Below are 121,896 nucleotides of genomic sequence, written 5' to 3' on the forward strand. Positions count from 1 at the left end.
GTAAAACTTTAGAGCCTTCAAGCTCACTCAGTCCTATTTCTTGTTCAGCCAGTCGCTCAGACAAACAAGTGTGTTTACATTTGAAGGAGATAATGCTGCTCGCTTCTTGTTTACAGTGTCACCTGAAAGTGCAAACAGGTGTTCACATGGCACTGTGCTAGATGCGCTAAAGATTCACATGTCCCTTCATGCTTCAACCACCATTCCAGAGGACATGCGTCCATGCTGATGATGTGCCAAGACTACTTCTCCCCCTGCTTTCCTGCCCTACCAGCTTGGGAATTCAGTGTCCTGCCTGATGTGAGCCAGACCTGCTAGCCTGCTGCAAACCCAAACCCAGGTCCGAACCATGTCCCCTAACGCTGTAGGCTTAATTGAAAGCAGCTTAAGAAATGTTCTTGTCTTTAACACTCAGATGCCCAACTCCCAATGGGGTCCAAACCCTAAATAAATCCATTTTACCCTGTGTAATGCTTATACGGGGTAAACTCATAAATTGTTCGCCCTCTATAACAGTGATAGAGAGATATGCACGCTGTTTGCCCCCTCCCCCACAGGTATTAATGCATACTCTGGGTTAATTAATAAGTAAAAAGTGATTTTATTAAATACTGAAAGTAGGATTTAAGTGGTTCCAAGTAGTAACAGACAGAACAAAGTGAATTACTAAGCAAAATAAAACAGAACACACAAGTCTATATCTAATACAGTAAGAAAACTGAATGCAGATAAAAACCTCACCCTCAGAGGAATTCCAGTAAGCTTCCTTTTACAGACTAGTCTTCTTCTAGTCTGGGTCCAGCAATAACTTACTCCCTGTAGTTACTGTCCTTTGTTCCAGTTTCTTTCAGGTATCCTTGGGGGGTGGAGAGGCTGAAGCCAGCTGAAGACAAAATGGAGGGGTTTTCCAGGCGTTTAAATAGACTTTCTCTTGTGGGTGGAGACCCCCTCCTCTCTCCTATGCAAAGTCCAGCTCCAAGATGGAGTTTTGGAGTCACATGGGCAAGTCATATGTCCATGCATGACTCAGTTTTTACAGGCAGCAGCCATTGTTTACATGCTACCCTGAACGTCCTCAGGTAGACTTCTTATGTGGATTGGAGCCTTCCAAGAATCATTGTCCTTTAAGTGTTTCTTCATTGGGTACTTAATTTGCACATTCCTTTCTCAAGAAGCTGACCAAATGCTTTACTAAGGCTACTTAGAAATCAAGCAAGTACACAGCCAATATTCATAACTTCGAATACAACAATGACACATGCAGTCAAATAGGATGAATAGATTCAGTAGATTATAACCTTTACAGAGATTTGTTACATGGCATATGTAGCATACAACATATTCCAGTTATGTCATATATACATTCATAAGCATATTTCCATAAAGCCTCATGGGGTACACTGTCACAGGTACCTTCTTTGCGTTTTGTCAAATCTGCAGTGAAAGTGTTCTTAAAACAAACAACATGTGCTGGGTCATCATCTGAGACTGCTATAACATGAACTATTTGGCAGAATGCGGGTAAAACAGAGCAGGAGATATACTATTCTTCCCAAAGAGTTCAGTCAAAATTTAATTAATTTTTTTTTTAATGAGTGTCATCAGCATGGAAGCATGTCCCCCGGAAGGGTGGCCAAAGCATGAAGGGGCATACGAATGTTTAGCACATCTGGCACATAAATACCTTGTAATGCTGACTACAAAAGTGCCATGCGAATGCCTGTTTTCAATTTCAGGTGACATTGTAAATAATAAGTGGGCAGCATTATCTCCTGTAAATGTAAACAAACTTGTTTGTCTTAGCGATTGGCTGAATAAGAAGTAGAACTGAGTGGACTTGTAATCTCTAAAGTTTTATGTTGTTTTGTTTTTGAGTGCAGTTATGTAACAAAAAAAATCTATATTTGTAAGTTGCACTTACATGATAAAGAGATTGCATTATGGTACTTGTATGAGGTGAATTGAATACTATTTCTTTTGTTTATCATTTTTACAGTGCAAATATTCGTAATAAAAATTATAATATAAAGTGAGCACTGTACACTTTGTATTCTGTGTTGTAATATAAATCAATATATTTGAAAATGTAGAAAAAATCCAAAATATTTAATAAATTTCAATTGGTATTCTATTGTTTAACAGTGAGGTTAAAACGGCGATCAGTCGTGAATAATTTTTTTAATTGCGATTAATTTTTTTTAGTTAATTGCGGGAGTTAACTGCGATTAATTGACAGCCCTAATATCAAGCACAGCTTCTTCAGTCTGAGGTATTTGATTGGTATCCTCTTTCAGAGAGTAGTTCTAAATTCATTGTGATCATTTGCCAGGATTTTCCCAAAAGTAATCTATGAATATACCAAAGTATGATAGTGTTTTTTCTCCAGTGCCATAAATCTGCATAACACTTTGCAGTCATAAGAAAATATCGTCCATCCCAGGAAGGCTTTGCAATTTAGGGGCCAATTTTTCATACTTTTTATCTAAGGTACTTATATAACCTCCCATCACTGAACACTTTACAATCTTTAATGTATTTATCCTCTCCCCTGAGAGGTAACGATGTGCTATTATGCTCTTTTTACAGATGGCGATCTAAGGCACAGAGAGACTACAAGGTTGTCTACAGGACAAGACTGTGGCAAGCTAGGGTGTGAATCTAGATCGCACAAGCCTGCTGCAGTCTCACTGCCTGTATGGGGGCCTGCTGATGCATGTCAACAGTTTATTAGAGCACTTTGAGCTAGTGTTATTTGAGTGCTAGATCAAAGCACATTAACTAACTGTTAAGTCCCAGTCTAGCTCACTCCCTATTGGGTCATCTTTCCTATTCTATAATATGGCCTGCTCTGGTGCATGAATTCCAACCATCTGTGGATAGTGTCAGTAAAGCCAGTTGCTACACCTCATGTCTAGTCCCCCCTTCTCAAGTGGTGGGTATGTTGGGGGCAAGTCTGAGAGGAAGGAGATGTGGCTTAAGTGCTACCATGCTTCAGTGATGTTCTGGGGGCATACTGGTGCCTTGAGACCTAAGTTCCCTCTAAGCTGCATGGCCACGCAGCTGCCTATTAAGTGCTGTGCAGGCGCTCAGGGCTGCAGGGCGGGAGAGATACCCCTCTCCCGGCCCCAACCCAGCCCAGCCCCGAACTTGCCGTGGCTGGGGGACAGGCGCCCCTTGTCCGGTCCTGAACCTGCCACAGCTGAGGGACAGGCGTCCCTCCCCTGGCCCCGACCCAGCCCACACCCTCAGCTAGAGCTCTTACCCCTCTGCACCCCAACCCTCTGCCCCAGCCCCGAGCCCCTCATACCTGGCCCCACCCCAGAGCCCACACCGTCAGCCGGAGCCTTCAGCCCCCTACACCCAAACCCTCTACCCCAGCCCTGAGCCCCCTCCCACACTCCGAACCCCTCAGACCCACCCCGCCACATGAATTTTGTTATGTGCACCAATATGGAGGTGGTGTATCACACACCACCTCCATATTGGTGCACATAACAAAATTCATTCCGCACATGGGTAGGAAAAATTAGAGGGAACACTGCTTGGGACCATAAACGGCTGGCACAATTTAGAAAAGCCTGAAGGCTGCATGAGGACTGGGCCAGCATAGAACCAGTTCCAGAATCAGAAAGTCACAACTGCCTCTTTTACCTACTCCCAAAGCTGCAGCGAGTGCATAGTCAGTAGTGGTAGGAATCTAAGAATATTATTTATTCAGATGATCTTAATGGAGTTTCTCATATTCTCTATTCCCTCCTTTGTTTGGAGTGTGAGATCAAGAAATACAGAGATTAAAGTTTAACAAGCCTGGTACCATGTACAAAATATAAACGTGGTCTTAAATCATCACTGGGAAATTTACACTACTTGCTCTGGTGTTTTGATGCAGCTGTCAAAGGCAGAGGCTCTTGTGGTTAAATATAGCCTTTTTAGCCTCATGGCTCAGTCTCTTTTGTGTGTGGTTTCTCAGCATTATTTTACTTTACTCTGAAGGTGGGCTGAGCATAGGAGAGTCTGACGAAACAGTGGGCTGGGCCCTTGATCTGTGAGAGCTCCTGCCTTCTTGTGAATGACTACATTATAGAGAGCAGTACGCAGCAGCAGCAACAGAGTGGTGCTCTGCTCCTCCAGCTCTGCTTGGCAGGCGAGCCTCAAGTTCAGTGAACATCTACAAAAGCTAGAGAACTTTTCATCTTCCTCTGCAGATGAATTCTGCCTAATTGCACCAGGAAAATGGGCACAGGGGATTATATCTGCATTTCCATGAGTGGAGGGGCACCTTGGGGCTTTAGACTGCAAGGTGGCAAGGAGCAAAAGCAGCCTTTGCAAATCGCTAAGGTAGGACAATGAGAGAGATGTTATAAGTGTATTACGACAAGGAGGGAAAGAAAGAAAGAAAGAAGCTTTTTGTGATCTATATAGCTTCCAGTCAGAAGCCTTGAGGCAAGTTTTATTGTGGGGCTGGCTATGTTTGTTGGAAATGTATTTGGGGAGCTGCTTCCACAGGTGCAGACAGTGATTTTTTTTTAAATGATAGGTAATTCTTACCTTTTGATTACCTACAAGTACCACAGCTGTTTTCTTGCATGGGAAGGGCAGAATCTTATGAGATGATGAGTGCCTTCTGTGCCTACTGAATTCATTGGGTGTGGTGGAAGTCACTCAGCACCACACAGGATTGGGTCCCCGGTTAGCAAACCCAGTTTTGACTATTGATTTGTGACACTTTCTCTAGTCCTGGCATGGAATAAATAAATGATTTGGCATGAGAAAGTGTTCCTACTATTTTGGGACTCCTGGAAAGCATTACCCAGAGAGGAATCACTTCATATTAATGAAAAGTACATTGTCTGGAAATAGCTTTAATAGTTGCCAAACATGCCCTGATACGTATTTCATGGATTATAACCTGAAAATTGTTGAGCATATCACAGTTTATATTTATATATGAAGTGAAAGTACACAACAAAAAGTCTAAAACAACTTGGAACGGTCTCAAACCATGACATTTTGGAACAATTTTTTTTAAGTAGTTTGATATAAAATAAATATTCATTTTATTACAGACTATCGTTTTTCATGGTTATTAGGAATTGTAGAATGATAGCCATGTTGCCACATTATGTCATCTTAGACAAGGGGCCATTCTGTCCCCAACTATGGTATAAGCACAAATTCAATACTGCGAGAGCAGATTTTGGACTAGTGAATATAATAAATCCTGTCAGATTAACTTGAAGTCCAGAGATTAACTTGTATTTTATACCAATAAAATAAAAAAAGGAAACAAGAAAAAAAGGGGTATAGTCATTATCTCATAGTACTCAGTACTAGGTAGGTTGCTAAATTTTTAGGAATTTGATTTTGGGGCATTATTAAGCTAGTTCTTTAATCTTGTACTTCTTTTAGCTGGTAATATACATACTAATTACAGTTGCATTAAACTAATTGGGTTAGTTAGTTTTTCCAATTAGCAGAAATATTAGATATGGGAGAAAAGGATTTTACTTGTTTAAAACCAAGGGCTTGTGTCCGTTCTTTTGCTAGGAAAATAACATCTTTCATTCTGTTTTCTCTGAATTACTTCCAGCCATAAAATTTATCTTATTCAATAGTCAAGCTGCAGTTTATTGAACGTATTTTTCTCTTATCACTTGTAAGTATCATTGTCTCTTAACGTTTATTTTTAAATATTTCACAATACTCTAACAGTGTTTTTTGTTTAAAAAAATCAAAACCTGTTTGCATGCAACTCTTTCTTTGCAAGTAACTTCATCGATAGTAGGTGATGGTGGAATCCTGCCACCTAGTGAAAACATCAAGGAATGCAAAAGTCAAAGCAGATGGGTAGAACTGGGGTAGCTTTTGTTTGTCAAAGCAAAGCAAAGCAAAACCATGGTAGTTTTGACACAAGGTTCAGGTATGGCCCATCTCTGTTACAGACAAAGATGGGTAAAGTCAGGGGTTTTACAAAAAACAAAAAACCCAGAGATAGTTTGGATGTGTCCTAAGACTAATGCACCAAAACCACTAAACCACTTGAACCCTAAGGTTGGGAGAACTAGCCAAGTGATTACAGTTGTGACACATCTCTAAAAGCAGGAACCAATAGTTTTTAGAAAAGATCATTAAGGAAAGTATGTGTGTTTTACTTGTAATAAAAACCAATCAAATGGCCAAGTAATGCAAAAACTTTAGAACAAGCTTTATAAAAACAAAATGATATATATTTGGAAGGTACTGTTGGTAAACTAATGTCTCATGAAGTTGATTATGGGTACCAGAGTTTTAATTCCTCAGCTGCTGGTTATGATATGGCCCAGATCACTAGGGACTGAAAGCTGTCATTTTTGACTGGCCCAAGACTGCTCCTTCACAAGGCCAAGAACTTTTTTGGAAACCCAACTTGTCAATACCTTTCCCACCACATGCCTTTTCCTATCGTGACCAACCATGGAGAGTACTGTTAAAATCCAGCCAGGGCTCAATAGGGGCCTGCTATCTGACTCCCCACAAGATGTTCTGAATTGGCAGATCTCCAGGTCAGCCAGCCCTGTCTACTGGATGGGTTGCACTGACAGGTTCTGGGTGCGCAGGCAGATTAGGGTTTACTTGGTGCCCTGCATATCAACAAACACAGGCTCTGTCAGACCAGCAAGAGAAGTGAATTTTAGAGTAAGGGTTTGTCTAGACTGGGAAAACAAGTTATGTTTGGGAATGTATTAGCTAACACACTTTAATTAATGTGCACCTGTTCTAGGCGCGGCATGTTGTGTTTAAAAAACATCAGCTGTTTGAGGATAACCCTAGTCTGCCCCCTATGGTTGACCATGACCAACTAACTCAACATGAATTGCCCAAAATAGTGTTTAAAACTGTTGGTTAAAATGGAGAGCGACAAGGTGGATAAGGTAAGATTTTTTATTGGACCAACTTATTTTGGTGAGAGAGAGACAAGATTTGAGCTTACACAGAGCTTTTCTTTAGGTCCCTTTTTTTAATATATATATAACTCATTTTCTAACATGACTTATTTTTGATGTCTAGACAAGCCCTAAAAGGCCCCTTGCTGAACATATCCTGCTGTCAGTCTTCGGATACCAGGCCCTTCAGCTGCTTTTAATTTTGGGGTCACAATACAGGGAGAGGGTCAATCTCTAACATGGCTAGGACCCAACCCCTATATGGCTTATAAAACACTAATGAATTGTACCCGAGCATGAACTTTTCTCAGTATTGTTTCAGGTTGCTTCAAACCGTTTGCGTTTCACTTTCGGTTTCAGGTTCCTTTTGAACAAAATATGGTGAAATTAAATCCATATTGAAACCCCTCCGCATCTACTTGTTGCAGAAGTTCCTGAGTCTAACATAATTATGTAACCAACTGCCATATGGTTCATTACTGAACCTGAGGTAAAACAGTCTAAAAAAAAAAATCCAGAGACAGCAAAACGTTTTGTTGAGTGTTATGGCGAAACGTTTATGAGCACTAAAAATGTTTGTATGGAACCTAGTTGGTTTTGTTTGATTTGAACTCTAAACTAGCCAAATATCTCATGGCTTCAGGTAGGGCTGTGAATAATAGTTACAACAGACCATGAAAACCTAAAAAGTAAAGGTTTTCACTTTCAGTTTCATGTTTTGAGTAAAGAAAAAAAATGCCTTTTGTGTGAAAGCAAAACTTCTTTGGTGCAAAGTCACTGGATAAAGAATTGCAAAATGGTTCCTCTTTCCCCCCAATGCCAACTCCAACCCCAACCCAAACCCCAACCCCAAATACACAGCTTTTGACATTTCAGTGCAATAGGATTGTAGTTATGCACTTGTAGCTTGGTATGGTTTAAAACAAAGGAAGGGAAATTTGCAGTGGATTTTATTCCATTTTATAAAGACTATTCTGGAGCCTACAACGAATTCAGTTGTGCTAAAAAAAGCATGTAAAGTCTCTAATATTGTTGTTTTTTTTAAAAAGGCCCAGTCCTTCTACCAATTGAGATATAGGTTGTTCTGCCATGATATCAATGAGAGAAGGCTCAGACCCAAAGTTTGTGCCAACATAGATAAAATATGGTAGTGTGTCACCTTCGGAGAGGAATCTTTTTATTGGCATAATCTTTTTTTACCAGTGTATTCTCAGAGCTGATCAGAAATCAATAAGCAGTGGGGCACACTTCTCAATAGTGTTAATTTTCCCACAACCTCACAGGGAATTAGAGACTGTTCTTCTTTTACCTTTAGTGGTAAATCTTTTTTCTTTTAGGGGGAGAAAGGATTAAATGTCCTTTGAAGCATCATGAGGTTTGAGTATTGGAAGTTATGTTGCTTGAATAGTTCTACTCTGCAAAGTCTTCTATCTTTAGTTAACAAGACTTTGACATAGCTATACGTGAACTCATTTGCTTACATATTTGTTACACATAATGGATCAAATTAATCCATGGTATAACTGCATTAACTCACCTGATGTCAATAGAGCTACAAGAGGAATTAATCTATCCCATTATATATAATGGATGTTAAGTGTTTACTACGAAAACTCACATAACAAGGTGGGAAAGTCATGTTTTTCTTTGAAGTGGTTTTCTGGATATTATTTTTTCTTTAATTTAGTTTTTATATTTTATAAAATTAAAACTTTAAAAAAATCCAGGTCCTTCACTTATGTTATGGTGGACAGAGAAGGCACATGAACATAAAGATAAAAATGCCATCTTATTTTCATGCAGCCTGGCTTTTTAGACAGTTTCGTTGTTATTTCAGGAAAACATGTAAGCATATTTTGCTCTGAATAGGGATGCATATGTGAATCGGGGCCTTAGTATATGTATTATACACTGGTCTCAACCATTCTGTACTTTTTATTACTCTGAATAGCTAAGTATTTATTTTTTAAAACAAAACATTCATTCTAATAGATGAAAATCAGTAAAGCCACTTCATTCTCTTTGAGCAATACTATGAATATAAACATTTTGTCACTGAAAAGAATAGCTCTAGTTTACTGCATCCATAGAATGCTCAAACTCTTTTTTTTAATTAAGTAAAACTCTGTTAAATATTTACAAAATTATTAGCCATAAGTATTAATGCTATGTTTGGAATCATACCTAGAGGATGAGGTTTTCTGTTTGATTATTCCTAGCAAAAATAATCCAGAGAAAATACTTAAACTTTCTGGGGGGAAAAGCTCTATCTCTCCATCAGCTCTTAGAATGATAAAGCCATTTTGCTGAACACAGAAAAAATAATTGATTTCAAGGGGGTTGTGTGGGGCTTTTTGTGGTGTTGTTGTCTTTGAGAGTGCGCCATGTAGGGTGACCAGATGTCTCGATTTTATAGAGACAGTCCCGATTTTTGGGTCTTTTTCTTATATAGGCTCCTATTACCCCTCCAACCCCTGTCCCGATTTTTTACATTTGCTATCTGGTCGCCCTAGCGCCATGGATTATCTTATTTCCCTCGCTGTTCCACACCCCCTCATCCTGTGTTCTGCATCACATCAGAGCTACTATTTGCTGGCTGTAGAGGCCTGGCTGAATTTCTCTCCAGAACACATCAGTTCTGCACAGTACACGTACTGCACCAGGCACCAACGAGAGCAAAATCTGTGCAGCTTTTCCAGCTCCTGCTGGCTCAGGAAGCCAGAAATAAACAATTAGGCCCACTGACTTCAATCAAACTATTCTGACTGTCACCAGTTGAGGATCTGGCCCTTACTTTTTTTTAACATCGTTGGCTCCTTGAGCCTTATAAGAAAATATATGCACATGCATTAGCTGAGTAATCAAAAATATATACCTTGAAAGTTTAGGGGGGAATCCTCCTGATTTTATTTTTTAAAGCATTATTGATTTTAGTTCTCGTGAAGGGTATGAGGCTGACAGTGTTAAAGGCTAAAGATGACTGTCCATAGAATGAACCCCCTAGCAGTGGAAAGTCTCATTAGGGTAGACTGGCAAGTAAGGCATATTTACACACAGTCTTTTGCCTGCGGAGTTGTTTGGAGGGGCTGTATTTCTTTTCTGAAGAAGGCTTTATTAAGTCCTTTAACTGATACTGACCCAATTTAATAACCAATAATATTTTGCCTGTGCACATAGGACTTGATCCAACGCCTATTTCAGTCAATGGCAAACTTCCATTCACTTCAGTGGGGCAGCAGGAGGCCGTTATAGAGATTTGATTAAAAATCATTTTGAAAATTGAAAAACAATAAATTTAATTTGCCAAAATCAAGTGGAAACTGCCTAGTTTTGAACTCTGATGCTGAAATACTATGTTTGTCTTTCTGGCACTGAGTAGATAATGAAAAAGAAATTATTTCTAATATACCTTTACCACAGGTGGGGTTATCTGGGCTTCCAAAGTGTAGGGTTGTGAGTTTTTAAGTCATTTCATTACAGAGGGAAGGAAGGAAAGCTTTCTACTCCAGCAGCAATGCCAATGGAAGTGTTTAGTACTAAGGCACTAGTGTACTGCACAGCAGAACTGACACAACTGTATACCCTGTTTGGATATGCAGCCTCCATACCAAACTGTTTTTGGCATACTTTCCAAAAGCATTTATGCAAATACAATATGGTCTGGATATATGGCAAATATTCATTTGTGTTTGTTTCTAATAGATAAACTTCAAAACTTTATGCCAAGAGAGTTTTCAGTGGGAGAGAGTACATATTGGCTCAATATAAATAACTTAAGAAAGTAAAGTCTGTATCTAAATACTAAACTTACATTAGCTCCTTTGTGTAGCGCTTTGCTTCATTGTTTGAATTCTTTGCTGGAAACATTTAAAGTGTATTGTATTTTATTGTTTTGTATTTCCTGCCATTCTATTCTTATTAACTTAATAGTAAGTTTTCTTGGCTAAATTTGCAGCAAAACAGCATGACAGAAAATGATGTTTATAATATCCTTTAGGATTGTATCAGGTCATTAGAAAGAATAACTCCAGTACTTGTGTGTATCACAGAAGGGGGCTCTTGCATGCAGTGTGGAACCTGGGTTGCTTTACACTTATCTTCTCAAGCAGAAATTATTGAAGGGGCCCATTATTCGGGGGATTAACGCTCAGAGTTTATCACACTATAAAATGGCTTTTATTTTAAGAGATTGCTTCTAGTTTTGGAGGAACAATTTTGTCCCTGCAATTAATTGTGGACAACAATGAGAGGATTTAGAGAGTGAGCTACCTGACTGAACCCAGAATTCATTTCTACCACTATTGCTGGCAGGAACAAAAATGACACCACAAAATTGGAGGGCATATTGAGGGGCTTAAAAATTGGGACCAATAAAAACATGTTATATAAGGAATGATGTTTTCCACACTTTCTTCAGGTAGTTAGCTTTTCTCATCAGACCCTGCAGCCCTTGTGAGTGCACCAGTCACATTGGACAATAATGGAAGGACTGCAGGATCAGGCTTCAAGTTGAGGATGGTCAAAGCAGCAAGACTTGAGCACGCACCAGTGCTAGTCTACACTGGGAAATTATATCAACATAGCTACATCCCTTGGGGTGTTAAAAATCCACATCCCTAAGAGATGTGACTGTGCTAACCTAACCCCCGGTGTAGATAGCCTCTTGGGAGGTGGATGACCTACACTCATCGGAGAACCCCTCCCATCGGCATAGGTGGTGCCTACAGCGGCTACACAATAGCGTTTTATTTGCTGCTCATACTCCAGTGTAGTATAATGTGGAGTATGAGGGCCAAAATTTTAAAAAGAGCTGAGCACCCAACTCCCATTGAGAACAATGGGAGATGGAGGTATGCTGAGCACATTTGAAATTTGGCACTTGGTGGGTGCCTAATCACCTAAAATGGAGTTGAGCTTTTCTGAAAAAAATAAAAATAATAATAATAAAAAAAAAATCTAGCCCTAAGCTCTCTCGTGTTGACTGGAACTCTGAGCTTCAAACGTAAGTCCCCTGGGTAATATGCCATCTATTGCAGTTCTGACTGGGGCACATGAGTGGATCCTTTCCTCCTGATTTATAGACAACCTCCATCCCGTTTCTCTGATTGCCTCCATAGATATACATTTCAGTTCTAGATCCACTACCTATTGCCTTTGCTGGGTCCTTCTCCCATTCTTCCTAATCAGGACAGGGGTATCATACACAGGAAGCCAGTTCTTCAGCTTCCATGGAATTATGTCAGTTTGAACCAGATAAGGATATTGGCTTGATCTTCTTGAACTTTGCAGTTGTGGAGGCAAGGCTTGCTTGAGTGATCCCATCAGCTCTTTGAGAGTGTATCTGAGTATAATGGCCACACTCAAAGCTCTGTATGTGTTAAGTGTCATAAGCATGACAGCACTAGAAACTAGAGGACTTTGCTTACTGATGTGTTGTCTACACAGCCAAGTTAGACGTGCATTGGGTAAGGTGAGAATTTAAACCACTATAATAACGCTTGTATGACTACCTGTATGGTTATTGTAATACTCATACAAGATGCCCTTTTCTGGTTTAGCATATGTTACTTTGGAAGCTGTATAAAAGAAAGCACCCCAAAAGCCACTCATTCTGGAATAAGAGTATCTACATGGGGAGTTATACCTGCATAATCATAGTGGTTTAAGTACACAGACAAATATACTTGGTGAAGCTTTCCCTCATAGACAAACCCTCATACAATAAAGGGGGCACATGCTGGAGCTGTACAAACTCCCTCACGATACCCCACCAATGTTCTTCAGCTATCACGTCAAGGAACCACATCTAGTTAGTCTTCCATGCCCATTTAAGTCCTTGGCTTCTCTCTGCCACCAAGGGTGACAAGTTAGGTTTGAAAATCCCATTAGGCTCCTATCTGCATCTTAGGTGCCCAAATAACTTTGAAAATGTGTCCACAATTCATCAGAGAATATAAGCATGTGATTAAGTCGCATTTACTGAATGTGGGTGGACTTAGGCACATGCTTAAATGCTTTGCTGAATATGGATGGACTGCTGAATCCAGATCCCAGTAGGGAGCTAGCCTGGTCACCTTTTACTGAGTTCTGCAGAGTGGGGCCCTTTACACAGAAGTGACCTGCTTTTTCCTTTGGCAAGGGAGGAAAAGACAGGTAGATATTTCTGCCTTGTCTGGGATCAGCAGAAATCTGCTGGGATTTTGATGCATCTTGCCAGAAGTGACCGTAACTATTTATCTTATTTGAGAATTTTTGTTTGCTGAGCTTTTCTGCTAATTTGGTGTTTTGCTTTTTTCACCCTGGGGTAGTGAATAGAACCCTTTTATTTAACTGGATTCTAAGCACACCATTCCCCCCACCCCACTCCACTTCTGCTGAAAACTGCCTGATGAGCTGTATTTTTTGCCCACACTTTCCTTCCCTTATTCTATGAACTATTATTGCTATTTGCTCTTTGACTGAATGCCACCTATAAGAAACAGAATTCTTTTGGAATCTCTAAAAGGTTCTGAAAACTTTCTGCCTAGAACAAACTATCGCTTGACATAGAAGTGCAGAAGCTAGTAGGGCGCAGCTAATATAGCTGCTGTGTACCATTCAGTAGGTTGTTCTGCAAGTTATATTTTGGATTTCATATCAAACACCTGCTGACACATTTAATTGAGTTAGTTACAAAAAAGGATATAGAAATTATCTAAGAGGGAGGAATAATTTCCTACATTGTGAGGGTGTAGCAAAAAGTTTTTGCTAAATAAGTAAACATTGCATAGCCATTTCCCTGAACAGTCATGAAAATAATATTCCAGAATAGTTGTGGAAGACTTATACACATGATTCTTCCAATTAGAAGGAATTATTACTATATAAGGTTATCTATTTTAAGGAAGCTGGAACACATAAAATTACCTAATGTGCTGGAAGGTACGTTTTGTGCAGGGAGGTACTTGTTTGACATTATTCATTGCAATACTAAAATGAAAAACAAAATTTGCAAAATGCTAGGCTTGCAGGGCGACCTGATGCCTTGATAATCAGCATGGTTTCATTCAAGTTCTCAGTGATTCAAGTCTATATATGTTATTGACCAGTACAAAGGAACTATTCTTCAACTTGAAGTATAGGGTTGAGTTACAGAAAGTGCATAACATTTTTTTATGTAATTGACTATTGAACATATGGTACCTTAAGCAATGTTTACTTTATGTATTATTTCAGTGGACAAATTAATTAGATAAAGGGATCTGGGCTAACTTTAGCTCCCAGATGTGTACTACCTGTCAGAGATTATATGGGGTGCTTCTGGTAATTTAAGTGATCATAATTATAATAATCCAAAAATCCCATCATCAACATGTAGATATGCCTGAGTTGAGTAAACATCTAATCATAATGCAGCCACATTATTGAGAATTGCCAGATGTTGCTATTTCATACAGCCTTACAAGTTCTGCTTAACTGAATGTGGAGGCAGTCACATCGCTGAGAAATACCAGTGCTAGTTGTGGTGCTTTTTCTTAGTGGAAGCGGTTGCATATCAGCAGCAAAGTTTGTTACTGCTTTTGTCCTTTTGGTGAAATCATTTCTTACAGAACTACTTACTTCCTACAGGATATCTATACATGTAAATCAGAACAAGAAGTACATAGAATCAAAAACATTACAACTGTCCACCCTTCCCCGCCCCCCCAATTCCATACCTTGCTATCTATTACTTCCATTCCTTATATCATGGCTGAATTTAGACTGTAATCTCTTCAGGGCAGTCACCATGTGCGTCTATATATCTGTAAAGTACCAAGCAGATTGTGGATGCTCTAAAATAATTAATTATGAAGTGGGATACACTTAAACTACCTTTTCTTGCCTAAATTAACCTTCCTAGGAATTCTGCCACCAGTGGGAAACTTTGTACATTAAGACAGGTTTCACAGTAGTAGCCGTGTTAATCTGTATCCGCAAAAAGCACAGGAGTACTTGTGGCACCTTAGAGACTAACAAATTTATTTGAGCATAAGCTTTCGTGGGCTACGGCCCACTTCATCAGATGACTAGAATGGAACATATAGTAAGAAATATATATACATACAGAGAACATGAAAAGGTGGAAGTAGCCATACCAACTGTAAGAGGCTAATTAATTAATTACAGTTGGTATGTATAACACCTTTTCATGTTCTCTGTATGTATATATATTTCTTACTATATGTTCCATTCTATGCATCTGATGAAGTGGGCCGTAGCCCACGAAAGCTTATGCTCAAATAAATTTGTTAGTCTCTAAGGTGCCACAAGTACTCCTGTTCTTTTTGTACATTAAGGGTTCCAAGAGTGCGTCACAGTGGGGGAAAGCTGTAATAAACTGCAGGTGGGGGGGAAGGCTGCCACTGTGAAATCTCCAGCCAGGTTTGAAAGAAAGACCTTTGGTGCTTATCTGAACCAAATCCACAGTCTGAACTAGAGATGGCCCCAACCCCAAAATCTGCCAGAAATACCTCTGAAAGATGGGCAAGTAACCCAATCTATTTAGGTTTTAGATAGTGCCTATCACTACAGTTTCTAAACTAGACCCAGATCAGAATAGAAATAAAAATCCTGGAATGAATGCCCCCCAATTTTTTTTTAAAAATTATCTGAATTTTACAGTTTGGACCTGTTTCTGCTTGGAACATCTTGAATCTTTCCATTGACTTCAGTGAAGATAGGATCAGGCCCTAGACTGTGACAAAGTTATCAGAGTCTTCTATTTTTCAGGGTCATCAGTTTACCAGAAGCTTTCTGAGTTCATGGAATCATTTGTGACTCAAACAATGATGTGATTTACAAATTTGTATTATCTAGTGGGAGAGGGAGAGGGGGGAGTTTCAGACCCTCACATTTAGGGGTTTTTTCTAGTAAACTGTACAGCAATTGTGAAAAGCAACCCAGTAAATCTAAATTAAACTAATATGAGGGGACACTGGGTGCCTTTTATACTACACTGGAGAGAACAAGGCATAGGAGTTAATAATTAGATCTGGGAAGATCATCTTTGTGGCCTGTCTTTTTTTTTTTTTTTTTTATGTCATTACATGACTAAATGAAGCATTCAAATGCATTCACTGAAATAATGGTGGCATACTGTGTACAACTCTTGTGTGTCACTCAGTTGTTGTTTTCTTCAACTGACGATTAGCATAGCTGTCCTGGAAAAAGTTGCATAGATCAGAATTAACAGACTCACCCTTGGTGATATTGATTGAAATTAAAATTAGAGCCGCAGCGAATTGTTCAAATCAGACCTAAACTTGGGCCCTTTGGATTCCTCCTTAATCAGTTTTGAAGAACAATTAAGAGCAAGCATGGTTCATCAGCTTCTGGGCCATGCAATGAAAATGCAGTTGAGCCACATGAACAGACTTCTTTGAGATTTCTGGTCCTACTAGCTTCTGAAATGCTTTTGTGCAATGTTGCTGTCTGGGTAAGAGAGGGGAACAGTTTTCTACACAATTAGCTCCCTCTGCTATTTAATATGAAGTAGTTTTATAGCCTCACTTCAGTTTGCTCTGCACCCAGTCGAAAGGGCAGACGGTGAGAAAAGATGGGGGGGGGGGAGAAAGAGGCCAAGGTACATGAAGAGTGTCACCAGATAAATACATGTAGATCCACTAAAAAGCATCAGTCACTAAAGGCCAAATTCTGTCCTTGGATATGTCCAAGGAATTTCCATTGACTCCTACCAGAGTTGTACAATGTGTATCCAAGAACTAAGTATGGTCTTTAACCAGGAGGAGTGGAAACTAATGATATCGGAAAAAGGGTAGGTAAAACTGAAAGCCTAGTGTGGACACAATCATACCAATACAACGGTGCTTTATACTAGTATAGATGTTTTTTTACAAGCATCTTTACAATAGTATGCCCAGTGTGAGTTTTCCAGCCAGCCAGCCAGCCCCCCTTCTATTCCCCCTCCCCATGGCTTCGCAAGGTAGCATGGTGACTTTGCCTCAGTTTCCCTACCCCACCACTCATCTAGCTCTGTGACAGATGGCTTCTCCTTATGACTCTAGTTGGTTTGTTAATAGTCTCATCCCTTCCAGGGCAATAAACAAACAGTACAATACACCAGAAGTCCTATGTACGCAGGAATGGGTCAATAATCCCAGCCCCCAGCAGAGTCCTGACCTCTTTGCTGGGGATGGTAGGAGAACTCAGACCCTCCCATCCAGTCATGCTTCTGGGTTCCAGCCCAGGAACCCTGTATTAAGCAGCTAGGACCCGTTCCTCCCAGTCCCTTGCTCCTGCCTACTTCCCCTCTCTTATAGGCTTTTTCCAGACACAACTTCTCCTCTCAGTAGTCTTTCTAGGAACCATCTTCTCCTTTGAGCTGCAGCCTTCTTATCCCCCAGCTGTTGCTGGACCAGCAATTAGCTGCAGCTGAGGAGATAGCAAGCCTACCTGTTAACCCCTTAGTGGCTGTGGAAGAAGGGGGTCTATACATGGTAAAACTGTGTCCACACTAGCAGACTGTTCTGCTTTAACTAAAGTGGTTTCAGATTGATACAGGTAAAGCAGTACATACACTGTGTGCAGACCAGCTCTCAGAACAAGTTCATAGTAAAGATCCTGCTGTAAAAGCCTTTAGGAGCATCACTGATCAGAAGTGAGACCCATTTGCGTGCATGCCTTGCTAATGGTTAGACCACTCTAGGGAGTGTCCAAGGTGAAATCCACTTGCCAGTACACAGCCTGTGTAAATGAGCTGTGTGTGAGAGAGAGGATGGACTCTCCCCTCTCCCATCCAGGCTACTTCACTACTGTGTCCTCTTTTACCCCTGTGGCAGCACTATCATAGGTCCATGCCCCCATACCTTAAAATGCCTTTGCAATAGGTCTTGGAAGATCAGTAGTATAATGGAGGTGCAGACTCCCTGTAGTTACTTCCTGCAGCCAACTGCCTGTTTAGCAGAAACATGCTGGTCCCACTGGGTTCAGAATCTTTCACATCTTCAGAGGGGTCAGAAGTAGGGATTATTCCTTATGCTGATTCCTGGGTTCCTGAATGGAAAAATGGAACAAGAAAAATAGATTTGAAAAGCAACATAATTTCCCTTTGATTCAGTGACACAGATGCACTTCCCAAAAGGCTGGTCCTAGGGTAGACCCCCAGGCGCCAGCTTCCAGGGAGCACCAGACTGTTATACTGCTCTGCTGATTGGCCAGCCATTTTGGAGCAGGGGAGAGGTTGCTAAAGTGGGGAAGGGAGGGAAACCAAAAACATTTTCCACCCAGGGCTGCTCCTGACTTCCCATGTGTGCTTGAAGGGATGTTTTTTGTATGGGTTTGTGCTTTAAGTCATACTCAAACTGAAATATTATGAGTCACATTAATTCTGCAGAGCATCTATAAGTAGACTGTTTAGTAAGGATCAGAGAACTGAGGTCAAAGAGGGTTGAATATAAGTAGGAGACACAAGCAGTAGAGAAGAATTCCTTAGTTACACACAGCTACTGTATTAATGAATGTATCCAGGTTTTTAGTAGAAAGATAAGTTACAGGGCAAAATAACAGAGAAAGGGAAACTGAGCTCTGACTTTTCATTTTAATTTATTTTTGTGTATAAAGGCAATGATTTGTGACTTGTTTAAAGGCTATCCAGTTCTTAACATGAGTGATTCCTAGAGAAACTTGAGAGGGTACTCACAGTTGCTATAACACAAAATGTCAAAATGGCCCTTCCTCCCAGAATTAGATCAGTTAAAGTGCGGCCAGCAAAGTCATAGCCATTATCTTAGACAACGTGAGTCAGATAATCTTTTTTTTAGGGGAAGAAAAGCAGCACATTAGATTACATTCCTGTTCTGTTGCTCAGAGTGCTCTCAGTCACAAAATGACTTCTTTATTATTATGATCAGTGACACCAATTCTTTAAACGAGAACTTACCATAATGGAATTTTGAGCTGAGTAGGACAAATAGCTGTGTCTTTAAAAAGATAACCTTAAATAGGGCCAAAAAAGCACATGCAATAACCATTGACTTCAAGTGGTATGGATCACATGCATCCTGGGGCAGAATTTGACCAATATTTTCATGAACTAATTCAAAACTGGTCCACGTGAGTATTTTTGTATTTGTTGGTTTTGCTCCTGTGGGTGATTTCCTGTTCTTAATCTTAATTCACTCCCTTCAAAAGATACCTAGTACTGGGACCCACTATGTCACAGATCACAGCAGACACTCATTCTGATACTATCCTCCATGACTAATGTGCAATCAATGTTGGACACTTCCTCTGGATTATTTTTCTTTTCACTAAGAGCTTCTGAAAAAGGCATAGTGTATGTGAGTGAAGGAATAGACGGAGAAAATTCCATTTCCTGTTCTATTTGTATCTCATCTCTTTGAGCTTGTATTTGACCTTACTCTGGGAGTGGGTGCATCCTCCATAACTCAGATCTAGTGGGAAATATTACACTGAGGATTTTTGTTTTTATAGCTGCCACTTCCTTAATCTCCACGAGCACAAGTATTTGTAAATTGCTCCTTTTAACTTGGTAGAAACTAAAATGTTCTGGTTTCTTATGTAGGCAAGCTATGCTTACTCTTAAAATAAACTGTGAGGATCTAGCACTATTTTGGAAACTGTCCATAGTGAAGTTTCTTTAACTCAATGGCTGCAACAATAGTAGAAGAGTCTACAAAATAAACAAAAGCAATAATACAAACACCAAATGAAAAGGAAAGTCCATCTCTTATATTAATATAACTAAATATCAGGGGTGGCCAAACTGTGGCTTGCAAGCTGAATGCGGTTCTTTTACAGTTAAAGTAGGGCTCGTGGAGCCCCCCAGACCTCCAACATTCTCCATCTACCAGACTGGGGGGAGCTCGGGACCTCTGCCTCACAGTGGGGTAGTGGGGTAGGGGTTTCTCCAAGTGGGGTGAGGGGGTCTCAGGGCTTCAGCCCTCTAAGGCACACCTGCTGGGGCTTGGGGTTCAGCAGGAGCAGGCTGAACCCCCAGTCCCAACCAGTGCCTCCCACGGAGCTGAAGCCCCAAACCCCGGCAAGTATGCCCCGTCTCTTTAATGTCTGAAGATTGTCATATGCAGCTCAGAGAGTCAGTAAGTTTGTCCACCCCTGCTATATATGCCAAAAGCTTGCTACAGGGGTGAAGTATTTTGAATGGCAAGTAGGTATTTTAGCAGGATAAGCTAATCTCTTTGAACCATATGAGTTATTAAATTAAATCTGTAAAATGGTAGTTCTTTCATGTCCTCTTATATATTCCAGATGTTTGTCATCATCATGTTCAATTTTTTGCTTTTGTTAATTTTAAAAAATGCTTTAATACTAGTTATCACTTCAGCAGCTGGAATATAACTTGAACAATATACAAATGTATTCCCTGTAGCATTTCTACATGTTCTTCCTTCCTCTATTTCTATTGCTCCCTTTTTTTTCATACCAAAATTATGAACACAAGTTGAACATTTAAAATTCCAGTATTTGTTTATTAATTATAGTAAGACTAGATGCAATGGGGCATCTCTCTCCCCCATGCAACGCCCCTGAAGTCAATGGAACTTCACCAGAAGAGTTTTTTGGCATATTTTCTCCAGCTAGAAAAATATATGTATCATAGGTTACTGGATGTTATGGTTATGATACAACAATGAAACCTGAGCCAACTATGAATAGCATATTATCCTTCAGAGATGTAGTTATCTTTTAGCAGATTTCAAATATTTGACATCCATAAATATATAAAAGTCAGTGATGATTCCATAACAGCAACAATTCGGAGGAGTGTTTAAGGAAATTAGGCACCTAACTACCTTGGAGGATCTGGCCCTAAATGGCTCACAAAACTTTGTCCCACTACTAGCCTGCATTATCCAATTACCCACCCAAGAGCCTAATCCTGTAAGGAAGGCATGATGTAGTCATGACTTTGGCAGGCCCTGTGGAGTCTGACTTTTAAGAGGGACTGACTGCTTCTTTGTCTTCCATGTTTTCCTAAGTGTTGTAAAAAAAATTAAAAAAAAGCACACCACATGGAGTAGTATTATCTTTTTATTTTTTAAATGAGGTCCTTTGTACATGCTCAAGTACCATTACAGCACCTGTGGGAAAGTAACTTTCACATTACCTCCAAAGTACTCTGGCAAACCACCTCTTCTCTGAGAAGGAGAGATTACGGGGTAGCTAAGGCATTTGTTAGCTGTGACAACACTGTTGGTATAATGGTGGAGACATCTTTTGTATGCATCACAAGTTGATATCTGGATTGATGCAGCAGTTAGAGCACTGAACAACAAGGGCAGCAAGGTGCTGCAGTCCACACTCTGCAATCTTTTCATTGTGCATTCCTACACCATGTTTGACCATCTGCATTGCTGCTCCACAGTTACACTCTGAAGATTAGACCAAGACAAATTTCTGTATTGTGGCAGCACTCTGGTCATTCCTGACAGCAGCCTGTTAAGCCTAGTCCAGAAGCTGCCTTCCAGGTTGCAAACAAGTGGATGTAAAGTAGGACTTCTGAACTTCATCAGCGTGCCTGTCTCTGCACCTCAGAGTTGCTGTGACTCTGCGAGGCTGTGGCAGTAGACACAGCAAGGATGACAGATTTCTCGTGGCATCCCCTGTGAGTAGCGCAAGCAAAATGAAAGTAGACACAGGTTTTCATTCTAAGCAACAATCAGCCCAAATGAAGGCCCATGGTTGCCTGCTATGCTGTATTGTTTGTCCCATCCATCCCATTGTTGTATCTATAGGGATGTGCTATTGTGCATAGGGATACAATGAAGAGTAAAACCTCATTTCATTTAGTACTGTGTTTTCATAAAGATGCATTGTGTTATACTCCTAAAACTGGCAACTGTGCAACTACCTTAAACCATATCACTTTGTGATCTCCTAAGCATTGCAAGGTCTCTCTGCCATGGGAAAGGTGACGTGCTGCAGAAATTAATGTTATTCTTTCAGTAGGTGGCACTGTTTCTGCTGAGTTAATACTGACCCAGTGTCCCCACATGGTGCCAGGAAGAACTGTGCTGCTGGAGGTGCTATATTTCAGGTGAAACATAAAACTGATGTCCTGACTATTCTTGGTCATTTGCTTTTATTTATTTATTTTTGCAATGGTTGGGCTATTAATGTTAGTGTCCCAGCCAAATTCCAACTGTGCAACTACATTAAATCCTGCCTATAGTTTAAGCTCATCTCCTACAAGCCATGTTTTACAGACAGTGCTGCTGTTAGAGTAGCTGCATTTCAGTAGTGTGTGAAGTGGTGGCTACATATAGGGGTTGTAGGTACTCCAGCACAGCACGATGAAATCCAGGACTGAATCTGGCCCAGTCAGTAAAGCACTTTGGAATCATTCAGGAGTAATGGAACCATATAACTGTATGGAAATTATTATTGGAGAAAGGTAATTAAATAAAACCCTGTCAAGTGACTAATAGAAAAAAATACTTCAGATTCTCACATTCTGGAACTAATGTAAGAGTTGTTAAAAATGGCTAAACTAAATTTTTTTTTGGCCCTTTCCCAAAATGACATAGCTCCCTGCATTTGCTTATAAATTCAATGTTTAAACTTTGTGACTAGTGTAACCCTTGTAATTCAACATCATTCCCCCTGATGTTTTGATTAATGTACTTTAATGATTAGAACTCTACTGTAGCTCCTTTGTTAATATAAATCCATGTTACAAAGAATTGTGTTCCCTCTACCTCTCAATTAAACAGTAGTGCCAGTGGTTTGTTGCTAGACTGGTGGGAATATTACTTGAATAATCCATCTCTAGTTCTGTGGTCTTAAAGAGCCACCAGTTCATGTTTAATTAAATCTTTAGTAAGTTTGTAACAGCATTTCTTACATCAATCCTTATTACAGATCATCTTTAAATAGAATGTACAATAACATATTGAAATATATATACATAAATGCCTCCATTATAGGATTAAAATTAATATCAAGATAAAATCCTGTTTTTCACTACAAGAATCGGGTTTTAAGAAAGCATGAATGTAGCATTGTAATATTGACAACTCGTGCAGTTTTATCGTGAATATTGTGATATTTGCAGTGTTCTTTAAAGCCACAACTACTGGAATCAGGTTATCTTCAAATTGCAGTTCTCATTAAAAAATAATAGTAAATTTCTAGTCCTCCTAGTAGCTGAGAAAAACTTGAAATGCTAAGTGATGCTATACGAGGAGGCAAAGAAAAAGAACCCAAAATGTATTCATTTTTAAATATCATTTTAAAGCCAGTTTCATGACTTTTGGGAGCCCGGTCCATGGTTTTTGAATGCTTTGGGTTGGCAATACTGTTGTTGTACTCTTCACCATCACTGTGGGCAGGCAAGAGAACAAAACTTCCAATACTATCAGTTTTCTATAGACTACAGTTTTTTGACTTTATAGGTCTGTGAGGAAAATCCTTACTCTACTGGGAAATCCATGTCTGATTCACAATCTGTGGCATTCAGTGATCACTCAGTTCTTAAGGTGCTGCAAGAGCTCTGCTTTATTGTGTGTCTGTCTCCAGCTGGCTGTGCATAATAAAAGCTTCACAGCACTCTCCTCAGATTCACTGTCCTTAAAGGCACAAGCCCCAACACCAGTGCCACGCTGCCCGTCCACATTTTCTCACCTCCTTGGACAGGACAGCCAAACAGATAGATGAGAGGGAAACGGGGAGGAGGGAGAGGGTATCCGGGCCAACACATTTTTTTCCACAGGCGGGAAGGAGGAAGGGAAAGTAGATCCAACCCTGAGCTACTAGCACTTTCTGCTCCCTTCTCTCCAACCTCTGCTCCTGGGAAAAGGCTATTGGCTCATCTTACTGTCTCTTCCTCCTACCCTGGAATTATAATTAGCTGCTTAGACGAGCGGGGAAGGAAGGAGCGGAGCAGAACTAAGCAGAAATATTTCCCACAGAAACAGAGGGAGTAGAAAGAGCCCAACAACTCATAGCTGATTCTCCTCCTTCTACCCACTCCAGTCCTGTGAAAAGCCCATCATCCCAACTGTTCCCTCCCCTAAGAAAACCCACAGTCAACAACACACTGGGCACTTGAGGAAGATCCTGCCTGGGATGATCTGGCAGGCTTTGTGGAGGGGGTCCATGCCATGGCTTCCAAGGTTTTGGAGCTAACCCCACAACAACATCAGGCCAGCAGGTGGGAGGGAGGGTCAAGAGACCCCCAACGGAGCTGCCCCCTCCAAGGCTGGGATAAGGCGATATTGATGCCACCAGCCTTTTCCATTCCTGGCCTGGGAAAGTATGTGAGGAGGCTTTCAGGAGAAGAGGAGGGCAGGGGAATTAAAATAAGCTGAGGGGCTCTGATGAGAAATGTGTGCATGGGAGGGGTAGAAACTGAATTAACAGGTGAGAGCAAAGCCGAATTAACTGGTCTGTGTGTGATGGGGCCAAAAAGTAATGGGAGGGGGGTATAAAATGAAGTGGCTGGTATGTAGTGTGGAAGGGCAGAATTTATTGGCTTGTATGTGGTGAGGCAGTACTAATAGATACGCCTAGTAGGCAGGATACTAATTGGTCAGTGTGTGGTGGGAGCAGCACTTTTTGGTCATTGAATGGTAGAACTCACCACAAGATGGTTTCCCCTCCCCCTGCAAAAACTTACAATAAAATGAAACAAGAGGCTTGTCTCCACAAATAGGTCGTTCACAGCACACTGGGGTCTGAATATCTTTCACAAGCCACAGACTAACTAACTATGTGAACCCTGTTGATGCACATTAACAGTTTGCTAATGTGTTTTGATCTATTTTTGAAACTGGATGGATCAAAGCACATTAATGAACTGTTCATGCACATGAGCAGAGTCCACATGGATAGTCGGTCCATGAAAGGAGAGTGAACGGTAGATGCAAATCCCAGCTTGCCATGAACCAAGTGTTTAGACAAACCCAAAGTTAATTTTCTCTGAAAAAATATGACTTTTTAATATAAAAGTTTTTGGCTAAAAACCAGAAACATTTCAGGGTTTTCTTTTTTCTTTCTCGGCAAAGAAGTTGAAACTCTTCATGGAAAGCAGATGCACTGTGTGAAAAAAATTGTTTAGTTAAAAACCCAGTTTTCCCTGGAAACATTTGACAGAAAATGTTCAACCAGTCCTAGTGCATGGTGTTGAGAATAGGATTAATTTTTCTAAATTTGTGGGAGGAAACATTGTTTTGGGGCAAGGAAGGATGCAGGAGCCGGGGAAGGATGGAAAGATGTGCAAAGCAGTCTCTTCTTCTTGCCCCTCACTGCCTTAATCGTTTACCTAAAATCCACTGTCCTCCAAATCCATTCCCTTTCCTTGTCCAGACTCTCACTATGTTTCCACATGCCTCAGCCATTTCTCTACCCCATAATATGAAAGAGGGTAAGATCAATGAGGGTTAAGGGGCGGTGGTGTAGAGCGATACATACAACCTCACCCCATGCAGGAGAGGAGCCAATGAGCTTTGCAACACCTGCTCTTCTCTTTAGGGGAAGAGGAGCCAGGGTACCCTTTAATTCCCATTTGCACCCAGAGGGTGAGGTACCAGGGTATCCTGATCTCATCTGGAGCCTCTAAGCATTCCTGGAATACAATTCCATTACAAATAATTGCAAGAGGGAAAAGATAATCTTGTTGCTAAACCTAGTCCTGTGCTATCAGGAGTTCTATTGCACAATAAGGCATTTTAATCTTCTGCCCCTCAATTCCCCCATCTGAAAATGGGGAAAATAGTTTCGTACTTCTCAGATTCGATAATGTTGCAGAGCACTCAGCTCCTGCAATGGATTTCCTATAAGAAAGCCACGTATTTTTAATGGTTAAGTCCACCCCTATATGGTATTGCTTAGACAAAGTTAGGAAACCAATATATTATTTACTAATAGCAAAGTTATAAGTACAGTAGAACCTCAGAGTTAAAAACACCAGACTTATGAACTGACCAGTCAACCATATTCCTCATTTGGAACCAGAAGTATGCAATCAGGCAGCAGCAGAGAGACAAACACCGCCCCCCCAAAACAAACAAAAAAAATGTAAATAAAGTACAGTACTTTGTTAAATGTAAACTACTAAAAAAAAGGGAAAGCAGCATTTTTCTTCTGCATAGTAAAGTTTCAAAGCTGTATTAAGTCAATGTTCAGTTGTAAATTTTTGAAAGAACAACCATAATGTTTTGTTCAGAGTTATGAACATTTCAGAGTTACGAACAATCTCCGTTCCCGAGGTGTTCGTAACTCTGAGATTCTACTGTAACAGTTTGAAATAATTGCAGTTAGCGATGAACATGGAGAGGCACATTAACGCAACTAAATATATACTACACTTATATGGTGAGAAGTTAAATCACATCTATTGTGATGCAAAGTGGTCTCCATCACAATGATAAGTGTCAGAAAGTTACCACACAGTGGTATGAAATAACAAAGTAATTTCCCTCTATGCCAAGGACAGGCAAATGCTGTGGTATCGGAGATACTATGGTGTGACAACTGTTGCCAGAAGTTAATTCTTTAATAGCCACTGATGTGGTGCTTTAACTGGTGGCCACATATTATTAAACAGTTTTCACTACACTATACAGATTGCTTTAAACATTTGTTTAAAACACCGAATAAAATAAAATTAAACAAAATTTCCAAGCTGTGGCCTTAAAAAATGCACTAAACAAGATGTTCTCTTGAAATTTCACATGTGTAACTTGTACAGTATCTATGCGTGTATGTACATATACTTTAAAGCAACATATTAAACAAAGAACTATAGTTATGCATGTTTTTGTAATCCAAATAAAGTAGGTAGTGTTTTTATAACTATCGAGTCTTGGCTTATGGAGAATGTCTTCAAATAGAAATGGAAAGAGTTTTATCACTACAAACAGGTCTGATTCCCATAAAAGGAAGTTGTTTCTTTTTTCTTCTGCTTCTCTGGAGAACTGGCTACAAAGTGGGAATTGTTATGGTATGACTCATTTGCAGAGCACAGCTACAGAATAGAGAGTTCAGATAGGATTTTAATAAGATAGAGCCAGATTAGATTCTGTATTGCGCATGAGGGTGGTAAGTTTTGAAGAGGAAAACCTCGAACTTTATAAATTATCATTTTTCTCTAAGACAAAATTGATCTAACTTTATCTCTAGTCTTAGTTTTACCAAAAATTCTATTCTCACAGGCAGGGGTGCTGGGCAGCTGGAACAATTTATATTGTGGGGGTGCTGAGAGTCAGTGAACCAAACTGTAAACCCTGCATATGATGGAAACCACCTCAAGTCAGGGGGTGCTGCTGCTGCACCCCCAGGACTCCTAGTTCCAGCACCTGTGTTCACAGGCAAATTCTCATTGCATTGCTCTGCTCTAGAGTTAGTGTTGGGATTCTATAGCTGTCAGTGCAAAGCATCTTCCAACAGAGAAGAAAAAAATACAAATACAACATATTCAGGAATAATATAGCTCACTCAGCTCTGCCTAGATATTGCAACATGTCTTCTGTACTTCATACACTTTAGCTTCCTTGGAACCCCTACAAAACCTAAATAGAATGGGTCAAATTCCAATCTTTTCTTTTTCTACATAAACAAAAGTAATTTAATTCTAAATTACATAAGCCATACAAACCAGCATGCTGTATCAAACAGCAATCACAAGTGCTACTTTAAAATACATTTGTCATTTTCTCCCCAGCTGATTTCTCGCCTGCTGTAATGACCAGGGCATAGGCAGTCAAGCCAGTAGTGTTTGTTGGACTGGGGTCAAAGGGAGGAGTTGGGATTAGTTACCAAGCTGAGTCAGGAAACCGTTACCAACATCAAGCTGCCCCAGGGTCAAAGGCAGATCAAAAGACAAGGTCTATATCAGTAACAAGCCAGAGTCTGCATTGTTGGTCTGAGGGCTTATGGGCCCCACTTTCTGGTTTAAATAGTTGGTGTGGACCAATCAGGCAGCTGCAATATTCTGTCATTCTGGCCTCTTCAGGCAGTACTTCCTACAATGTATAACCCTCCAGTAATTGTCAGATAGTACTGTGGCTGGCTTCCCAGGAGTTGTGTGGAGGCATCAGTCTCTTAGAAGCCTGCAACCCAGGGTTCTAGACCTGTGGATCCTTACACCCGCTGACTAATTGACATGGTGGTAAAATTAATCAGAAGTCACCAGAACTTCATCTCCAGTGGGGCTTCCTCGGGCATCATCAGTGCAGCTATAATGGTAGAAGCCTTGGTGGGATTTTTTTCCCTAAAATTCTCTAATGTAAACAAAGCATATATGACCAAGTCTCCCAAATGGCATCACATTGCTTCCCCATTTTTGTTGTCAGGCCATTGGCAGCCTATCAGGGTCAGCTGGGACAGTGGCACAGGGCAGAACTTCTTAACTCTTCAATACAGCTCAGTATTATACTATGGAAACTGCTGGCATAGCATAGTGTGACCCTAAAGAGACATTAATATATTTTTCAGCTTACTTCAGTGTGTCATTCAAGATGACAGTCTGATCAGGAAGAGGACAAGTGACGAAAAGGGAACAGGGTTGCTTGGCTTTTACAGACACTATATTAGATTTTACTGGGACTGAATTTTGTGTCTGAACTCAGGTCAGAACACATAACAAATTCTAATTTACATTAGTGCAACCCCAGTAATAGTCCAATTCTTCAGTGGGAAAAGGGAGAATTTGGCCCTAAGGATCATGAGATTGAGTCCTAATAGGACTTACGATTATCCCTATTAGGAATGCATATAGGAAGTGTGTGGTAATATATTTTTTTTGGACCAACCTCTGTTGAGCAAGAGACAAGCTTTCAAGTTTGTTTCTTTCACCAACAGAAATTGGTCCAATAAAATATATTACCTCACCCACCTTGTCTCTCTATTTTCAAGGTGCAATATCTAGAATTTGGAGGGAGCATGTCGACTTGTATCTGAAGTACACCATGCCCGCCAGTTGAGAAGTGGAATTTATCTAACTTTGACATTAGCTGTTTGCTTATTTCCATTCAACCAAGAGATGTTTGTGTACAGTACATTAAATCTGAACTGCAATGGTCTTTTACATATTCCTCTCTTAAAATACCTGAATGTTCAGATAATACATGCATGCAATAGGCCAGGATATTGTATTTATTGTGATAATGAGCCCAGTTATAGATCTGCTAAACGGTTTGTAAAAGCTCTTGGACAAAAATATCTATTTAAAGTGAGAGATAAGAGGGGCAACAATCCTAATCTTGGAGTGTGTCTGCCAAGACTCTGTAGAAGCCATCTGGAAAAAAGTACAATACACTGAAAAAAAACCCATTTTGTATTAAAGTTAAAGAACCTCCTAAGGAAGTAAAAACTGATGGCATAAGTCTGTTGGGTCATAACTGGTCAGTTTCTCACTGTACAATCCAAAAAAATCTCTACTCAGTAAACATTTTGCAATTACTTTGTTTTAAACAAAGTTCATAATTTTAAATGTTCCTGCTCAGTCCCACACACAAAGATATGTATGTCGTTTAAGTTTTTAATTGCTTTTTCACAGTGCGTTGTGGAGAAGTTCACTATATTTATCACATCTAAAGACATACTTATTTATATCATTAAATATTCAGCAGCTGCAGTGTCTTAATTTTGTTGTGAACATATGTATCTAATATTGGCCATGTGGATCAGTTAATGTCCCCTAAAGCATCAGTGGGATGATTTACAAAAAATAGTTTTTCTTTGATTTAGCATTAAGGAATTTTCCCCTCCAGTGTTCCCTCTGGGCTTGATCCAATTTACCCTGAAGTCAGTAGAAAGGACCCTACTGATTTCAATGGAACTTGGATCAAGCCTGCTCTGTGCACATTTAGAAAGTGAGAATGAACAATATTCTGTCAAAATCATCCCTGTGCCCAGTTTCCCACTCCTACAAAGATTATAGGAAAATGTTGGACATTTTGAATTTTCATTATTTTAATCACACTGGAATCATTCTGAGGGCATTTGCAATATGATGCAGTTGTATTTATCTTTAAGGCTAAATTTGAATAACAAAATTCCTCCACATACCAGGTTTGATATACTCAGAATGTTCCAAACAAACAAATCTCATGTATGTCTGTATCAAGCTCAGAAATATTCTAATTTTGGGGAGCCTAGGGATCTAACAAAGTCAAGATTGTAATTTCTACAATATATCTGACAGAAGTCTAGAGCATGAACTCTTGATCATTTTTGGGTCCAGGATCCACACAATGCCCCAAGAGTTCCATCCATGACCTATGACATCCCACAATCTTTTATGGATGCATAGAATTGAGGGATTTGAGTCCTAGGATAATTTTTGTTGTCCATTTTGTGGGTTGCAGTTCAAAAATATGTGGAGGGTGGGGAATGGCTTTAAGAGAGGAGACTTGTGCTGCTGCTGAAGGAAGAGCTTATGTGGTTGAGGGACTGGTGTCTGGGGGTTGGGATGGAGCGGTGCTGTTGGGGACAGTAGGGTTGTGAGGTGTGGGGAGCTTCTCCTTTCTCCTACCTTGCCTGCTCAGTGTCCAGCTCCATAGCAGAAGAAGTGCTATTCCAAAGGGATGTAAAGGTGAATCTGCAGTCCCTGGAAGGCCTGTGCTAGAGCTGACAGCTGAGGAGTGGGGAGAAGAGAGGAGGTAGTTCATTTCAATTAAATGAAACTTCATTGACATAACAAGCTAGACATGGGTTGCCAAACTGTAAGAGAAAAACAAATTCTCAGGTCTGTCAGAGGTGGGTAGGAACCACCCAGGATAGGGCTACACTCTATGTTTGGGTCTGATCCCCTGTGTCCATTTGTCATTACTGTCCATTCCTCATCCAGTGGAAGACTGCCACATAGCAAACAGCCATCTCTGCTGAGAGAGATGGAGGAAGGAGTAGCAGGAGGAGGAAGAAGATGAAGCCAGCTATTTGTTCCCTCCTCTGCTGTAGACCTGCTGGGTCCTTGTAGCTACAAGGTTTGCTGCTCTCTTCCAGAGGGGTGAGACCTCACAGCCTGCTTTTGGGATGCACCCAATGGTAAGAACTATTGTTCTAGAAGATAGTCTGCTGGTTTAACAAAATTCATGGTTTAAAACTCCTCTTAGATAGCTAGTTTCACTAGAGCTGAATTTGGCCCCACAAACCTACCCCAACTGTCCCACATGCAAAAATCAATGCTGGCTGAGTTGCAAGTGTGTGAAGGTGATTTTTGAAGTATTCGTTTTATTTAATTAGAGATCTTTCCCCATTTAAATGGAAGCATCCTGAAATGATTAGTTGTTCTGGCACTAATCTGCAAAGGAATAGTTTATGCATTCCTCAGTCAACAAATACTTGATTGAAATGTATAACCACCATTGCAATTTATCCCATTTAATAAATAGATATCTATACAATTGAGTGCAGTCCAAGAGGAACAGTATTGCATTTCAGGTCAGTGGCTGTGCTATATATAAAGCACACATATATACATACTATCCATACCTCTTTTGTATCACAGTGGAACTTGTAAGCAGGTATGTAACCAACTATATTATCTCCCACCCTGAGTCACCCCAGAAGCCACTCAGACTCCCTTCTTTTAGTGACCACCTTATATGTTATTCAAGTCCCCTCCACCAACAATTTGCAATACAACAATTCTAATACCTATGTCCCTATTGCTTGCAGCCCCCATTCATCCTGGCTGGCTGGCTGGCTGGCTGGACGGTCCTTCCTTCCTTCCTTATGATCACTTTCAGTCTAGGCACTGCTAGTCCTATCCTCCCCCTTCTAACATTTCCTTCCTACCTTTTGTCAACTTAGTCAGCTGATGAGCCAATCAGCTCCTTAACTCTTCCAGCCTCCCCATCTGATTTGCTAATTCCCCCCAATTTCCTCAATCAGCCATTGTTAGGGAAACTAATTGAGGCCACAGTGATCAGAGTGCTGACCCATCTGTTAGGCCTCAGCACTATGTCACAAAGTATCATTTGAGAGACATAAAATATATTGATAATGCAAACAGGAGAAAGTGGCATATACTGAAATGATTCACAGCTCATTTTGACTAATCGAGGACCCAATATAATGTTCCATAGAAAAAATCCTAGCACCCATTACTGTTTCTTGAAAAGTATCCTGATATGCTGGTACTGTGGTTCCCTCAAATGAGTGCTGAGGAAATACCTTCAGGTCCTAAACTAACCACTTTGTCACTTACAAACATAAGACCAAACAAATTGTTTTCATAAAAAGGTATATGGAGGGAGTACAAAATTATTCCCAGGGAAAAATATGCCAATGAAAGTGCAATAGAAAATATACCAATGGAAGTTTAAATAGAAATATTTCCTCAGAAAAAATGTTTTGGAATGTGTACATATATTTCCCTTCCTTTCAGAAAATTTCCAGAAAGCAAGTGTCTGTAGAACAGAGTCCTCAAAGATTTTCATAGCGAGGCAATATTCTTTCTAATTTTTTTCCATGAGCAGAACAAATGCCTGTGAGAGGTCAAGTTTAAAATCGAGGAGTTCAGTCTTTCCCATTCCTATTCCCTTCCCCTCTTAGTGCTCCTTCTTACAAGGTTAGAAGACACAAATATTTGAGGATACATCTGCTAACTCAAAGCAATATGTTCCTGGACAGCTTCCATCCTCATATGTGTCTGTGTTCATTTCTAAACAACAAGGATTCTGCCCCTGAACTCAGCGCTTAAAAATAGTGATCAGAGGGATAACTTGTAAAAGAATTATTCCCACTATTTAAAATGGTTTTTCCTTTATGTTTGGCCACCAGAAATAAAAAAAAAAAGTGCTTACAAGATTTTTTTTTAATGCTTTTTTTGGATAGCAGACCAGTGCAGCTGGCAATTAGTCAGTCTTGCCAACAGCAAAAATACCAAGTGGCAGTTTAGGCCATCTCTGATCAAACAAACCCACGATATGGCCAAGTCTGCAAAATATCACTTTTAATACATTCCTTAAAAGGCAACCAAAATCCAAATGTTCAAAAGACACACCATGGTTAGTTTCAGACAAGTTGGATAACTGCAATAATGACTTCTGATACAAAACAGCATGGTACACAGAGCGTGTGTGACAACAGGGTCTAGCAATCAGTTTGCCTGGTCAGTTGTGTGCTCCCTCAGAATTAAAGATGGGGCCCAAGCCAAAATGCTAGAACGAGGGATTCAGAATCCCAATCCTGATCCAGTTCAGGATGCTGCATCTGGCTCTTTTCTCTGCAATGCCCCAGTCAAATCTCTGGATATAAACACTCTTGGATTTTGGAGGATTTGAAATCCTGATCCAAATTTTGCAGCTCTGGCCTGCTATATTCAGTCAGACTCTTCTTAGGAACCTATGGGCAGATCTTCTGTTGATGTAAATCAGAATGGCTGATTGACTTCAACAGAGCTATGCCAATTGATACCACCAGTGAAGGACCTGGCCCCAAATGTATGCTTGTCATGGCAGACTGAAGAGGCTGAAGGGGGTTTTAATGGAGTTAAGACACCATGTGAAGCAGCCTCATACTAGAATAACTACAATATTGTAACCTAAAATCTAAACTTAATAGTCAGACACAGCCTTTTGGTAAATATTTTTGATACTGGACTTGCCTCCTGTTCCTCTACCTCCTGTGTCTGCAAACCTATCTTTCATCACCTTTGAAATAGTGCCTGAGTACATCACTTCCTGAACTCTACCTCTGTTCAGATCCTCATCTATTCCTTCTCCTTTTCTTATGTTTAACTCCCTCCTCTCCAAATAGCAGCTCTGCAGACTCCAACACATGGAAGATGCTGCTCCTACCTTCTCACATATAAAAAGGAACAAAAACACATCATCCTTGTCCTTAAGCAATTCCACTGGATTTCATAATAATATCAGGACTCAGTTCAAAAGAGCCCTGTCTTTTTTCAAACGCCCTGCATCTACTTGCCCCAGTCTACCTCCCACTCTTGGTCTTTCTTTGCTTTTCTACACTGTCCCCCTGCTTATCTGGCCCCAGCCTCTTCTATGTCCTCCCATAAATTCCTGTTACTTTGATGTGAGAGCCTTCCCCTTTGCTCGTCCTGCCATCTGGAACAGCCTTCCTGCATTTCACAGACTCTTCATCTCATTTCAAATGTATTGCAATACATGTCTCTTTTTCTCTTGCCTTTCTAATTTCTCTCTTCCTCAACCATTAGCTACTTAAAGTGTTTGAGAGACTGTTAAATTAAAGAAACAATGTCAAATAAAGCTAATCTGTACTCATATTACATGATCTGGAACTAAATTTCTATGTGAGAGTCTGAAGCTTATCAAACTGGTAAGAACACTAACTTAAATGTAACAATCGCTTTCCTATAGATTCTGTGTGCACAAGATGATATAAACAATAACGACAGTAGATATACCTGTTTCATAGAACTGTACAGCTACTCAGCATGACATTCTTTTCATTTATGCAGCTGAATAAGTTTACTCCAGCCAGGGGGTGGAAGTGTGGGGAGAACTATTTTGATTCCATGACAAGGGCATGTCTGTATATTTGAGATAGCTTTGAAGAAATGCTGAATTTTGTTTTAATAAACTTTAGGCTTTTCTAAAATGTCTTTATCATATTTTTCTAAAAAAGAAGGGCTTCTGAAATAACTATCATGTAGTCATTTTTATGGCCCAGTACATTGTGTTAACAGTTTTATCATTGAATAATGCTGTAAACTACTTTAGATAATGGGATGGCATTAGTGTGTATATTAGTCATCCATTCACCCATCCTCCCACTCACCCACCAGCCAAACACCTGCCTTTTTTAAAATGTTTATGCAAAATATACATGTTCTACATGTGAAAACAGTAGTAACAGCTTGGAAAAATTGTGCTGCATTTTATAATGCTGGGAGAAAAGTTTGAACTGATCCTATATGTTGTTAAGGTTGAAGTGCAATGTACCCCTTGATGTCCTTAACAGTGCTAGATGTGTGTTGTGCTTATATTCAAAACATAGCAGCATTGTCTTCCAGATCGGAATATGAAAAAAATAATTCAAGTTTGCCAATATTCAAGAGAAATTACATACAAATTTGCAAATAAAAATAAATATCCAATTATGATATGTTGCCATATTTAATTAGGGTTGGCACAGAGAAGTGAAAAAATATTTATTCACATCCTGGCACTGTACAGTGCATTGAGTGGTGCAGCCATCTTCTCCTAGTTAGGAAATTTTGCTTAGATTGCTTTGTTTGGATTTGAAATCATAACGTAACCACAAGCTGATCCAAAATGACAGTGTCTTATTCTAACTGGAGAATCAGAATGCAGTCAAACTCCACTTTGCTGTTTGTCCATAGAAAGCACTGTAAAATTATTGTGGGCCAGGCATTGCAAGCCCTATGGGTGAAGAACTGTACACATGCAGAGCTTGCTGGATTAGACCCTGATTTATTTAATCTGTATGCAAAATATTAAAAGAAATCATAAAATCATAGACATATAAGACTGGAAGGACCCTCAAGAGGCAGGACTAAGTATTATTCTAGACTATCCCTGACCGGTGTTTGTCTAACCTGCTCTTAAAACCCTTCAATGACAGAGATTCCACAACCTACATAGGCAATTTATTCCAGTGTTTACCTGCCCTGACAGGAAGCTTTTCCTAATGTCTGACCTAAAAACTCCCTTGCTGCAATTTAAGCCCATTGCTTCTTATCTTGTCATCAGAGGTTAATGAGAACAAGTTTTCTCCCTCCTCCTTGTAAAACATCTTATGTACTTGGAAACTGTTATATCCCCCTCAGTCTTCTCTTCTCCAAACTAAACAAATCCAATTTTTCAATCTTTTCTCTTATGTCATGTTCTAAACCTTTAATCATTTTTGTTACTCTTCTCTGGACTTTCTCCAGTTTGTTATCTTTCCTGAAATGTGGTGCCCAGAACTGGACACAATACTTCAGCTGAGGCCTAGTCAGCATGGAATAGAGTGCAAGAATTCTCGGGTCTTGCTTACAAATGAGACAATTTCAAGTTCCTGCACAATATGCATGTTCTATATGTGCAAACAGTAGTGACAGCTTGGAAATATTGTGCTGCATTTTATAATGCTGGGAGAAAAGGTTAAACTGATCCCATTTGTTGTTAAGGTTGAAGTGCAATGTACCCCTTGATGTCCTTAACAGTGTTAGATGTGTGTTGTGCTTATTTTCAGAACATAGCAGCATTGTCTTCCAGATCAGAATATGGTTGGGGTAGGGATGCAAATGGCCTGATTTTCAAAGATATTGCCTATTCACAAATTGGAATGAAGTGAAAATCAAGTTCTGATTGGCTGGGCTGGTCAGCCTTGAGGATGTCCTGTTATGCACTAACCAAAGTCATCCACAACTGGGACATCATCACTCAAACCAGACAGTAAAATCCTTCCACTCCTATATGAAATGAATATGATAAATAGATATACAGGAAAGATTTTTTTCCATCTTCCCTCTATTTCCTTTCCACCCCAAACTAAATATTATGGAGTTGGGATTTTCATCTTAAAATAGTACAGATTTTGGCAGCAAATATAGCCAAAGCCTGTACTTTCATTGCAGTCTGAATCCTCTGCTGGACCCTCTTCTTTCCCTTCTTTCCTTCTCCTTCCTCTCCCTGATTCCCCTCCTCCCCCTTCTCTCTTTCCTGCACTCCTAACTTTTGCACCTTAGGAAGATGAATTGGGAGTCACACCATAGGTCCTATTTCAATTTAAAACCTAAATTTTAACCTCTTGCGAGCTGCAGCTTGTCTGGGAGGGGAAGTGGACGTTTCCCTGTGGGGACCACAGTTAGTTGTTCTCTTGCTGAGGAGGCTTGGAGGGAAACCATTGTACTCCTCTGAGCACGGTCATCATCCTTAAAAGGTACCCAGACAGTTTATAGCTTATCAGAGAGCGGGGTTATGCTCTCTGTACTACAATGCTTATGAAATATGGGGCTGTGTTAGGATGTGTTAAAAGTCTTCCCTCAGAATTTTCTTCCTTTTATTAGTTATCTTTCAACTTGTACATGATTTTGATGTATTTTCTTGCATATGATCTATTATCTATCTGTGAGACTGCACTCTGGAAGGCTGATTTCTCCTTTTCCAGATGATGAAAGCCATCTTCGTGGCACACTGGAGATTGTAACAGCCAAACAGAGGATCTACACAGAACACACATGCACAACACTGCCATTATGGCAAGCTCCTTCATTATTTATGAGACCGTTATTCTCTCCACTGAACAGCAACTGACTGGCCAAATACATCACCACAGATAAGAAGGCAGCTATATTGTGTACAATATAACAGCACAGTGATGTAACCCAACACAATACATGTGACAACAGAAGCCAATTTAAACTTCAGTAATCTATATGTTAGGTCAAGCCCCAATTCTGATCTATAATACACGTAGAGTAGTGTTTTTCCTTTGAAAATATTTGATCATCATGTTTATTTTTATTTTATTTTGCTCGTGATATTGTTGATATATTTATTTTTTTAAACAAAATTGTTATTTTTTTATTGAAATTTCATTTTTTTAAGTAAAACACTAATGTCATTGAACTTGATAGACATTTTCTTCCATTGATCAAAAACTCTTTTCAGTCAATGAAAAAAGTTTTCTTTTATCAAAAAAATTGGTTTGGGGTAAACAAAAATATTGATAATGTTTTGAGAAAATAAATTATGAAAAAAACGCTAAAATGAAAAATGAGTCTATTTTGAACACTTTGAAAAGAAAACAAGATTGAAATTTTGATATATTTTTTTTGTGAAACTAGTTTTTCATTTCTCAGCCAGCTCTAGTCTCCAACCAGAACCCTTAGTCAAAACAGCTCCCAGACTTTGGAACATCTGAAATCTGAACAAGTATCTAGGGTTGAATTTTGCAAATGCCCCCACTCTAGCCTTACAGTGGGCCAAAGTCCCAGATGCTAAACCCCCTAAATTTAGTACTGATATCTAGATCCAAATTTTGCACCTTCTTGTGTTTTTTTTCTTTATACATATTGGTCCTGATTCTCTTACACAAAGCTATTGTACACTGTTAAATTACATTTACCCCCACTTCGAGGCCTCTCTATATTACCAATGTGGTATAAAATTGCCTTAGTGTAAATGAGAATGAGGCCCAATGTGCCTCTGTTTATACTGCAAAACACATCAGGCAGTTCATTTCCATGTGACTGTGACAGATCTGATTAAAGATTGTCCTAGACAAGCACCAGCAGTGCAGTCACATGAGGCATTTTTTTAATTGCTCATGAGGCATTTTTTTAATTGCTCATATTGGGATATTGGCAGCAGAAAAAAAAAGATTGTTCTCTTTAAATAGCAAGAAGATGGAAAATGTGAGAATACAAAAGGGGATGCAGAGGTGAAAGTAAGCTGGTATGGTCCGGTACGGCATATGGGCAAGAGCCGGTACGCCGTGCTGGACTGGACTGGCTTCTCGGGTGGTGATTTAAAGGGCCCAGGGCTCCAGCCACTGCGGGGAGCCCAGGGCCCTTTAAATCACCGCTGAAGCTCTGGCAGACGGGCTTGGGTGGGGATTTAAAGGGCCCAGAACTCCGCGGTGGCCAGAGCCCTAGGCCCTTTAATTCGTCCCGGGACTCCCAGCCGCCTCTGCAGCTGGGAGCTCTGTGGTGTTTTAAAGGCCCTGGGGCTCCCAGCCACAGCCAGAGCCATACCTCTTCCGGTTGAGGCCACCCCCGCTCAGGACTCTGGTGTACCAGTAAGTCCTTTAAGTTACTTTCACCCTGAGGGATGGATTGAGCATGTTTCCAGTTCTGATCCTGCTTCCATTTAAGTCTTTGGGACCGTTGCCATTGATTTCAATAGGAGGATTGGGTCCAATATTTTTTGTTCATTTTACATATTTTTCTATGCTGATGTGCACCACTGAGACTCAGCAGTAGGACCAGCTAAATAATAACACTTGTCACTGGCATAGGGGACTGAGACTGACGACATTTTAGAAACTTCAGTGCTACTTTCAGTAGCAACTATATAAGATCTATTTAATAACAAAGTGATGCCATGGAAATGCTGAGAACAATGAGGCATGGATCACTTTCTGGCCTTGATCCTGAAAACATTGATTTCAAAGTTAAGCACATGCCTCAGTGTTTATAGAACTGGGGCCTCTGTGTTTAAAATTCTCTTAACATCCCACTTTACTAGGCCTTAGTAGTACGACCCCCTGAAAAAGCAAATCAGGTACTCCACACAATCTGATGAGATGGCAGAGCAGTGCTGGAAAAACAGCACAAAATTCCAGTTAAATGTACAAAGTCATGTGGCCATTCTTGAAGATAACTGTATGATTTGTGTCGCTTTTCCTCTCAAACTACAAACCGTCTCATATAATGATCATATAGAAGTGAATTGATGTAAATTAGTATTTATAAGGAATAAAATAAAAATAAAATAAACTTTGTTGTTAAACGGCTGTGTTTTGGTGCTGATGAGCTCAATAGGTAACAGTTATCTCTGCTCTGTCATAACTGCATTGTGCTTTGGCTTTCTCATATGATTTTTTTAAGAGGAAACCAAAAGCAAAGTTCTGGATCCAAACACCATGATTCTTAGGGAACAGATTTTGTGTCTATCTCTTATTTCTATAATGAGCTGAACCAATAAATCTCAATACAAGCAGCACCACCATCACTACCACAAAGTGCTGGAAAGCTGACATTTACATCCCAACTTTGTCTCATAGGCCTCCCTTTTATTAAAAGTGGTTTTATTACTTATCAAATGAATATTTTATTTTAATTACTTTTATCTCATTCTCAATCCTTGTATCTCATGGCTTGTGCTATACAGGTCAGACTAAATGATCTCAGTGGTCCCTTCTGGCCTTGGAATCTAACCTACAAATTCTAGAGTAGAATAATTTAAATTGAACAAAAACAAATTCTCCATAGCTACAATCTGTTACACATCCAAATTGGAAAAATAATTTGCAGTATACGTGTTTGAAAAATGCTTGGGTCAGGTTATTATTATTTTCTTTTGTGGGGCTAGTAATAAGACATGCTATGAAATGCCACAACCTCCCTTCTTCAAAGCATCATACTAGCAATTTTTTTTTGTGCTGTTATGCCTGGTTTCCAGCAAAACATAACTTCACAGACACATTCATGTCAGCAGCAGCCCTATGCTTATTTGAAACAGAAATTCCTCTCAAGGTGCCTAGCAGGGTGGTGACCCTTAATTCCAGACATCCCAGCTTTGATTAAAACCACATGAAACAAGTTCATGATTATAAACCCTGCATTAGTCTCCACTTTCCTCCCCCCTTGCCCCAAATCTTTATTAATAGGCAAAAACACTAATAACTGGCTCATCTTTGTACAGTATTTGTAACATTTATGTAATTACAGCCTATTACCATAAAAACACCAAACCATGAATTTGTGAAACATATACTGAAATTAGAAATATATGAAAATATATCAGTGTCATATTTCTATATTTATGGAAGAATACACTCACGGAGAGCTTTTGGTCTCTCTATAGTTAAGTTTGTGATTATCTTTCTACTTTTTAACATAAGAAAATTCTTAGACTCTCAAATTCACGCTGAGAGTCTGAGGAGTGTCAGAAATAGGTGAACAAGGTCAATTTTGCTTTTACATCTTTTCTGGTTTTATTCATTTAAGTTCATAAAACAGAACACAGAGCACAGGAGATGACAAGGAAAATATTAGGAGTTCTGCCTGGGTAAGGACTTGCGGATTGGGCTAAAAGGCCCCTTTACAGTTGTTGCATCTGTAAAAATAGAGGTCTCCCTCTCTTCTCTCCCAGTGTAGCAAATTTATATGCTGATGATGACAGGCACAATTGTTAGAATCACACACATTCCTACTGAACCAAGACCAGAGCCTTTTTCCTTTAAGTCTGAAAACAAAGGCATCTAGCTCTTGAATTGAGACATCCCATTCCCGGCTCCCTTTTATTATCAGAAGCTGATGGTCCTTTATCTTATCTGTGACCATAAGAAGATTAAATCACACACACTCAAAACCAGTACATTATATCAGCCCCTCCAAAAGCAGCTGGCTAGAGAAAGCAAGACCAAAAGAATATAAAAGAAAACCTGCCAGGCTCTTTGGGGGAAGTTGGAGAACTGGTATTATAAAAATCTCTCGGTGTACAACTCTGCTATTACTAGCAACAGTAACACACTCATTAAGAAGGGACATTCTGGATTTCTTCTTCATTTTTAGACAGGAACAAAGAACAAAATATGGAACTGCATAATACAAGGCAAGTAACAACTCTAGCGACACTGATCCTGTGTTGTTATGCAATAAAAAGCTACATAATTGGTTCTAATCATACAGAATGCTCCTTGTATCCTCTTTTTCCATCCCCAGGCATTACTTTTGTCTTTTTGTCTCCGAAATTGGATATTAGAGGACGAGTTTGCATCTTTGATTCCCACCCCCAACCCTCAGGCTCTCTCTTGCAGTTTTAAAAAAGCCACTAAGACCTTTAATGGTCATCGTTTTATGATTCTGGTATAAATCTCCAATCCCTTCCCTTTTTTTCCCTAGAGCAGCTGTTCTGACTGAATACAGGCATTGCATTAATTACATGTTCTGCACTCCCACTGATGATGAATCAGTCAAAGGGGAACCTTAATCAAGTTGATTAATAATGTTGGTTTCATTTTTAATGTTCATATTTAGTTTTTTAACTACCCCCCCTCCCAAAATCCCATTGTTGGCACTTTTGTTTTTAGCAGATAAAGAAATGAAGCATTTAAAAAGTTTTAATGTTCAGAAAATACCAAGTTCTAATACAGAATTTTCAGAATAGAATGTGTGTTATTTTTAACAAGCAAGCAAAGCTAGTACAAAATGCTTGAAATAATGAACAAGTGATCCTCCAACAGGCTCATGAAGTCTAATCTATTGCAGTTGTTGTTTCTGGCATTTTAGGTAAGTGAATAATGCTGAATGCTATTTTCTTACTTCATATCCCCAGATAGCACCATTAAGTGCATTACTAATTTTAAATGTAGATTTCAATGGATGATCAGGGTCAGGTGCATATATAACCTGTATCTATTAAGATCTAGATTTATTAAAATAGGTAGAGTAAAATCTCTTGGTCCTGGCATACTAACAACAGCCACATGAGTAACTTCCAACTTCCACGAAGGGTAATTATTAGACAAGAAGCTACAGGCAGTAGATTATTTTTATACTGTTGAAGCACTCACCAGATTTGAAATGTTTGATTTACTGGTTCAAGTATGTGTGTGTGTTGTTAGGTCACAATTCTGTGAGGCGCTGAGCACCCTCAATTCCTAAAATCAGTACCTTGAAGGATTAGGCCCTTGAAGGATAATTTAACCATTATTATTATTGTATAATGTATAAATTTAAATCAGAAAAGCCACTAATAGTTTATCTTAATGCTGCTAAAACACTTCCTTGGATTGAATTAAGGTGCAGGTACCCATTATAAGCTTCAAAAGACAATGTGATCTTGTTTATTTTCCTCTGTTTTTCTGCATTTTTTTGGTGCTCCATCTTAAAATGGAGAAACAATTTAAAAACAGAAAAGCATTTTAATTTAATTCTAACATGTGCTTCTGAACTTCATAATCTGGATGTAGACTCAACTGGAGCAGAGCAATATCTTTACAAGGAAATCCAAAGCAATAGTAGCCTGATTTCCAAGTATTAATTACAGACTTGAAACTCAGACCCGGCCCACCCTTCGAGGTCTTGTCTACATGGGGAAACTGAGTAGGGGAACAGAGTAATTATACTGGAATAAAGTCACTTTTTTGTCCAGAATAAAGTGTCTACATGAGGAGTTACACCAGCATATACTTCTGCTGCTCAGTTTCCCCATTTAGACAAGTCTTAGCAAACCTGAGCTCAGTTTCATAAGAATGTGGGCTTGCAACAAAATCATGCAATGTTTGTTGTCGTTGCTTTCGTTTTTATGTGAAAACAGGTGAAGTGTGGCAATTTTAATTATGTTTTGCATTGAGATTTTTTTCAGTTCAAACTCAAAACTAAATGTGAATCTCAAGGTGTGTGAATTTCTGTGCATTGACACCAAATACACTGTAGACACATACACACACACACTCCTGAAGCAAAACCATTGAGATTTCACAGCTCTACTGGTAACAATGTTTTATTCAATTTTAAGATGTCAAAACTGATGTCAAAAAGAGGTTAAAGTTTATATATATTTTTTAGAAATAAATACTTCTAAAATACTTGCCTTTCCTTTTCTGAATAGGTGCACTAATGTTTTTGTAATAGGTATGATATCTGAACCCACATTAGCACAGAGTTGAATCTATAATACAAAAGAACATTTATACAGGCTAATCATCACCATTTATGGAATGTGCAACTAAAACCAGAGGAAAGGTACAACTAAAAAAATGTGCAAGCAGAATCTATGAGAATCACAGTATGCACTAAGCATTCAAAAGACCAGTGACTGCCTGTGGGGATGTGTGTACATATAAGAAAAAAGCACAGAGCATTTTTCTCAAAAACAGTTGCAGTTAAATCAACATTTTGCGTCTGATTCTGCAACTCTTACACTGTAGTCACCATCTACTTCCTCAGCTGTAACTAGTGTCTGAGATACTGTGATTCACCAAGGAATGTAAGCATATGCTTAATTTTAAGCATGTGATTACTCCCATTGACTTCAATGGAAATACGTGCTTAAAGTTAGACACATGCTTAAGTACATGGCTGAATTGAGGCCTATAAAACTGTCAGCAGCTATATAATTAAGTTTTTGTAAAAAAAATAACAATGAAAAAAGTCAACAAAAGCCAAGATCTCTTTCCAAGGTATCTGTTGCCACCAACTGAGCAATTTCACATAACCATATGAGAGTATCAGAGTTGGTGGAATTTATTATATCAGCCAGCACATCAACTCAGTACTTAAAACATAAGGCTCATCCTCTTTTATTTAAAGAGCCAATCACAGCTTCCAAATTTAACTTGGAAGTTTGTTGCACTTTCCAAGGAATTTGCTAAATAGGTTTCATGTGTTAGACTTTTGTGGACATTAAAAGGACAATAGAGAATAAAAAAGAAGAATAGTGTTACTGTTTTGTGATGGCATGAAATACAAGTCTTTCCCCCCCTCCTCTGTCTGATTTGTGGGTGGCTAATCCCAAGAGTTTCCATTTATCCTTACATCAAAACCAGTGTTACAACTCAACCTGATTACTACTTGGTTAAGCATAGATGCAGAAATCATGTAACTATATAGTAGGTGGAGTTTGAGTTTCCCTTAAAGAATTACTTTCATATACCTTTTACTTAAACGGGTATTTTTTCTGTTATTTCAGATAATATTCTCTTAGAAGCTTAAAATAATTTTCTTATCTGTTATGGCCTTATCTATCTGACAGTTTTCCCTTTGCCCCTTTGTTTCTTATGAAACATAAGACAACATTACCCAGCTTTGTTTGCTTCCTGTTCATGCACCAACATAATCTATGATGTCTATAGCACAGCTCAGGGGATAAGATATATTAAATTGTGCTCTCTTTGTGGATGGGTCTGCAGCAACAAAAATCATTTTTGGAGAGGCAAAAGAAAATAAGAAAACAATAATGAGGCAGCAGAAAATAGTAACCAAACTTATCCATTGCAAACCTCTCCTTAGGTTTTGGAAAGCCACTTTTCCACCCTGTAGCATGGGAAAGTAGAGAGGAGCCCTTCTCAATTCCAAAGACACCAACCAACTGTATAGCTAGAATTCTAAAAATTGTGGACCTGTTAAAGTCAATGAAATTTTTGCCGTTGACTTCAGTGAAGCCAGGATTTCACCCCTGAGAGTTTATTGATAGATGTGGAGAGAACCAATGTAGTGTATAATAAGCCACAAATGGCAAAGTGAAACAATATTCTCTCTTATTGCATTTCCCCCCAAAATTTTTTACTGTAGTGCGAAGATTCAACAGGCCAGATTTGATCATGCTGACTATTTCATGTTGTGTTTTCTTGATAGTGGGCGGGGGAGGGGGGGAGGCTATGAACTCTCACCAGAGTTTAATTATAAGTACAAATCCCTGTGCATCTAGATGAGAATATGTCCCTTTAACCAGAGACACTCTGCAAGTTAAAATAACTTCAGTGAACAGCTTCTCCCTCCTAATACTGTCAATGTGCAACCTCTTTGAGAGTTGTCATAAACCTTCCAACGATCCCATTCAAAGAGCCATGTTTCTTGAAAACCTCCTCTCCTAATAGCAAACTCTGGACAGCTTATGCCATTGTTAGAGGGTGTCATGTGGACTTTCTTCTCCAGCCCACAAAGTGAATTTAACGTCTAATATAACAATATCATTCATGTTTTCTGCCAACAATTTACTCAGCCTTTCCTCCTGCTCCCGATCCTAAATCTTAATCTGTCACTTTTGACAAGGCAGAGATGTTATTTTTTCATGTCACACACAATATGTTATTCTAGCTTGTCGTTTACACCGTTGTGTATATATACATGGAGAACTTGTTCCCTCACAGCACTGGCAATCTGCACATGTAAGCACAGAGTAAAAAATCACTGAGTCCTGCTTTGATGTGTGTCATTGTGCAACTGCCAGCTTGCTGTTCTCGAGTAGCAGGATTAAGGGAATGAATGATGGTGATAGCTCTTAAGTCCAGATATCCACAATCACCTATTCTTTGCCCAATCCTTGCCCCTGTTTTCTTCCCTATGCACTCATGAGTGAAGGAGCTGATTGCACACGGGATTTAAAACTTACTACTGCTCAATGTGTAACACTGCGTCTAGTGCTTAATCTTATTCAGAAAGTAAAATATGTAGTTTTTATTACAGTCTGTTATGTCATTTCTTACACTTTATGTGTGATAATTTACAGTACTGCTGGTGAAAAGTGATGTAATGTCAGCCCTGAAGACTAAAATCATCTCTGTAAGCTTCCTTACACCTCCCAGACAACCTGCCTCAGCCTGTTTTGGAGGGATCTCCTTTAGGGGTGAGATGGGTTGGTAACCTTCATAGTGAGCCAGCCAGCTAGGGTGCAGTTCTGAGGTAGATAACTCTGCACTGAAAACTCAGTGGAAAAACTCTTTTCATGAAGACTACAGAATAGCCATTAGACACTAACAACTTTCAGCCATTTACCTTGGCTAGAATGAACCAGCGATCTACAGTAGCTATATTCTGATATTTGTCCGCTGAGCTGCCCTCTTCTTTATCTCTTAGATTGTGTTAAAAAAGCACAAGATTGTTTTCTTTTTGTTTCTAGGAGAGATGGATTATTGTTTAAGGAGAATGAGATCACTTAAAGTATCCTAATGTTGAGTAGGGGGTAAATTCCTTACACACACATACCACACAAAAAATGAAAATGGACAAAGAAGGAAAGGAGGAAAATAGGAATTAGTGAAGGATTTCCCCAGCAGCAGAATTTAGACTTTAGTAAATAACGGGATAGGAAATAAAGAAAACTAATTACAATTGTAATTCTAAACTTGTCACAATGATGTCCATGTTCCAGAATGGGAGTCACAGAAATTGGATCATTTTAAATATTTGGAATTGAAATATAGTAATAGAAAATTAAAAATAATGGTCCTGATCTTGCAGTCCTTTTACAGGTGAAATTTCTGTAGACTTCAGTGAATGAGGTTTTACCTCAGTGAGGACTAGGATCACTACATATATCTGACAGCATCAAGTCTAGCAGATTCTTAGATAATTGTGAATACACAGTAGAGCTACACATACAACGTTATGATACACATTTTGCTTCACAGATCACATGTTTGTACATATTATAAATAGTAGTGATGGAACCTCTGAAAGTCTGGTATTTCAACTGAGGGCTTTGAAGTCCATATGCTTATCCAAACTATCTAGCTTTAAGCTGAAATTAACATTTCATGAAAACTTGTATTCATTTGGCACTTCCACTTCTGGCTCCAGTAAAAATTAAGAAGGGCAGAGGCTCTTTAGTTGTTGCCTTAACGTTCATATTTATTTTAGCTACTTATTTATTTGATCTTCAAAAACAGTGTGATCAGAGTTTTGGGCAAAGATTTGGAAGAGGGGAGTTCTCATTTTATCCACACTTGCTTGCCATTGTGTGTGGCCCTTTTTGAAATTGTTGTGCCTGATTCTGCTCTCACTGTAGTTAGTGGAAGATTTGCCCTTGACTGTGATGAAGTAGGCTCAGACTGTGCATTTATATCTCATTTAACTGAAAACTATCAAAGTCGATGGAAAACATGAAGGACTTTTGTATACAACAGAAGTTCCCCAACTTACTCTGCTCCTTAGACCTTGACATGATTTTATTCATTTATATCCTGTTGTTATTTTTATTGTACCCAGAGGGACAATGTTTCCAAATAGGCTGCATCCCATTTATTTGGGACATATTTAGACAGCAACTTCCCGATTTCTCTCTTTCCCTGGCTGAATTTCCAATATCAGTAAACAGTGCCTAAGTACTTGTGAGATACATGCAGTGCAGTCCAATCTACCAATCGAAAATCTATGTTTCTTTTATTGGTTTGAATTGCAATGTTTTACCTTATTCTGTGGCCTGTTTAGAAACTGATAAACAAAGAGTCATATTCTCCCACTGCAGAATATGAGTACTTATTGCTGAAGTCAATAGGTGTGGTTTATATCGTGTTAGGGAAGAATCAGTGGTGAATCAGGTCCAAATGTAGGCATATTTGTTTAGAACACATTCTTATTCTCAGAATGCATATGATGAAACATTTTAAAAAAGAAAGAAATGTTATAGTATTGGCCACTACAGCGAACAATATTAATATTACATAATGCCACCAGCTAGCAAGATATTATAGTTGAATACTGAAAAGTTTTATAGAGTCTTTTTACAGAAGAATGCTATACAGGAAAAAAGAAGATATCTGGGGACAGATTCTGACTTGAACTGCACTGGTGTAGATTCAGATTAACAAAGAGCAAAATCTAACCCTTTTATTGCAAACAGAGTAGATTGCATAGGCTATTTAAATGAGACACTATTCCTTTTTGTTTGTTTGTTTGTTTGTTTGTTTTTTGTGAAGGGGTGAAGGGATGTGCCTCTCTCATGACATTTCACTATCCTATAACTGGAGACCACATTGTATTGAAGATAGCTATTCTATATTAATGTCAAACCAGGTGGAAAATTCAAGCCATGAGCCATATGGGTTGGAATGACTGTCAAGTAAAATAAACTGATATTTTGGGATACTGCTCTCCAAAAGCTTGTTGAGCATTTCCTTGCTTGGCTTTTGTACAGTGTGCTGGGAGATTTCAGGGTGACCTTTGGCTCTTGGAAATGCTGTACACTGTGTCTGTAGAACAAGCCTGCACATTCCAGCTAAACAGAAAAGGCAAAAACAGCAAGAGATGGTTGGTTCATTAGTTCTCAGCAAAGGGAATGCTGCTGATTCAGCAAAATATTGCCAACAATATTTAAACTGGACAATAAGGGACACGGGTCTGGTCTTGCAAGCAAAGCCTGAGTAAAAAGGGCTTTGCCTGTAGGTGGACTATGGCTGTTCCTGTAAGATGTTAGGAGGACTAGATGAGACTTGAGATCAGCTATGAATGGGTGGAATCCTGCCTTCATTAAAGTAAATGGGAGTTTTGCCACTGATTTCTCTGGGGCCAGGATTTCACCCTGTATTTCTGCTGTGTGGGGGAGATACAGGAAAGTCAATGCATGGAAACTGCACTTATTATTTATTAGTATTACTACCAGCATAATAAATAAAAATGTTTTAATCAAACCAACATGTACAAGGCAATGGGTGGCACCCTACTAGGTCAGATACATCAGGGGCAATATGTCATTTGTATCTATGTATAAAGATGTATATCAGAAGGAGTGTCTTTGGCTAGCCTAGGAAGCCTTGGAAAGTCCTGCCACTAACTGAGCTGCGTCCATTGTCACGGGCATACATGTCTTTAGTATCCTTGTAGAGTCTGCCAGGTGCTATTACTGTGCTTCGTTGACAATAAACCTGGCTGGACACCTTCGCTATTAAACCAAGTCTTGTGGTCTTATTGGGCAGTTTGAGTGGAGCCTGCTGTATGGGCTGTCTGGCCAGAGCCAGTGCAGTACACAAAAAGAACACCTGCACGCAGCCGAACATCTAACAACAGTACGCAAGGCCCTAATCATAGTTTGACCCCATAGTGCTGGGTGTGGTACAAACATATAGAATTACCCAGTTACTGTCTACACATTTTTCCATCTCTGCCCCCACTTTGAGGCTTGCAGATCTGCATGCAGGACTGTAGGGTTTACTCCCATGTTCTATTCAATATTAATCAAATCCAAGTTTCCTCTGAGGAAACAAATAGTTTTTCAGTGCAAAAAGTCGGTCTGTTTCCCTCTGAAGTTGCAATACCCCTTCCCTTCTTCTTCTTCTTCTTCAGCTCTCCCAGTTCCATTTAAAACTTCACTAAAATCGGAAAAATGTCTTTTTTTCTAATTAATCACAAAACCAACAACTAGAACTGAGCCCAGGCCAATGATTGGTCAGATCTGCTTCCCCAAGTAGACTATGGCTTTGAGGACTTTCTTTCTGGAAAATCCAACCACTGTACTACTTATTCTGGTACCAGTCTCAGAACAGGGGTTTTCAAAAGAAATCAGAGAGTGATTTGTTTATGTTAAGATATAGTTCTGCACCAAAATGTCTGTCTGCTGGTTCCCTGATTTCTCCCTCAATTTAGATTATCCAGATCCAGATGCTTCCTATTCTGAGTGATTAATTCTAAGAAAACATTTTTTTTAATGTCTGTGTTTCTCATATTTCTTGCAAATCCCATTTGAGTTTGCTATTTGCTACAGTGTGAGAACTGGGGTCAGAGAGCAAACTCTCTTTTGCAGAAAGAAAATAATGGGAATGCTTTTCTGATTTTCCAGTTTGGTAACCTGAAGAACTCATTCCCAGCTCTTATAGGAACAACAGTACAGAATGGCTGAAACTGGCCTGACATTTCTGCATGCTCTTTGGACAGTCTCAGGAGTCATTATGTTACAATTTAATTAAGTTTTAATTAAAGACCTCTCTGTACATATGAATGGAGGGGATGCTCAGTCTACAGATTTTACCCCTCCTGTGTGGAAGGAATGGGTTGGTCAACCACCTTCATGGCACCATTACTACTCCTTGACACCTTTGGAGTGCTCTCTACAGAGACAGGACTCATACAAAGGGAGGGGCAGGCCAATGGTGGGTGGGAGATGGGAGATGTGCATTGTTCACCCCCAACTCTTCCCTGCAGAAATTAGGGAGCAAAGCTAATATGACTTCTGTTAACTTCCCCATGGTCCCCCTCTACAGTGGAGAATCCGCTCTCAGGGAGTGCCAGGGGCAGCTGTGCTAGGAACTGAAGTGTTGGGATACACACACAGGCACTCTCTATATAAATAGCATTTGCTTCCTGTGATCCATGTGTGGAATCCTGGCCCCACTGAAGTCAATGGCAAAACTCCCATTGATGTTAGAGTGACCTGACCAGGCTCTCATCCGATGTGTCTGGGGACCAGACTTAGGTTTCATACTGCAACGGGCCCAAGGCTACACTCCTGACTGAACAACGAGGGAGAAACTCTGAGAGGTAAAAACTTGAGGATTTTTACCATAAGAGTGAGTGATCTGACCCTAAATTTGGGGTAGCAGTGTATTAACATGCACTTCCCGCCCCCCGCCCACCTTGGCAGAAAGGGTCTTAAAGAGGGATCTGCAGGAGAGAGTAGTGGCCTTTCATTCCGTATATATGGGACAGTATGGCAGAAAGCATGGAAACTTTTGTAGAGGAAACAGACACATGAGTGGTGGGGTCAAGGCTGTCATTGCAGGGTTGGAGGGGATGTGGGAAACAATACATGATAATTAGGGAGGGAAGAGCTCTAAAGGCCCTTGAAAGTGAGGCCAAGAAACTTGAACATAATGGGAAACTTTAACTAGTGCCAGTCGGAAATAGCCCCTCCAGCCACCCCCCACTATTTAGCTGGCTAACTACTGTACCACATTTAGGTCCTTCTTAGTAAATGATTCATTCACCTCAGATTTGATGTTACTTCAGCAATGAGTTCAGTGAATGGTGGGAGCAGCTGTTTCAAGGAGGCAGGATAATCTAAACTATAATATATCATGTTTCCAAATGTTCCAGTTGTAGCTTTAAACAGAGAAGGTAGATTTCAGGATGATCAAAGAACAAGGGGTTGCTGAGAAACCATCACTAAGCAACATTCGCTATAGGTAATTAGGGTCCTGTGAAGGACATCTGAAATGCTTAGGCTGTTACCATGCTCAGTGGAGGGGAGAAGTGTGGCCTCAAAAGGCAGAGAGGTGGCTACACATCATGTTTCAAACAACTACCTGGCAGAGTTAACTCAGTTCTTTAACCTTCCAAGATAGACAAGGTGAGTTCCATTCACTTTACTACATAGGATTTTCAGATGACACCTTAATAATCAATATCCTATCTGCTGTCAATGGATGTTAAAGCTTCTGTGATGGTATTTTTAAGAGCTTGCCTTTGGCAAATATTTCCCTTCCCTCTGCTATTGTGCACTATGTTGATTTTATCTACAATATATTTTATTTTATTTCCTTAACAGGAGTCTAATTAAAGCCTGAGTGAGGGGTGGAGAAGGGAGAGGAGGTAGGGAGTAAATATCTGAGGTAGTTACAGCCAACTGTGGGGGGGAGATTTTTTTCACTCTCTTCATAGTCCAGGTGTGTATGTGTGTATTAATGGGAGGAGGCCGGTGACATGCCAGCACTTTTTCTTCAAATTGATCTCAAAAGTTAATATTTCTGTTCATAGATACATTACAAAGAAAGAGGTGTATTAAATCCACATGTAAGTGTCAAAGTAATAGCGCTGGCTAAGCCTGCACCTATATTAGTCTTTCTGGGATCTTCCTCTGTTTCATTCTATACCACCAGTATAGACAAGGGATTGATGTTGTTATCACTGTGTAATTTTATGCTGCTCAAAGCAGGTCTACGCGACATGGTGGTAACTGTAGCAGTAGCCCCTGGAATCAGAAGATATGGTCCAGTATCATATGGTCCAGAAATATTAACTTTTGGCACCCCATGTTAGGTCATGTGACTGGGTCCAGGAACTAAAATTTCTATTTCTTGCCACCATGTCTACTTGTCATTACAGTAAGAGTAGGAGCATTCCCCAAAAATTCAGTGTATACCATATGTGCTGGTGGAAGCTTCCTGTGTAGCTGTTTATGCCATATTAGCTCAATCTTGACCTGCTCTTATAATGCTGGGCCTCTTCTCAGCAGAGGTGACTCAGAGTGTTGAAATGTGCTCTAATTGTGAGGTGAGCAAGCATTCGCTAGTTTGAGATCAAACTCATATCGCAATCCCTGTGGTAGATATGAACTTGGGTCAAAAAGAGGTGAAGAACTTGTGCATTAAATCAGCCTACCACTTAACTCCTCTTAGAACGTACTTTGAAAAGCATTTATATTCCAGAAATGGCTAGAATTTTGGTAATCAATGGCTGACCAAGAGACTAAGGGCCAGATTCACATACCAATCTTGATCTAAACTAGCTGAGAATCTGGACTCAAGCCAGATGCAGACCTTGCCATAATCATCCATGTTTAGTTGATCACAGTGCACTCTATCTGGTGTTAATGTCTCAAGAACCTTCCTCTAGTGCAGAATATAGCTTCCTGCCTTTGAGTAGAGCAGAATGGTGAGAGCACGTTATATGTGTGCTCTGCCCGCTGCATTAGCTGCCAATGAGCTGAAAAGCAAGGCTCTGGTCATTATAAAGCTCTGAACAGTCAACACTTCAGTTATCTCACACTCTGTCCCTCTAAGCCACCATCATCCCTTCATTTCCAATCATTTATGTGTAGCAGGGGTGTTCTGACTGCTTTTTCCCAAGGGTGCATTTTATACACACTCACTCCCTCAAGAATATGTCTGAGACCAAACCTACCCATATTTAGAATACAATCCAAGAGGGTTTTTTTGTTTTATTTTTAATAGCAGGCCATCCTAATATCTTGCACTAACTACAGCTCTCTGTAATTCCCTGTCACTGAGCCTACTGGCTGGGTTTTCCCCCTATAAAGTTACCCAGTTTAGTGCTGCAGCTGATCAAAGAGTATATGCTTGGTTTTTTGGAATATACAGTTTGCTAGTACATCTAAACCTTGTAAAGTGTATCCAGATATGGCAGGAATGGGTGACTCATAAATGCTTGTACGGATAGGTAATAATCATTAGCTGTTTTCTACAAGCTCATCATTTTTAACAGTCTTTTGATTAAAGCCAGAATCTTTCAGTTCCTCCACCCTTACTAAACAGTAGTGTCCTTCCTCTAAGAGAAAACAAGCACTTGCAGAAGATTCAATTAATTATAACTCAGTCACTTTTTTAGCATGTAGCAGATCTTTTTCTTTTGTTTCTTCTTCACAGTGAGGTTTGGAGCATGTCTTCTGATTAAGGCCCTACCAAATTCACAGCCATGAAAAACATGTCACAGACCGTGAAATCTGGTCTTTTGTGTGCTTTTACCCTATACTATACTGATTTCCTGGGGAGACCAGAGTTTCTCAAATTGGGGGTCCTGACCCAGAAAAGAATTGCAGGGGGGTCACAAGGTTATTTTAGGGGGGATCGTGGTATTGCCACGCTTACTTCTGCATTGCCTTCAGAGCTGGGCGGCTGGAAAGCGGTGACTGTTGGTCGGGTGCCAAGCTCTGAAGGCAGCGCCCCACCAGCAGCAGCACAGAAGTAAGGGTGGCAATACCATACCATGCCATCCTTACTTCTGTGCTGCTGCTGGTGGTGGCTCTGCCTTCAGAGCTGGACTCCCAGCCAGCATCCACCACTCTCCAGCTGCCCAGCTCTGAAGGCAGCACCGCTGCCTGCAGCAGCACAGAAGTAAGGGTAGCAGTAACACAACCTCCCTAGAATAACATTGTGACCCTCCCACCCACAACTCCTTTTTGGGTCAGGATCCCTACAATTACACCACCATGGAATTTCAGATTTAAATAGCTGAAATAATGAAATTTACTATTTTTAAAATCCTATGACCATGAAATTGACCAAAATGGACTGAATTTGGTAGAGCCCTACTTATGATACCACATCAAACAACATGTGAGAAGTAAGATGTAGAAGCACAGAAATGGCTATATCAGAATGAACTAGTTGGCCAATACTAAACAAGTGGGATGCATTTCTCTCTGGTCTCAGCTGGATCAGTTTACGCCCTGGTGGATAAGGATTATTCAACTTCGAAATTTTGATGCTTACCTAGTTTAAAGGGTTGCTGTAAATTTACAGATCATGTTTTAACAACTATCATTGCTTGCCTTAGTAGCAAGATCTTCAATTTTTAATACTCCGTGTTTTAGAATTCTGATTTATTTTTTGTTATTATTAATAATTATTGCAGTGATGTTCCAAACAGGGCTGTTTGAAAATTTCCTATTAAATTGCTTTTCTTCAGAAAACGATTTTCAACAAAACAAAAATTTCTGCAGACAGTGTCTGCTTTCCTTGAAAACTTGCAGTTTTTTTTGTCAGAAAACCAAAAACTGGAAATTTTGGGCTGAAAATGTATAGGTATTCAGTTTTTAGCCTAAATGTTTTCAGGTTTTCACTGAAAAGTCACTATTTTCCATGGCGGGGAAACCCATTTTCTGAACTCTACATCCAAACGCATGGAATTTTGTCTTTTTCTTCACTATTGTCTATCTCCATTTTTGTGTTTTTTGTTTCAGCCTGTGGTCTGTCTGATTGTCTCTCTCTCTCTCCACCTCAATCCCTCTCTGCTTCCTTCTCACTCACTCTTAAATTACCTACTCTCTCTCCCTCTGCAGCACATCAAGGAAATAAACTCTGCAGCATAATTTATTTTTGTGCATCACATAGTATAATCTGACAGTTCTGGTACACACTGGGCTTGATTTAATTCCCAAGGATGTTATTTCAATAAGAGCAGGATTGAGCCCCCAAACTAAAACAATTTTGTTTAATTTATTACATCACAGAATTAAAAATGTCCTTCATACATATGAACTGTGGCATAGATTTCTGATGGGGAATGACCAGGAAAAGTGGTTGTAAAGAAATATTATATTTCTCCCCGGTTGTTCGTAAATTTTTCTCTCCCTCAGCAGTGGCTTCACTGCCCTCTACTGTCCTAGCTGAGAACAATGATACAGAATCTGTTGATTTCAGGCAAAACCATTACTACCAACTTAAGAGAACATTTTGTTTTGCTGACATGCCAGATGAAACTTTACCAGCCTTGGAAACATTGGACCAATGAAATAGCTAAAAATCTGAACTATTTTTTGTGAAGAGCAAGACCTTCTACTAATAGCAGAGCTTTCCTTTAAAATAACACAGAATTTCACCAAAGGTCTTTGGAATTGTTTTATGAAAGTGAGATATATGTACTAAATTACTCTGTATCACAAAAAGACTTAGGGTAAAATTTTCATATATATCCAAATGAGAGCAGTTTCTAACTCTTATTTTTAAAAGTGACAGATGCTAAGGGGTCTAAGTCTCACTGAAAGTCAGTGGGACTTCTGTTGATAAGTGCCTCAGTCACTTTTGAAAATTGAACGTAGGCGCCTAAGTCACTTAGACCTTGCAACACTAAGTGGAGCAATGTCTAAATAGCTTTGAAAATTTGGGTCTTTTGAAAATGTTATCTACAATGACAGAAAAGAAAAACAAAAACATGAGTCCCATAGAGCTGGGCATTAGGGTAAAAAAGGGTGGGAATCTGTGATTGGTATAATGCCATGCTAGTTCATGTTTAGTATGACAGGACCACCATGGCCACTTCTATAGCTTCACTACTAGAATGCCATATTATAGGTATTTAGATTAGGGTTACCATATTTAAAAAATAAAAAAAGAGGACACTCCACGGGGCCCTGGCCCCACCCCTTTCCCACCCGGCCCCGCCCCAACTCCGCCCATTCCCCAAAGTCCCCTCCCTAACTCCCCCGCCTCCCTCCCAGCCACGCGAAAAGGGCTGCCCGAGCACTACCGGCTTCACGGTTTGCCGGGCAGCCTCCAGACCCTGCGCCCACGGCCGGCGCTTCCCCAGCACAGCTGGAGCCCGGGAGGGGAAGCACCCAGCCGGGGGCGCAGGGTCTGGAGGCTGCCCGGCAAACCCGTGAAGCCGGTAGCGCTCGGGCTTTGGGCAGCCCCCTTGCCTCCGGACCCTGCGCCCCCGGCCGGGCACTTCCCCTCCCGGGCTCCGGCTGCTCTGCTCCTCCCCTGACTCTTCGGCTCTGTTTAAGAGCCAAGCTGCCCGAGCCAGCGCTACTGGCTTCGGGCAGCCCCCATGCCTCTGGACCCCAGCCGCCGGAGCAGAGCAACTGGAGCCCGGGAGGGGAAGTGCCCAGCTGGCAGCTCGGGGTCCGGAGGCATGGGGGCTGCCCGAAGCCGGTAGCGCTGGCTCGGGCAGCTTGGCTCTTAAACAGAGCCAAAGAGTCAGGGGAGGATCAGAGCAGCTGGAGCCCGGGAGGGGAAGCGCCCAGCCGGGGGCGCAGGGTCTGGAAGCTGCCCAGCAAACCATGAAGCCGGTAGTGCTCGGGCTTCGGGCAGCCCCTATGCCTCCGGACCCTGCGCCCCTGGCCGGGCACTTCCCCTCCCCGGCTCCAGCTGCTGTGCTCCTCCCCTGACTCTTCGGCTCTGTTTAAGAGCCAAGCTGCACGAGCCAGCGCTACGGGCTTCGGGCAGCCCTCGTGCCTCCAGAGCAGCTGGAGCCGGAGCAGAGCAGCTGGAGCTGGGGAGGAGAAGTGCCCGACCAGCGGCTGGGGTCCAGAGGCAAGGGGGCTGCCCGAAGCCGGTAGCACTGGCTTGGGCAGCTTGGCTCTTAAACAGAGCCGAAGTCTGAGTCTGGGGAGGAGCAGAGCAGCCGCGGGAGAGGAAGTGCCCGGCGGGTATTTTTCCCGGACATGTTCGGCTTTTTGGCAATTCCCTCCGGACGGGGGTTTGATTGCCGAAAAGCCGGACATGTCCGGGAAAAAACGGACGTATGGTAACCCTAATTTAGATCTTAATTCATAAATCTGCTGAGCACTTCTTCTCAGTGTGCATTCGAACAATGCTGAAATAATTATTTGAGCAATGATCATTGCGATTCAGAATGACTGACCAAGATGAATAGCTGGCCAAGAGACCACTAAAACCAGCCAATTAATAATCCCCAGGAAATGCCTTGTGCTGAGGTTTGTGTATACATGAATTGTACATTCACTGAAAATTATTATCATATGGTATATTTCAGAAATGTCTGTTTTGTGTAGAGCTTGGCCTTAAGCTGCAAAATTGGATCTGGATCTGAAAACCGTTCTCAATCCAAGAATGCTACCTTTAAGTGGTTACTTCACACACACACACACACACACACACACACACACACACACACACACATTAATATGTTATTAATATATAATAATATATTATGTTATTATTTTACTATTAAAGTAGCACTCTGGTCTGTTGAGAGAAATTTGGGGCCCAGGTGCATCATGTTCATTGCCCCCCCTACTCCCCATTTCATCCCAGTTACAGATGTTTTGGGGCCCTCCTTGAGCTTGGGGCCCCAGTACAATTGTCTCCCATTTCCTCACACTCTCATCAGCCCCGGTAGCACTCAAAGGCACCCGTCAGGATCAGGGTTCTGTTGTGTTGGGTACTGTATGAATGAAGTTGAAGAGACAATCCCTGTCTCAGAGAGCTAACAGTATACATGCCTGGTCTCCAAACTAACATCTTTGTATAGTGCACAGGGCTTGCACAGTCCTGGCAGTATTAATTTACATACTGATTGACATTTAGTTATCAATAGAAGACCATTTAGGCACTATCCTCACTGTGGCTGACACCATTTTAGCACCGATCATGTTTAAACACAGCAGTTGCTAATATGGTGTTCCCTATCTGATATGGAGAGGGATTTTTTTTTCAGAGAACTTTGCCAGTCAAATTACACAATGGCCTATCACCATAGTCCGTACTCTGTTGCATGGTTTTATAACATGATTCTCAATAGGAAAAGTTCCACTCCACACTGGTAAGAAGTGTGATGTACTTTTCAAACATATTTGTTACTAGAATGGGTTAGCTCTAATATGGACTGTTAAACAGAAATCTCCACACCATGCTAAACTGGAAATATAAATCTTCCTTAAAAGGAATATAACTGTCATACATCACAGGGTAAAGGAGAGAGTTACACACAGAGAACAGAACACAGATACACAATAGAGTGCATTATGAATCATGATGTTAAAGTTTTTTTATACGGTCACAATTCTTATTCTATATTTCCTGGATACACTTTTGCAGCTGTTCCCATTTTTAACATTATAGAACTTTGTTTGATGTTTACATGAACATCAAACACATTACACTTACTTACCTTCCCCCAACTCTGAATATTGTGTGTGCATATAGTTCAAGGAATACAGAACAGGAAGACATTTAAATACAGAAGAGAATCATTCTGTACTTTCCAGACACTGGAAAGTCAGAGATAAAAACAATGAATTCCTACTTTTCCCCCCTCTGCTCTCTGAACCCAGGAAATAACCTGAAAATTCCAAAGGACATGCAAGAAGTTCTCACTGAAAAGTTCAGACTTAGATAGCATGATACAAGAAATTTGAAAGAAATGTGGCCATTTTATCAAGTTTGAGAGAAACGTTGCTTGGAATTCTGTCTTGTGAAAGAGTCTGGGGAATTTAGATTTGGATAACCTAAATTATAAGAGATATTAGGGAAACAGAGAGGACTATGAAACATTTTAGTGCCAGGACTATTTCTCATTAAAATACATAAATCATATGAGTCCCCCACCCCTGTACTGAGCCTGGCATCGGAAAAAAGAGAAGAATTGCTTGCGTGTCCCTCTAGACTAGACCTGGAAAAAGGGCAACAAACTTGTAGTTTATAGAGGAAAACAGTAGACTTGGTACGTCTGCAGTGGTCCAGGAGTTGGGGTTGAATCTGGCTGTGGGCCCAGCTAATTTAGCAGAGGGACAGTGGAGAGTTCTCTGAACTTTTCTCTTTTCCATGGGCACCAGTGCCAATCTTACACAATTTAGAAGATGTGCACAAATTGCTTTGTGGGGGAAGGCAGGTGTACCTGTTTCTTCAGCCCCCCTTCTCCCCCCCCATCACTATAGCCACCTCTTTCCACATGCTGCTCCCATTACTCTCATCTCTTATTTAAAACCAAAACATTTACTGGATTGCTGCTGCTCCCAGATGCACAATTCTGGTGCCATGAAGGAACCTTGGGCAAGGGTTCTCCACAGGAAACCACCATTCTTGTTTGTCCCTTGGACCACTCCTTAAGAAAATGCAATAGAATTCAGTAGAGAACCAGCAGCTTTCTATGATTTTTTAAACATACAAGAGAGAAATCTTGGCCTTGCTGAACTCAATGGCAGAATTCCCATTGACTTTACTGGGGTCAGGATTTTACGCATAGAATTCCAGAGCAGGGATATAAATTTTCTGTTTATCGATCTATCAGCACACACACACACACACACACACACACATAAAATGCTCATTTACATTTCATAGGTTTTTAGAATAATTTCTGTATTACGGTACTGGTTTCATCGCTATTAAAAATCCTACCTTTCCTTAAGCACACTCTCTGTGGAGCAGGGCTCCTTCTGCTTTTTCATTCCTTGCTTGTGTTTGTCTTGCTTCCCCTTCTCTTTCAGCTTGTTTTGGCTGGGGTAGGGTAAGAGCGGGCAGTAGGCTCTTAGAACATGTTTTTCATCTGTGAACATTCCTTGTGTGCTGACTGGTGAGGACTGTATCCCCTCGATAAGCTTTGCTCTTGCAGGATCAAGGTGCACCCTAAAAGAAAAAAACTAGGGGTTAAAGTGCTTGACTAGTCTTTCTGTAAAGATAACCTGAAAGAATTCTATTCAGAATATCAAATGGCTGCAATTATCTCTCAGGGTTTTTGCAACGTGCTCAATTTAAAAATAAAATATGTTGCCACCAGCTGCAGGCTGGTCTTAGGGCCTCTGTTAGTGGCTAGTGTTAGTATTCAGTCCAGTTCCTTGTGGAACTGGTTATGTTCCTATAACCATCAAAATGGGCAGAAGTTGGAAACCTTTTCAGGAATGAATCAAAGGACTCAGACTGAACTCCCCAAAAGATAGCCCCTCTCTGGATCAGGTTGTGTCATATTGTGAGGTGGAACAGACAAGCAAGTAAAACTTCACTGACTGAAAAGAAGGTGTGTTCTCAGCTTTTGTTACAATAGCAGTGAAGACATGGCAACTTGGTTTTAACTCTGTTTAGCAGTTCCAGTTATACCCTGGGGAATTGGGGTTAAATTTGAGCTATTTACCCAAGTTAAAAGCCAAGATGCTGTGTCCTCATAGCTATTTTAACCAGAGCTAGCTAACCCAAGTTCAGGACACACTTGTTTTTTTTGGCGATGAAGACCCTTTAATGTGTGACCAAGCCGCCATATAGTGGCTGGTCACAACAACAACAGACTGCTCTTTATTTAAAGCTAATGGAGTTATTCCTTCAGCTGGAGTGGTAGGGGCACACATTTTTAATCTTAAAGATTTTAGGTTCAGTTCTCTCCATAGCCCATGCTGTCTGCATATATGTGATCTGACAACAGTTCATCACACTTGTATATTGCCACTGCCTGTGCTGATTCAAATTCCATTTTCCACAAGTATTAAATTAACTTTAAAAAACGTTTTACCAGTTTGCTTTGGTTTAGTATAAGATTCCCTTTAACCCAGTTTATTTCACTTGTTGATCTGGGATATTATGAATATACTTGCCATAGCATATATTCCGTAGCAGTTACATCAAATGACTCCATGTAAATTGAAAACAAAAACAATAAAGTAATGACCAAAGCATTTATAAACATATTTTTAATCTTGGTCTTTAATTAAATGCAGGTTTTTGTATAAAAAGATGCAGCTGTTTTCAGTAACTTTGTGTGCTTTTTGCTTTGCTGATTTAACCTCTGTCTATTCAATCAGAAAAGGTCTGATGAAATCATTGTAGAACCAGATGACTTACAAAATGGTGTTCTTTGTTTATAATGTAGTGCTATTAGTTAATCTTATTTGTCTATTATAGATGCCTGACCAAGATTTCAGTAACAAGTTATTGTATTTTTCAGAATATCTTGAACAAAGAGAAGAAAGGCTTAGGTATTTTTCCCCACTCATATCCTTCAGTCATATATAATATTTAATACCATTAAATGAATTGTCTAACAGAGATGTCAACGATAGCGTGCAGTGGAAACAAAAGGCTCTTCTCTTGTAAAGTCCCCCCTCCTCCTGAGGGGAGAAGGGATTTGAAGAGGTGGCAGATCCCTGCTAAGTGACTGCTCTAACCATAAGGCTATAGAGTCATTCAAACTCTTTCTCTGGCCCAATTAATATATAATTTTCAATTACTTAGTTAAGTGGAACAAATTCAGTAGGAGAGATTGAGGGTGCCCACATCAGGATGTCCCATAGCCTAGTGGTTAGGGCAGTAGCTGATCTCAGTTCCCATCTCTTCTCCCCCTCAAGAGGAGGGGGACTTGACCCAGAGGATCTCCTACATCCTGGGTGAGTAACCTATCCATTAGGCCAGGCGTCGGCAACCTTTCAGAAGTGATGTGCCGAGTCTTCATTTATTCACTATAATTTAAGGTTTCGCGTGCCAGTAATACATTTTAACGTTTTTAGAAGGTCTCTTTCTATAAGTCTATAATATATAACTAAACTATTGTTGTATGTAAAGTAAATAAGATTTTTAAAATGTTTAAGAAGCTTCATTTAAAATTAAATTAAAATGCAGAGCCCCCCAGACTGGTGACCAGGGCCTGGGCAGTGTGAGTGCCACTGAAAATCAGCTCACGTGCTGCCTTCGGCATGCATGCCATAGGTTGCTTACCCCTGCACTAGGCTAAAGGTACTAAGGGAGGTCATACTCCATTTTCTGTGAACTTGCCTCAGAAGTCTGATTCAGTAGGCAGTCTCTGATCATAACAAGAGCTTCACAGTACCCTGGCCAGACGCTTTCTAGGAAACTCAGTCCTTAAAGGCACATCCCCCTAATCTCACATCTTCCCTTCCAAGCTGTAAGTAACAATAACACACAATTATTAATACTTATAACCAACCTAATAAGTAAATTTACTAACAGCGTTCAATTGATCTTTGAGGGCCCCGTCCTGAATCAATAATGCTGCTCTCAAGAGCCGACAAGTCCACTTGTCCTCGTTGTATGTCCCGGGGATCCATTGTCTCAATCTGCTATGGCTGTTGCTTTTGGAGCCCCTCTCTGGCAAAACAGTAGACTCAGTTCCTGTTAACTCACTTCGCTTCTGGGATTTGGGAACGATGTCGCTTATTCTTCCATAGTGTGCGTCTGTCTGGGGGCATTGGACTCATATGACCACAGGGCAACCTCTTGTGACAGCACTGCTGTTTGTTTCCCATTGCAGATACTCACAGCATAATTTTCATGAAGTAGTGGCGACATTCTGTTACTGAACATTGCTAAATACAGATTAGAGTGTGACTTCGCAACCTTTTTCAGTAGGTGTTTTATTATTTTGGCACCATTTTTCACCAACCCGTTGGATTGGGGATAATAGGAACTAGCAGTTATATGACTACCCTCAAACTTCACTGCAAACTGCTTAAACTCATGCCCACTAAACTGTGGTCCGTTGTCAGACATTACTGTGCCAAGTATACCACATCTGTGCATATCAAATCTATTTTATCTAATCTCCTATTTATAGTACAGCATCTTCTAGTAACGGATGTGAGCATAGTAGTTTATGACGAGTACATAAATTTGTTTAATGTTGGCCGGAAAATACTGTCCCTATTTTACTCCAATAGGCCAGTTTTTCCTATGCCATCTACATGGGCTCTTTTGTTTGACTTGGCCTATATTTTTGGTATATGCGACAAGTCTTAACAGCTTCCTCATGTCACTGTTCATTTCAGGTCTATATAAAATGTCTCTGGCCCTTCCTTTAGATTTTTCAATCCCTAATTGACCTTCATGTAGCCTTTTAACATATTTTTCTACAACACCTTAGGAATCACCATCCCGGTGCATTTAAAGAAAATAGCGTCTAACACTGAGAGCTCCCCATTCAATTGGCAACAGGGGCTGGGAATATGCTGCCCCCGCCATCTTGTGCTAATAGCCTTAATTACTTTCTGTAGAGGCTCATCCTGAAGAGTAGCTCTGGCAATTGCAATCCATATTCTGTCTGAGGCAGGACAGACTTTTTTAATCAGATTGATATATACACAATCTACCTCTTGAATTTCCTCCACTGTACTTTTGTCAAATGTTCTTGAGAAGGTATCTGCAGCCACCAAATCCCTTCCAGGTTTATATTCAATTTGCAGATCGTACATTTGTAACTGAAAAAATAATCTCTATATTATTAAGAAAGGGAGTTGCCAGGCCCCTTTTGGGAATGGCAATAAGTGGTTTATGGTCAGTTTCAGTTTAAGATAGGGCTTCTATAAATAAAGACATGAAACTTTTTTCACTCATGAACTAAAGCCAAAGTTTCCTTCTCTTTTCTCTGGTACTATTACAAATCATATCTTTTCCAATTTGATATTTACATATACATTTAGGTCACCTACTCCCTTAGTGGGGATAAGATCACCACTGTAAATCCCAAATTTCCCCCATTTACCTTTTACTGCCTGTGACTTTTCTTTCAGTGCTAATAGCTCTCTTAGTGGCACCACATTTGTGGTTCTGCTGAGAGGCAGGAGATTCAGGTTAAAATCCTCATGCAGCAGGACAGTTGAATCAGGGTCTCCCACTTCTCAGGTGATTGCTCTAACCATTTGGCTACAAGTTACAATTTAGGCACCATGACCTCCTCTGTCCAGGTTTTGCATGGGGCCTAATCTGGTAGGCATGCTCTGAGCTTCCTACTGGATGAGGACTTACAATGAGTTCTGTTAAGCAAAGGAACATCTGTTATTGCTTGGCTTGTGAATCGCACTGGTGCTTACGTGGCTGAATGCCTAGAACAAGGCAGCAGTGCCCATGTCCAGAGGCAGAAATTTAGGTGCCTAGAGAATTTTACTTTGAAAACTTAAGTGCCTAAACCCCAGATTTAGATGCCAAAGTTCCTGTTTTAGGTGCCCTAAAATCCACAAAACCCCTGCCTGGCTGCCACCTAACCATGTAGGTGCCTAAACTCACTTGACACTTAAGACCCTTTGTTGATCTGGGCCTTGGTGCTTACAAGAACTCTGCTTTACCCTGAGTCTGAGTCCAGCTCAGGTGCATAATGAAAGCTTCACAGAGCCCCATCCAGATTCAGTCTAGAAAGCTCAGCCCTTAAAGCCACAGCCCCCAATACCACAGTGTATATAGTTCTGTGTATTTTCCTTTTCATTATAAAAGCACGCAAATGTACAGTCCACAAAGATATGAATTAACCTTTACAGTTCCTTGGTGGGTGAGAGTAGAGAGCTGCGATTAAGGGGTGTAGAAGGCCAGTCCCATAGTGGAACTGGTTCAGGGATTGGGGAGAGGCAGATTAGGAATCCTGTCTAAGATTGACATCTGGGAAGTGGATTAAGGGGAATTCATGTCTTTTGTGTGTGTCATGAAGAAGCCAGTGGTGAGAGGGGGCATTCGAGAAGAAGAAGAGAATTGCAGTGAGGAGGAGGGTTCTTTGGGTGCTTTCTAGGTATACTAGATGAATAAGAGACCCGGGAGGGTGTAAAACGTCTTGTAGAAAGGATGGGGAGAGTGGGATGAGCAGTTTAGAAGAGAATTAGAAGCTTTAAGGATGGAATGGGAGAGATGAGTAGCTGATATTTTCTTAGTACTCTAGAGTGAATGCTGTATTGCACTGGAACTCCTACTAAATTTCTTATTGTAGTATGGCTGTATGACTAGTTCTCTGACATTCAACATGATTAATTGCTGTAATTACCTGCCAATTATGATAGTGTTTTGGATTATAACTAATTAACAACAAAGGTGCTGGTTATACTCCTTTGTTTGGATTTTGGCATGGTCTAGAACTTTGCCAGTAGGGGGCAGCATTGCTTTATTTTAAAAGCCTTGAATAGTTTAACTCTGTCTAACCTCTTTCTACTTTTTCTTAGGTCATGTTGAATAGTCCCTACAATTACATGGAAAATGTCCTGTGTCACCATAATGTTGTCAGGCTGTTCTGTTTAAATCTCTTCTATTATATTAAAAAATGATGCAGCTATTTTAAAAGATGAGTTATATAGTTTGAAGAAAGCAAGAGTTTTGTAAACCAGAGCGGGAGCACCTTGCCATGCATGAATTGCTTGCCATAAAGATTGGCACTTTATTTCTGCTAAAAATCATTTGATTTAGTAGGTATGCAATGAAATGATCCAGACTGTGCAGGGCTTTTCCTTGTGAGTTTCAAATGTCACAAAGAAGCAGAGAATGCCCTTGTGTTGCTGCTGTTCCTTGCTCAGCACATTTGGTGAGTGGGAGAATGTCTTGATCATGACTATTCAGCAATAATTGCCCAGACTTCTGCTCTGCCACCAGGCCAGGCCTGCCTTATCCTGTTCTGCAGCATGCCACTGACTGCTGCCTTGCCTTATGCTATTGGAATGTGAACACTGATTCCAGTTGCTCTGTCTTATCCTCAGAGTCTCATATAATTTGTGTGTTGTGGTTACTTAGTCCAGCGTGAGACAGCCTGACTCTTTATACTTTTAATTACTTGAAGAAAAACAGGTTAGATCAGGACTGAAGTCAGAGAAGTTACATACAACAGTGTAAAGCCAATGTAAAGAAGACTAGAATCAATCCAGTGCTGCCTTTACTTATCCTGATGCTTAAATTCGATAGCAGAAATGGACTCAGTGGTAATTTAGCTCTGATAGCTCATTTAGTCCTCACTGTTGCATATCCAGTGCAATTGGTAGAATTATAGCTGAAAACAAATTACTATCAAATCTAAATACCGCTATAGTAGGTATCAAGTATCTTATCCAGTGATTTCTTCATGGAGCAGGAGTAGAAACTTCAGTGAGTTTTCCCTGTTAGTCTATTACTAGTTTCCTAGTCTATTGTTAGCTTACTATGCAAAGAGGTCTCATTTCCATGTACTTGGAACATCCATGTTCCCCTGCATCATTGGTTTAATCATGAACCCTCTCTCATATTTTTAAAGATTAGAACATTATCTTTAAGGTGTTATGCTTTGGGGGAAAAGGAGAATATGTATATCTACTATTCAAAACCAAAATACCGGCCTGGGTTCTGATCTCATACTTCTTTTTTTAAACCATTGACTTCACTGGAATTCCTCCTGATTTACACACCAGTGTAAATGAGAGCAGAATCAGGCCCTTTTCTCCCCCAGTGAATAATGGGCATGCTGATCTGTTATACAAAAGCAATGATCTCCCCAGCACAGCCTTATATAGCTGGTTCAGTGGAGCACCACTCTAAAAATAGAATTCTCTTTGACACTGAGGTGCCAGGCAATATGAAAACTGTTATATTTCAAGCTGGAGTTTTGTAAGGTGCGCCCTGTGCTTCCTTTGTAAGTGTCCCACAAATGTGAAAAATGCATGATCTGGACTGTTGTGTATTCTGATGACAGGAGATTTCATTAGCATCCAACAAGCAACCACATTTTAAAAAATGAATAATAAAAAAAGAATGAATGCTTTGGCAAGAGGTGCTGGATTTACAGCCCTGGACACTATAGTTCTCCCTTTTCCACAGAGCAGGTACAGCACTGCCAGCCTCAGTGCAGGCTTCTCCAGATGGCCTTGCCACCGTGAAATATCCCTGAACTGGAGGAACCCCTACTTGGTTTCAGAGGAGAGGGATGAGCAAATATATAATAAGCAAATAGAAGTTTTGTCATGTTACACTGGAAATGTATTCCCTGATTCAGCCACAGACATTTAAGTGCCTTATAGGAATACAGAAAAAGAGAGCTCTGAATGATAAAGCAATGGTGGGATGATTCTGTAAAGTCCCTGCCTGGCCAACAGGACATAAAACTGTATGGTGTGGTCGCTGGAAACTAGTCAGCAGTGTGGGAAATGGCCAAGGGGCCTGAACTTGCCAGTAGCTGTAATTTTCACTCTGTTAGGGGTGAGGAGCTGAGGAGGAGAGTGTGTGCAGGAAGAGAGCACTTGGGAGAAATCATCTAATTTCCTTATGTTAGCTTAAATGGCATCTTTCGTTTGACCTTCTCAGTGTGCTTATGTGAGTGGGCACTGGGGGTGGGTTGGGGGGGGGGTATTATTGGAAAATAAAGCTGGTGGGAAAAAAAGAAAATTGTTTCCACCAAAGCTTTTTCAAACTTGTTTCCTCTTTTTAATTTTGAAATTTGAAAAACGTGGACCAGCTTTGCTAAGGAAAAATACATGTACTGGAAAAGGGACTGTGCCATAGAACAGGAGCAAGGGGAAAAGGGAACACAGCGGCCTTTATGGCCTGATTTTCTGAGACACTGAGTGCCCACAGCTCCTACTGAAGTCAGTGATAGCTTATTGTTAATGACAAAGACAATTGTCAACAGCAAATGACAAAGCCTGAAGTCAATGACAGCTGCTTTGAAAAGAAACCTAAGGGTAGGCCTAATCCTGCAGCGCACCAAGCCTTGAAATCCATGGGAGCTATGGTGTCAGTACCACTCTGGATCAGCCTTATTCAGGCATCTGTGTGCTTTGGGGATTGCTCACAAGTAGACAGTTCATAGCTGAGGGCTAAAAGTCAGGAAAGGAAGATATCATTTCCCACAACCAAGTAACGTTCGTTAAAACATCATGCTGCAAGATTATTCTCTTTTATCGCTGCTCATATAATTTCGTGCATTTCATGCTATTTTAAGAATTATATTATTTCTAAACAACAAGTCAAATGCAAATGGTTCCCAATGCCTTAAACCCTTATACGAAGAGCTGGGCCATGATTTGGACCCATCGCTACATAAGAGGTCCTTTCAGTCTCCATTGATTCCAATGCAGATTTCATATCTGAACCCTTTATTTCTGGGATAGACAGAGCTAAGCCTCTGATTGGAATTCTATAGTAAAACTTTCTGTAGCACCTTTTATTTAAGGAGACTAAAAAGCAATTCCTGAATACTTACTAATCCTCACAACGGCTCTGTGAAGGATGTATTATTGTACAGGGGCTTGTCAACACGTGAAAGTTGCCGCAATTTCACTTACGGTCTGATTTTTAAACCAGCAATCTAACTAAATCAGGTTAAAACCTAATTTAAATTGAACCTGTGCAACCTCTGAGTTTAGACAAGACCTGAAAGAGGCTAAGGGCCCAATATTCAGGAATACCCCCTTCAGTTTGGATGCCTTAATTTTTTGGTGACCAGTCTGAGGCAATTAGCTGTCTCAATTTGGGCAATCAAAGGTAGAGGCCACTATTAAAATTTTTGGTCAAAGGGATTTGCCCAAGGTAATAGATCAAGCTAGAGGTGGAGTCAGCGGCAGAAGTAGGACTAGAATCCAGAAGTTCTGTCTCAGTTTAAATCAATGGACAAACTGCTTCCCCAGTGAGTTCTTGAAGGGACGTATCCCTTTGAAAAAATGAGATTTTTTTTTGTTTCCAAATCTCCACCAATCATTTATGCTATTATTGGTCCCTTAAACATGGGGATTACTGCTGCGCCCCCAGCACCCATTGTTCCAGCAGTGCTGCATGAGGCTTGCTCAGCCTTAAAACCTTATTATTTAAGCTTGGAAACCCAAATAAAACAAACTCAGGACACTAGGTTTATTGGCCTCCCATTGTGGGCATGTATGTGCTGTGGGTGCACGCATGAACTTTAAGTCTTCATCCCTCTGCTGCCCTGTTAGTTGTTATTTTGAATCAGCAGGAGTCTGAAACTGATGAACCTCAGAATCCCCTGCTGACTCACAAGAAAAATGCTGTCAGGGAGAGCAAAGGGATGGCAGGGCAAGATGCATGTATGTGCACATTTCACATACACATCTCCACACAGAAAACAAAACCTATTCCACATGTCTGCTTGGTGGAGTTTTCCCTTCTCAGAGCTAAGTTGCTAAGCATGTTGCAGTCCTCAGTGTGGATAACAGTGATCAGGAAGTTATTCTGAAACTTGGAGGGGAAATTGTCAAGCAAGTTAGGAACTTGCTAACTGGATTTGCGTGCAACTTTTGTAACACCACCTGAAAAAAAAAACTTGCCTGGCTTCCTTGTTCACGACAAGCCTTAAACTTGGGCCAGGTTCACTGAGGAGTTCAGCAAGATTCTCTAACGTTGGCCACTTTTCAACTGAACATGGGGAAACTGTGTGAAACTTCTGTGAGTTTTGCCTGGTTTGAAATGAAACCAATCAAAGAATGGTGGAGCTTGGTAGAATTTCACCTTGAAAAGTGAAACCAAAGGGAAGGAGCTGCAGAATCACTCAAATGGAAACAGGTTGGGACCTTTAAATATGTTTGATAATCAGATCATTTGATTGACTGGATATTCCACTTAGAAATGGGCCCAAATCACTGGGTTTGGAACCAACTCTCAACTTTGTGCTCTCAGCTGAGCAGGTTTGGATCCAGGGGACTTTCAGGCCTGTGGTTTTGTTTTTAAGGGCCATCTATACTGGGACTGGTATTATTCTCAAAAGAACCCTATGGTGTATGTTAGTACAGGAAGATTATTCTTTTAACTGTTTTATTCCTTTAACAGCTACTCACTTTTTTTTATTCCATTGTATTATTGCATGATTTGACTATTATTTAGTTTTATTACATTAGTACAGGGGTAGGCAACCTATGGCACGTGTGCCGAAGGCGGCACATGAGCTGATTTTCAGTGGCACTCACACTGCCCGGGTCCTGGCCACCAGTCCGGGGGGGGGCTCTGCATTTTAATTTAATTTTAAATGAAGCTTCTTAAACATTTTAAAAACCTTATTTACTTTACATACAATAATAGTTTAGTTATATATATATATATATATAGTCTATATATTATAGACTTATAGAAAGAGACCTTCTAAAAACGTTAAAATGTATTACTGGCACGCGAAACCTTAAATTATAGTGAATAAATGAAGACTCGGCACATCACTTCTGAAAGGTTGCCGACCCCTGCATTAGTACCTAGAGGTCCTAGCTGAGATCCAGGCCCAACTGTGCTAGGCATCGTACAAACACATATTAAAAGGCAGTCCCTGCATTTAATAACGTAATGCCATTGCTTTCTCAGCAGAAAGTGAGACAGAACCACTCCTTTTATCTCACAGCCCTTTCGGTGTTGACTGAATTGCTGCGCAAGCAGTGAGACAAGTAGCAAAAAATACATCATATGGTACACATTTCAATATAACACAGTGACATCATTGACAGGGATAGCTGTGGTACTTAGTGAAAAAGAAACCTATAAAAACACACTTGTGTCTCATTATGCTTCCTCTGCTATTCCTTTCAAGCAGATGGACATATGCCTTGCTTGTATATTTGCAAACTCATGATATAATGTTAGGAGATTGTCATAAACTAGACCATTTCAGGAAGATAGAATCAAGATTTAACTGTAGCTCCTGTTGGACTAGTTTTGCATTAAGGATCAAGCGTGTTATCTCTTATCTGACTTTGTAACGAGAAACCTCCCATGTCAACAGAATTAAGGCAGATGACTGATAGAGTGAAAATGAGCTTGGATAGGCACATAGGAGTGAATAATTGATACAGGATATGGAGATAGGAGTATATGTATGTAAGTGCATATTGGTAGCTGAGTGGCTCCTTTGCCTGCTAGTAGGGTGAATTTATGGTGCGCACATCATTAATTGGGAATGAACTAGTCAGGAAAATCAGAGCAGGGGGATCGGATGCAGATGGCAGGAGAAACCACTGGATTCACAAACATATTCTTGAGGTGAAGCTAAGTGGAGAACAAAGATTTCCAGCAAACACCCACCCCCTCTATCCCTCCAAAAAACAAAAACAAAAAAAACCCAACAACCAGATTTCTTGCAGTTTTCTAGGCACCATTCTTTTCAGAATACTGTGGAACAAAAAATAATCCTGCACAGCTGTAAATTCTCTAGTGAAGCCGAGCCCCTAGTCATACACACTTCAAGTCAAAGGGAGCATTAGTAGAGGAAGTGGTGTGATCCTTTGCTATATTAAACAGGTAACTTCAAAATGCCAACCAAAAGTGTGCAATGTAACACCAAACATCATATTGTATTAATGAAAATAATAACTGGAGAAAACCATCCCTCATCCAGCATGATGTCTGTCAGTATAATGCAGAGCCTTAAAGTAATGCCCAGGGCTCACTGTTGGGAAATTTGCTGTGTCGTCAGCATACCAGATCAATATTTTGGAGGTCATTACCTCATCCCTTCTTCAGTTGCTAGCCTTGGATTTCTGCCAGAGCAAAAGGCAAGATTATACTGTTAGTATATGTAGGAATAGCTTTTGAAAACTCGGGCAAGCTTTTCCATCCACTCTGGCTCTGGGTAACACAAATACTCCACAGTTCATACACAGTGGAGCCTGCTTCTTTATTTCACTGTAGCAGCATGTGTGTAATTTTTTATTACAACCATCACTTGATTGATTTGCACTACAAAAATTTGAACTTCTGCATTATGTCTAATAGTTAGGATACAGTTCTTTTCATGAGGGGAGGAAGCAGGTACTGCACATAGACTTCTCTGAGTTGAGACAATACAAAATGGAATTCCTCATTTATAGAGCAATCAAAAGAAAACCAGAGTGTTAAACAATGTGATGTAACGTTAAGTAGTTAAACCAATAAATATTATTAGAATGTACACAGTAAAAATACTGCATTCTCTAGCCAGAGGATGAGCACTGAACCTTTGTTGAAGTAGTACAATCACATGATTCACTGAGATTTAAGTTTTGTAAATGTATTAGTGTTTTTTGCAAGTAAACCCAAACCCTCAGCTGACATCTATTTCCCACAGCCTAGTACAGTGTGTGGCTGATACACCACTGTTCTGCCCTTACACCAATGTCAGGTCATTTAGGGTCTAATCCTGCCCTTGTTATAGTCAATGGCAACACTCCCCTTGACTCAGATGGGTGTAGAATGAGGCCTTCTGTTACCTGGAGGGAAAAGCCATGATTTAGCTTGGATCTAGCAAGTGCAAAAGGATTACATCTGAAACTGAATATAGATGTGGGCAACAGAAAAATGTGTGTGCATGTAGACACACAACTTCTTTTCTCCTACATCTCCCTGGTGCTGTACTCTCGTGTTATTATTTATGCCCCAATAAAGAGATTACCCTACAGTAGAGAGAAACACTTTACATTTAAAGTTATCTGATATGAAAAAACAACTTGACATTCATGGGTGAATCATGGAGTTCTCCCTCTCCAGTCTGAACTTTTCTGCTTCTAGCACAGGGGCAGGCAACCTATGGCACGCGTGCCGAAGGCGGCACATGAGCTGATTTTCAGTGGCACTCACACTGCCCGGGTCCTGGCCACCAGTTCGGGGGGCTTTGCATTTTAATTTAATTTTAAATGAAGCTTCTTAAACATTTTAAAAACCTTACTTTATATACAACAATAGTTTAGTTATATATTATAGACTTATAGAAAGAGATCTTCTAAAAACGTTAAAATGTATTACTAGCACGCAAAACCTTAAATTAGAGTGAATAAATGAAGACTCGACACATCACTTCTGGAAGGTTGCCGACCCCTGTTCTAGCTATATTTCCAGACTTGTAATACAAATATGTTGGATTTGGAAAGAGATCAAAGACAAGGGTGCTTGCTGGGATTACACTATATAAATCAAAAATATTCCTAGTGAAATGTCAGAGGGAGAGGGCTGGGGAACTGAACAATAAAACTTCTGGAGCTGATTAAACTCTCTGGGCGAGATCTCCAGCTGGTGTAAATTGGTACAGTTCCACTGATTTCAATGGAGCCATGCCAATTTATACAAGCTGAGAACATGGTCCTCCAGTGACAGCATTTGACGTCCCCTGGAAACTGGAACTTCTTAGGCTCCCTACAGATTTGAAGAGTTCTGTTTTGGCCATAACAGCGCTTTTCAGGTAAATCAGCATTCTACAGTCAATATGTGGCTATGCTCAGGGTTTTCCATTCTTCTGCTTACCAATTATTGTATGTAACCATGCACCCAGCTATTGTTAAGTCTAGATACTAAATCAGTACAAAAACTAACTTGATTCTGTTATGGCCTATGGTATCATCAGATGATTTCTCTGCCTTCTCTCTTCAGTCTGTCTCACCATTTTTAAATATAAGGCCTGCCTATGCAACCGATTAGCAAGTCACTGTTAGCTCCCCTCCACACCCTGGGTCCAAACCTCTACTGGTCTAATTCCATTGACTTCCATGGAGTTTATGCCAGCACAGTATTTGACCTGGTCTGTGCAATGAATCAGGGCATAGGGAGAGATTGACACCGGGTGTCACTGCTTCCAGAGATGTTGATTTGTAGCATAACAGGAGACTGGTAGTTTGAAGGCTGCTGGCAACAAAGGGAGGACAGACCAAACATCGGCATTTACATCTGTGAATACTATTTTAAATAGTGACAAGATTACAGATGAAGGGGAGGAGGAGACCAAAAGGGATAAAAGAAGGACAAAGGATTGGAAAGGTCATTGATTTGGCCATGTGACTGGCTGGACTCTTTTCCCCCCCCACCCCCCTCCCCACACACATACCCTAAAGTAGTTATGTCTGGAATAAGCATATTTTTGTTTTCAAAATACTCCTGAATATGTATGTGTAACTAACATTATAAAAGTACATTCTGTAATGTACGAGCAATTACAGTGTATGCTCACAAATGTAACATGCAAGTTTAGGGCTCCGGGAGCACAAAGACATTACAAGTAGAATGCAGTTGCCTGCTCTAGAACCCACAGAAGGAGCAAGCATCTGGCTCAATGTAGGAGACAGAGCATTCAGCACTTTACTATAATTTGTGTTCTGGTAGCACCCAAGTGTTAGAAAGTGCCCATATGCCCATGGGAATTTACAATCTGTGGTCCTGAAGAGCAAACAATTTTCTGGTTTCAATCCAGCAAACACTTTGTGTAACTTTACTCACGTGAGTAGTTCCTTCTTCTCACGAGTATCCAATTGTGGGACTACTCATGTGAGGAAATTTATGCATGCATATGTGTTTGCAAGTTCAAGACAAACATATAATGGGTGGGGAAAAAGGGCTGCGATCAAAATAGGAAGTTTTCTATTCATTGACAATGAAAATCACCAAAAGCAGCAAGCACGAGGCCTGGTTCTCCACTGCCTTACATTTTCTTTAGAAAGTTTCACCTGTGCAAAATGAGTGTAAAGGGCCACTGTTACTACAAATGAGTAGAGAATTCTGATTTGGTAGCATGTTTGTACTCACTTTGAGCAGGTGTAAATAACTACATAAAGCGAAAGCAACGGAGAATCAAGCCCATTTTGCTCAGAAGAGACAAGCATTGTTTTATGTTTCTGTACCTTCATTTATGCCCAGACCGTGATGTTATAAATGTATAATGTATGGCACTCTAGATCATTTAATGGTAAATGTATTTCTGCTTGGAGATATAAAACTTGGGAACAGGGGAAGTAAATGACACAACAGGAAATGTGAATGCTGTGGTATTAGAAGATGTGCCTTAAATACGGTTGCCGCCTCCTCTGAGACACATTAAAACCAGTCAATGGCCGCCTAACCCAGTGCCCACTATAGCAAATTATTACTAAAATATTTTAGATAACCATTTTACAAAACAAACAAAAACAAAAATACCCCTAACACAATATGTGTATGTTTATGTTCTTTTATCACTTTTTTTAAACCTTATCCTAACATGGTGCCACAGTCTGGACTAGGGGAGTGTGAATTGTTGAGCATGCTAACATGTCCCAAATTAAGAAAAAATGGCACATTAAATCTTTTAACTGGCAAAGCAGTACAAAAACTGGCCAGGCTGATTAAAAACTGGCCAGGAGGCAAGGCAACCCTAGCTTTAAAGGCTGTGCTTCCCAGACAGTCAGGGTGGGGCACTCTGAAGCTCTTATTACACACAGTCAGTTGACACCTGACAGAATAAAGCAGAGCTCTTGCAAGCAGTTTAAGTGCTAAGTAATCACTGAGCGCTACTGGAGGCCTGAGCTCAATGTGTTTACATGATAAGGGCAGTGAATTTGGTGGTCTCAGTGGCCATAGGTGCACAAAACCATTATGGAATTCACTGTATCTGACAATAGCTGCTTGGGAAGATTCAGAACAGGAATAGTAGCAGTGTTGAAAACTGAAGAAGATTAACGTATGTTGATGTGGACTAAGCCAGAGTTAACATCTCTCTCATGATTTTGGCATCAATTAGATGATCTGTGTGATCAGGGAAGGACTCCTGTGTAAGGGGCTGCAAAATTAGGGTTTAGGGTCTGTAGTTTATGATAAGCTAAATTCAGGTTAAGTTCATTTTCAGTCACAATATTTTTAATTCTCTGAATAAAAAGCACTAATATCCTTTAATAGTTTGTACCATTCAATCCTTCTATTTCCTGCCCATAATCTCACATACTGTACTGTACACTGCTAATTCTATTTAACTGACAGATAATTTGTTAATACATTTAAATGGGTTTGCAATTCTGTGTATTTGCTGTAGGGTTTATAAACAGAGAGGAAATGAAATTTCATACTTTTTTTTTTAGCATAAATAAAAAAGAAAGACTCTTGGAAAAGAGATCATAAACTTTGTGACCAAAGGCAAATAAATTAATGAAAATGATGATTACTAGAAAAAAATGAAACACTTCTTACAGTAAATTTAATGTCTAATTATATTAAATTAAATGTATGATTATATTAAGCTATCTTTACACTGAGCAGTCTCTGAAGCTCAGTCTTTGAATATATCTAGTTAACATTTTTATTTGATTACTGCAGCAACTAGCAGAAATCCTATGATTATCAGTACTGTCATTATCAATATGGATTTGGCAAGTTTGCCACCTAAATAAAAAGATATTCAGAAAGCATCATCTGATCTTTAAAATGCTTTGGTTGATTTTGAAATAGTTAACAAATACCAGTATAGCTCTTATAGTCCCCTATGCTTTCTTAGTGCCGAGTCCTGCTTCTAGTCAAGTCTATTGGCTTCAGTAGGAGCAGGATTGGATCATTAAGCAGTTCTGTAGCATGAACAATGGTTTGGCTGGGATTTTCAAAATAGCCTGTGTGAGTTAGGCACCCAAGTCCTATTGAAATTTGCCAAATTGTCAAAATAATCCAGAGCCATTCTTCAAGTCCTGTAATCAAAATGCCAAGAAGGTGATGATCTGAAAACTTGAACATTATAGCAAGTAATAGTTAGACATGCTGTACCAAATTAAAATAAATCAGCATAATCTCCCAGTTTACTATCAGGAGATATTTACATAGTGCTGAATAAACTTCAATAGATTATTGGTTTTGCCTATATTCAATAATGTAATAATGTAATTATTTTCCAAAAACTATTTTTTCCCACTGTTCAACTATTTGGGACAATGAACTGGCAATGTTACAAAAATGCAGAAGAACTTAACGAACATGCATAGTATTGGCAGTTACAACATGGTGTTGCTGTCCTGCCAATGTGACAAACATAAGAGTTCCCTTAAATCCTTCAGAATTCAGAATAAATATTTATGTTGACATTTCACTGTTTGATAACATTAATTTTGTATTGTGAAGAAATAATGGAGTAGTCTGCAGTTCTAAACAGCAGTTGGTATATAACTGGAATAATCAAAAAAAGGAGTCCCACATTCAGGGACGGAGCTTTCATCACTAGCAACACATTCTGCATCAGAGGGAAGGAAGTAAAGCACTAGAACATTCCAGCAGAGCAGCTGGTGTCTAGACAGGTTCAGCACAAGTGGTGGAAGGCTGCAGCAGTGATGATTGTATGACAAAATTAATTATGAACACTGAGAAGCTATTGGAATTTTACAGAAGTTTCCCTAGTAATGACAACCTACTTAGTAGTTTTAGAGTAAGGAAATTTTTGATTCCTTTAAAAACACTAGCCCAAAGAAGGTAGGAGCAGATAGTGACCAAAAAAGCCCAGGTTGAGCCATGAGGCTTCACTGATTTTATACTAGTGACACTCTTCTGTCTTTGGTGGAGTCTCTTGTGATTTACATGGATGAGAGTCTTGCCGTTGAATTCCCCACAACTGAAGAATGGTTCCTCAGTTTCCACTGTGTAATCAAATTACATGGTTGTCAGCAGAAAAAACAGCTCTCCGTTTTCTCTAGGACTGGTAAAGAGTTTTCTGTTGATACTTTGTAATGGAGAATAGGATTTTCAAGTAAATAATTTGTTATGCAGAAAGGGTCTGCTTTCCTTGAACATTTTTGATCTTTTGTCAGAAAACCAGAAAAAAATCAGTTTTTTGTTTATTCAATTAAAAACCATTTCTTTCCCAGTCTGTGGAAATATTCAGTGGGGTTTACTACCACCCTCAATTTTCTGACCACCACTAGATTCTCCCCCTCTGTTATGGGTAAACTACAGTGCCTGATAATATCTTGAGATTAGGCCAGCAGCAAGCCAACGTGGTTTTTCTGCACTCAAAGCACAGCAGTACCTCCTTGTCCAACAGCTACTATCAGTTAGCTGGCTTCTAGTTCCTTCTTCAGTGCTCTCTGCCCCTTGACTTCAGCAGAAACCTCTCACTGAACACAGGGCGGGGTGCAGATTGTAGCTAGCTGCTGGCTGGCTGCCTATGCTGGGAAAGGGGCTTCTGAACAGGAGAGGAGCTTGCACACCATACGGATAAAGAGAAGAGGTCAATTTTGGAGTGGAGGGAAAGGAGAGAAGGAGGGAAGCCAGAAGAGCAGAGGTGTGAATGGAGAGCTGGAGAAGAAGGGGAATTATTAAAAATAAAAGACTTATTTTTTGTTAAATATTTTTAAAGTTCTCCATTAACAAATAAAGGAACTATAGTACATCAGTGTGACAGAAAAATCACATTAAGGGTTTGACTGATACTGGTAAATCAGGAAATTCAGAGTAACACTTCCTGGTCGCTAACAACATAAGAATTGAAGTGCTGACAGAAGAGCTGTGTATGTTTAGCCTGGCCCTGAAGATGAATATTTTTTATTTATGCCCAGTCCCACAAGGTGAAGAACATCACTTTGGAGGCTCTGAGTGTCCCTCAGCTCCCAGAACTGCAGGTTTTCAGCACTTTTCAAGCTCAAGAAAGTGCTCAGCACCTCACAGGTTTGGGGCCTCACTGAAAAATTTGGGTAGTAGCATAGGAAGGGCAGTGGAACGTACCTGAGCCCTAATCTGAAAGGATCACGTCTAAGGATAGGAGAGTGAAAATTGCTGCCCATTTAGTTCTGATGCTGCCAATAAGACTAGTTAAAAATTGATGCCACATATTACTGGTCAGTCTAGTCATGTAGACATCTTGCCACTGGACAATGAATGGAGATCCCTAATTTATTTCACATAAATCTCCAAACTGCTATGAAATGGGTAACAATTGCTGACCTGAGCCAGATTCAAATTGGCAACCTACCGTAGAAGTGAAAGGACGGAAACAGGCGATTTCCCTTAACATCATAGGAATTCCTTATTTCTATAGTGAAAATCACAGGAATTATTTATTTTCCATTTACACTCTTTCAGAGTTCATATATTTTTATTGTTAATATTTCTGCATTTTAAAAACTGGTGTAAATTTAATTTGTTTCTAACATATTTACTTTAAGGGTTATATTGCATTATAAACATTTTAATGGAAATGTCATCCACGTTTAAAAACCAAAATGAATCCAACCTCATTTATGCAGAGAAACATACTAAAGACTATCTAAGCCATCATTGCTTCCCGAAGTGCAAGGATGTTTATAGTCCTGCTAGAAAAGGATAAACACAGCATACCACTCCATATTTGTAAATGTTAGCTGCTCTGCAAGGTGGCGACTGGCTGCCATATGCACTGGATTATTGTTTCTCCATTGTCCAGAAGGCCATATTGTGATACATGGGTGTTTATAAATTTTAACAGCCAAGATGAATGGCCAGCAGCAGGAAAAAGGATTATAGTCCCACTGTTATTTTCAAATAGCATTATGAGTCCAGGAATTGCCTCCAGAAATGGGTTGCCTTACAGAACTGCCTCCAGAAATGGGATCCTATACAGAAGCTCAGCTACTAATGGCCCCAGTGCAAACTGGGAATAACTCCATTGTAAACAATGGGCCGACACCACACCAATGAGTGTGGTATAAATACCAAGATGCACATTAGCAAATAATGGTTTTGAGGACGATATGTATTTACATGACTGTACCCAGGCCTGTGATAATATTAAATAAAATAGCTAAGAAGATTATCGATGATTATGTGTATCTGTGTTTTTATGTCTTTGTCATAACCTATGTACACAATATTAAGGCAGAAGTATTCATACATGCCCAAAAGATAGAAAATTCAGAGTTCAGATTCCATGACAACCCCTTTGTGTATATGCGTTGTTTTATAATACAGTTTTGCACGCTTCCTGGTTAATATAACAACATTTGCCAAATATGTATTTTATAAATAGCAGTTAACTGGATGGCATTCCTTGAGTGGTGTAGAAGATGTCTATGGTTTGTTATAAAGCAGGGGTTCTCAAACTGGGGGTTGGGACCCCTCAGGGGGGTTGCGAGGTTATTACATGGGGGGATCACGAGCTGTCAGCCTCCACCCCAAACCCCGCTTTGCCTCCAGAATCTAAAATGGTGTTAAATATATTTAAAAGTGTTTTTAATTTATAAGGGGGATCACACTCAGAGGCTTGCTATGTGAAAGGGATCACCAGTACAAAACTTTGCGAATCATTTTTATAAAGTAACTATGATGGGTCACAATATTGTACTGGCAATGGAAAGAGGACTGGAGCAGTAAAAACTGATCAGTTCAGGTAGATTCTTTAATGAGAATCTTAGCAGGCTGTGCAACTGACAGATCTGGTTATGCTCTTGAACAGAGGAGCTTAAAACAATAATGGGGCTCTCCCATCAGTATACTCCTAGGCTTAAGGAGCTGAGAAGACAGAGTAAAACCCTTTGGGACAACAAAGAAGAATTAAAGAAGCTTTCTTTGTGTGTGTACCACCTCGAAAGATCTAGCAAGACCACAGCACAAGTTAGCAAATGTTAGATTGGGTTAGCACTTGGTTGGGAAACCTAGATGCTGTATTGCGTAATCCCAACAGGTAACATTCTTTTCTCTGCACCAGTACTAGTTTAATACCCCAGCATCGGTTATGAGGCATTGGAAGATAGGAGGTGTTCTTCCATGGATGTGATGTAAATCCTACCCACTTTTGGTTATTAAAGTTCCCGCTGCACTTTTTGCAAAAGTAGAATTGTTAACCCTGCAGTTATAGCCACATTCCACATTGGGTAATTACATTCTTCTGGCTGCTGAACTTCTCCCTTCATTTGCAGCAGGATATACAGCATCTCTCTTCACTTCTTGTACTAAACTGTTTTGATGTGTTGCTGTGCACTCTTGAACAGCTGTCGCCTTCCACCACAAAGCTACATGCACTTTATTATTTAGCAAAGCGATCCCTATATGTTCCTTACCAACTGTACTCCCCAGTAGTGTTGTGAGGCTTGACTAATGAATATATAGTGCTTTCAGGTCCCTGGGAAGAATACACAGATGCATGAGGGAATCTTAGGCACCTAAATGGTTGGTGACAATCATTTTAGAGTATTCCTCCATGTGGTTTTACAGCTTCAGTTAACACTAAGAAAGGTACACTCTATTTATTAAAAGGAATGAATGAGGAGTGTCTTCAACAAGTAGTTTCTAGTTCCAATAATTTAAGACATTGTTTTGGACCCATAATGCATTAAATGGGTTGGGGGCTAGATGCCTTAGAGATCATTGCTCTCCCCAGGTGATACTGCAACAGCTGAGATAGTCCAGGTCATGACACCTGGAGATGACATCTTTCCAATTTAATCACAAAGGTGTTGGAGATGGGGCATTGTTGGAGAGAAATCCCCAATGACAGGGTTTGTTTTCTGCCTTTGTTTGGAAGAACCTGGATCTATTAACCCCATTTATTCTTCCTGACTTTTTCTATCATGACTAGAGGCAAAAGTTTTTGGGGGGGGAATGTGGTAATGGAGAAAGAGTTTGAGGGTTAGCTAGTGGGATTTAGAGAGGGATTGGTGGGTTTTTTGGACTTTCTGTGCATGGTTATTTGATCATGTAATGCTCATAAGGGCATCAAGAGAGTGTGCATTCTTTAGAAATCAAAACAAATAAATCTGAAAATCCTTCATTGACCTTTTAATATGCCATTCCCCCTTACAGCGGTGCTTACTTAAATGGGCCCAAATCTATGAAGTCTGTGTAGGATTTCTTCTCATGATACTTATCTGATTTATCATGATGACTTGTTTCCTTCCTAACAGTGATTCATTGCAACAGGCTATATACTCTTTTAATTGCCCATTTACAGTTTAGCCCATTTATTTTCTCCTTCTCTCTGTATCGAATATAAATATGCACATTATATTAACTCATCTGTATAGCTGAACTGTTGTTCAAGAGCAAGAAAATGTTGTGGCAAGTGTATGTATTTGTGTACAAAAATTAGGGCCAAAACCAAGGGTACCTAAAGTTAGGCTGCTAAATCCACACCATGGCACCTAAATAGCTGCCCTGATTATCAAAGGTTTTGAGCCTCCAGTGGCACCCATTGTCTTCAGCACTTTTGAAAATCAAGGCACTTAATTAAGATGACTAAATCTGAATTGAGGACAGTTTTTTTCCAGAGTGAGGTGCCTATAGTTAAAAGTGTTTGTTCTATTGTCTGCGGTGCTGAGCAGCCATAGCTCCCATTGAAGTCAAATGGCACGCAAATATGAAAATCTTGGCCTCGAGGAGCCTTACTTTAGGGACTCATTTTTGAAAACTTGGCCTAGGTTTCTAAGAGGATGTCAGCTCCTCATTTTACTGAGCTATCTACACAAACTCCTGATAGTCTCTCATTAGCCAGCTGAGAGGTGAGCTAAATCTTTTGTTTTTCTGCTGAACTCTGTTCTTTGTACTGTTACCTCATCCTTCCATGCCATCGCTACCCCGTTGGTCTGTTTCATCTGCCTTTTGCATTCTGTTTGATACCTAGATTGTAAGCTTGCTGGGGCAGATTGTCTTTTGTTATTTGCCACTACAATACCTAGCTTAATAGGGCTTGATCCATGATTTGCATTCCCCAGTATTACTGTACTATAAATAAGTATATACATGAACCCATTTTTTTCTATTGAGCATGTGGGGTTGGAGTAGCTGTTTTCAAATTAACTCTAATTATACAATTCTGAATTTAATTTACTTTTAACTCATCTCAGGTTCGCAGCAAGAGCAAAGCATCCAAGGCTGGGCTGTGTGAGGGGGATGAGGTGGTGTCTATCAATGGCAAGTCCTGTGCAGACTTAACCTATTCTGAAGTTATCACTCTTATGGAAGGTCTGACTGATGCCCTCCAGCTGCTTATCAAGAGGTAAAGGAATGTTCAGAATGCTTTGGCATACATTCTGCTCCCTAAACTTACTGGCAAAACATGGTGGTGCATGCATGTCCATTTTATAGACATGTACTGTGAATTTCCAATATATAGTAATATTATTATTTATGTATTTATCACCAGCATCTTGCCACTGTACAAATGTAAAGGAAGACACAGTTCCTGGCCACAAAACGCCCACTTGATAGTTCAGACAGCACAGTTCAGATACATATGCTGCATCGATTCAGGGTACTACCTCCTTATGGTACAGTTATCTATCTATGCTACTTATATGCCCCCTGTCACCATAGCATCCGAGTGCCTCAGAATCTTTAATGGGTTTATCTTCACAGGAGTGTTGACCTCTGTGAGGTATGGAAGTACTATTACTCTCATTTCACAGACAAGGTATTGAGGCACAGAGTGACTAAGTGACTTGCCTAAGATGTGTGGCAGAACAGGGAATTGTACCCATCTGTCCCATCTCCCAGGCAGGTGCCCTAACCACTGGACCAACCTTCCTCTCCATTTAAAGACCGCAGCTCTCTGGTTCATGCATTATGGCTTACCAGTGACAGCCTTAGCAAAAGTAATGTGTTTTCAGGAGGGATGTCACAAGGATGATCCGGTACATAAGGGTGAGAGGGAAAGGAAGGAATATGAGCATGCAGGAGTGATACAAGAGAGGTATTTTGAATGAGGTGTAAGCAGAGCAGAGATTGTATACATAACAAGGGAACGGTGTATAGATGACATGACAAGGAGTTTCCTGAGAGAGAGTGGTCAGAACAGGGACCAGAAGTCAGGAGACATGACTTCCATTTCTGTTTCTGACTCACTATGTGACCTTTAGCAAGTTGCTTAACCTCTTTGTGACTCTGTTTTTCCATCTGTAGATTGGTGATCAAGATATTTATTCTCCTTTATAAAATACTCTGAGTCTTGCATTCAGTTTTGCTACCCCTCTAATATATAGTATAAATTCTATGTGGGTAAGAAAAGGAGAAGACCCGAGGGAAAGGAAGGAATATGAGCATGCAGGAGTGATACAAGAGAGGTATTTTGAATGAGGTGTAAGCAGAGCAGAGAGTGTATACATGACAAGGGAACGGTGTATAGATGACATGACAAGGAGTTTCCTGAGAGAGAGTGGTCAGAACAGGGACCAGAAGTCAGGAGACATGACTTCCATTTCTGTTTCTGACTCACTATGTGACCTTTAGCAAGTTGCTTAACCTCTTTGTGACTCTGTTTTTCCATCTGTAGATTGGTGATCAAGATATTTATTCTCCTTTATAAAACACTCTGAGTCTTGCATTCAGTTTTGATACCCCTCTAATTTATAGTATAAATTCTATGTGGGTAAGAAAAGGAGAAGACCCAAGGACCCTTCCTCCTATGCAGAGGCCAGCCACAATAGGGGCAGGGAACACTGCCAGTGCTCTCAACTAGTGTCCTCTCCAATTTTAGTGCTCCTAAAGGGGACCAGAAGGGCGAGGATGGTTATGTCCAGGCTCCCTGAATACTAACAGAGCAGCATCCTGTGAAAGGCTGGAGAGTTCCTGTTTCAGCATGTACACCCCTGTAGTTCCCACGGGACTTCTGAATGAGTAAGACAGAGTTCCTCTGGGGACTTCCACAGCTGTACAGTACGACGGTTCCAATGTGTCTAGTGGGGTAAAAGTGTGATCTGCCCTGAGAGGGAGACAGTCACTGAGTGGTATTCATATAATATATAATAGGAGTTGGGTTTGAATGCTTTATGTTTGCTTGTTTCTGTGGGCTGACTAATTTTCTCAGCTTGATGAAGTCACTGGAATAGTGACAGCTGAGGACTCCAGCTCACCTACTGTGGTGTAGCTCTTATTCCGAACTAAGATAAATAAATATATCTAGGCACTGCAGAATTTGATTTTATTATTTTAAATGTCAATAGATAATATAGATGTTTATTTTTAAGCTTTTTTATTTTTTTAGATTTCAATTTTCACATTTATGGGTTTTTCCCACAAATTATGGGTTTTAAGCATTTTTTTACTTTTGAATTTTGCAGTTGAGGGAAATTTTGCAGTTGCAGTATGGGGAGGGTCAGATAATTATTTAATGATAGTAGACTGTGAGATTCAAAAAGTTAAAGCTTTATAACCATTAAAACATTAATTGTCTACATCACATGTACAAAATATACAAAGTAAATATCCTTAAATCAAACTCTAATAAGGTCTCAAGCAGCATTTTTTTCTTTCTTTGCCTATCTGTAAATTTTGATTATTATTGATGGAAATATTTTTTGTCTGTGTGCATATGTTGAAATTGAAGTTTAGTGACACTTACAGATAAAAATCTAATCCTTCATTTGAGAGTCCCCTGTGTGATATCAGCATTGTTATTCTTTTACTTCATGAAGATGACTAGTAAAACTAGACTTTCAGAAATAACCTCTATCGCTGACTTTCTGCACTTTTTGCAGCTGCACAAATAACTTCAGATATTTCCAGTCATAGCTGTTGCAGGTAATTGATATTTTAAATGCACCAGGGGCCACATCTTGGCCCCACTGAAGACAATAGCAAAACTTCCATTCTACTTTGTTGGCCCTGTCTGAATGCATAAAACAGATTAAAAATCAAAACCAAAAAATAATTTGGGAATATTACATTGTTTAGCGGGATGAAACCGCAGGACTTCCAGGGATCACGAGGCGCTGACAGTTTTCCAGCAACAGACCTTCCTTTAAGAATTGCACAGAATATTCAGAGGAAATTCAATTACTGGTGCAATCTCTGAACTTCATGTCCTCAGCCATTCAGCCACCCTCTCGTCCATTTAAAAGTCTCCCTCCTTGTACTGTTCACTATTGGTATTTTCATGGGTAGGGGAAAGGAAACTGATGAACTCCTCTCTCCCCTGCCACCTCCTCCGTAATTCTCAGTCTGCTGCCACCTCCTTTGTGGTTCCCTTTTGGCAATCTTTGGAGATGCTGGCTGACTGGCCCTTCAAGGGTCTTCTGAAACTACCAAGATGTGACCCAACATCATCATAGAGCAATGGAGAAGCAAACCCTTCATCTTCTGCTGCAGACAGCTCTTAACTAAGCATTAAGAGAAGAATATACATTTTAATAAAAGAATGGTGCCTAATTTATTAGTTATTAATATTATTATTTGTATTACCATCGCCGCTAGGATCCCAAGTCATGGACCAGGACCCGATTATACAAGGTGCTGTACAATCACAGAACAAAAAGACAGTCCCTTCCCTACAGAGCTTACAATCCAAGTAGAAGGCAAGAAAGAACGGATGGATACAGACAGATGGAGCAGTACAAGGAAACAATGAGACAATATTGCTCAGCATGAAAAGCAGTGGTCACAGTGCACCAGTGACCTAACTGCACTCAAGTTTTTTGTAGGCACCATGGCGGAGTTTTGAGGTGGGATTTGAAGGTGGATAATGAGGCAGCTTTGGGGATGCTTACAGGGAGCTCCACCCAAATGGGATGGGCAGCATGGGAGAAAGCACAATGGTGCTTGTTTGAAAATTTAACAAATGGATAATAGAGGCTGGCATCATGGGCCAAGTGGAGGCAGGAGTTGAAATTTCAATAGTGAATGAGAGATGATAGGTATGGTGGGGTTAGGTTGAAGGGCCGTGATATATTCCTTGGATGATCTTTGCATCCCAGCATCATTAACTCTTTACTTTTGCAGGTATGCGTAGGGAAGCCTCACTTCCTATTGTGCGCTTGCTAGGAAGCCTTTGACTGTTTCCTGGCTGCTACAGAGTGGGATTTCCAAAGCATTCAGTATTAGCCTAATTCAGCTTCTACTGAAGTAATGAGAGGTTTTTCCATTGACTTTAATGGGAGCAGAGTTAGTCCAACACTTAAGAGTTTTTAAAAAGCCCACCCTAAGTCTTGAAATGCTCCTGGTTCTTTGCTGGTTAGATGGAAGGTTAGAGGAAAGTCTTTTGCTGCTCTCTGCATTGGAGTCAGGCTACCTCCCAGTGCTCCCTGCAAAATCCTTGGGATTGGTTGCAAGGGAGAGGGAAAGGCCCTGCTTGGTAGCTACCCTAATGAGACCATATGGAGGGAATGTCTTACAGGCTTTCTGGAAAGCCTCTAGAGGGAGGTATCAAGGAAGCAGTGGGAGTGGGAAGAGAGCCACTAGCCTCCCCTGAAGCACTCAAGGATGAGTAGAAAGCTCCCAGTGGATGTTGAGAATGTGAGGACCTGTGGACTAGGGAGAGGGTTCCTGGGGGGGGTCGGGGGTGGGGGGGTAGGAAGCATGACATATTTCCATGAAAGTAAAAAGATTGGCTCATGCTCAGTACATAGCAAACTGAACTGTGACATTCAGTCTGTAAACACCATTTTGGACCAAATCCCGTTGCGTACCCTCCACGCAACTCTACTTCCTTCCTGCAATTATACCACAAGTGTCTGGGTATGCAGAGATTTTGCAAATCATCCAGTGAACTGAGCAGACCTAAAAAAATGAATCTGACAAATAGAATGAAAAATAAAACAAAAAAGACTAGATACAGTACCTTACCACTGGACACACATCAATGTCTGTAAACAGTATAAGTATATCCATAAGTAGTGAGGGCCTTTTAAGGTGGAAATCTCTCTCTCTCTCTCTCTCATACACACACATTCAGCTACCAATAAAGGCTAAAAGTTAGTTGGCCCACACCCAGTCTTATATCCTACAAGGAAATGTTTATGGATTCATACAATTTTTTCTGCAGTCAGCAGCCGCACAACTGATTGTCCAAATAGCAAAACATGATGGAATCCAGATAGAGACACAGGGCTTCCTAAATGAAAATCTGTCTGACCCTTATGTAGCCCCATATGTGGTTTAATAGATGTTATACATTGTTTCCTATTTGAGGCAAATCCAGTTTGATGCCATCAGTATGCTGAGAGGCTATAAATGTGAGTTATATTGAGGCATCTTCATTACAGTGACAGATTTACCTAGTCATTTTCTGTTGCTATTTCTGGCCTTTATTTGCAGTGTGATCCAATAGTTTTAGAATACCAGGAGCCTGCTTTTGATTTCAAACTCCTCTTATAGTACTTGGTGCTTTGTAGTTTATTGAGGACACCTAATGCGTCTATTAATTACCGAAAAGTTTTGCTACATTACAGCCAAATGTAAAAATGAATAATATGTCATTGTGTCAGACTGCATTGAAATAGTTTCCGTGGAAACTAATAGTATGCCACTGAGGCATACAGCACTGAAAGGGGGAACTGGAGGTTACAGTAAAGTTCATAATACTTTTAAGGGAACCTATAAAACAGAGGGGGGAGAGGGAAGAGAGGAATAAATAGAAAAATGAAGCTATAGTCTGACATGTAGGGTTAAATGAGCTAAAGCAAGATTCACCAATCAGAAAACTCCCATTTTAAAATATACAGACTGATCCAGTGATGTACTGAGCACCCTCAGCTTGCACTGACTTCAGTGGGAGTTAAAGGCACTGAGCACTTCACAGGGAATACATCACGGGACTGGGCCCTTAAAGTATAATCATTTAATGACACAGAGGGATGACGATACTTTTAAACAAGGAATTCCCTTTAAAACAAGTATTTTAAATATTTATCACTCTCTCCCTGCCCGTTATATGTGACTTGCCTTCTTGGATAGTAAATTTGTTGGGGCAGGGACCTGTGTGAGAGGACAGCACCTAGCACATTTTGGACACTGCCAGAATACAAATAAGAGCAATAATAATCATTGCGGTAAAATGGATTAAAAGTTCTCCTTTTAGTGCAAAGCCATTGTTTTACATTCAAACATAAAATAGGAAGTATAAACCCTAGAACTCTGAGATGATTCAAGTGTTTGTCTGGAAACATTACATGTTTTTGTAAAGCAGTGTATACAGTTTAGAAATGGCATAGGTCAAGGATTTAAGAATAACTATCAGAATCATAGTCAGAATAAAATCTTACTGCAGTAATATAGCTGCTCTTATGTCCTAATGCTACTGCAGGAGGTTAGGAGAGGTACAAAGACCTTTGTATTTAAAATGTTTGGGAAATTCTGTTACCTAAATGTACCTACTAGCAGATAATTTTTAGGGGGAAAACACAATATGTACTTCCATTTAAGCATGAAAAATCTCTTTTGCAGTTGTATTTACAACGGCTTATGTTCTTGAATTATTATTTTTGTGTGTGTATGTGTATATATGTGCAGATCATCCAATGGACTACACGAAAGCTTGAGTCCGGAAACAGAAACCAGAAGCCATGATAAAATAAAAAATGAGGAGTATAGGGAGAGTACCACACTGCAAATCAGAACAGCCACGGAAATGCCCCAGAGGGAATTCTACATCACAGAGATACACAATGAAGCTCCCCATGGAGCAGAGGAAAGTGACTTAAACTTTTCTGGGACAAAACAAGAAAAGGAGACAATACAATGCCACAAAATTACTCCTAGAGTGATAGAAACCTCTAGAGTACTCTTGACAGATGAGGCTGCTTTCAAAGAGAAGACAAAAGAAAGAAGGCCAGACACTGTGGTTGAGCTGCAGTTGTCCCTCTCACATGACAGACACAAGGGCACCAGTGTTCCTGCTGTTAGTCTCCTGGGAGCTGAAAAATGTACCCCTTCAGAAGCTGGAACCAGTGTGCAAGAAGATGGGACTAGTCCGATAACTGCAGTCCCCCTGGGTGAAAAAGAGGCCACTGTCCAGTGGTCAAGTAAAACATTCCAGATTGCTAGTGGCAAAGAGGTCAAGGTGATCCAAGGAGCAGAGGCAGGCAATCCATCTCTCCCCATAGTGGAAGTGATCCTAGATTACTCTGACAGGGAGAAGGAAGTGTCCAGGTCTCTAGCTGAAAAGGGGTGTGTTGATTCTCAAGTGGAAGGAGGGCAGTCAGAAGCACCTCCTTCTGTAGTCTCCTTTGGAATCTCATCAGAAGGCACAGAGCAGGGAGAAGACGACCAGCACTCAGAAAGAGATCACAGCAGACCTCACAAGCACAGGGCAAGGCACGCAAGTATGTCACATCTAAATCATTTGCATTGACTTGAGGGTAAATTTTGTAATTTGAAACAGCTTTTCAGAACAGTGCCTGCATTTGTAAATATTTTAAAGAGATTCTTCTCAAGTGTTCGAACCTCTCTCTCTCTCTTTGTTTTTAAATTGATATTTCTATTCAAAATTCATGTGTTTTTTAAAACAACAAAATTGCAAAGGTGACAGGCCAGGTATTTAACCATGCTTTCACAGTACCGTATAACATTGCTGTAGTAGACTACTTTACTTTATTTTGAAGACTACTTATTTTAAAACATGACACTTCACTTTGGAAATTCAAGTACTTTTAGTTGCACAAAGAGAGGTAAATTGTGCTAGGCTTCTAACTTACATTACAAGGACGATTTGTAGAATGTTAACCAAATAAGCAAGGTCATCTCTTGAACGTAGTTGGGTGTTCTGTATTTCTCCATTTATAGCAAAAACTGTGTCTCTTCAACTGCATCTTTAAAAATCAAAGCTATGCCACTGCTGTTAAAAGTAGATATGAATAAAGAAGGCTAGTAGGAAAGCTTGATGATGCCTGCAGAAGTCAGTTTGACAGACACCAGCATGTGTATTACTGGCTAGTTATATGATCCTTTGAGTTTTGTAAGTCTTCTCTAGACTGTAAAGTGAACTTACTATTTCTTCTGCCTTCCATACCCAGAGGTGAGACTCAAAATCTATCTAAGGAGTTTAACTGAAAACAAACTGAAAATGTGATTGAATCCAATGCTGCTTTAAAAATATTTATATATATCTACATATTTATTTATTTAGGTCATTTCTAATGCTTGTTTGTTCTTTTCCAACAATGTCAAGCATCCTGTTCAGGGATTTAATCACAGTATGGCAAAGGTGCTTGAATGTGTGCAATGATATACTGTAGCAATGAGTTATTTTATATGCAGTGTTGGAATAAGTCTCCTAACCCATTGCTAATTCCTCTGTAAGCATATTTTTAGAATGATAACCATTTGCATCCTTATTGGCATGTGGGTTAAGCCGTTACTTACGCTTTAAGTATCTGTATGTAATCCACATATTTATGGCATATTAAACAGAGTATTAAAGAAGAGTGCACATGCATTACATTTTGGCAGTGACGCTAGCAGCAACTGTAGAACAGTGTCTGTCAGTCCTGTAATGCACTGGCTGTCTAATAAGATAGTGGTAAGTTTGAGGCAAATCCTATTTAATACAGAATGAATTATCATGTGCAATAAAATGTACTTACCTTAAATTTGTTCTGTTTAGGACAAATATTTTTTTGCCTTTTTTTCCCTTCCCATATAATATCTGAATTATTATCAATTGGCAGGACTTTATATTTTAAGTCAACTGTACCTGAAGAATAAACATTAGTTATACATAGGTAGATATTGACTGAATGATAAAAACATTTTAAAGAGGTTATCTAAGGCTCTAGGTACCATTGACATATATAGATACACAAGATATTTGCTTGAAGCAGCAACTATGGTGCATATAAAACATGTTTGTTTTGTGAAGCAAAAAGCCATTATATGGTGTTTAAGATTCTAAACTAGAAGAGATAAAGCATTGTGACGTTTTGATCTATTTAAGAGGGATATTTCCCTGCAAATAGCAATCTGATTAAATTTAATCGAGCAGGCAATTTTTCTTCATTTAAACCATCTTTTGAATCTATTGGTTAAACCAGATGTAAACAAGCTGTAAAAATATTTGCTCAGAGAATATTTTAAATTATTCCTTGCCACAAAATCATAGGTGCAAATCCTTTCCTACAAGTGTTGTTTTAGCTGATGAGAGTAGCCTATTTGAAGCTTGCATGAGTAAAGATTACTCGTGAGTTAGATTTGCAGAATCAGGTCCATACTGTTTAAATACTATAGCAACTACCCTAATCTTCAAAAAATGGTTCTGGTTCTCCACCCCCTCCTCTGACAATTTCCCCTGGTAACTTCACTAAAAGTTTTGCCTGACTAAGAATTGAGCTTAGGATTTCAGGATTTAGCTCCGTGGAAGTTTTGCTGGATTGGACCCATGTTCTATCATCTTTTATAGTTTTTAGTGAAAACCATGGGTCTGGTCATGCTCTCACCTAATATAATGGCAAAACTACATTTGTCTTCAACAAGAGAAGGATCAGGTTCCATTTTTTTTTCCTGACATGACTGAAAGGATCATTAATTATAAAATGCTTTACATACATTTATTTAATGAGGTTATTACTTGTACATAAAAAATGCTTCAGATGTAAAAAATTTTTACTATTCTACTTCCCTACCATGAATAATACACCAGCAATCCATTTTGTGCCCTTTGAAGTTAATTGGAATTTGATCATTAATTTTAAAAGGAGCAGGATCGCACACTCGTTTAAAAAATAAGGAGAGAATGTAGTGAGGCCAACTGCAGTCCATATAAAGTATTAAGACCATTAATTTATGCATTAACAGATACATGGAACTATAATATACTATTGAATACTCTTTAGGAGTTAGTTATGCCTTCCTGAACTAGTTCCAGAACAGCATTTATTGTAGGAAGTTGCTATCCTTGCTACATGTTTTAAAGAAATATTCTGGAAATGTTATATCCTACACAATTAACCCTGTTAATGTATTTTAAATACATTTTCACTATAAACAATCTATTCTTTTTTCAGTCCATTTTCTATTATTTATTATTATGAATTACTTTTTAGGAAACCACTTCTTCCTTTTAAAGGGCTTAAATCTGTTTGCATTGAACACAATGGCCAAACTACTACTGACTTCAATGGTAACAGAACTGAATTCATATCCATAGTTTATATGTATTTTTATGTGAGTTTGTAATATTATACATATAAATGTATTATATATAATATATATAGTGCATATAAGAGATTTTATATGCATAATAATAGAATATAATGTGTGTGTTTAATGATAGAAATACATATGTGACACATAAAAGTTCTTGTAAGTTGAACTAGGAAAATTCTATAGAAAACTGTTTTGTCTTTAAACTTTGAGGCATGTCTCACAAAGAAGAATTATTGCTATGGAATTTGTGCCACAGTAGTTACTGTGGGAAAAGATTTTAATTTTAATGCCTTCCCTATAGATTTATATATATTATATTACAAACACACATAGAAATACATGTAAACTATGGATATGAACTCTGTCTTGCTGTCAGGTAGGATCCCAGTATTAAAGAAAAAGAAAGATTATGTTCTGGAGAGGAGCACATTTAGGAAGTGGTATTCCAGATAGATGTTGCATTGCTTGTAGTCAGACACCTTCACATATTTCTGTGGAGTGTATTTCTTTAATTATATCTTTTGATCCTTCCCACAGGGCTCCGGCGGAGCGAGAGTCTGTCAGAGAAGCAGGTGAAAGAAGCCAAATCTAAATGTAAAAGCATTGCCCTGCTGCTGACGGCAGCTCCCAATCCCAATTCCAAGGGGGTGTTGATGTTCAAGAAGCGTCGCCAAAGAGCGAGGAAATACACTTTAGTCAGCTACGGCACCGGGGAACTAGAACGTGAAGAAAACGAGGGTGAAGAAGGGGAAGGTGAAGAAGGTGACAAAGAAAACACTTTTGAGGTAACTTTATTTGGAACAAGTGAGTCAGAAATAGATGAAGATTTCTTCTCTGACATTGACCACGAAGGCCAGATTGTGACATTTGATTGGGACACTGGTCTGCTTGAGATTGAAAAGAAACTAAAAGGTGGAGACGAGATGCAGATGCTGCCAGAGAGCAAGGGCAAGGGGGCCCTCATGTTTGCCAAGAGACGGCAGAGAATGGATGAGATCACAGCTGAGCAAGAAGAGGTGAAATCACACGGAATGCATGCAGAGGAACAAAGAGAAGCCAACCCAAAAGATAGCTTCAGACAAGTGAGCTCCTCGTCCTATCAGACAAAAGAGGAAGAAACATCAAAAATGCAGAGCTGTGTGAGCAAAAGCTACATAGAAGTGAGCCACAGTCATGGTAAAATGGTACAACAAAATGGCATTGGGGGAGCATCAGAGACAAACATCTCCTTTCAGTCTTCTGATGCCCATAAGTCAACACCTTTAAACAGAACAGCTAAACCTTTTCCTGGTATACCGAATCGAGCAGCAGCACCATTTTCACCAACGAGAAATGTGACTAGCCCTCTCTCAGATTTACCAGCACCACCTTTCTATTCCTCAATTAGCCCATCGCCTCAAGCCGCATATAGGGCAGTATCGAGTCCAGTGGCCAGCAGAGCTCAGCCAGCTATTTGGTCACCAACAGAGCAGATAGCATCCAGAGATGAAAGAATTGCAGTGCCGGCCAAAAGAACTGGGATACTACAAGAAGCAAAGAAAAGAAGCACTGCAAAGCCTATGTTTACTTTCAAAGAACCTCCAAAAGTGAGTCCTAACCCTGCCCTATTGTCCCTTGTACAGAATACAGAAGGCAAACGAGGTACTGGAACTGGCTTTGAATCAGGACCTGAAGAAGACTACCTTAGTTTGGGAGCAGAGGCTTGTAATTTCATGCAGATCCAAGCATCAAAACAAAAGACCCCTCCTCCTGTTGCTCCAAAGCCCTCAGTCAAAGTCTCTCCTACTGCTGCCACTCCCATTTCACCAGTCTGGTCACCTCCAGCTATGGCTTCTACCCAGCCTCCTGCCTTCCCAACTCCAAACTCACCCCAAGCTGCAGTTCCTGCACCAATCAAAGTAAGACAGCCTGCTCCTCATCTCTTACCTCCAAGTACACTTAACATAGCCGGTCCTTTTAAAGGGCCTCAAGCAGCAGTATCAAATCAAAATTATACACCCAAAACAACACCTACCACACCAATAGGAAATGTTGCATTTGCTGGAGGAATAGGGCCAGCCTTTGAGATGCCACCAGCTTTTAGTGGAAAAGGAGCACAGTTATTTGCCAAAAGGCAATCTCGAATGGAGAAGTATGTGGTAGACTCAGAAACTGTGCAGGCACACATGGCACGGGCCTCATCTCCAACTCCATCTTTACCAGCTTCTTGGAAGTATTCATCTAATGTTCGAGCACCTCCACCCGTTGCTTACAATCCCATCCAGTCCCCCTCTTATCCTCTTGCTGCTACTAAACCCCAATCTAAATCACCTGCAGTTACCAAAAGTACCAAAAGAAAACCTAAGAAAGTTCTCAGTGCTTTGGATGTTATGAAGCATCAGCCATATCAACTTAATGCATCTTTATTTACTTTTCAACCTCCTTCTGCTACTAAGGAAAGCCTAGCTACTAAGCAATCTACAAAGTTCGACTCAGTGTCTGCCTCAAAACATGCTCTGCCTTCAAGACCACTCAGTGCTGGTTCTTCTGCTAATGTCCAAGCATCTTCAGTGTACTCCGTACCAGCCTACAGTTCACAACCGTGGTTCCAGTCGAATGCATCCACTCCAATAAATGAGTCCTACGAGCCTAGTGGTTACCCCTCATTTTCTAAGCAAGAATCAATCACATCCTCTTTGTTTACTGCTCCAAGGCCAAAGTTTTCAGCAAAGAAAGTTGGAGTCACAGCCCAGGTGTGGAAGCCATCAATCATTGAAGAGTAAATCTTGTAGTTGCAACTCAGTGTCCACTTTGCTTGCAATGAATTGTTTGCAGTGGTGATCTGGCACACCAAGAGTGCCTATAGCAGTCCTTAGCTTACTTAATAACTTCAGATGTATCCCCTCAACTCTGAGTCCAAACTATTTAAAATTTTAAAATGAATCAAAATGGTTATAAAATTAGGATGATAAACACTTATGAATATTATCACACACTTATACATATAACATCCTGAAATGGACACATACTATTGTATTAAGTAAGCCGGATGCTAGGTTTTATGCTTTAAGATGAAAACAAATATGACAGTGAGCAGTGACCCCTGTATTTCAAACAATTAGAAATAGCCTTCATACTATTTTTCTGAACTGTGCTCTTGTGGCCCAAGGGTTTGAGTAAAATTAAACAACATGCATTGATTTTAGATTTATTTTTAAAAGTGCCTTATAATAATATCTATTACTAATGTAGCATACAAAATAGATACAGTTTTAGGCCCTGATCTCCAGTTGGATCTTTACGGACGGACCCTTGTGCCCACACAGAGCCCCGATGGCTTCAGTGGAAGATGGTGCATTGGCACAAGGATTCTCCCACAGGTTTCTGATTGCAGGATCAGGGCCTTAGTGTGTAAGTTATGTGGATCAGCTCTGATCCAAAATCATGAATTGCTTCTCTGATTTCACAGAGAATGTGCCATAAGGAATGTTGGAATGTTTTGAAAAAGACTGACTTAGAGGAAATAGGAAAGTGGCTGGAAAATATGTTAAGGTTTTTCCATTTTTAGGAAATTTTAAACTGAAGTTTACGCTCCCAGTGCAGGCATATTTTTAATAACCATTTGCCTTGACTCCAACAAATGACTCATTATAGAAGCCAGCAAATTAGGATTGTTTAACAGTTAAGATGGGTGAGCTGGGTTATGGAGTAGTGATGTGATGCAATACTTTCTCATGAAAGCACAATGACTAAGAATTGAAGGGATACATAATAAGAGTACTGATTTTTGCAACCACAGTAGAACATGCCATATAAATCAGCGTATAATGATATGTCATAATTATTACCTCACCTTACTACTGGTATCTCACAGACATTTTCCTGTTTGCATTTTGGGCTTTATGGTGCTTTTTCTGCTGTTATTCTTTTTACTCTGTTCTTGCACTTTCACCCTTTACTTCATGTATTGTGGACCAGGAGGATCAAGGCACTGCTACCATGCAAAACTCTACTCAGAGAAGGCCAGATTCTGCCATTTATAATCATGCTGAGTTATACCCTACTCCAGGTCAGATAGGCCAGTTGAAATCAAAGGGACAGATTCTGACACCCTTAGTCAGCACTTTACTCCTTAAGTCGTTCCTTTGAAATCAGTGGGACCACTTCTGAAGCAAAGTGCTATTCACCATATGTGTCAGAATCTAGCCCAAGAGAATACTCGTACTACTCAGTATGGGTAAAGGTGGCAGAGTCTAGTGTAGATATATTTGTTCGAGCCACCTTCCAACTGGCTATGGGCCAGATTATGGAGCGGTGATAGAGTGATAAGTATTTACTAACTCAAGTAATCCGATTGGTTGCAGTGTGGGACTACTTGCATGAGCGAGTGCTCAGTGAGTGAAACCTCCACAATTTATCCCCATAATATTAAATTAACTGCTAATAAGTTTGAAAACAAACTTTATTGTACATGTGAAAATCAAGTGTTCCCTGACAATGTAGTTCACCAGGGGTTGGATTCAAAGACCACTGAAGTCATTGGAAAGATTTCCACTGGCTTCAGTGGGTTTTGGATTATGACCCTGATGGGGAACAATCAGGGACCACATCCAGGGTGAATCAACTCACATTAGGAATCAAGGATAACTGCTGGAAACTGCAGGAAAACCAATCAGTTCTGCATGAAAAAGTAAAGAGAGAACTCTATTGCAAATACAACTTGCCCAAGAGTATATGGTACCAATATTTTAATCCTCTTGTGATCTCCTTATTTCCATTCATTTTCCACTGTCAGTCTGCTGTATTTTTCCTCCATCATTAAACTTGTCCTTTCTTCTTTACCTGTTTGATTTTTTTTTCATGTACATGGATACATTGACTATTTTCTATGTATTTCAATTACTATCTAGACTGATTATCTTTTCTTTCTTTCTTATATAATGTCATAATATTATTAAATACCTTAATTAGCTAAAGTTACATAAATTCCTTAGTAAGCTACAAATCAAAAAAGATAATATCTACACAGGAGAACATAATCTACTGTTACCAGAGATAAGAGTAGTGGGGTATCACACTTTTTCAGGAGCAGATAGCTAGCTATCTAGACAGATAAAAATTGCCAAATAAATCCAGTCACTTTAAGACTAGGATATTATAGTATTCCCCAATAAAAGCCATTCTCTGAACAGTATGACACCTGTATGTTGTAATCACACTAAAAAACGAACTTCCTCTGGTGAAAGACTTAACTATTTTATATTTTTAATAGGGCTATTGATTAATCGAAGTTAACTCATGCGATTAACTCAAAAAAATTAACTGTGATTAAAAGAATTAATCACAGTCAATTGCACTGTTAAACAATAGAATACCAAGTGAAATTTATTAAATATTTTTGGACATTTTTCTATATTTTTAAATATATTGATTTCTATTACAACGCAGAATACAAAGTGTACAGTGCTCACTCTATATTATTTTTATTACAAATATTTGCATTGTAAAAATGATAAACAAAAGAAATAGTATTTTTCAATTTACCTCATACAAGTACCGTAGTGCAATCTCTTTATCATGAAAGTGTAACTTACAAATGTAGATTTTTGTTTCATAACTGCACTCAAAAACAAAACAAATGTAAAACTTTAGAGCCTACAAGTCCACTCAGTCCTACTTCTTGTTCGGCCAGTTGCTAAGGCAAACAAGTTTGTTTACATTTACAGGAGATAATGCTGACTGCTTCTTATTTACAATGTCACCTGAAAGTGAGAACAGACTTCCCATGGCACTGTTGTAGCCGGTATTGCAAGGTTTTTATGTGCCAGATATGCTAAACATTCATATGCCCCTTCATGCTTCGGCCACCATTCCAGAGGACATGCTTCTATGCTGATGATGCTCGTTAAAAAAATAATGCGTTACTTAAATTTGTGACTCAACTTCTTGGGGGGGAATTATATGTCTCCTGTTCTGTTGTACCCACATTCTGCCATATATTTTATGTTATAGCAGTCTCAGATGATGACTCAGCACATGTTCGTTTTAAGAACACTGTCACAGCAGATTTGAAAAAACACAAAGAAGGTACCAATGTGAGATTTCTAAGGATAGATACAGCACTTGACCCAAGGTTTAAGAATCTAAAGTGCCTTCCAAAATCGGAGAGGGAGAAGGTGTGGAACATGCTTTCAGAAATCTTAAAAGAGCAACACTCCAATGCGGAAACTACAGAATCCGGACCACCAAAAAAGAAAATCAGCCTTCTGCTGGTGGCATCTGACTCAGATGATGAAAATGAACATGCATCAGTCTGCTCTGCTTTAGATCGTTATTGAGCAGAACCCATCATCAGCATGGACGCATGTCTTCTGGAATGGTGGTTGAAGCATGAAGGGACATGAATCTTTAGTGCATCTGGCATGTAAGTATCTTGCGATGCCGGCTACAACAGTGCCATGTGAATGCCTGTTTTCACTTTCAGGTGACATTGTAAACAAGACATGGGCAGCATTATCTCTTGCAAATTGTAACCAAACTTGTTTGTCTGAGCGATTGGCTAAAGTAGGACTGAGTGGACTTGTAGGTTCTAAAGTTTTGCATAGTTTTATTTTTGAATGCAGTTTTTTTAGTACATAATTCTACATTTGTAAGTTCACCTTCCATGATAAAAGAGATTGCACTAAGGTACTTGTATGAGGTGAATTGAAAAATACTATTTCTTATGGGTTTTTTTATAGTGCAAATACTTGTAATCAAAAATAAATATAAAGTGAGCTCTGTACATGTATTTTGTGTTGTAATTTAAATCAATAGATTTGAAAATGTAGAAAACATCCAGAAATATTTAAATAAATGGCATTCTATTATTGTTTAACAGAGTGATTAATTGCGATTAATTTTTTTAAAATCACACAATTAATCGTGATTAATTTTTTTAATCGCTTGACAGCCCTAATTTTTAACTCAAGCGGGTATGGACAGTGCCTGGACACTAGTAATAAGATACAGTGCCTTTCACCTCTTGATCACCAGTTCAACTGTGGCCTAGGTTACCAGTTACTGAAAGTCATGACCAGCTGCTGAGTGGCCTATGTGAAATGAATGGATGATCTCAGTCCAGCTCCTAGCATCTAGAGGTCTGCATCACCAAACCACCCCACCCATCCACTCAAAACTGGAACTGGCACTCTTGTTGGAAGTATCTGCATAGGGTACAAAGATGTGAATGTGATGTGGATGTGAAGATTGGGCTACATTCTCATCCCCAGAGGTGCTCACCTCCCAATGAGGAATGAGCCACATTGGCAGGGCAATGTGAGAATGCTGTGGGTATAAAGAGAGGTCTTCAGTTTCCTGGGCCATGAAGCCAACAGCTTCCACTAGCACTAAATTCACCTTTAAAATTTGAACAGAAAAATGCATTGCATGCAGTTATACAGACAAGCTGAAAATGCATTTAGGCAATCAGTTAAAATCCTGCACGTATATACAGAAATGAGTGAAAAGTGAGCTTCTGTAACTGCAGTCTTAGAATATAGCTTTTAGCTAAGCATCTCTGTACTTCATCCAAAAGAGAGAGAGGAGTTCAAGTTGCAAATTTGGATTTGTGTCTGGATTTTGAATTTCCAACGCTGTTCAATTCCAGACTTTTGGTTTGACCCATGGCAGTGATATAGGAGGAGCTAGACCTCAAGAATTGGGTTTTCAAAAGCAGCTAATTAAGTCAGAAATACAAGCCCTAATGATTTTCAGTGGGACTAATGCACCTAATGTACTTATGCTTTTTTGAAAATCCCATCTAGGTCTGAATTGAGTTTCAGATTCTGAAACACTGCCATCCCCAACCACATACTTTCATATACACACACACACACACACACTTTGTGAGTATTTGGATCTCGGATTTGCTTCAAGCCCATCTCTAATAGTAAGGTAAGTCAACAGTTCTTAATAGCATTTCAGGATAACACTTGGCTATTTAAATTAACTATTTCACCTGTAATGTCATCTCCTGAGAAGTAGACCTTAGAGAACAGCTGAGTATTGTCATTCAGGTTTAAATTAGATGCCATAGATGATATCACGCAGAACTGAAGAAAACAAATAGTTTAGATGTAAATGAGCCATTTGATTTATTTTTAATATATTCTGATGAGGATACACTGGCTTGGGCACAATGAATGAGCACATTTGACTATGAAAGTCAAACCATAGCAGACATACTTCCAATATGTTCATGATCTGGTTCAAAAATTTCTTAAGATCTTCTTATTGTTTTCAGTATATTTAATTATTACCACGTAAAATTATGCTGCATACTTCAGGGTGCTACAGGAGCTTAAATTCTGTAGAGGTTTCTATGAAATCAGCTACTTCAATCCAGGACTCATAAATTTACCAAGAAAATTATCTCTGTTTTGTGAGTCCCTTTATTTTTGAGGCTGGCAGATATCCTTTTAACTTCTGGTAGTCGTCTCTAGTTGATGTGGGGGCATATGAGAATAAAGGGGTCTCTCTTAGTGGTGTAGTGGTTCAAAAGGACACAGATAGTTGATCGATCTCCAGCCTTTAGATTTGATATGCCTGGCATTTTTTTATTCTTAGTTACGTCCATCACCAGCCATGATTTTTCTCATGTACTGTACAAATAGCCTTCAAATGTATGGGAATCGCAATGTTCTTTCCTAGCATGAATCAGTGGAGAAAGATGTGAGGGGTTTTTTTTTTTTTTTTAAACAGACTCCCGCAGTAGGGTGATACTGTGCCTGGAAATGCAGATATATATAAAAATGTGTTGTCAGGTACAGCCCCTGCACAAAATTCTTCTTAAAGATACAAAGGTGAACCATTACAAAGGGAGTGTACAATGGGGTTCAGGAGCACTGGGAAGCAAAGTATAAGGGGAACCTTATAATAGAGAACCTGACCATGTCGGCGCACCGTGTACAGAGTATCCAGGACCTCCTCTCAGCAAGCCATCAACCTTACAGGGATGCTCAGCTGCTCCAGCCTCTCTTAGGAGAGTTCATTGCACATTCTGAGATGGGGAAAATACCAATGAAGCAATGGCATGGATTCCCATAAGAACTTTGGAAGATTTTCCCCTATACTGTTTCATGACTTTTATTGATATTACATGACTTTGCATGGTATTTATTTATTTTTAAATTGATTCATTATGGAAAAACAGATTGCTCCAACATTGCCCTATAACTGGACATGATGCAACTAGCTTCGCTTACAGTCACACACCCGAGACTCTACTGATCACTTTTATAGTTAGATCTGACAAGTGTAAGACTTCACTATTACAGCCTGACAGCATGTTATCTTATAATGACTCTATTCCGCTCAAAATCGGAATTTTTATACAAAGAAGCAAACAGACAATAAGATCATCAAAAACAGTGGATTCAAAAGCTATGAATATATTCATTGCAAGCAGTTTTCTTGGGAAGATATATGACTGTTCTAACTTCATAGCCCACAAGCACCACCTACTCCCTTGACAAAGTAAAAGGAAAGAGTTCCAGCCACTCAAGAGGTATGTTTGACAAATGCTATCCAGCTGGGCACTTATTGCAGGAAGCATTTTTTTTCCCCAGCAAAAGAATTAAAACTCACACAAGCCCCCCAAAGCTCAGTGAAATGTTATGTTGGAGAGAACTTTTCTAGCAGCAAACCCCCAGACCCCTACCTACTTTACTGGAGCAATGCTAGTACTCACCAAATGGTGGTGCTATCGTGATTCTAGGCATATTCCCTGAGCAGCGAGGACAAGCCCCATACCAGTCAAGCCTTGTGTTTGTCTTCACTGTTCCTGGGGGAAAAAATCCCTTCTCTGCCCACACCAATGTTCATAATTCAGTTTGAACTTCAGAGTGGGCAGAACCTAGGGATAATCATAGTGATCTTCACGCCTTATAATGAATTAGTAAGAACTGTGCATTGCCTTAGGCTGAGGAGGCTCTACCCACGGGAGAAAATACCTCTCTTAACCTGTGTTTGGGGATTTATTTTCTGGCACAAGGCTGATGGTTTAAGGCAATCAAATTAATATAGTAGCAGTAACTATATTAAAGCTTGAGTTCTTGATTCCTGTAATATGGCTTGATATATAAAGAATTTTAAAAAGGAAGAGATCCTTCGCATTGCTGGGTATACAAGGTAAATAAATTATAGGGCTGCTAGGTAATTACAATACAGATGTAAATGAGCAAACTGTGGAAGAGAATTATTATTAATCTTCCTATCTACACAGCAGTCTGAAAAAGGTGGTACTGTAGAGGTCCCATGGAAAAAATGGTATGTGATCTTGTAATTAAAGACTATCCTAGTGCATATGCACAAAGGGCCAAATTAAAGTTAGAACATAAGAACAGTCATACTGGGTCAGACCAATGGTCCATCTACCCCAGTATCCCATCTTCCCTTGCCAGATGCTTCAGTGAATGATCAGAACAGGTAATCATCACGTGATCCATCTCCTGTTGCCCTATCCAAGCTTCTGACAAACAAAGGCTAAGTACACTTCAGAGCATGGTTTTGCATCCCTGCCCATCCTGGCTAATAAGCCATTGATGGACCTATCCTCCATGAATTTATCTAGTTCTTTTTTGAACCCTGTTATAGTCTTGGCCTTCACAACAACCTCTGGCAAAGAGTTCCACAGGTTGACTGTGCGTTGTGAGAAGAAATACTTCCTTTTGTTAGTTTTAAACCTGCTGTCTATTAATTTCATTGGGTGACCCCTAGTTCTTGTGTTATGAGAAAGAGTAAATATCACTTCCTTATTTACTTTCTCCATGCCAGTCATGATTTTATAGACCTCTATCAGATCCTCCATTAGTCATTTCTTTTCCAACCTGAAAAGTCCCAGTCTTATTAATCACCTCTAACATGGAAGCTGTTTCATACGCCTAATCATTTTTGTTGCCTTTTTCTGTACCTTATCCAATTCCACAGTATCTTTTTTGAGATGGGGCAACCAGATATGCACGCAGTATTCAAGATGTGGGCATACCATGGATTTATATAGAGGCAATATGATATTTTCTGTCTTATCTGTCCCTTTCCTAATGATTCCCAACATTTTGTGAATGCTGCTCCACATTGAGTGGATGTTTTCAGAGAACTATCCATAATGACTCCAAGATCTCTTTCTTGAGTGGCAACAGCTAATTTAAACCCCATAATTTATATGTATAGTTGGAATTAGGTTTTCCAATGTGCATTACTTTGCATTTATCCACATTGAATTTCATCTACCATGTTGTTGCCCATTCACCCAGTTTTATGAGATCCCTTTGTAACATTTTGCAGTCTGCTTTGGACTTAACTATCTTGAGTAGTTTTGTATCATCTGCAAATTTTGCCCCTCACTCTTTACCCCCTTTTCCAGATCATTTAAGAATATGTTGAGCAGTACTGGTCCCAGTAGAGACGCCTCAGGCACACCACTATTTACCTCTCTCCATTCTGAAACCATTTATTCCTAATTTTTGTTTCCTATCCAGGAATCTTCCCTTTTATCCCATGACAACTTACTTTGCTTAAGAGCCTTTAGTGCAGAATCTTGTCAAAGGCTTTCTCAAAATCTAAGAACCTTTTATCCACTGGATCACCCTTGTCCACGTTTGTTGATCCGGTTGAAAAATTTTAGTAGATTGGTGAGGCATGATTTCCCTTTGCTAAAACCATGTTGACTCTTCCCCAACAAATTGCATTCATCACAAGGGAACCTCCATTCTGACATTTTCTAATTTTTGCGTGCTTAACTCTATGACCTTAATAATGTTCTTTTAACACAGATTTTTGTGTGTGTAATTTTCTAGATTTTTTTAAAAAAAGCAAACTGAAAAAACAGAAAAATTCCATCATGTGGCATTATATTGACACCCACATGAGTCATCATCATGGTTGGAACATTAGATCCACCACTCAGACCTCTGCCACTTGAGCTAATGGAGTAACTGACAGCAGTAGTAGAGTGTCATTCTGTATGTGGGCCAGCAATAGAGGGGAAGGAGACTCTTTTCCAGTGGGTTTCACAGTAGAGGACTGGTGAGACTCAGACATCATGGGTTCCATTCCAGGTCTGGAAGGGACTGTGTTCCAGTGGCACAGACTCTTCTGCCCTCTCTCCACCAAGTGTGACTCCTGTCCCAGTCTTTTCTTTTTCCCATGCCTGGTTCATCATCCCAGTCCCATTCTCCCCACCTCGCTAGTCCCAGTCTCCCCCTCACAGTCCCAGTATCCTCAGCCAGCTAGTCCCAGTTTCCCCCTTCTGAGCTCAGTCTCCTTCCACCCTAGTGGCTCTGCCCCATTCCCGTTTCCCTCCGTGGCTCGCAATCTCCTTACCCAGCCAGTCCCAGTCTCTCTCCACCTCCTTCTCCCAGTCCCAGTGTCCCTCTTTCCCAAGGCACCTTATCTCAACTTCTTTCTTCAACCCCTGTTGGTCAAGCTCTTATCCAGTCTTCGTTTGAATCAGGCAACTTCCACTGCCTTGACCCAGGTCATTGAGAGCACAGGGAGAGAATCTCCCCACTCTTTAGAGCTGGACCTAGCATGACACACAGCAGCCCAGAGTTGCCCAGCAGCCCAGTTGCAGGGAAAACTCTGCTCTGCCCAAGATCAACTCTTCAGGAAATTTAGCTGCTAAAATCCAGGAAGGAGGTACTGAAAATGTGTGATCTACAATTTTTCAAAGGCTTATATCTTGGCCAAATCTGAGCATATTTTCAAGGGTATGGCAAAATGCACATCCATGACACAAAGGCCACCCCCTGCCACATTTCAAATTCCTGCTCCAAAGCATGGGGGCACTAGAGCTTTTTAAATAACAGATCACCAGAAAATTTTATAATGAGCAAAACAATGTCTTTTCCCCAAAGCTCATTCTCTAAAACAGCTGAACTATTTTGACTAAAAACTTTCAAAAGAAATCAGCCTGAGGCAGACACCACACATGAAAATTTTCAGCTAAAATGGTTAAATATTGGCAAAGTTATAAGCAACTGAAAACAGTGGAAAGTGCTAGGCAACATTATAATAGATGAAACTACCAGCCCTGCCTAGAATATACTGTGTGTTTTATATTTATGTTTTGCAATTTGTGACAGAGTCATTTACTCAGCACCTTTATTTCTGTATTCATTTAAGATTTGTTCATTGTCCATACAGTATAGAGGAGACCGCAACTACTATATTAGATCCAGGTTTGCTTTAAAAATACATAGGCACTATGGGGGAGATGGAGGCAATCCTACTTCACTTTTCATGGCAGGATAGAAAATGTGTGTGTATGTGGGGGAGGTAGTGGTTCATAGCAAGTGATCAGAGAAGGATCACAGCTGTATGCATCTGTAGCCTAGACAAATTTCTATGGTGAATGCACACTCCTGACTTTTCCCCTGTGCACCCCAACTTTGTACCCTGGAGTGTAAGGACAATATGTAGATGTGGTATGAACTGAGTGCAAGGATGGCACCAGACAGACCTCTTTACCCCCAGAATCCAGCCACAACAGCCATTTGGAGCAAAAATAATGACTCTTGTTCAGTCACAAGAGTAACCAGAGATAAGTACCTGGGACAGCTGGTGGTTAGCCTTCTACCAGACGCAGCTGTCTATTTTTGGTCAGTACAGGATTTGGCCTTTAAGTGGAGCTCACACAGCTAAAATCATTAATAGTTTTCTAGCCAGAACATAAACCAGCCAGACTCAAACTGCACCTACTTTCAAATGCTCTTTGGTTTCTTATCCTAGTTAACCATAACTTATACATGCACACAGCTACTGTTAAACTCCAGAAGGTGGCAGCAAATGCTCTTTCCTCTGGGAAATATGCTATGTCCACTCCTCTTGTTTAATTGAAAATAGGGATTTCTATGAGCCAAAAGAATCTCCCGTTCCTTGCATATTACAGATAAAACTTCATTGTGTTTTTACAATCAGATCTGATGTGAAAGTTATGGGACAAACTAAAGCAACCGTTTTCCTTTGCTTAAATTAAACAGAAGTATACTGAGCTAAGTCAATATCTAACTTATCTGTGGTAGAGCTGTGCAGAGAAAGGGAATTCCATTTTGCAGAGGATTTTGATATTTTGAAACTTGGTTTCCTTTGGATTTGGAATGAAAACCAAAAATTTTGAAATTCTTTATTAATGGGAATGCCCTGGCTCCATTGCAGTCTGTCTGGTTAGCTTCTCTAGAGCCATGGAAACCTTGGTTCAGAGGCAGCCATATCGCACCCCCACCACCACTACCACCACCTTCCCAATGGTTGGACTTATAGCTTGAAGTTTTTATTATTGTGTAATGTAAAATGCCCCTGAAATGGGTGACACCACTTTGGGCCTTTAAAAGCTGGAACAGCAGCACAACCTTCTTTGCAGTGGCACAACTGCCCCCTTTCCTCTCTCCTTCATTTCTCCTTCTTCTACAATACTGGTACTCTGCATATATTCCATCTGGAGGCCAATGTTAGTTCAGGATTGAACATGCTTTTGACATGGAATTATGGAGCAGGGAAAATTTTTCAAAATCCCAAAGTGACATAGAAACCTAAAACTCCCTTTTCAAAAGTGACTTAAGCAGTTAGGAGTCCACGTCCCATTGACTTTCTCTGGGAATGACTTAGGTTCTTAAGGACTAGATTCACAAAAGGATTTAGACACCTAACTGACTCTTTAGGTGCCTAAATCCAGCAACATTGACAAAACCACAAAACTGCCACCTAACCCTATAAGCACATCAGTTTCCACTGGTGAGCTTGACCAAGCTGCCTAAATCCTGATGTCACTGAGCTGCTTGGTATCCTAGGTCATGCCTCACTGCCAGTGGGATTCTCAAACCAGACAATCGCATGCCTATCTTGCCTGCAGGGCCCAATTCAGTAGGCATGCTCTGAGTACACCTAACTCAAACAAAACAAAGGACAGCCAGGGGCGAGCATGTGCACCCCACATTATAGCCAATAGCCCACTTGTTAAGGACACTGTCTTATTTGGAGGAGGGCCTTGAACCCAGGTCTCCCAGGAGAGCTTCCTAAACACCCAGGCTATGGGGTATTCTGGGATAGGGCTCTCTCAGTCTCTCCTGTTGAAGTGGTTCCACTTTGTATAAATAATTAACTCCCCATTAAAGCAGGGATTTGACCCTGACTCTCCCACATCTCAGCTGAATGCCCTAACCACCGGGCTATTGGGTCAATCTCTTGCTTTTTCCTCGGTCTCTGGGGGGGGGGAGAGAGAGAGTGTAAGAGCACTTTCCTGAGATGTGGGAGAACCTGGATTCAAGTCTCTGAATTTCAACTCCAAATCAGGCAGAGCAGGGATTTGGAAACAAGTCTCCCACATCTCAGGACAGTGCTAAGCACTGAGCTATTAGCTATAATGGGTGGGGATCTCCCTCTGATTCTCGGGAGAGAGGGCTGATCTGTCTTAGGTCCTGACTCCAGAAGAGGGTTTATGGGTGAGAATCCCAAGTGGAGATAGACTCCTCCCTGCCCGGCTTGCTGGCTTCTGAGAATCCCTTATTCTTGTTCTCCCCCTACACTAAAATGGGAACTCAGATGCCTAATTCATACCTAATAAATAATGCTTAACTCCATATTATAGTGTTTCATAATTACTTATGTATCTATCACAAATCATATAGACAGACACACATTTTCTATACACACACACACACACACACACACACACACACGTGTGTGCATTGATTCACCTCTATATACTTAATTCAGTAAATTACTTTTGGGAATAATGCTACATTTGCTTTAGTGTATATGAATATACACATCAAATATATTAAAGATATGTATATGGTAAAATAAATGTTTGCGTTATTGAACATTTTATAAATACTTTGCATTTTTAAAAATGTTAATGTAACAAGCCTTTCAACTGTTCTCATGTATGTTGGAGAAGCCAACTGCAGCTATAAAGATTCCCTATGATTCTGGCAGACAATTTATTTGTCTTTCATCCTCTTCTTGTCTAAGAACTGTTGCCTCCATTCAGTAACTATTCTAGGCCAATGGTATTCTTTCCTGAAGAGCTTCAAACAGAGTAATGGGAAAGCACAAACTAATCACAGAATAGCATTTTGACTTGTCGTGATGTTGCAACATCACATACAACATCTTCCTGCGATGAAAGAATATCATAATGAAAACATTGCAACAGGATGTCCCCAAGGTATTGTGATTATTTTGTAGCTTTCTGCTGCTTCATTTGATGCCATATCTCTTCTCTTTCCATGCTCCCTTTCTGGCTGGTGGGAGGAAAGGGAAAAAGGGAGTTTTTCCTCTCTCTCCCTTCTTCTAAATGTATTTATTTAATGCTTCAGGGAGAGGAAGAGATTGCTAATTCCTCTCTGTTTGCCTGTCACTTTCCCCACTGCTTCATGTGTGATCTGTGTTTTGTATATTCTACTTAAGGCCAGCTACATTCCAAGCCATGACACAATAAAAACTTCTTGATGAACCTTAAGAACAGAATATAGATTGAGAACAAGAGGTTGAGTATCACTGTGCTCAGTTAACAGTCTGGCAAATGAATTGTGAGTGAATTCTAGTGACTAGAGATTGGCCTGAGCCATGAGTTCCTGTGGTTAAGACCAGAGTTCTGAATAGCCTATTACTGATAGGAGTCAGTCATGCATTTAAAATCTGGATTTTGATCCAATTTCAGGAATGTTTAGGTCCCGTGTTTTGGTTCAGGCCCATCTCTACTAGTGAAAAAGTAGTAATTCTAATTACAACAATATAAAATTAATGTATCATCTCCTATTCTTTACCTGTGAAAATATAGGAGATAGGCTTGTGTTTTTAGCATAAATTACATGTTCCTGAAAATCCTTAAAGGTTTGTTTTCTGAAGTGTGCAAGCAGATGGAGCATCTTTCTGGGAAGCCTAGGGAGTATGCAATTCCAGAACAGTGTGGAAGCAGACAAAATAGATCTATTCTTACTCAAACTGAGAAAGTGACTGCAAAATTACCTGAGTTTATGTAATTATATATATATTATACACACACACACACAGGTGTACAAGTTGCTAGTGGATAATGGTCTTCATTACAACAGCCATTACCATAATTGGCATCAATTGGAAGACTTGTTGGAAGTCTCAGCTGGGAGGCCCAGGACTAAGTGGGTATGTGAATTTGAGGTAAGGATTGAGGCACATTGGCAGGGCACAGTGTATAATCTTGTACTGTTACTGCCTGTGCTGTATTACTTCTATGGATAAAGAGAGGAATTCGGGGCCTGATTCTACTGTTACACCAGTGAAAATTGAATCAATGGGGTTACACTGATATAAAGTTCACATGACAGAGAAGAATCAGGCCCTCAGCACCTTGTCAGCTCAGCAAACAATATATTAATTTAAAACTCCATAGTAAAACAAAGTTGAAAACTTGTTAAAAAGAGACTTCTTTCCTTCCCTAGTACAGTAGTGACATCAAACACACACACACACCCCAACTCCCAAAGACAAATGGAAAAATCCTCGTTGACTTCAATGGGTTTCTGACTTGGCCCCAAGAACAAAATAACTATTTTATTTTGTTTTATGGTTTTCTCTGTAAAACTGCAAAAACTTGCACGAATATTATTGCAAGTCCAGTCCATGAAGTTAAATTTCTTATCAAAGACATGAAGCATAAAGATAAAATACTGTATGGCATATCATTGACTTAGTACAGTTTAGCTAATACAACTTTAGACCCTAACCCTGCAAAGACCTAGGCACATGTTTAACTTTACAGAATGCGAGTAGAACTTTCAGTAAAGTTCTGAAAACTTTACAGAATTCAATGCTTAATTGAATTCAATGGGACTACTCACTGTGTATAAAATTAAGCATGTTTATAAGTCTTTTCATGGTTAGGACCCTAGAGCCAAGTTGTGTTCTGCTACATCAGTGAAAATGTACAGTATCTCCACTGAAATCATTGGAGGTACTAGGAGTAATAGCCTAAAATGGAATTTGTGTGTAATTATTCATTACACCTTTATGAATAGGTAAACCAGTCACTGCATGATACATTTAGTTCAGATAACAATGTACACCAAAGTAGTAAAACAGGTTTTGCCACGTATTGTAAATTGTTGTCAGGTACACAAATTAACTTCCTATTTAAATGTCTGTACATTTTGAATTATGATGAATTGCATTGGAGTTGACAATTTTCCTCTTAGGGTCAAATCTTGAGATCCTGTCTCAGATTTTACTCAATCCTTATTCAGTTCAGTTCTAATCTCACTGAAACTAGGCTTTGTTTGGATAAGGAGAGTAAAAACCATGTACTGACTTCATGCTTTGGCCTCCAGTATTTATTTTTGGCCTGATTTCTCTCAGTTACACCTATTTTATACAAACTGGCTTCAATAGAGCTATTCCTGATTTGCATCAGTATAAGAGAGCACACAATCAGGCCCATTAATTTTTAAAAGCCCAAGAAATTAAAATTAGTAGCAAGAACAGAGGGAATGAAACAGAATTATTTTCTGTTTTTACCAGAAGGTGGCTGCTATTTCTGTTCAGAAAAATCTCTGGTCAAGAATAACTGAGGTATCCTGTAGTCAAAGATATTTTCCTCTTCTGGGATCAGATTGTCTCTCGAATTTCTGCTCTACCTAACTTCAGCATAATCACCACCAATCTCTCTCTGAACACCATATTCAGTCAGCAACTTCTGTCAGAGCCTCTCTCCGCAACAACTATAGGCACGTTACTTGAAGATTGCAGTTAGTCCAAGACACAAGGTAATGATGGTAATGCCTTCCTCCCCACTGGAGAAGCAGAGAGGCAAATCCAAGGTTCAGGAGTGTGGTGAAGTGCGTTCTGAGGCAAGTACCCAACCTAGAAAGTGGCAGGATCATTTCTAGCCTCCTAAGCTATGTCCCAAAATTGTGGAATTCCTTAAGCCTCTCACCAAGAAGGGCAAATTTGTTCTTGCTTACTTCAGCCTCTTTCCAAAGAATACGTCCTGGAAAAATCCTTCCCCTCAGGATCCAGAAAGGCATCTTTCCTTTAAAAAGATTTAAACTTACATGGAAATGACTTGGGGAAAAAAACCTTGGCTCCTCCTCCAAGGAATGAGAGGTTACTTCATCCTTCTCCTGAGTAGATGAAGAGGAATGCCATTCTCACATACATTTGAATCTTGAGGAGCCAAATTACTTCATCAGGAAGTTGTCTAAACTTAAGTAATTAATAATATTAGCTTAGGGAAGGTATGAAGAATTCAAGCAGCCCAAGAAACCCAAACTGGCCTGAATATGCTACTAAAACTGCATTCTTTGTGTGTGAATCAGCTAGAGTTGGGAAACTCGTTGTGTTGTGTTTAGTCTTGTGACAGTTATTCTGGGTTTGATCTTGGACTGGGAATTTCCTTCTCTATGAGGCGAAGTGATTTGTCTCTCACCATCATGAGAGAATTAATCATTGAATAGTCTCAGTAATGCAGATCTTGGACAGATCATGTACCTGAGATCCAGGATAACACTCTCAACAGGAGATTTCTGGTATTGCATTGGGACAAATGTTCCAGATGTTCAAGCAATCTTAGTATCACTGACTTTGCAAAGGATGATCAGACATATCATTCTTGATGCACAATGGATAAACACATCCTTTCTTCCCATTTAGCGATCTGGACCTCTTCCCCAATGTCTAATATTACTCCCAAATCCAAAGACACTTTTCCAAAAGGCTTGTCTTCTGAATGGCAGAACTGCAGGATTGCAAGACAATATGATTAATATGCTCATTTGTGAGCAAAATCCTCCATGTCCAAGGCATATTAAATTACTTGGAATATTTTTTAAAATGGTGCAAGCCAAAGGATGTCATTCTATCCCAGTTCTCAGTAGCATAGATTCTCCTTTTTCTGTAACAACTCTTAAAAAGATAACTTTATGCTTTGGGAGCCATTAGAGGGCCTGTGGTTGTAATGAATTTTGGTTACTACTCCTTGATCACGAGGTTCTTCTTAGTTACGAACAAATTAAGCCCTTGATAAAGCATTCTTTTTCTGGGGCCTGAATCTGGTTGTCAAAGCCATCTGCTATTCTCCTTTTGAGCTCCTATCTACAATATCCCTAGAAATTCTCTTCTACAAGGTTACTTTCAGCTCTCTTCTAACAGTTCCCCTTCCTCACCCTATACCATGATAAAGCAGTCCTCAGAAGGGTTTCCAGTATCCTGAGGTAATGTTTGATTTTCCAACAACAATTTTTACTTCCTAGTTTGATACGCCCCCTCTTAAATAAAGAAAAAAAAACTTACCCTAATCCAGTGGTTCCCAAACTTGTTCTGCCGCTTGTGCAGGGAAAGCCCCTGGCAGGCCAGGCCGGGTTGTCCGCAGGTTCGGGCCGAGGGATGTGCTGACTGCCTTTACTGCAGCCCCCATTAGCCAGTGGGAGCCGCGATCCGCCAAACCGGCGGACGCGGCAGGTAAACAAACCTGCCTGGCCCTCCAGGGGCCTTCCCTGCAAAAACGGCGGAACAAGTTTGGGAACCACTGCCCTAATCCAAACATGCTCTAGGCCATTAAATTTTATCTACTCTACATTTCTGAAGGCCTCATCTTGATGTCATGGAATGGGGACATTTGTTAGATGGATTATGAAATGTATTTCATTGGCCTATCAATTTCTATTGGATAGGATTATTATTATTTTTTTTTTAGATTAAGTCCCATTCTACCAGGGCTGGGCAGAACGAGAAGGTACCTCTGCAGTCAAAACCACCACAGCAGCAACTTGGAAGTCTCTAGAGACCTTCTCCAAACATGACAGACAAGCATAGCAGCTTCAGCTGATACTGCCTTTGGATGTCAGATCCTTATGACAGCTGTTCTCTAAACAGTATACTTCCCATCCCCTACTTATCTCTGGGATCCTACGTGATCTGATGGACTTAGAACTCTTCTGTCTAAACTGAAAGCTCCATTGAACAGAAAGGGAAATTTTCCTTACCTGTAAAAAGGTTTTCTGTTCAGCAGAGACAACTATCTGTAACCCTTTGATGACCTGCTAATTCAGATGGGAACTTCCCCCGCCACCTTTACAATCTTATCTTGTAAACAGTGTCACTGTTCAGGTTATCAGAGTAATTTATTTAATAGAAATTGTCTCTCAGATTGCACAGAATTCTTTATAAGTTCACAATATTTTAAAATTTCTTTTCTTGCCAACTGGTTAAATGAAGCATATGAACTTTACTTGCCAAGAAAGCGATTGACTGTGCTGCCAACTGAGGAGAGCATTTGTAGTAGCTAGAAGAGGAGAAAAAAATCCTTAATTCTGATTGGAGGACACACTTGGGCCAATCTTTGGCCACAGAGAACACCCATCTACCTGGATTGTGATCGTTACTGAACAGAAAACTGTTTACAGGTACTACCCTTTCATGATATGAAGATCTGGAAGAACTCCAACCCACTGTTAATGGTATGATCATTTCATCCATAGGCAAAAGAATATATTCCCCTGTGCCTTTGTAGGGTAAAAAAGAATAATTTTTCCTTTTCTATTTAAAGTGTACATTTTGAGTGCTGAGCTGAGCCCTATCCAGGTAAAAGTGAGTTTGTTTGGTGACTCAGACATCAATGTGCACCCTCATAGGTTAAAAATTAATTGAACTCAAGTGTACAAAGTACAGTTCTTTTCTCGGGATGGAAATTTGCCATTTGTTGGAGGCAGTTAATATGTGTAGGGCATTTCTTTCTGATGTTGGGGATAGTTGGTAATTAGCTCAAATGGGCAAGGAGGAGGATTGTCTTGTTGTAAAACAGAGGCAGAGTCTGCCAAAAACTCACTATGAAACCTTGGCTATGTCACTGATGGCCTGTTTTAATAGGTACTGACTGACCAAACCTATTGTAATCAATAAAAGCTGCAGATGCTCAGGAACTTTGAAAATTGAGCCATTCATTTCTCCCTGTTTCAGTTTCCACATCTCTGAAATGGGGCTAATAACATGTACCTCAAAGTGGTGTATGAAATATAGGTCATTAACTTTTGCTGAGTGCATAGAGATCCTCTGATGGAAGGGCCTAGAAAAAAAGTGAAGTATGACATTAACAATATTGAATACTAAACAAAATCATTAATGGATAAATCTTCACTTTGCACAATTCAGACTCCTGTTGACTTCAGTAGGCTTAGTTTAGATTAATCCCATAGACTTTAAAAGTTATATAGGAAAGGTAATTCAGGCTACTGTTTTCAGGATAGAAACTTAAAGACCTTGGCCACTTAGGATCCTAAATATTTTTGAGGATCTGGCTCTAATTCCCATTGAAATCAATGGGAGTTATGCTCCTAAATACCTTTGAGGATCTGGACCTTAATGCCTGATTTCAAACAAAGTATGGGAATTAAAGGCTGTTCCCAGACTTCAGGATATGAATCAGAGGACATAGTCAGTTAAGTAGTCTCTGTCCATATTGTTCTTCCTAATTTAGGAACCATGTGATTTGTCGGATGCAGAGTGCACATTTGGCATGTGTGCAAAAATGGGTACTTGTACTGTATATTGCTGAATGAAGACTGCTGAGGACAAAAGCCTTCTCATGAACAGAGTTTTTTGTTTAAAAGTGCTGCATTACTAAGACGATTAGGATTTGTGGAATATGAATGAATTTCTCCTAAAAATGGGTCAGAGTGTTCTGAAATTTTTAGGGCACTGTCATTTAAAAGGAACAAGGTTAAGTAATGTCCTATAATGTATTAGGAAAATTATTGCATCAGCATTTTTAGTTATTTCATTCATTTTTGTCCCCTTTCCACCCATGATAAATTTAATAATTTCAGTGGAAAAGAGCTCCTTAATAAGGGATGGATAAAATACACTCTTGGCTAGATCTATTGGACAAAGCCAATTACTACACAAGTAAGTTTATGCCTGCATCCTGTAGAGATAGTCAGACTGGTAAGAGCAGTTTTCCTCCCATCCCCCTTTTCACCCATTACGAAGGACAGGGCACGTTAGCAGGGTAGAGAAGGTGGAAGGGAGCTTTCGGCGTTGCTATTCATAGTGTACCTGTTCAGTAATAGAAGACTCCTTCAGGTCTGTCAATCTGGTGTCTTTCCCAAACACTTGAATTCTCTCTCTCTTTTTCACACACACACACACACACACACACACACACACACACACACACACACACACACACACACACACGAAGGGTGACATGTTCTTAGAGATCTGTTGTTCCTCATACTGCCAGCAAGTTTTTGTACTCTCTTATATACTAACATGCTAAACAGTATGCCAATAGCCCAACAATAATTCGCTTCAGTTGGGGAAAAGGGAAAGGCCTTCTGTCATTGATATTCAATTATTGTGGTTACATTTGAGGTTTTGTTGTTCCTAGGAAAGAGGCAGAGGCTGCTCATTATCACTTCCTGTGAGGCCTTCTTCACTCACCTATCGAGCCATATCCCCTGCTTCACCTCTGATGTCCCAACCTGGCCCTGGTTACTTCAGCAAACCAGCAGCAGCAGCCAACAAGCCTGGCAAGAGATTGACTCCCTGGGAAGCAGCAGCCAAGTCCCCTCTTGGCCTAGTGGATGATGCTTTTGGCCCCCAAAACATTCAAGAATCCATTGTTGCTAATGTAGTATCAGCTGCTCGCAGAAAAACACTCCCTGAGCCACCGGATGATTGGAAACAAAGGGTTTCCTGTGTGCCTCCATCGCCAGGTGTTCATGCTAGCCTTGCATCATTTGGAAGGAGGCAGTCTGGTATCACATCCCCACCAAAGAGCAGTATGTCAGCCCCCAGCTCCACTTTTCAGTGTGGCTCTCGGCTTCAATATGCATATTATGGTCAGCGATCCCGAACAGATCCTGACATGATGTCCATGGATTCCAGATCCGACTACTGCCTGTCAATGGCCAACTCAAACTACAACCCACATCCCAGGGGATGGAGGCGTCAAACATGAAAGTCAGAAGAACCTGGCATATTTCCCTCCTGCCAGCTTCACCAGCCTTAGATCCCAGTTGGAGGAGTAAAGTGACCAGTCTGAATAGCTTCTTGGTGGCTGACAGTTTCTGAACTGAAAGAATGAGGAAGTTTTGTAGAATGGTGCAGTTTTCGTGATATTTCAGGGCTTTCAGTTCTAGACTAAATTCAATTTTATTCCCAGGCTACAGTTTTGTTTTGTTTTTTAAAAAGGTCAGATTTGTATAGGTGGGATAATCAATATGCTTATTACAAAGCACACGTAGAAAAAGCTTTAATTGGACAGAGTACAAAGACATTTACAGATGAGTTAATGAAATATACAAAGAATGAAATAAAGCTTTTTAAAATGAAATTTTCTGGTGGGATCTGTAGGATTTCTGGGTATATTTGATATCTGATTTTTAGGACACGGACATAGCCAGACTTCAGCGAGGGTTATTTTTCCAATGGAATTCCAAACTTTGGAAAGGTTTACTCAGCATATTGATCATATAATTTCTCTGTAGCATTTTTTTAAAAAGGGATTCTAGCAAAGAAAATCTTATAGTTTTACTATGATAAACATACAATACTTCTATAGTTATTTTACCTGAAGCTCTGGTACACATTAACATATGTTAATATCATGTAATCATGCAGTTCAGAGGGATTTCAAGGAAGTTTGGGGTGTAACTCTCCATTGTAAGTTTTGGCTGTTGTAATTACCCACCCTAGTTTGAAAACAGCAGGAAAGAAAGTGACGTTATGATGAACTACTAATATGATACTTGGATAACAAAATGAATCAGAGAAGTATTTAATATAGTTAGGTTATATTTAAATTGGGTTGCAAGTGACTGTTGTAACAAACAATCAAACAAATACATGTCAGTCTTGTAGGGGTGTTGGATGACAACTACATTTATTTCTTTGTGAAATGTTTAACTTGCTGAACATTTAGTGCAGCAGATTCTGCTACTAGTAGTTGAATAGTTGAAAGGCTTTTGATTTGTAGTCTCATTTTGGAAGGCCAGAATAGGTTATAACACAAGGACAATTCATGTTGCGTGCAGGAGGTATGTGGAATATGGTTTATGATAAGTGTTACATGGTCTGAGTCTAGTTAAGGCAACACTAAGGAGAACTAAGGAGGGTTCTTAGAGTGTTAAATATGTCTTGATGGAGTTAGAGAGATGGTAAATAATTTTGTTACTGCTGGTACATATCTTACATTTACAGTTCATTTAGTTAATAGCAACGTATGTGGCTAAGCCATATACTACAAGCTCACTGGGTAGTTTAGATAGTGTTAGGTGTTCAATGAATACCCAATTTTACAGAGTGCACTGCACCATCCTCAGTTGTTGGATATTCTTCAAATATCTATCAAGCACGGCCACTTGAAAAATATTGCTGAAATATAGTTGAATATCTGTGCTTAAACCATATTATAAGTGTACACAGAGCAATTTGAAAAGAAAATTAAAATTCACATGCATAATAAGAAAGTGTACACAGAAACCAGGTTATAAACCAATGTAATTTTTTTCCACAAGAGGCTGGTTTCTGTTTTGAGTTGTATCCTTTATGTTGTTATACTGGGAACAGAATTAAGCAATGTTCAGAAAATAATAATTTGGCCAAATGCAACTTTAGGGGAAAAAAAGCATTTCACTTCTCAGAATCTGGAAAATAGCTTTGTATTTCCTTTGAAAATAATATCATGCATCCTAATGAAATGTGGAAATATGTAGTTAGAAATAAAACACCCGCACCTAAAAAAGATTTCCAAAAATGTCCATATTTTAAAATGTTACAAATATCATGTTATGAAACAAAAATATACTAAATGAGGGTCCAGTGCTGCAAACATTTACTGTAAACTCACTTGCTGTAAACTTACTCATGTGCCTAAGTGTTTGCAGGATCTCTATATAAGGCCCAGAATACTTCCAGATGGATGTTATTAGGTAGGTTAGAAGAATACCTACAACCTTTATACACGTTAACTTTTCATCACTATCCTATTCAGGGCTGGGCTTTTACACTTAAACTGATTCATCTCCCACTAAAGTCAGTAGAAAGACTCCCATTGACTCAAGCAGGAGCTGGATCAGGTATTTAGTAGCACCAATTCTGTGGCCATAACTCAGGAAAATGTCCATGGAATCAATGTCAAATGTAATGAGCCTGAGTAAAGGCTGCAGGATGAGCTGCAGTACTACCCTCCACACATTACCCTGTATAGGCAGGTAGCTGTGTGTTACCGTAGCTGTTTCTTTGGCTGCTTTAAACTAGGGTAAGTCAACTCCACCTAAATGAAACCTAGAGGGTAGCCATAAGCATTAGGATTTTGAGGGGGGGGGGGGGGGGAAGAGACCAGTTTGTAAATACACCAAGCCTAAAGAGAACGTAGATCACTTTTCTTATACAGACAAATAGGAAAGCTCTTTTCCAGAGGATAACTGAGGTTCACACACTGCTCTTATTCATTTCAATGGAGTTTTTGTCATTAACTTCAATAGGCGCAGTATCAGGCCTCAGATACTAATATTACAATGCATACAGTGTTTTCTGAAGCATCACTCTGCACCTTTCATTCTTCTTTCTCACCCTCATCCCATCTCTGGCAAAAATATTTTTCAGTCAAAATCATGTGATTGTGTTGTGTGTCAGCTCTGAATATTCATTTAAAGTGTTTCTTACATTTTATTGTTTGTGAATGCACAGATCTACTCACTTAGTGTGAGGAAAATAGCCCTCTCCTGCCCCCCGATAGATTAGATGCCTATTATTTACATTAGAACTGACTTCTAAACTTCAGAGTTGTCTTTGTTAATATGCAAAGAATTTGAATATGCAAATGTAACCAAGAGTTTAGTTTCTGTATTTATACTAGAATATAGATGTTCACATTTTCTTGTTCATAATTAGTTTTCATTTTAGTTAGCTGTATTGCAATTAAATATCTATTCACATAACATTTTTGCATTATAGGAAAGTCTATGCTATCCTTATAAATGGATTTTCACTTCTACATACTGTTTGTTCACTGCAAAGGACACTTTATTTGAAGAGAGCATGCCAGAGATGTAAATTGTATCATTTAATAAAGTGATTTCACCAATCAGATGAAAGGCAATGTTGCTTTCTCCCTATTCATGTTAGTTTTGAAATAATCTGAATCCAAACAAAGTTTAATCGCTCATTCCGCACCATTTTTAGAATCACTGAATTTACCAGTCCGTAACCCCACAGCTGTGTGAGCTTCTAGAAGCTTAAGTCATTATCAGATCAATGGCAACATGTCAAAGTCAGTAGAATTTCATCTTCACACTGAGTAAGTGGAGGAAATAAACACATGTAAAATGACTCTCAGGGCAGTTTGCAACATTTTAATTCTTTCCCTCTCAGCATGGTTCCCCTTTGAAGCTTGACACTGACATCTGCCTCCCTCCAGAATTATTGGTCTATCACCATTGCATGTAAACATCTGTTAGTTACTATGCAGTTCTTCAGAAGAGCTGGATTATTGGGGTTTTATTTTTTTAAAGGGAAAGTTGCTGTTTTCACAATCTGTCCCTCTGTAGCTATTTCTTTTGAACTCACTGCTAACCGTCATCTCAGGTCAGTAACTGCTCACGAATGTGAAGAAAGTGTTTACAGTCTGGCCCATAAAAAGCTCAGTCCTGCTTCCTCCATTTATGTGACTAGTCCCAATGAAGTCAATAGCACCTTTTACATTATGGAGGCAGGCAGGATTCGTCTGAAATATAAAGATGAGAAAAGTGAGCATGTAGCTAAAATTTGGAAACCTGTAAAACTTGACAATGGTACTTTGTAAGTCTTTGGTATAATTAAGCATTTAAATATGAAGGGGAAGCTGTATTTATGCTATTCAGATATATTTTAATTCTAGAGTGCTTAAATATGTTATAAATAAAGAAACTAGTTGAGTGAAATGAATGTTCAGTGTAATGAACAATACTTGGAGTAAAGAGAAAAGTTGCATGAGTTTAGCTATTATCAAAGCTGTTATTTTGCTCAAGATGAAAGTTATCAGCTGTTTGGTATTTCATGATAAACTCATTTAGAACACCTTAACCCCATGTAGAGATGCACTTAAACTGCAAAGTCCAGATCTAGATTTGGTCTCAAACTCACCTAAATTCCACCCCTGCTCAGACGAAGTTCCTCCTGGCCTACCTAACAGTGGAGGGGGAGGAGAGCCTCTTAGTCTCTGGTAGCTCCTCTGGGTGTAGTGGCGGCATGCTAGACACCCAGATCAGTCTCTCCCCTCTGGCGGGGTCTCTTCCCCCAAACCTCTGGGGCCCAGAAGGTCTCTCTCCTGGTGTTTGTCAGTAACTGCACCGTCTGGCTCACCAGTAGTACACTTGCTCCCCACAGCTCCATTGCGCATGCCTATCTTACTGGAGGGGAGGCTTTTAATGGTTCTGGCAGGCCCTTGATTGGCCCCAGGTGTCCTAATTAACCTGGAGTAACCCCTATTCAATTACCAGGGGGAAAGGGACATGCTTATCCTGGGGCTGTAACTATCATTAAAGAATCTACTTAAAAAAAAAAAAAGAACACTCTCCTAAACCTCCAGCGTTCAGCTGGCCCCATTCTCGGACCACCATTTGGTGGCCACGATGGCCCCGCTTACTACAGAGAGGCCGGGACCAGCCTACTAGCATTTTAACAATAGCCTGCTGGAGGATGTGGGCTTCGTGGTGTCCTTCTGGGAGTTTTGGCTGGCTTGGCGAGGGCAAAGGTGTGCTTTTCCCTCAGTGCAGTAGTGGTGGGACCCAGGGAAGGTTCGTGCCTGGCTCTTCTGCAGTAGCTACACCCGGGGGGGTCAGTCGGTGGAGGGATGTTGTGATAGAGCAGTTGGAGTGGTAGGTCTTAGAGTTGGAGAGGCGTCTGGCTGCCAGCCCTGGGGATCCATCTCTCTGCGGAGTGTGCCAGGAGAAGCAGAAGGAGCTCCGGACCCTTGATGACCTTTGGGCCCAGGGTGCCTTTGTTTGATCCTGCATCCATCTACTGCGGGAGATGGATCATGGCTCCTGCTTTTTCTATGCCCTGGAGAAAAGAAAGGGGGGGGGGCTAAAAAGCACATCACCTGCCTTTTGGCAGAGGATGGTGCCCTCCTCATGGATCCAGTGGAGATGCATGAGAGGGCCAGGACCTTCTACACTGGCCTTTTCTCCCCGGATCTGACGAACACTGCTGCCTGCAGAGTACTTGGGACAAACTCCCGATGGTCAGCGTGGGCAACAGGGACCAGCTAGCGCTGCCTCTCACTCTGGCTGAGTTCTCAGAAGCCTTCTGTCTCATGCCTACCAATAAATCCCTGGGCCTGGACGGGTTAACCGTGGAGTTCTACTGCATATTCTGTAATGCCCTTGGCCCAGACCTTGTCACCATCTGGGCCAAGTCCTTGGGGAGCAGGGTCCTCCCTCTGTCATGCAGGTGAGCGGTGCTCGCCTTGCTACCCAAGAAGGAGGATCTCTGCAATCTTCAGAAATGGCGTCCCATAGTCCATGCT

General features: G+C 40.0%; 1 protein-coding gene and 2 long non-coding RNA genes across 10 annotated transcripts; 1 reads left to right on the forward strand and 2 right to left on the reverse strand.

The window, feature by feature from the left end:
- Window positions 1-4,064: 4,064 nt before the first annotated feature.
- On the forward strand, window positions 4,065-119,490 carry SYNPO2 (synaptopodin 2). 8 transcript variants are annotated; one of them, XM_042842375.2, is made up of 6 exons: window positions 4,080-4,338; window positions 30,736-30,932; window positions 82,388-82,539; window positions 88,764-89,575; window positions 92,931-95,125; window positions 115,774-119,490. In XM_042842375.2, the coding sequence occupies exons 2-6, from the start codon at window positions 30,921-30,923 to the stop codon at window positions 116,344-116,346; spliced, it is 3,744 nt and encodes a 1,247-aa protein (XP_042698309.2). In that variant the 5' UTR covers window positions 4,080-4,338; window positions 30,736-30,920; the 3' UTR covers window positions 116,347-119,490. The 8 variants fall into 8 exon arrangements, with proteins under 8 accessions (XP_005290360.2, XP_042698309.2, XP_065452359.1 ...); XM_005290303.5 differs by lacking the exon at window positions 30,736-30,932 and having other exon boundaries at window positions 4,065-4,338; XM_065596287.1 differs by lacking the exon at window positions 30,736-30,932 and having other exon boundaries at window positions 4,082-4,443.
- On the reverse strand, window positions 13,969-59,809 carry LOC122172381 (uncharacterized). The gene is made up of 3 exons (XR_006172654.2): window positions 59,586-59,809; window positions 17,771-17,957; window positions 13,969-14,707 (listed from the first exon to the last, which is right to left on the reverse strand). It is a non-coding gene; the product is annotated as an uncharacterized LOC122172381 (long non-coding RNA).
- On the reverse strand, window positions 116,894-120,791 carry LOC135983605 (uncharacterized). Its single transcript, XR_010601313.1, has 2 exons — window positions 120,513-120,791; window positions 116,894-120,114 (listed from the first exon to the last, which is right to left on the reverse strand). It is a non-coding gene; the product is annotated as an uncharacterized LOC135983605 (long non-coding RNA).
- Between the last annotated feature and the right edge of the window lie 1,105 nt (window positions 120,792-121,896).

This window comes from Chrysemys picta, chromosome 5, assembly GCF_011386835.1.
Source record: "Chrysemys picta bellii isolate R12L10 chromosome 5, ASM1138683v2, whole genome shotgun sequence".
Lineage (NCBI taxonomy): Eukaryota > Metazoa > Chordata > Testudines > Emydidae > Chrysemys > Chrysemys picta.

What these genes read in the sequence shown, in the direction of transcription:
- SYNPO2 (XM_005290303.5), top strand. Translation starts at nt 4,234, where the DNA reads ATGGGCACAGGGGATTATATCTGCATTTCCATGAGTGGAGGGGCACCT. An exon ending in CTCCAGCTGCTTATCAAGAG is followed by an intron (nt 82,540 to 88,763) that starts GTAAAGGAATGT and finishes ATATATGTGCAG; the next exon opens with ATCATCCAATGGACTACACG. An exon ending in AAGTTGGAGTCACAGCCCAG is followed by an intron (nt 95,126 to 115,773) that starts GTGTGGAAGCCA and finishes TGTTGTTCCTAG; the next exon opens with GAAAGAGGCAGAGGCTGCTC.